The sequence below is a fragment of the Populus trichocarpa genome, chromosome 6 (genome assembly GCF_000002775.5).
Source record: "Populus trichocarpa isolate Nisqually-1 chromosome 6, P.trichocarpa_v4.1, whole genome shotgun sequence".
In the NCBI taxonomy this organism is placed as follows: domain Eukaryota; kingdom Viridiplantae; phylum Streptophyta; class Magnoliopsida; order Malpighiales; family Salicaceae; genus Populus; species Populus trichocarpa.
The window spans coordinates 20,564,679-20,698,359 of NC_037290.2; the positions used below are offsets into that span (position 1 = coordinate 20,564,679).

The following is a 133,681-nucleotide window of genomic DNA, read 5'->3' on the forward strand; positions in this document are numbered from 1 at the left end:
TGCTAGCAAGGGTAATAATAATAACAAGAATAACAATAACAACAATAATAGTAATAATAGTATTAACAATAATAGTAATAACAATGGTAATAATGATAGTAATAGTGATTACGATAATGATAATGTCAATCTTCTTTTTATTTTGCCTTTCTATAGGGTTAGAATGACTTACGAGTTTACTAAGTAACTCAGGTTATCCCGATTTATGGGTTTGGTGAGTTGTTTTTTTTTTCTTTTCTAGTTGAACATGACTTTTTTCCCCGTCACTTTCTTCCTAATACAAAAAAAATATAGTTTTTGAGAAAAAACCATATTATTAAACTTTATAAAATCCATGGACATGTTCACAAGTTTGGTTGGTTGACCTGATTCAGAGGTCTGACGAGTTTAACATTTTTTTGTCAACATTTTAGTATTGTGTTAATATTCAATTTAGCGATCATTTATTTTTTTATCATATAATTAAATAAAAAAATAGTTTTTTATATGATTTTTTTGTTTTTCATCCTTTGATTGTTTTTCCTCAATTTTGTCCTTTAATATTAAATTGATTGGGAAATAAACTGCATGATTTATTTTTTATTATTTTTATAGGGTTATCACTGTCTTAAATAAATGTTTATATTTTAGGTTGGTGCCTAATTTTATGAGCATATATTTTCATTATATAATTAAAAAAATTTATTAAACTTAATATAATTCATGACACGTGTCGCTAGGAACTAAAATCAATCCAATCTGTCATTATTTCAATAATTTTTTTAAAAAAACTTGTTATCTTGAAGTTTTGTTAAAAGTTAAGTCATGTTTTTACAGGTAATTAAAATTACATTTGAACTATTTAAATCAATTAATTTAATTTAGACTAACTCCTACGCAGTTTAATTAAAAATTCAAGTTAAGTAAATAATTAAGTTGCGATATTTTAAAATTGATTCATTAAACTAGGCTTAATAATATAACAAAAAAAAAAAATTTCATGCTCTTAATATGTTTTTCACATTTTAAAAAAATTATTTTACCCACATCAAAATGCGGGTAAATGTACTAGTAATAACTACATTTGATGGGTGAAATTAAGTAATTAACAGTTACGCAAACTCTATAAAAAAATCAAGCTGCCACGTAACGCATTTTGAAGAATTATTTTATAACTTCGCCTCGCAGTCTTTCCCTTGAAGCAAACGCAAGAGTTTGATTAAAGAAATTTTAAACAATAAGACCCGAGTTGCAATATGTCTAAATCACAAGGGTCAGAATATAATTTATCCAAAAGAACTCGATCCATGCTATTTTACCGATCCAAGTAATTAGATCTAAACCCGAAAATTTGATTTCCAAGTCAAGAAAATGAGACCTAACATTGTCACTGAGGTAAGCTCTCCTCCACCTGTCTTCTCCTTTTCGACTCTAAATCTTTAATTTTCTTTTTTGAGTTTAGGGTTTTCTTGTTTCAATTGAGATTATGAAAATCTGGGGATTTCGCTTAGCTTTTTGTTGATGATAATGTGGTAATTGAGTATAGTTAACTGTTTAATTAGTGCTGTTGGGCTTGATTGAGAATTCTCCACTTTTGTCCTTTTGATTTGTGAGGAATTTATGCAAATGAAGTTCATTTTGTTTTCTTCTTTTGTAAAAAATGAACTAGTAGATTTGATAGCTTAAATGACTGATGCTCCGATATCATTTGTAAATAAATGAGGGGAGAACATGTTGATGTTGTGATGCAATCTATTTACTTCTTTCAAATGATTTCCTTTGTCGAAGTAAGCAGAATGTGCAGTTCGATACAGAACTAGTCAGTAAAGCATTTCGGATCATGTTTTTTATGGGTTTATTTATTTATTTAGTAACAAGGTTGGTGTCGTAAGTTTTCAGGCGGGACTGCAAACGAGAGTGGGACAATGGTGGGAAAGCATTCCATTCCTTACTTCTGCGGTTGTGGTTGTTTGTGGCGTTATATACTTGGTCTGCCTCCTGATTGGATACGACTCGTTTTACGAAATATGTTTCTTGCCAACTGCTGTTGTATCCCATTTTCAGGGTATGTTTGTTAGGTGATGCATTTAATTCGTGATAATGGATTAATGAATTATGATCAACATTGGAAGATATTTTTGAAACCGTGTTTAAGGTCATGATACCATGGGAAAATTAACTTTACCTGGCCTTGGTCTAAGGAGGAACCCTTTTAGCCCTGAAATCTGCACTGGTGCATTAGGCACCTATACTGTGATGCCTAACTAAACAGCCATTTCATTCAATCTGCCTATAGTTTCAGGTTCCTTGTAGGCTTAGGAAGAAAGGATCAAAATTTTGATTTTTTTCATTTGATGCCTACATGTATGTTGTCACTTCATCCTTATCTTAAAAAAAGGGATTTATCCCATACTTGTGGTCATTAACTTTGCGTTCTTTTTTTTTTCTTGTGCAGTTTACAGGATTTATACCTCAATATTTTTTCATGGTTCGCTCCTTCATGTTCTGTTCAACATGCTGGCTCTTGTACCTCTGGGTTCTGAACTGGAGAGAATCATGGGATCTATCCGCTTGGCGTACCTGATAATTTTGTTGGCCACTACCAATGCAATATTTCATCTTTTTATTGCATTGTTGGTGGCCCACAATCCGTTTCACCCATACCAGTATCTTTTGGATGAGTGTGCAATAGGCTTCTCTGGAATTTTATTTTCTATGATCGTTATAGAGACGAGCTTGAGTGGAGTGCAGTCTAGGAGGTTGGTTCTTATTTACCTATTCTTGCTGTGAATTTTAATTTCACCGTGATTATAATACTCATCACTTGTTATTATTTTGCAACATCACACTAGCACATAATTAGATGTGTTAGTGCTCCTGTGTGGATGCATGAGAATGAGGATATCCTTCTTTTAGTATTTAGTTATCACTGAGTAAGTATTATTGTTGATTATTCTCGAAGAATTGTAGTTTATTTTTACGTGTGTGGTCAGTATTTTGACTGACACGAGGAGTTTTTTGTGTTTTGATGACAGTGTAATCTAGTAAACCTTGTAATTGATTTATGTATTTGCTTGGTGCATTCTAGTGATATGCAACTTCATTATTTTGTTTTGCAGTGTGTTTGGTCTCTTCAACGTTCCCGCTAAGTGGTAAATGTTGTAACTGCTTCAGTATTGTGTTATTTCTTATATTTGAGTTTCTTTTCTCTTCAATTTTTTATGTTTAGTTAATGATGTGGCATAATTAAACACATGCTACAGGTATGCATTTATCTTACTGGTAGCATTCCAGCTTCTTATGACGAATGTGTCTTTACTCGGACACCTATGCGGCATTTTGTCCGGATTTGCATGTATGTAATCCTTGTCTCAATTTGAAGGTTATACATATTTCTTCATACTTTGTGTTATACTCCACATAAACAGACAATGTGATTGGATTTCTATCCTTTTACTTGTCAGATACCTATGGGTTATTCAACTTTCTTATGCCAGGAGCGTCCTCCTTTTCTGCTATTGAGGCCTCCTCTTGGCTTGTAAGTACACTACTGGACTGGCTTCTGATGATAGACAGATTTATTTCCCTGTTCTTTAATTAGACTGTTATGGTGTATTTGGCTGTTAAATTACAGAGAATCTGACAATTCTCACTCTGGCACACTTCTATCCCAACTTCTTGAGGGTTCTGGCCTTGTGAACTCGTTCTTTCTGAATTCCTTCTTTGATTGTACCTCCACTTCTTTTACAATTTCTAGTTACAAATAAGTAGGTAACTATATGTTGTTGATGTGTTTTCATCAGTCATATTTTATCCTTCACCTGTGTATTTACATATGATTTATGCGTTGTTCTAAGTGTGATCTATTCATTTATGACCTTCAGTCCTCCTGCGTGAGGAGACCTAAATTTATTTTGTGCACTGGCGGTAGTCCCACAAGCTACATCCCGACACATTCAGGCCAAAACACTACCTCCAGGTAAATTCTGCTTGCTCCATGGTCCAAGGAAATTTTAATCCGAGAGGATATGTAACTTGATAAATTTTATTGAACAGTGGACTATTATCTGGAAATATTTGGAGAAATTTATCTTCATGGATGCCACAGAGGGAAACATCTGCTCAGGTATCGAGTTATGTTCTTTTGAAAGTTTTTATCTTAATGTTCAAGGTAAAGATGCAAGTGCTGATTTTCAAAATGGTTATGATTCTTGTTAAATATCAATGGGTGTCTCTGTATACAATGGACAGAAGAAACATATGATACATCCTAATCCTTTTTCTTTGATCCTGGAATTCCTGGGACTTGTAGATAGTTTTTCTATTGTAACAACTTGATTAAATTTCTTGTTCACACAGGCTGGGCAAGACTATAGGTTCCCTGGAAGTGGAAGGGCTCTTGGTTCTGGCCAAAGTGAAACAGTGCCTGCTGTGAATTCAGATTCAAACCTGCAGGCTAGACTCTTGGATAACAGCAACCCAAACCGTTCCTCACATTTGGGGGTAACTGCTACAAGAGAGCCACCATTAGATGGAAGGTAGTGGAAACTATTCTTGCATGCATGATGCATCTCATGTTAGAGAACAGAAGCCTGCCTAGCCCTGTCCTTATGATTTTTATTTTTTTTTAAAAAATTGTTGATTGTTTCCCATCAAGAAAATGGATTTAAGTGTCCCCAAAGGAAACGAAATAATTATATTGAATATGACCATGTCAAAATCTTTTGTTATTGTACTTGTCTGAAGTTCAAAAAAAAAAAATGTATGGTAGCTATGCTAGCATCATATTTCAAAACTTATGCAATGCTCTAGATCCTGGCTATGGTCTTGATTTATTTGGCTACCAGTGATTCAAGTATTAAAGAGTCTAGCATGCAACAAACATCAAAATCGCAGCTTCTTATTCTACTACTACAATAGAACACACATATAAAGCCTTCTATTCGGGTACAAAAATATTGTATTTCACAAAAATGATTCACTACCTACACTTTCTATGCTTCATACCATGTGGAGTACCCTATCCACTGTTTTTTAGTGATAAATCATTTGCGTTCTTCATTTTTCTGCAATCCTTCCATGGTATTCAGGAGGTCAGTGGTAGATAATGCTGTTGGTCCAACTCCAGTACACCCTGCACTCCATCAGGTTTATTTCATTTATTTGGCAATGTGATATTATCTCCTATTTTTTTAATGGAAATTTCTGGGTCTTAAATCATTTGTTGTTTTGTGGTTTCTCTTGATTGCAGGATTCAGCTCCTTCCGAGGAGCAAATCCAAAAATTAGTATCTATGGGTTTTGACAAGGTAAAAATGTCTATAATTGTGCTTTTCTTTTCGTTTAGTGCTTTTGCAGTTTGTGTGGATATCAAATCGAGATGTTAAGGTTAACTTAAAAAATTGAAAAATTTGAGAACCAAAAGAATCCATATAGTGTGCTGATACAAATGCCTTGTTATTGGTTCAGACACAGGTAGAAGTTGCAATTTCAGCTGCTGATGGAGATCTTAACGTAGCAGTTGAAATTCTTATGAGCCAGCAGGTATGTAAGAGTTGCATTGCTTATGGTTCTCATGATTGATTTGTCTTGTACTAACCCAAATAAATGTCATGATTGATGTGCAGGGATAATTTGTGAAGCAAACCCCATCCATTGATTCTTCGAAGAAAGATCCCCCATGGTTGGCCTAATACACTACTCCTTCAACAATTGCGATGTCACGAGGCAGCAGTCTACTTTTGTAGCTTTCAGACGATAGGGTAGGAAGGAGAGGATTATTCAACAGGAAAAAGAAGAAAAGAAAACAGTTTACTCTAACTTCTGTTGAAAGAAAGTATAAGAATGGGTTGTAAATATGTTGTTGCCAAAACCTTGAAATTCAATTGGAAAACAGTTTAATGTCATTGTCCTTGACACTCGGTTTTCCATTTGGAACAACCGAGTGCCATATGTAACATCCTGTTACGCTGAAACAATGCTGTCTTGATTGTTCTAGCTGTCCCCACTGGAGTAGGAAAGTGAAGTGACTCCCTCGATGACGTGGCACGAAAGGCAAATTCTAGAAAGCTAAAGAATTAGGTTTGAGAATTAAGTTTGATATAAGTGTGTCGAGATTACCTTAATCAAAACATAATATTATTGGAATGAACCTTTACTTAATGAAAATCAATTCATGAAATTCATGTACGAGAAGAATAAAGAAGATGTGTTAAATTTATTTTTAGAAATTTTTTAAAAATAAGTTGTTAAATATTCTTGTATTACGAGGAAAAAAAATCATCTCTAAATAGAAAATTCATTAGTGTAACAAGTAATAAAATTTGTATTTTATCTGCCAAGATGCATTATAAGACTACATCATCATTCCATGGTAGATAAACATCACCAAAACCTTTATTCTCAACATGATACCTCACATAGAAGATGTTTTTTCGTTGCTCCTCCAAATCAACCACATTATCTTGCAAATTCAATGCTCTTTTCACTACAAGCGCCTCCCACTCAACCGGAAACTCAATACATTCATCATTTTCATCTTCAAGCCCATCTTCTCCTCATCACTAACCTTCCTATCATTCATTTTCATCTTCAAGCCCATCTTCTCCTCATCACTAACCTTTCTATCAGTCACAACTTCACCATGAGCCTTTATAATCATAGCTCGCTTATTTGGACACAGCGAAGTAACATGACCAACTCCTAAACAATGAAAATATTTTATATCACGATTACAAGATGTAGGAGTTTCAACTTTACCTATATTATCAGTGAAGATGTCCTTATTCTTTTTTGTAGTCTCGATTCTCTCCCCTATATTTGATTGAGATTGGGCAACCCCTACATTAGCCTTTTAATTAGGTTTTCAAGTTGACGAAGAACCCAATAGTTGGCTTGGCCGTGAACTACTATTACGTTTGAGTTGTCCCTCCACTCTTGTTGCTATATGAAACATCATATCCTTCAACTCCATAAAGTGTTTCAACTCTATAATATTCGTGATCTTGCTATTCAACCCATTTAAGAATCTAGCTATAATGGCCTTCTTATCTTTCATTATATTAGCTCAAACCATCGTGATCTTCATCTTTTTGTGGTTCTCATCAACATACTTTGTACCTTGGCCCAAACATTGTAACTTTTGGTACAATTCCTTATAATAATAACTAGGGATAAATTGTCTGCTCATAACCGTCTTTATCTCATTCCAAGTCTCAACATGCCTCTCAATATTCCTTCTACGACTCAACACAAGCTAATCTCACCACACAATGACATAGTACGTGAACTCAATTACAATAAACTTAACCTTCTTACTCTCTGAATAGTTATAACAATGAAATATGAGCTCCATCTTTTTCTCTCATTGCAAATCTCAAGATCGTTTTTTCTTGACACAAAGGAACTTTCATCTTAATGTTACCCAAACTATTATCTACCCAATCATGGTACCCAAATCATCTCTTTAGCTGAATCATGCATCTCTCATAACTCCCTCATACCTACGATTTTTAAGATGCCCAAATTGATCTTCATGGTCTAAAGACACACTATCATAATTCTCAACACTCATCTCATTAAAATCAACACAAGTTAATCCTTATACCCACGGGACTAACAAGCCTTCCACCCCTCCTAACATTGTTTCCACCCCGATCAACCTTATTTCTCAAAAAATCAATTTCAAAATCACGTCTCTTCATTCTCTCCATCCTATCCTCCGAATTTCCTATTACTGTGTTCATCTTTTCCCAAGTATCCCAAATATAATTTTAGTATATTGATTAGGTCAATTTTAATAGTATAAAAACAAGTTTTATAAGTTGATGCAAATCAAACCCATTTACACAATCTAATACTCAAATTTGAAATGCAAAGCAAAAAAAATCCAAATGACCCTAAATTTAATATTTGATATTATTTTACCCAAAAACCCCAGAATATCAATTTTAAAGTTATTCCAATGAGGTTTGATTCAATCTTCTTTGTATTAGTGTTTTCAAGGTAGAACTAAATCTTTAACTTTTTAATGTTTTTATTTTATCAAAGAACCCTTAACACAAAACTAGACAATAACGTAAGAAGAGAAAACAAAATTGATAGAATAAAACTTTAACCAAATTAGACCCAAAACAAGACCAAAGAAAAACAAGAAGAAGATATACGTGGAAACAAATTTAAACAACGAAAACAAAGAGGATATAACCTGATTCTCAGAGCCTCGCTCTTATACAAACTGATATGAACCTTGTGATCACGAAACTTGCACATAAAAAAGACAAATCCCGAAAAGCCAAAGAATCAAGTTTGATAGGAGTGTGACACAAAGATTACCTGAATCAAAGTACTAGCACTATTGGAATGAACCCCCACCCAACGAATACTAATTCATGAACAAGAAGTATAACGAGAAGTATAAGTTCAGTTATACCTTGATAAGTTAAATTTGTTTTTTATCTTAGCAAAGAGAAAAGTGTTGCATCATGCAAAACACAAGTTTATTTAAAATATTATGGCTGCTGGATTTTTACAGCAAATAAACTAATATATAGTCCTCTTAAATAACCCCCATAGACCCTTTTTTGGGTTGTAAACCAATAGGCCAAAGCTAATGATTAGATAACACAAATCTAATACCTAACATAGTCATAAAACATTGATTTTAAGCCAAAACAAACTCAAACTAAAACACAAGCTCTAAACTAAATGTAAATATCCAAATAATAAAATAAAACAACAAATAAAACCTTAAAATAATTCAAATTAATATAAAAAAATAATCCAGCCCAAAAGTAATTTGTCATTAAATACTTCAGCCCTCATTTCCTTGTGCAGATAAGATAAATAAAGAATCTTTGTAAGAAAATGATTTTTGAAACATTAAGAAATCCTTGTCACACTTGAAAACTATGTTGCTACCCATTAAAGATTCTTGTAAAACTAGAAAACTTTTAAAAATAAGCTACCGAATATCCTTGTATCACGAGGAAAAGAAAATTCTTTAAATAGAAAGTCCACAAGTCAACAAATCAAAATAAAACAAATAACAAAATATGTGAAAGACAACAAATAATAAAATTTGTATTGCATCTGCTGACATGTATTTTAAGATTTTTGCAAACTCTAATTGACTTGAAATTTTAACCCTATACAAAACAACACGTCTAGAAACACTTGGTAAAACTTTAGTCTGATCAAATAATTGGATTAAGAATTATGCTTGATAGTATAAAACCAGACAGTAAATAACATTACAGTGAAATTCAAATTTAATTCTTCAACCCAGTTTCCTCGTTCATGGTTCAAATTGATCGAGAATTTGGAGTCACCTGTTTGAATGATGTGTGCTTGTCCCCTAACCGGTGAAGATATGGATTTCCTGACAAGTACAATGAAAATGTAGTCAAGCACGCTTTGAATATCTTGACAAGTACAATTCTCCGAAAAGAATTTCCGCTTACAGTTAATAAAAGAACCAGAAAAATCACCAAATCTGTATTCAGGTTACTATTACATAAATTCTGTAAGCCTGTTGAGAGTCTGAGACACCAGGACTCAGTCGAGTGTCTTTGATGGATAGAGAAAAACCTATAATCACACCAAAGCAGACTTGCAACTCAGTCCAACTGCATGGAAAATTGCAGATGGGAACCATTCAGGATCCTCTGTGCTGCCATCCACACTTGTGTAAATATATGCATTGAGATGAGTGTCACCATCTTCTGTGAAGATGAGATCAAGAGCATGCTGTCTGCAGAAGCTATCTCGTAAGCGATCAACTGAGCGTTGAAGCTTCTTCTTTCATTCCCTTTGCTCTGGAAGACAGGATTGCCTTTCAGAAGCTCTTTTACGTTGTTCATCCATTCTAGTAGGAAATGGCAAAAGCTTCATGGCAGAACATGGGAGCAGTTCATCTTCTAACAATAATGCACTAGCTAGTAAAGCTAGCTGCTGGGATTCAGTTCCTGCCATCTTGACAATTCTACTTCCTGAAACTTCCAAGCTTTCTTCATTCTCTGCTGAAATCGATAGTTCACGTATTAACAAATTGACATAGGAATTGAACACTTGCTGAACACCTCCCAGTGCAGGACCATCCATAACTGAAGGCTCTCAAGGGGCCCCACATCCTCGAGAAAGTTCTGAATTGAAAATGAAAATTTCTTGAATGATAAAGGAAAGGACAAATCAAATTCAACGAGTATTTGAATCGCACATATGCAACAATCATCAGGATTATGGAGGAGAAAAAAAAAAGAAGCCAAAGAAAGGTGCTAAGAGCTTTCAATTTGTGAAATAAAAGATCTTATAGAGGAAAGCACTATCAGACATCTGAACCGTGGAATTGAATTTGTTAGCACTGCTTGAAAGCTTTGGCTGTGATGCCATTCACTACCAAGAGATGCAGTCCGAGAGAAAGGGCCTCCACCTGCTGGTGGATAAGTGAGCAACCAGTCATCTGCGGCAGCAAGTGCAGCACTGCTCTGTTCATTTTTCTTTAAATTGGCATTCAATGCCTGCTCAATAATAGGCCTAAAAAGTCTCAATAAGACGGGAGCAAGGGACAATCCACGAGCTTCTGACAAAGAACAATGACCCAAGCATATATGAATGCACTCGGCAGCAACCCTTAGACGTCTTGCAGCTGCTGATTGAGCTAGAACATGCCTCTTTAGAAGAAAAGCAAAAGACTCGATCTCTTTGACAGCCCAAGTTACAAGCTCGGATGTATATGTAAACTCCTCCCCATAAACTTCCAAGGAATCACTTGCTGCTTGTATGATGGTGGAAAAGACAATCTGTGAAAGTGCGGCAGTATATGCTTCCTCCACATGAACTGTTTGATGAGCAAAGACTCGGCAAAATAGACTTCAACTTCTGGAGGTGAGAATTGAGTAGCAATATATGGGCACGGGGACATCTCCAAAATGTTTTAGAGCTAAAACAGCTGAACGAAGCTCAAGTCCACGAGTTGAAGGTTGGCTAATGGTATCAGCAAGCTGCCAAGCTAATTTTTGTCGCTGATCTCTAATAGCAGTCTCCAAAGAAATGAGTGAAGTTGGGCTCGAAGAGTGCTTCTCACTGCCTTCATTGGCTAATCTTTCTCCTTTCTCAAGGGCTTCCATAACTTCATCTACTCTCCTTTCCGCCAATAGAACTTCAAGGGTGTCCAGGAATTCAAATAACCAATCTTCTGATTCAGAAAGCTCCCCATCATCGAAACTCGATAAGTCATCTGCTGTAGAGTCTTCAGAAGCAGCCCACAAAGAATCAATGCGAGCATGTTCGCTCAAACCTTGAACTAGAGCTGCTTGGACGAGGTTATTATATAAAAAGTTAAAGTTGTTATATTTTAGGGTTATGATTTATTTGGTGAGTAATTTCAATTTTTATATTTTGGTGGGAGGGAAAAAAAAGTTTTGAATTACTTTGAGAGATTTTGAGCGAGAAAATAATTTTGCGTTATATTTTGTAATATTTTATTTTTTTATAATGAATTTCTCTGATTATCTTATTTATAGAATAGATCTAAATTATTAAATCATATAAATTTGGTGGGAACACCAGACCCACACCACAAACTACACGAGTATATGGACGGAGGCGACGTGGGATGGCCCAGCCCATCACGCTTTGGTTGGAGGCCTAAGTCCATTTGGGCCTATTTCATTGTACTTTTATTTATTTAGCCCATTTGGGCCTGCTCATTGTCATTTTATTATTTATGTTAAACAGTTTAATTTGATGGGCCGAGCCCAATAATGGGATGTCCTAAAGTTTACTATTTATATGTTCTATCATTTTGAGACATGACATTATTGATGATTAATGAAAATTGCAGATTTTGCATCTCCTTACTCTCCTCTCTTCTCTTCTTTGGCTTTCTTCTTCTTCTAAAGCTTCTTTCTTTTCCCGACTTTAATTCTGTTGTTTGTTGTCCCGCGTCAAATTTGGTATCAGAGCACGGCTTTTAATTGTTCTTACAATTAAACGATCCACAAAACAAAGAATCCTACTGTTCTGATTACAAGAAGCTACTGTTCACTGTACACTGTTCATCGTCTCCATCATCAAACTGGACGCCGCTACCCACAACACCCATCACAGCCAACATCGGTTCGGGTTTACAGCAGCAAAGGCAGCGCCTCCGCCAGTGTCGTCCTCAACGCCGATCACAACCATTGATCGCAAGCCCACGCCGAGTTACTGCCTTCAACAACCCGCAGCGCCGCAGCCACCGTAGCTCTCTGTCGCCGGTTCCAGCGTTGCTAACCATCAGCACCAGCCGCGAACCCAGCAACAGCACCAGCCGCAACCCACCATCCACAGCGCCCTCACCTTCGGCAGCAGCAACACCAGACGCCACCACCTCTTCCCCTCGCGCCGATGGCCCCAAGCAAGAACACGGAGTGAGCCATCGCCGACAGCGGCGGCAACGGGTCACAGAAACTAGGGAAGCAAGAAAGAAAGGAAGAAAAGCCACAGCTGAGAATATAATTAACCTAGACATGTCATCGCCACGTCAGCATCCGTGTCACCTGACACATCAGCAGATCTTGCCACGTCGCTGACACGTCATTGTCTCGGCCACGTCAGCTTTCCCTGCCACATCATCTGTCCCATCAGCATATCCTGCCGCGTCAACTGCCACGTAATCCTTCGCTGCCACATCATACGGTCAGAATTTTTACCCATTGAAAATCATCATTCCTGGTATGTTTTTTTTTAACACTTGTTAACCAAGATTTAGCATTAATATTATTTTTTTGTGCTTGCCCATAACTAAATTAAATTACCTTAATTTTGAGCTGGTTTAGCATTGAAAATTTGATCCTCTTGATTAATTGTGGAGTTTGGGTAAATTAGTGGGAAAACTGAAACATTGTGTTGGGATTATTTGTGTGCATTTAGAGGACTTACACTGCCTGCTTGTGTATTTTCCTGGTTTAATCTGTCATTACTTAGTCTCCAAGTTAATTAAAAAAAAAATTTAAAATTATTTTCTTTATTCTAATTTTTATTTTTATTTTTATTTTTATTTTTATTTTTATTTTTATTTTTCATTTTCTATGTTACTAGCTATAATTTCATTTTGCGTTTTACTTGCAAGTGTTAGTTGGTGATCTCAGTTTTAGGATTAGTTTTGCATGCATTTACGTAGTGGTCGTCTAGTACACAATCTAGAAGTCACAGCTACCATGGACCCGAACTCCAGTAATGTTCTTAGAGATATTCAAGAACAATTACAACTTATGCGAACGGAAATGAGCAACCTGTCCAATCAAATGAACAACCTTTCTGGGAGGGTGGAGTCCATAGAAACTTTGCAAATAAGACCGTCTAGTGAGAGTGAGCATTCTAGTGACAACCATAGGAATCCTCAAAGACCAGTTCCTCGTAGGAACCGCCACCATAACCAACACCAGGGCCACAATGACTTTGATGACCCTCAGGATAGTGAGCGTTCCAATGATTATCGTCAAAGACCAGCTTATCCTAGGAACCGTCAATACAACCGCAATCAGGGCCATCAAGACTATGATGACCCTGATGAGCGCGTCATGAGGCACATCAAGGTGGAAGCCCCAACTTTTGAGGGTCAACTTGACCCGCGGATTTTTGATAGATGGATCCGTGACATGGATCAATTCTTTAGCTGGTATAATCTGTCTGAGAATAGAAGGGTAAGATTTGCGAAGATGAAACTTAGTGGGACCGCTCAGCTCTATTGGGAAAGTGTAGAAGAGTCTTTGAATAGGAGAGGTCAACCTCCTATTACTGACTGGGTTGAAATGAAGACTAAATTAGAAGAAAAGTACTTATCTCGTTCTTATAGAGGAAATCTTTTGGACCAGTGGAATAACTTGAGGCAAGGAGGCAAGTCTGCTAATGCCTATGTGGCACAATTTGATGAGTATAGGATGAAGTGTGCAGTTAGGGAGGATGAAGTGATGACTCTAAGTAGATTTCGAAAAGGTTTAAACGATGACCTTAGGAGAGAGATCGTGCTTAGGGGTGTTTCCACCCTTGACGAGGCTTATACCTTAGTACAAAATTATGACTTGGTCACAAAAAGTCAGTGGACAAGACGTCAGGACACTCGTAATACCCCTTATAGGTCTCAACCTGGTAGTAATAACTCCATATTAGGTGCCCCACCTCGTAAGCCCAATCCTTTGATTTCCCAAATACCTAGAGAAGACAAGGGTAAGGGAATTTTTCATGAAGCACCTAAAACTTCCAGAATTCAGTGTTTTAAGTGTCAGGGTTTTGGTCATATCTCCTCTAGCTGCCCTAATAAGACTTTGTTCATCAAGGAGCAAGAGGATATGGGCGAACAAGATAATTGTGATGATAAGATATATGAGCCCAATCCCGATGATTTTCAAGATCTAAATGACGAGGATGATGAGTCTAACTTGCTAGGTTGTGTTAGGTCTATATCCACTCAAATCAAGACAACTAGGTTAGGTATGGTTAGATGTGCTTTAACACAACCTAAAGGAACTGAGGATTGGAGAAGGACTGCTATTTTTTACACTTACATTAAATGTGGAGATAAAGGGTGTAAGATCATCATAGACAGTGGTAGTTGTATCAATGCAGTTTCCTTGAGTAGTGTATCCCGCTTGGGCTTAAAGTATGTTCCACACCCTAAACCCTATAGTGTGTCTTGGGTTAATGATACAGCTATAGCGGTCAAAGAGAGATGTCTTTTTCCCATTAAGATTTTTGATTATCATGATGAAATTTGGTGTGATGTCATCCCCATGGACATAGGGCACGTCATTTTGGGTAGGCCTTGGTTGTATGATTTGGACGTTACAATCTTTGGACGATCAAATTCTTGTTCATTCACTTTTCAAGGTAAAAAAATCCAACTTATTGGGTTACCTCCAAGGTCTAATGATAATAGTCAGAAGAAGAATAAAGTGAGAGAAGGAGGGCTTAACATAATAAGTCCTAGGGAGTTTGATAAGGAGATTTGTGAGGAGGCTGTTGTGTTTGCTGTAGTGGCTAAAGAGATTGTAGAAGACTTTTTAGAGGAGCCCCCTGAAGAGGTAAGAGAAGTGTTGAAAGAATTTCTAGATGTTTTCCTTTCTGAACTACCTGATGTTTTACCCCCTATGCGTGATGTTCAACATGCCATAGATTTTGTCCCTGGGGCCACACTACCAAACTTGCCTCACTATAGGATGAACCCGAGTGAACATGCTGAATTGCAAAGACAAATAGGTGAGTTGTTACAAAAGGGATTTATACGAGAGAGTTTGAGCCCTTGTGCGATACCTGCATTGTTAACACCCAAGAAAGATGGATCGTGGAGAATGTGTGTTGACAGTCGAGCCATTACTAGGATTACAATCAAGTATCGTTTTCCAATTCCTCGATTGGATGACATGCTAGATATGATGGCAGGAGCCCAGCTCTTCTCTAAGATTGACTTGAAGAGTGAGTATCATCAGATTAGGATCCGTCCGGGCGATGAATAGAAAACGGCCTTTAAGACTAAAGATGGTTTATATGAATGGTTAGTCATGCCTTTTGGCCTTTCCAATGCACCTAGCACTTTTATGAGAGTAATGACACAAGTGCTTCAGCCATTTATGGGAAAGTTCTTGGTGGTATACTTTGATGATATTCTTATTTATAGCAAAACCAAGGAAGAACATTTCGATCATCTTATCCAAGTTTGTACCACCCTAAGAAAGGCCAGTTTGTTTGCAAATGTCAAAAAGTGTTCTTTCTTTACAGATCAAGTGGTCTTTTTAGGGTTTATAGTGTCATGGAAAGGAGTCTCTGCTGACCCCCAGAAAGTCCAAGCGATAGTAGATTGGCCTGAGCCTAAGACTATTCATGAGGTTCGTAGTTTTCATGGGCTTGCGACTTTCTATCGTCGTTTTATTAAGGGATTTAGCACCATCATGTCACCTATTACAGATTGTTTGAAACAAGGTGAGTTTAAGTGGAGTAAAGGAGCTAATAGGGCATTTGAGGAGGTTAAGAAGAAAATGACGGAGGCCCCAGTAATACGGCTACCTGATTTTACTAAAGTGTTTGAAGTAGAATGTGATGCTTCGGGAGTCGGTATAGGTGGAGTACTTAGTCAGGAACGTCACCCTGTAGCCTACTTTAGTGAGAAGCTTAATGAGGCAAAACAAAAATACTCAACTTATGATAAGGAGTTTTATGCGGTGGTTCAGGCTTTGCGTTATTGGCGCCATTACTTGCTACCACAGGAGTTTGTTCTTTACTCCGACCATGAGGCCCTCTGCTATCTTAACTCCCAAAAGAAGCTTAATCATAGGCATGGTCATTGGGTTGAATATTTGCAGGCATACTCATTTGTTTTGAAACATAAATCTGGAATAGAGAATAAGGCTGCAGATGCTTTGAGTCGTCGGGTAACGCTGTTATCCGTAATGAGTGTTGAAGTCACAGGATTTGAAAGACTCAAAGAGGAGTATGAATCTTGCTCAGCATTTGGAGAAATATACTTGACATTGAAGGATGAGAGTCACCGTGCTATAAATGGTTATCACCTCCAAGATGGGTACTTATTTCGGGATAATAAGCTTTGTATCCCGAAAACATCTGTGCGTGACTTTTTGATATGGGAGATTCATGCTGGAGGTCTCTCAGGACATTTTGGAAGGAATAAAACCATTGAAGAAGTGGAACGCTAATTTTTTTGGTCTAGCTTGAAGAGAGATGTCGCCAAATTGATAGGTCAATGTCGAACTTGCCAACTCGCTAAGCATAGAAAACAAAATACTGGTCTTTACACCCCATTGCCCGTTCCTACTTGCCCTTGGCAAGATGTGAGCATGGATTTTGTGCTTGGGCTTCCACGTACTGTGAAGAAACATGATTCTATTTTTATGGTTGTCGACCGCTTCTCTAAGATGGCCCATTTTATTCCTTGTACTAAGACCACAGATGCCTCCAAAGTTGCAAAACTCTATTTTGACGAGATTGTCAAGTTGTATGGTCTTCCTCAAACCATAGTGTCGGATAGGGATGTTAGATTCACAAGCTATTTCTGGAAAACCCTTTGGCATATGGTGGGCACTAAATTGAAGTTTTCTACTGCTTACCACCCCCAAACTGATGGTCAAACTGAGGTGGTTAACAGGAGTTTGGGCAACCTTTTAAGGTGTCTAGTGAATGATCATAATCGGAATTGGGATCTGATTCTTCCTACGGCCCAGTTTGCCTATAATAGCTCTATCAATAGGTCAATAGGCATGAGTCCATTTGAAGTTGTACATGGTTACAAGCCTAGGAAACCTTTAGACCTTCTTCCTATGTCCCTTCATGCTAGAGTGTCTGAGTCAGCCGAGTCTTTTGCACGTAGAATTCAGGATTTGCATATTGAGATCACTAAACAGACTCAAGCAAGTAATGCGCATTATAAACTTCAAGCTGATTTACATAGACGACATAATGAGTTTAATGTGGGAGACTATGTTATGATACGGGTTAGACCCGAGCGGTTTCCTTCGGGAGCTAATCGAAAATTACATGCGCGCAGTGCCGGGCCTTTCAAAGTGCTACAACGAATTGGTCCAAATGCTTATGTTCTTGATTTACCACATGATTTTGGCATTAGCTCTACATTTAATATTGAGGATCTAGTTGCCTACCACAAACCACTTCCTATCCCAGATGATCCATTTGAGATACCACTTAACTCCCCTCTTGATGACCCTATTAAAACCTCTATCCCTTTCACCTTGACATCAGCATAAAAGGATAATATTGATGTTATTCTGGATGAACAAGTTGTTTTTAACAGGAATGGTGAGGTTCAACGGTTTCTAGTTCGTTGGGTGGGTCGCCCTGACTCAGATTGCACTTGGATTACTAGAGATACTTTGCAGCAGCTTGACCCAGATCTTTGGGAGTACTATCAGAGTCGGCCAGTATTACACTCGACGGGGTCGAGTTTCTCTAACCCCGGGAGAGTTGGTGGGGACACCAGACCCACACCACAAACTACACGAGTATATGGACGGAGGCGACGTGGGATGGCCCAGCCCATCACGCTTTGGTTGGAGGCCTAAGTCCATTTGGGCCTATTTCATTGTACTTTTATTTATTTAGCCCATTTGGGCCTGCTCATTGTCATTTTATTATTTATGTTAAACAGTTTAATTTGATGGGCCGAGCCCAATAGTGGGATGTCCTAAAGTTTACTATTTATATGTTCTATCATTTTGAGACATGACATTATTGATGATTAATGAAAATTGCAGATTTTGCATCTCCTTACTCTCCTCTCTTCTCTTCTTTGGCTTTCTTCTTCTTCTAAAGCTTCTTTCTTTTCCCGGCTTTAATTCTGTTGTTTGTTGTCCCGCGTCAAAATTTCTTGTATGCTTTTATATGATTGATTGTATTTATTTTTTATATTTTTCTATTTACTAATTAGTTTGAGATTTTAGAATTATTTTCACTGCAAAATATTATATTTTATGTGCTGTAATGAAAGAAATGACTAATCAAATGAAGGTTTTTCTACATGTGGAGCAACCACAAGCACAAAAGCCTACACTACATGCTACAAATGTGGAGTGGCAGGCCATTTTGCAGGAAATTGCAGTGAGAATGGGAAGGTTAGTTTTTTGCCTATATTTGGTTGCGTTTTTCTAAGAAAATCTCTCATGCAATTACAGCACACACAGTGCACATATTTATTCATGGTTTAGCTGTCATGCAAACCTTCCTTCGCTTGTATGTTTCAGGATGGACAGAGAAGAGATCAAGTGATATATTAGCTTCTGTTTCAAGGACCTCACAGAAAATGAGAAAGTTCACATGGGATCTCAATCAGCAGATGATAATCTTCATAGACACCAAAAAAAGAAAGAAAAAATGCAAGGAAAGGGTGATTTTGACTACCGATGAATAGGGTAACTTAATAATCACCACAGTCAAGAACTTGCTCAATCCGGAAGCGAGGAGGAGCTAAGAATACTTGGATGCCACCTACAAATCTGCCTCAGAATCTGGAGGTTATTTTACAAACAGCATATTTAAAGGCCTTCTCTGAACAATTGAACATCTTGGAACTTTAATCACTCAAATCTGTCTTAGATGTTTAGGGTGGAGTTACCATTATGTATCTAACATTAGCAGATAGTTCTATCTTCTTGTTCATTTTACCAAGTTTATCTTGCCTTCAAGGCACAAAAACTCATCAACTACCCTGCGAAGAAACTTAGACTCGTATGTAAAGAGTTCTTGGTGTGGACTAAAGGCCACCATCATCTTTAACCTAAAAAACCAAACTGGATAACAATCATGACAGGCATAACAAGCTGGACTCTATGTACATCTAACATGCCTAAGCCCTGCATGTTGACATCAATTCTTATTTCAGAGTCACAATCGTAGCTAACGAACTTGGTTGTGCTTGTATACTGAATTTATTTGATCATCCACGTGAATATGCTCTTTTAATGTGAAAATATTGCCACTTCTCTATCATCGCCCATTCTCCAGAAGTGAGCATCGGACATGAGAGTGACTAACATTGCAAAGCTTATTTAAATCACACACGACAACAAAAGAAGCGATGAACACAAAGTCAATTATTTACAAACTCAGCATTGTTTATCCTTAAACTTGTACCTAACCATCGATCATTCCATAACATACTGAAGCTTATTTCGAAATCTCGGCGCCAAATAGCTCCCTTGTCACCCTGGCTCTTAGTTCCCAACGATCCACTTTTCTCGTATCTCCCTCACTTTTTATTCATGTCCTCTAGCTTGGTTTTTCTTCATCTCTATAAATGCCCCCACCAACTTCCAAGTTGCTCATTCAAAATTTAGGCAATAGAAACCAAACATAGTTACAAAGATGGTTAGCTTCCCAACTGTTGACAAATGTGCATCCATCGGCAGAGAAAAGCACAGTGTAGTTGCTGACATGGATGGGACCTTGCTTAGAGGCCGTAGCTCATTCCCTTACTTTGCTCTACTTGCCTTCGAAGCTGGTGGGATTTTTAGGCTGCTTTTCTTGCTCTTGAACTCACCACTAGCAGGACTTCTGTATTACTTTGTGTCCGAGTCTGCTGGTATTAAAGTTCTTATCTTTGCTACATGTGCCGGAATGAAGTTATCAGATATCGAGTCTGTAGCACGTGCTGTGCTGCCAAAGTTTTACTCTAGTGACCTTCATTCTGAGTCGTGGCGTGTGTTCTCTTCTTGCGGAAAACGTTGCGTTCTTACTGCAAATCCAAGAATTATGGTGGAAGCATTTTTGAAAGATTTCTTGGGAGCTGATTTGGTTTTGGGGACTGAGATATTAACTTATAAAGGTAGAGCAACAGGGTTTGTTCAGAGCCCGGGAGTACTTGTGGGGAAGAACAAGGCAGATGCGCTTAAAAAGGCTTTTGGGATGACACAACCAGAGATTGGACTTGGAGATCGTCATACAGATGCACCCTTCATGGCTCTATGCAAGGTTAGACGATAGTCTAGTGGTCTTCTTCTTCTTCTTTTCATTTTTCCCCTTCATATATCATTGGGCAGAAGCTGACAGATTACCTTGATCAAAACTACAGGAGGGCTACATAGTGCCACCTAAGCCAGAGGTTGAAGCTGTAACTACTGACAAGCTCCCAAAACCAGTCATCTTCCATGATGGCCGGCTAGTCCAAAAACCAACACCATTATCAGCACTACTCATAATTCTCTGGATCCCTATAGGCTTCATTTTAGCCTGCTTGAGGATTGCAGCAGGGTCACTCCTGCCTATGCCAATGGTCTACTATGCTTTCTGGGCACTTGGTGTCCGTGTCACCATAAAGGGAACCCCACCTCCCCCAGCCAAAAAATCAATTGGTCAATCTGGTGTCCTCTTTGTTTGCTCACACAGAACCTTGCTTGATCCCATATTTCTCTCCACTGCCCTTGGGCGCCCTATTCCAGCAGTTACATACTCACTTTCTCGTCTCTCTGAAATTATCTCACCAATCAAAACTGTTAGACTCAGCCGTGACCGAGCTGCAGACGCATCAATGATCAAGAAGTTATTAGAAGAAGGTGACCTAGCTATATGTCCCGAGGGAACTACTTGCCGCGAACCGTTTCTTTTAAGGTTCTCGGCTTTGTTTGCTGAATTAACAGACGAACTCGTTCCAGTGGCTATGGCGAATCGCATGAGTATGTTTCACGGAACCACTGCAAGAGGCTGGAAAGGGATGGATCCATTTTACTTCTTCATGAACCCTAGCCCAGCATATGAAGTAACTTTCCTGAACAAGTTGCCACTAGAGCTAACATTAAGTGGTGGGAAATCTAGCCATGAGGTGGCAAACTACATACAAAGAGTGATTGCTGCTACTCTCTCCTATGAATGCACTTCCTTTACTAGGAGAGACAAGTACAGGGCACTTGCTGGGAATGATGGGAATGTGGTTGAAAAGACGAAGGTCCAAGCCAACAAAGTAATGGGGTGTTAATTCTGTTTGTTCCACAATTTGGGTTTAATTATATACCTCTGTGAGTCAATCACCAATTACCATGCGCCATTCGGGATCAGTACTTGTTTCAATTTTTAAGTTGGGGGAGAAAGGGATATTTCCTTTCATTTCAAATTAATGTCATGTTTGGTAGAAATGATATTTGCAAATAATAAAGAAGCAAAATCAAGCCCAAGTGCCTATTCAGGGAGGATGTATTGCATACGTAGCTAGATATCCATGCATTTTTCCTATAGTTAGCTTCAATGGCTGGTGTTATTGTATCAGTACTGAAGTGTGTTTCTCTCAAGTGTCAGATTCTCAAATGAGCTAAATCTAACAAAAAACGAATAGAATATCACTAGAGGGTGTTAACAAGAGAACCAGAGGGTAATGGCTAATTGTGTTAAAAAATTTCATTCAATCGCTAGAGATTTCTAGGCATTTTCTTGTGATCAAGGTCAGGACAGAGATAATTCGGAGCTTGAGACAAATATACGCAAATGTATGGAGGTAAGCAAAAACATTGCTGTTAGCTCCACTGGGTGCAGTTTTAAGGATCTTTGGAAGGTATATCCATTTAATCACGAATCACATATCTATCCATGCCCAGAAACGGGATCAATAGTTATAGAGTTATCGGATGATGTCTGTAACCTACCAACATGCAAGTAGATAAATTTAGCTGTAGCATAAAACTTTCTTGATCAGAAAAATATACAAGAGCACACGCAAAAGAACATAGCAGCAGGCAGGCACATGTAGTTTTTTGACTTGTTACAGGCCGATGCTTAACACAACAACACGCACAATCATAGCTGCTCAGAGGCCTCTACACTGCCACTGGCAGTGCTTATCACCAAACAGTAGTCTATCCATCGGTCTTCCTTTTCTCCTTAGTGATCTCCTTTGGTGGCTTGACAATAAGGATGGGACATTTTGCATGGTGGGCGCAGTAGTCACTTATACTTCCTAGGAGTGCTCTGCGACGAGCAAGATTCAGTTACTAATTAATAGACAGATAAATTGACAGCTAGCATGGAATGAGCTGCTAGTAATTAATTACCTTTTGATCTTGCCTAGACCACGGCTGCCAACAACAAGGACATCAGCCTGCATTTGCTCTGTGGCTCGACAAATTTTGTCTTTCGGATCCCCTTCAAGAATAAGAGTTTCTGCTTTGATCTGCTCAACATTTGATAACATGAACAGAAGAAGAGCCTTAACTAATTACCTTTGAGATAAATTGGACTCGGGATTAAATTTTACACAGCTTGTATGACCTTATGAACTAAAAGAACACGATGAAAGAGCAAGAGAAGGAATTAAACGATCATTTCTGACTTCAATTTTATATGATCAGTGGCATTTCATTTGGCCTTGAAAACCATTTACTCGTAATACTAATAAAGTAATAATTAGCTTCATTACTTTTTTTATATATTTAACTACCATCTTATCTTTGCACATCTGTAATGCACGGGAGAGTAGCGCCGTAGCATTTTCTGCCAGCGATTTCCTCACAGATTCTATGATCGAAGATGATGCATAAAAAGCTGCTGCATCATTATAAAAGCAATCAATCTGTACGTGATTATGATTCCCACATCATCATAACTTGGCAAATAAACACTACTCAAATTAAGCTTTATTCAGATGCACATGACATAAACAAGGGATCTTAAACCTGCTCCACCAGAACCAGCAGGGTACATGTAGTGCTGGAAGGGCTGTTGAACATGAACCAGTGTGACCAGGCCAGATTCTTCCTGGCTCGGTTCAGTTGTTGGAACAATGCCATCAACAAGATTGTCAAGAGCCCAGTTAAGAGCATAGAAGCTCCCATCACTGTCGTCAATTGCCACCATAATCCTCAATCTCTTTCTGATTTGCATCTCCTTTAACGGCTGATGCAGCATCTGCTCTTGCATTACTTCTCTTTCTAAATTTGCACCCGTCTCCATTGTTGCCACTTTCTCAACTCTTAATTATATAAAGGAAAATTTTTCGTCACTCGCACCTTAAAAAGTTAGGGCGCTACGTGGGAATTTCTTTTCAGCCAAATTTGGACACTTGGTGTTCATGCAGGTAGAGTTTTTCAAACTTATCATGCATGGCCAAACAAGACAGTTTGTAATAACCACAGTTAGCAAATACTAGCTGTCGATCATAGTTTTGAAACCCGACCAGTTCATCGATCTAGTCAAGTGATCGGGTCACGGGTCAGATGGGTTGACCCGGGTCAACCCAAAAAAAAAACCTATAAAAAAAATACATAACTAGTTACAATGCAACACTTACATAAACCAAATTTAAATTATAAACCAACAACATAAATTTAATTCAATATCTAAAACACAAACAAAATATAAATTCTAAAATATTTAAAACAAAACATCCAACCACATAAATTCTAAATCAACAACACATTCACTTTTGTTGAATGAACACATTAAGTTCTTCTGTGTCCATAGAAGCAAAATTTGGATCAAATGTCGATGGAATTGAGCCAATCTCGTCAACACCTAATAAATCATCTGCATGCTCCTTTGAAACTTCATCGTCACAATCATCTTCAATATCATTAACATTTATGACATCTACATTTCAAACACAATTAATAAATAAATATTATATGTTAAACAAAATTTTATTTTAAATAATATTTATCACTAAATAATCAATCATTAATTATCATCATCTAAAGTATCTTGCATGGTCATAGTTGATAGAGCTTGGTGAAAACTCTCTGCTTCTTCAGCTGTCAAGATTGACGGGTCATCTTCAACTACCCAATTTTCAATGTCACAAATTGTCTCAACATTAATTGGATCATAATTTCGTCCTTTCCAATAATTCCTATATATTAAAAGTGAAGATAAACACAATATAAGTATTAATAATATTACTAAACAAGATAAAATAATATTTAAGGAATTAGAGAAAAGAAAAATACTTTTGTTTCAATCTTAGATTGCAGTGGACGTAAACAAGGTCATTAAGCCTTTGGTGCTCCAATCTATTTCTCTTCTTGGAATGAATATGTTCAAACATACTCCAATTTCTCTCACATCCCGAAGAACTACAAGTTTGACTTAACACTCGTATAGTCAACTGTTGTAGATTTGGAGCGCTGGTTCCATATGTCATCCACCATTCATCTATATAAAAAAATAATAAGTAAAAGGAGACTATGTCAAATAATATTTTTAAATATAAAAATTATATACCTGGAGGCATAAGGGTGCAATTATTTATTTCGGACACTCGACCAAAGTCATGTTCAGCATTCCTAAACAACTTCATCTCACTTGTAATCTTACTTTGCAATGGTAGATTTCCATGTGCATACTTCTCAAGAACATCTAGAAGTCCAGAAATGGTGCTCATATGTTTATCCATTATATTTGCATCATATTGAAATCGAGGATTCAACCAAAATGCCGCTGCATAAAGATGTCTATAAAATTGTCCATCCCACCGATTACTGATAATGTCTATGAAAGGTTTCACTCTAGCCTTTCTCTTTTGAAATCTCCTCATCATTTCTTCTTTTGCATGATGAATAGCATCATACAAATATCTCATCGAAGGTCTATCATCACCATCAACTATTCGTAGAACTCGAATTAAAGGCTCACTCATTCGCACAATTATTGCACATTCTTCCCAAAACAGAGAGTCTAGCACACTCTCAACAAACTTTTTTCCTTTGTTATATTTAGCATAAGCAGATGAGACCCATTCCCTAGATGTCACCATAGCTCTCAACTCATCTTTATGAGCTAAAATGCTTTGCAATACAATGAAATTGGTAGCAAAACGAGTAGGAGCAGGACAAAGTATTTCTTTTCCTCCAGTGAACTTCCTCATCAAATACAATGGATAACAATGATTATAAATGTACTTTGTGATACCAGAAGCATGCTCAACAACACAACAAACCGACTGCAATTTACCAATGTCCTGGAGTATGAGGTTGATGCAATGAGCAGCACAAGGAGACCAAAATATTGAAGGAAATTCTTCCATCAATAACTTGCCAGCAGCAACATAATTTGCAGCATTATCAGTCACCATATGCACAATGTTTTCTACCCCAACATACAAAACAACCTCTCTAAACAACTGATACAACAATCTAGCAGTCTTTGAGACATCTGATACATCCACGGTTTTCAAAAAAATTGTTCCTTTAGGACAATATACTAAGAAGTTAATTAAAGTCCTCCTCTTCTGATCTGTCCATCCATCAGTCATTAATGTGCAACCAATCTTCTTCCAAATCTCTCGATAAGTCTCAACATAAATCTTGACTTCATCAACCGCTTTTGCCAAGTAATAACCACGAATAGCATTCAAGTTTGGTCCTTTATAACCAGGACCCATGGCTGTTACAGCATCTATGACATGCTGATAATACACAGAATTAACAGCATTAAATGGCACACATGCATCAATCATCCACTTCGTTAAAGCAAGATCACACCGTTCAACTGCTTCCTTCCTTTGCCAACAATTCTGAATAGACTTTTGAGCACCAGGAGTTGTTCTCGGCATGAAATATGTCCCTAATATTGCAGATTTCTTCTGCTTTCCACAACTTGTAGTCGATTGTTTTACAGTGCTGGTGCTTTGAATCTTTTTCTTTTTTGCAACCTTCGGTGGTAACATATGTTTTTTATTACTGACATCCTCATCATCCTCATCATCACCATCATCATCATCTTCTAATTGCCTAATCATCATCTCTTCATACTCCCTTTGTCGTGCATTAAATGGATTGAATTCTGCTTGCATTTCTCTAACTCTTTTTTTTGTTTCAGCATTTCCTTTAAGATTCAAAAGCATTTGATGTCGAACATCAGGAGGACATTTACGACATTGTTCAACTTCTCCTTTAGCTCCAGCTAAATGTTGCTTAAATCGATTAATGCCACCACCCGCAAATACTTTAGCACAATATAAACAAACTAATTTTGTTTTTTTACACCCAACACTAAGTTCAGGAGCTTCTCTACAATGACCCCATGCCAAATCTGTTCTTCCTCTACTACCACTTGACATGGAAATTGAAGGTTGAGATGATTGGGCCGTTGAAGGATCACTACTTGGAGTACTACCATCATGTGAAGACATTTTCAGAACCTAACATAATTTACAAGAGGGAATATAATTTCAAGCCAAATCACTTTGCAATCCATTAATTAAATTATAGAATTGGGAGAATTTAGTATATAAATATACTAGGAAAGGAGAGGCAATGATGCCGATAAAATCTCCCAATTCTTTCATGTTATTAGTACACAACTAATATTCTCTCCCGTTTGGACAAGAAAAGGCAAATTCAAGAGGAGGGAGGGCGCCATCTATATTTAAATCACACGTTGTTGCCCAAAAGGAAAAACAAAAAACAAAATCATAGCAATTCATGATTTAGCAGAAGACAGATTTAGCAATTCATCATTTATGGTTAATTATCTAGTTATCCATCACACGTTTGCTTTCGTTCATGAACAAAGACAGATTAATCAAAACAACAATTCAATCACCAACCCCTATCCATGCACTGGCTGGTAGATGCATGGAATTTAGCAGAAGCAAAGGCAGAACGAACAAACACACCAACAATTACTAGCCAAAATATTTTAACCATAATCAATAATTCTTACAACAATTTCAATCTCTGGCTATAACAGTTCTTAGAACAAAATAGTTTCAAACTATGGCTATAACAGTTCCAAAAGCAAATGCACTGAACCCCTATCCTAGTTTCCTCATCCATTTTCAACACTTCCTAATAGTAGAGGAAGTTATTACGCTGCAGAAAAGAAAGAACAGAGAAACATACCTGAGGTTGAGATGACTGGGCTGCAACTGAATCAATGAGACTGAATCAACGAACAGCAAAATGATGCCCAGAACTGCAAGTTCAAAACACGGCCAAGAATAAAGAAAAGAGAGAGTGAAAGAAGAAGATTTGTGAATAGAAACAAGAAACTAACCTTTTTCGCAGTGAAACAACAATGATCAAGACGTCTTCGGTCTTTTGCTCTCCTCTGCTCCTCAGCTCATCGATTGAAATTGATGTGTTTGTTAATTAGGTTTGCTCTGTAGTTTGTAATCAAAATGCCCAATTCTGCTTCATTGTTCTTCGTCGTTTTGGCCTTTAAAACAAAGGCCAAAACGACGTCGTTTAACATCAATCAGTCTAAAAAAAATAGACCGGGTCTCAGCCGGGTTTGACCGGGTCGACCGGGTTTCACCGGGCCAACTCCCGAGCGGGTTTTTGCCTCCACCCGGACCGGTCCCAGGCCCGGGTCCCGAGTCGACCCGCCGGGCCGGTCCGGGTCTTAAAACACTGCTGTCAATGCCCGAGCGCAGCCACGATAAACTCTTATTTTGCAATATTATTGAGTCAACCTGGTGTGGTGACTCATAAGTAAACTTGGTGATTAAGTAAACTAGATGTCAATTGACAAAATTTAATTTGATATTTTTTTTAAAAATAAAATTAAAAACAATGTTAAATATTTAATATTTTTTTATAAAAATAAATATTAAAAGGATAATATTTTAGAGCAGTTTTAAACTTAAAATCAAATCAAATTAAAAAAAAAATTGAGCCTTAATTTACCTTTCAAGCACAATTAATGTTTGAAGCTCATTCCTTGTATAAGAATCCATAGATAAAAAGTCATAGGCTACCAAAATTCATCCGCTTGAGAGTTCTCCCCTACGCTTGTTTAATGACCTTTTCTCTTCTTTCTTAAACTGCGGCCGGGTACTGTAACATGAAGAAAATAAAAGAGTTTAGGACCAAGCCGTTAAAAAACATTTAATATCTATCAACATTTGACTATGTATCAAGACACGTATAGCTATAAATTCAACACAGTGAAATAATATTTGTGTCCAACTCAAAAAAATTAATAAAGCTAGTTATTAAAAGTAAAATTATCTTTTTTTATCCTTCTTCATTTTTATTTTCTATTAGATTTTATCCTTATGATTTAGATTGTTGTTTTATATCTTAGTAATTTTTTTGAATTGATATTTTTTTTCTAATTTTATCCTTCAATATTAAAGTAATTCAAAACAAGCTTCCTGATTAAACAAAAATTTAGGATTTCACGGGTTATAAATTTAAAAAATTAATTCTGGTTTCGGGGATTCACCCCAAGTTTGCTTGTTTTTTTTTTTTTTAAGTTCATGTTTTTTTCAATTTCATCATTCAAACATTAGATTGTTTGATAATTAAGCTTTATAGTTTTATTTAATTTATTCTGACGAGATTATCCTGATATCATAACCAGGTCACATGTTTTGCATGTTAACCCGAATGGACTCTGGTCGAGTATTTTCAATCTTTTTTAATTATATTTTTTTCTTTAATTCCATCATTCAATATTGAATATTTTGTTTGTTAGATATTGAGCTTTGATTTTTTTTTCATTTTACTTTTTATAAGGTTACCGTGTCTTCATTTAGTTTTTTCTTCGTTATTAGATAACATCTTTTAACATTTGATTTTTAAAAAATTGATTTGTTATTTTAATTTTATCCTTACTAATTGAGAATTGATCTTCATGATTTTATTTTTTTGATTTCCTTTCTATGAGGCTTTCTTAATCTCATACTCATGATTGAGGGGTTAGCGAGTTAATCTGGTTTGCCTTTTTTTTTTTTTTGTTGTTTTTTTATTTTAGTTTCACTCTTTAATATTGGGTTGTTTGAAAAATTGAAACTTGAGAGACCAAATGAAAGTTTTTTACGTTTTTTATGGAAAAAGTGTTTGTTTCTTACTTTTATGTTAACTTTATCCTTCATCTCTCAATTAGTTTTATAACAATAATATAAAACTTTATTTCGTAAAATATACCGTTAATTAACATGGGAATACTTTGCAGCACATAAGGTAAGTGAGAGAAATGAAGTCGAAAGAGATACCGGGCCATAACAAAATTTCAAAGGACTAAATTAAAGAGATAAAAAGTCAGGTGACCAAAGTATAAAATAATAAAAAGTTTAGGGATTTAAAAAGAAAAAACTGAATATGAATATGAAAATGTAAGAGGACAAAGAGTTGACTAAAACTAAATGTCTTCTCGTCAAGAGTTTCTGTATTTAGTTGGCTGCCACGAAGACGGATAGCTGAAATGGTTCTTTAATGGGGAAAAAAAAATAGAGGGCTAGAAGACGGCCACGGCGTTTTCGCTAGCAATAATCTTCTCTGTATTTTTACCCTTTAAACATCACAATCTTTATATCAATTCCAGAAAATAACAATATACGATTTGTAGCATTTTAAAATATTTTTAAAAAAAAATATTAAAAAAAATATTTTATTTTATTTTTTTAAATTATTTTTAATATTGCCTCATTAAAACAATCTAACAATATAAAAAATAATTTTAAATAAAAATATATTTTCAAATCTATAAGAAACGTGATTCCAAACCGTTCAAATGGCATCAGCAGTGACGTGCCTAGCCAACCAGTTAAATTAATTACCAAATTTTAATGTCATACGTATGTCTTTATTTATGGATAGTTATCCCTGCATCTTTCTTTCCTACAACTAGCATTGACAAGTGAGAGTCAGATGCTGTTGCTAATTGTTTTTCGGACTCTTCCGGCTTGTTTGTTTTTATGTTTTAAAAATATTGTTGAAAAAATTTTATTTTTTTTATTTTAAATTAATATTTTTTAAGTATTTTCAGATATTTTGATGTGCTGATGTAAAAAATAATTTAAAAAAATAAAAAAAATATTATTTTAAAATATTTTTAATAAAAAAATAATTTAAAATACAACCGGAAACTCACTTTCAATTCTTAATTACTTGGTATAAACGGTATTCTTGTCTTGCTATTCAAGGATGCTGAAAATTCAACTGGTAGACTTTTATGCTTTCTCACGGATCTCTTCTAATAATAATCTCTCATCTTTATCAACAAGATTTTTTTTTACATATTTCAAGTTCAAAATAGCTAGAAGACGGTGGACCGTGCGTGTAATTTTTTTTTTTTTAGTTTAATGTGGGTGTCCGGGTCAGTTTGCGCGCACCTCGACTAATCCCACAGACCCTAAAATTAATGACCATGTAAGCTTCCAGTGACCATCATATGAGCAACCACAGGGCTCGAACCTGAGACCACAGAGGGAGCAAACTTCTTGGTCCCAAACTCTTACCACTGGGCCACCACCTAGATGGTTAACATATTTTTAAGTTTAGAATGAATAGAATTTAGAGATGGGAATAATTATTTTTATGGTGAAATTCAAAAGTCATTAAACTTATAGATGAATCTCAGAAGAAGGGGAAAAATCCTTATCTGGACCTCTTGCTTGGATAAATCAGGCAGTAAAATGCAAATAAAAGGTGAAATGATATAAAAGCGAAATTTTTTATTGAAATAACATATTATTTTAAAAGGTTGGGAATCGTGATATTTAATTAAATTTAGGGCTAACATGTAAATCTCAAGAAAAATAAATAAATAATAATATAATAAAAACTATGGTGTAATGAGATAAATAGTAAATAAAAAGAAAAATAGGGTAAGAAGATAAAAGAAGAAGAGTTTTAGGCAAGAAATGTATATCTTTCTAGTAGCAAAAATGAAATTCAACTTATATTAAATCATTGTTTTTGTAGTGTATTGAGATTTGTAATTAAATATTAAATTGTCCGATGTTTATATAATTTTGAATTTAATTTAAATATGTAAACTTATGATGTTGTGTTAGTTTTTTTTATTGTATCCGAAATAATTCATGCATAATTATACTTCTTAAATTTGTTTTTAAAGATTCATATATTTTATATTGATAGTTTATATATGTAGTGAACCATAATGACATGTGATGGCTATAATGTGGCTGAGTTGTAATGTGATAAGTTTAGGATGAGTGGACAATAAATGAGATATGGATTGGTTAAATATTGAAGTGTAACAGGCTCTAGTCAATAACTTAGGATCTCATAGTATAAAAAAAATTCTGCTGAAATTTTAATAGATTTTTTAATCAAAATTTCTTAGTAGAATGTATATGTATATAAAACAAAGATTCACTCTAAAGTTATAATATTTCATAAGACATTAAGTATGATTACAAGTAAGTAATTTTTTTTTATTGGAGGATGATACATAATCGGTCACCCGGTTCATTATACCATTCAACCGGTTCATAGGAAAAATCACAAAATTTTCAAAAATATCAAAACCAGGGCTCTAGGGCGAGATTTTTTAAATATAAAGTCTTTTTTAATCTACAAGTTGGATAAAGATGTATATTTTGACTCATAAATATATATTTGGAATAAAAAGTTATTGAAATTATAGTTTTTGTGGGAATCGGTCGATCGGTTCATATAACTGGATGGACCAATCGACCGATTAGATAATTTGATTTTTACCTTGTCGTCCGAAGCGTAGTATTTACTAAATATCACTATTTTGAAACGTAAAAATTATCTTTTCGCACTTAAAAATAACGATTTTTAGTAAATATTATGTTTTTAAAGCACGATAAGATGAAAGTATGTTATTTCACTAAATATTTTTAAAATTATTTTATTTTTTTTTAATTTTTTAAAAAATATGTAAATTTTAAAAAAATATCTCCGGCTGATTCAATCATCCGAAGAATTATTGTCTACATGACTACCTACACAAAAATACTCCCTTAACTTGTGCCGGTACCAGATAAATATCATGTGGCAGTGATTTAACTCTCAGCATCCGTAACCCAAAAAATAAGACTCAACTCCACATCATAGACAAATACATTTTAATTCATTTTGCCTCACAATTAACGGTGAAAAAACCAATTGAAATTTTATACTGTGTATATTTTTATGTTTAAAAAATATTTTTATTTTAAATTTTTTTTTATAATTTTGGATAGTTTCAATATACTAATATTAAAAATAAATTTTAAAAAATAAAAAAAACTATAATATAAACCGCTATCAATAATCCCCTCTCTTCAACATCTATTCCAGGAATAAGTACATATCGTAAAATCCGTCATTCAATAAAAAATATATACATTAATTACCTTATCATATTTTTCAAACAAAGTGAATCTTGACAAAGAATTACAATTCATGATGTGATCGGATTGTGATCTACCATCCGCTTTTACATTATAAAATTCTCTGGTTTTATGATATAAATTGTGATAAAAAACCATAAAAGAAAGAATATTTTTTTTCCAATTAAACTCAAGTTCGAGTTTGCGTTTATTTATTTTTTATTTAGAAAAAAGGTATTGATTGATTAATTAATTAATCAAGCAGCAACAACTATAAAAAGAAACAATAAAAGAAGCAGTCGGTATGAAATGAATAGGATATTTGTTTTTGTGTTTAAAAAAATATTTTTTTTAAATAATTTTTTATAATTTTTTATTGTTTTGATGATATAATATTAAAAATATTTTAAAAAATAATTGTTACCTGCTGTCACCAACACTCCAAACGCACGTGACCCCTCGGATCAAAACTGGCACGTTAACAAGTCCGTACATCACTTCACTCATCTCTCCACGTGTCACACCGCCATTGGTTTCTCTTCTCCATGTCTCCACGCCAGCCACAATAACACTCCTCTCTTTCCCACAATACCCCGGCTTGTTTCCCATAATCACATAAATAGCCTTCAAGCACCAACAAGGCCCGTTCTGCTCTTTCTCTCTCTAGCCACTGCCTTTGCGAGTGTCTCATCTGGCTACACTCAGAAAAATCCCGCTTTCGCTTCTTCTTCTCATTGTCTCCTCTCGATTTCATTCTCGCTTCTCTGATTCGCTCGATCGTACGGTCCATATCCACCCATGACTATGATGACTCCTTCACCGTTGGATGTATTCTCTTCCTATCTCATTCTCTCTCGCATGCCATTCAATTTTTATATTTTGCATTTATTTTTAATGTTTAGTTCTTGGATCTTTTACTGTTTCTGATTAATGTAAAATCGAGAGTTTTCTGAATTGGAATTGAAACTGAGTTTGATTTTTGTATGTTTTGATTTAGTTTAATCAAAGCTAGGGTTTATTGATTGTGTTTTTTTCTTTTGAATTTAAAGCAAGAAGACGAGGAGATGCTCGTGCCGCATTCAGATTTAGTTGAAGGCCCACAACCAATAGAAGGTTGGAGAGTTCAATCTGTTTTTTTTTTTTTCTAATTCGTATGGTGTGATCGAACGGATCTTCTGCTAGACTGTATTATATCGATTGATTTGTTAGGGTTTGGTAATTTGTGTGGTGATTGTTGTTTTTTTGATGTGGTGGTAGTGGCACAAGTGGAGCAAACTAGTACGGTGGAAAATCAGCCAGTGGAGGATCCCCCGTCCATGAAATTTACGTGGACTATTGAGAATTTTACTAGGTTGAACACAAAGAAGCATTATTCCGATGTATTTATTGTTGGCAGTTACAAATGGTAGGTGGATAAACCGTGAAGTCTATCTGTTTGATCAGTTGGAATTTTTTTCGAGTTGCAATTTGTAGTGTGTGGATCGGTTGTGGTTAATCTCATTTGGTATGTTTTTAACAGGCGAGTACTGATCTTCCCTAAAGGAAACAATGTGGACCACTTGTCGATGTATTTGGATGTTGCTGATTCTACGACTTTGCCATATGGATGGAGTAGATATGCGCAATTCAGCTTGGCCGTGGTCAATCAAATTCATAACAAGTACTCAATTAGAAAGGGTATCTTCTTTGATGTTACGATTTAATGGCACTTTTCGTTAATGTAACTTTTGTTGTTCTTAATTTATTAATAAATTTTGTTTGGATCGATTTGTTATTGAATTGTCACGTGGATTGCTTGCTTGAGCACATTATCATATTTCCTGTTGAGCACATGTTCATTCTAATCAATAATTGATTGGCAATTTGTTATCTTTTATGACCTTTATAGATATATTATCAATATTTGCCTATTTTATAATCTTATGACTTTGAAGACATATTGCCAATGATTGTTTATTTCACAAGTGTATTGAAAGAAAAGTGAGTGCACCAATGTGGTGCCCTATATGCACAAGGTTAGAATTCTGCTTACACAAGCTCTAGTATGAACGCCACAATAAACCACCAACAGAGTTTGGAAACCTTGACCATTTGCCAATAATATGATCAATTACTTGACTATCTTGTCCTTTGAGGGTTTGTGCTGTTTGGTAACTTTGTTGTTTTTTCTTTGCTGTATGTAGCAATATCTCGTTTTTGTTCTTAAACATGCTAGCATGGTAACTCCATATATTGTGATCTTTAAAAGCAGTCAAAGTAACTCCATATATACTCTGTTCTCTTTTAAAAATAAACATTTGCAGACACACAACATCAGTTCAACGCAAGAGAGAGTGACTGGGGTTTTACATCTTTCATGCCTCTGAGTGAACTTTATGATCCAAGTAGAGGATATCTAGTGAACGATACAGTTGTTATTGAAGCTGAAGTTGCTGTCCGTAAGCTTCTAGATTATTGGTCCTATGACTCGAAGAAGGAGACAGGCTATGTAGGACTGAAGAACCAGGGAGCAACATGTTACATGAACTCTCTCCTACAGACTCAGTACCATATTCCTTACTTCCGAAAGGTTAGCACATTCTCAGTTTTTCTAAGCTCTTCTTGACTTGTGTTAACACATTGTTGAAATGGAATTGCCTCATTCTGAAATATATATATTTTTTTCAGGCTGTGTACCACATGCCAACAACTGAGAATGACATGCCTACAGGAAGCATTCCATTGGCCCTGCAGAGTTTATTCTATAAGCTTCAATATAATGATACCAGTGTTGCAACAAAGGAACTGACCAAATCTTTTGGCTGGGATACATATGATTCCTTCATGCAACATGATGTGCAAGAACTCAACAGAGTCCTATGTGAGAAGCTAGAGGATAAAATGAAGGTATTGAACGTCCAACAGTTTTGAGACATGTTTTCATTAAGTTAAGTTTCCAACTTCTTTTCTGCTGGTCCAGGGGACTGTTGTGGAGGGGACTATACAGCAGTTGTTTGAGGGTCACCATATGAACTACATTGAGTGCATCAATGTGGACTACAAATCTACAAGGAAGGAGTCATTTTACGGTACTATTTGGTCAGCATTTAAATATTATGTGTAATGATGTTCACCTAAGGCACTGATGTGTGGGCATTACATGGCAGATCTCCAGCTTGATGTGAAAGGTTGTCGAGATGTTTATGCTTCTTTTGACAAATATGTGGAAGTTGAACGGCTTGAGGGTGATAACAAATACCATGCTGAAGAACATGGTTTGCAGGTCAGTTAAAGATAGTGAATAGAGCCAGATTATGAGATTGGTTTAAGCCAGCATGAAATATATACACCAGCTCACACAACTCTTGCATCACGCTCATACACATCAAAATATGGAAGCCAGTGCTACATAGCATCTCAGGGTGCCTTTTAAAAAAAGGAGCTCATTTTTAAGGCTTTTGTGAAATGCCTGAAGACCAATTATTTGTTCCAAGTCCTGAGCATTCATCATATCTGGTGGAATTTTTTTTGTCGTATCATAACTATGCTGAAATGTATGGTTTCATATCTGAAAATGAGCTGCATGTTCTATTGGTGTCATCAAAAGAGAGATGGTTCCTGAATTCCTAGTCAAATTGTGTGGATCCTGGTCAGACCCCTGTATAATATATTTTAGGTAGTTTGAGGAGTTCCCCATAGAAGTGGTGAACTTTATCCCAGCTTCTTTCTAAACTATGTCAGTTACAATGAGACCATTCTGTTGGAATATGGGCTATGAACATGCTTTTTTGTTGTACTCCATGATTCTTTTCTACTAAAACCCTTTATTTTAGATCATCTCCTACGACTATTCTTCTCATGGCATGTTCTTGAACTTGTATTTGTTTCAGGATGCAAAGAAGGGTGTCTTGTTTATTGACTTCCCCCCTGTTCTTCAACTCCAATTAAAGCGTTTTGAATATGATTTTATGCGTGACACCATGGTGAAGGTCAGTATTTGTAACTGGTTTCAATGCTAGATATGTTATCATGGGATTGTGCTGTGTTGTTATGAGCTGGAATATTTTAATAACTAGTGGATTGATTGATGGACAAATTGCTACTTAAGCCAAAATATGTTTGTTTCTACTTATTGATTTTTGCTTTTGTAGATTAATGATCGCTATGAATTTCCTCTTCAACTTGACCTGGATAGGGAGAATGGGAAATATTTATCACCTGATGCAGACAGGAGTGTTCGCAATCTATACACACTTCACAGGTAACTGTCATGTGGTGCTTTTACTTCCTAGATCTGAACATTGTATTGCAATAAATTTTATCATAAACCTGATAAGCTCCTTCACCATCTTGATTCATGGATTTTTTTCGTGCTTGATATGACTGCATTTAGCTGACTGGAACTGGTCTTTCTTGCTTCCCAAGGCTGCATAGTTTGTAAAGTAAAACAAAAATTTTAACTTTTTATATATTTAAACTAATATTATAATCATCACTATCGGAAACCACTACAAGTTTCAAACAAAAAGAAATGTTGAGTTGCTGCACTGTTTGAACCATTTTCATGGGATTGTTGATCTCCTGTAACCCCCCTTATCTCTGCATAAATAATCGTTGCTGTAATGCAATAGCAGCATGTGACGTGCATGACTTGCTTGAGTAGCCTCTAGGAATGAAAGACAACTCTATGAGCTTGTGTGGATAAAAGATAGACATGTTGGAGAAACATGAACTGCAAGCACGTAATATAAATCGTACATATTTCTGTGTAGCTTGGTAATTATGTTTGGTTTTAGGAATAAGTTTGTTAAAATGCTGACATCTCCAATATATTCTTGTTTTCCCTTGCAGCGTTTTGGTTCATAGCGGAGGGGTGCATGGTGGACATTATTATGCTTTTATCAGGCCAACCCTCTCTGATCAGTGGTATGTTTGTATACCTTGTGCTTGCTCATGCACACACATAATGCGGTCGAACGTGATAACATCAATGTTAGGAAAAAGAAACCTTTAACAACTTATGCTCATATATGAGTATAGTAGTCTCCTTAGTCTGCGCCATAACATTTTACCTGTGACTGAATGGTTATACTTTTGCTGAGAACTCATCTGTTTTTCACACCATAATATACTTGGTTTTCTTGTTTTAGGTTCAAATTTGATGATGAACGGGTGACAAAAGAAGATATGAAGAGGGCATTAGAAGAACAGTATGGTGGTGAGGAAGAGGTAATGGTTCTCAAACATTTCTGTAAATGCTGTCAGTGGCACACATGATTGATGGTGAACTGAATTTGTGCTCTTGTTCTGCTATGTCTAACAGCTACCTCAGACCAATCCTGGCTTTAACAATACTCCATTTAAATTCACAAAATACTCAAATGCATACATGCTTGTGTATATACGGGAAAGTGACAAGGACAAGATAATTTGTAATGTCGATGAGAAAGATATTGCTGAACACTTGAGGGTAAACTTCTTTGCTTTACTCATCATTGCAAGAAGTTCTGCAAATTTAGTTATGTTATCTGAGAGTCCACATGGCAATGAAGACTGATCATGGATTCATTCAACATCTCATTCCAGATAAGGCTGAAGAAAGAACAAGAAGAAAAAGAAGACAAGAGAAGATATAAAGCACAAGCTCACCTTTACACAATTATAAAGGTTTTTATTTCTCAACTTTAATTTTTATGATAGTATATTTTTAGTGATGACTAGAATCTATCTCAAGGGATGCTTGTAAGTCATAAATAAAGCAATTTATTACTGCATATAGGTCGCACGAGATGAGGACCTTAAAGAGCAAATTGGAAAGGATATTTATTTTGACCTTGTGGATCATGACAAAGTCCATAACTTCCGGATTCAGAAACAGATGCAGTTTAGTCTTTTTAAGGTACTAAATGGGTGTAAATTGATAAGCATTTTGACATTGTAAATGATGAGATAGTCCATAGTTTTCAATGTCTAATGTTGAGCTGGATTACAGGAGGAGGTTGCTAAAGAGTTTGGTATACCAGTACAATTTCAGCGATTTTGGATATGGGCAAAGCGCCAAAACCACACATATAGGCCAAATCGATCATTGACACCCCAGGAAGAAGCACAATCAGTAACTACCACTTATTTTCTCGTTCAAAATTAATTTTTATGAGTTGTGATAGCGTAGTGGTTGAGTGACTTGTATCTCTATTACATTTGGATGATTATTTATGCTCCAAGTAAGAACAGACATGGGATAAGGTTTCGGGAATTGTTTAGACATGGTGATCTGGGATGCCTTCTTTAGCTTTTGCCAGCTATGACCATGTGCTTTCATAGTACACACTTTTGGGTTGGCAATCCCAGTATCTGGCCTTCATTTTGTGACTGCCAGCATTGAAACTTTGTGACCATGACTATGGAATGATACTATTGCTTTGATCACATTGAAGTGCTTATTTAACTTGCACTGCGGCGCCTTAAAATGTTTTTTGGAGATTATTGTGTAATCTAATTTTGATGATAGCCATTTTGTGGTTGTAGGTTGGACAGCTGAGAGAGGTGTCAAATAAGACGCATAATGCTGAATTAAAATTGTTCTTGGAAATCGAGCTTGGACTGGTACCCTTTCTAAGCAATGATGAAATTTAATATCTGCACTTGTATTCCTGTCCAGAAATATTATTCTTCTACTGAGTGTTGCAACATCTCAGGATTTACGTCCCATTGCGCCACCTGAAAAAACTAAAGAAGATATTCTGCTTTTCTTCAAGCTTTATGACCCTGAAAAACAAGAATTGCGGTACATAATAATCTTTTCACTTGTTTTGCTGTCCTATTTTCGTTCATTGCATAGCTGATGCTCTCTGACACTACAACTTATTCCATGATTCCAGATATGTTGGTAGGCTTTTCGTGAAGAGTTCTGGCAAGCCAATAGAAATTCTAGCAAAGCTCAATCAAATGGCTGGCTTTCCACCCGATGAAGAGATTGAACTTTATGAGGTTTGTCTCTATCGAGTATGCTTAATCTTGTACCAACTATATACTTGTCTTCTATTATAGTTGGCTACCATAATTAGTCAGTCAAGAAAGGTGACTTCACCATACCACCAAACCTAGGGCGCAAGTTAATTCAATATTCATTAGCAGATATTGTCTTCTTAGCAGAAGGATTTTATTTAATGTGTGCTTTTCAGGAAATCAAGTTCGAGCCTTGTGTCATGTGTGAACATCTTGATAATAGGGCCTCATTTCGAATAAGTCAGGTATGTGCTTCTTTACTGATGCTGGAATGTTATCAGATTATCAGATTGGCAACTGACATTTTGCTACTTTATTCACAGATCGAAGATGGGGACATAATATGCTTTCAGAAATCTCCTCCTCTTGAAAAGGAAGAAGAATGTCGATATCCAGATGTGCCTTCATATTTGGAATATGTGCACAATCGACAGGTACTTTTTTCTTGAAATGAGATTTTCCAGGCATCTTACTTTCTTTTTATGGTTGAAATATAGAGATAGTGGCAGAGATTAGGCTCAAGAGTGGCGCCTTTTATGTTCCCTAGTTTTTATTCCCTAGTTAGATTATATAGAGTAATTCAATTTCATTAAAGCTTTCTCCTGATTTGTCAATTATAAACTCAATTCTTTTTCTGTTTGATTCTTTGTAGATAGTTCATTTCCGATCTCTGGAAAAGCCGAAGGAGGATGATTTTTGTCTAGAGTTGTAAGTACACATATCCCAAGTAATGTTTTATGCTCAGTTGAGAAGTCTCTGGTGCTGTCATATAGACACTCATAATCTACTCTTGATGTGTTTATAGGTCGAAGGTACATACTTATGATGATGTTGTCGAAAGAGTGGCCCGCCAAATTGGCCTGGATGATCCATCCAAAATCAGGTTGACATCCCACAACTGCTACTCTCAGCAGCCTAAGCCGCAACCAATTAAATATCGAGGAGTGGAGCATCTATCAGATATGTTAGTTCACTACAATCAGGTATCTGTTACATGGGTTGAAGTCTTGGTCTTTATACTGTTAATGAAATTATATAATGTGGCTAATAATTTCTTTTTTCCCCTTATTTCTCTAGACTTCTGATATCTTGTATTACGAAGTTCTGGATATTCCTCTTCCAGAATTGCAAGGTCTAAAAAATTTGAAAGTTGCTTTCCATCATGCTATTAAAGACGAAGTAAGTGTGAAATCTTTGACTATCTTACTGTCATGCCTTATCTTATCGATCATCCTCAAGTGTCTTTCTTCTAATCTTATTGCAATTGTTTTTAGGTGGTAATTCATAACATTAGATTGCCTAAACAAAGCACCGTGGGAGATGTGATTAATGAACTTAAAACGAAGGTGAGAAATTTTAAATTCTAACCTCTTAGCTGTAGTTATGAAAAGCATATTTTATATGTGCCTGCTTGATCTGGACAGTGATTTATAATACCCAAGACGAAAAACTGATTTTCCTCTTAGATAGTGGTTTTGTAGCTATTTTCTTCTTAATCTTTTTCTTTGAGGCATGGCTTTTACATTTCTGTACTTCTTTATTGTGTTATTTTAACTTCTCATAGTATATTTACTTTTCCTTGCACATGATGAATTTGTTAATGCTTGGTTCATACTGAAACAGGTAGAATTGTCTCACCCAAATGCTGAACTTCGACTGCTTGAAGTTTTCTATCACAAGATTTATAAGGTACTCACTGGTTTTGGTTAGCAAATAAGATATTGACTTAAACACCGAAGTTTTGTTTGCTGCCAAATAATAAATATCCTTCTAGGTTAAATAGTGATGATAATGTGCTGGACAATGTGTTGTTCTGTGAAACCTGATCCATGAGTTTCAGTCTTTTTAATCTAATGATTGGATTTCCTGCAACATCATTTTGCCATCTTGTCATTGCAGATCTTTCCACCCAATGAAAAAATCGAGAATATAAATGATCAGTATTGGACATTACGGGCAGAGGAGGCAAGTCCTTTTCTCCTTTTCTCCCTTTCTTTTCTAGGAAATATCTTGAATGTGTCTGCCTCTATAGTCTCTACTACCTTTCTTCTATGATTTTGTAAATGAAGCATCATGGTTAAGCCGTGGATGAAGTTGGACTTGACCCTAAAATGTGAGGGCATAGGGCATGAATGTGTAAAAGCATGTATGCCTGTGGGTGTGGAGTGTGTAATGGTTTTGAGAGTGTACTAATATGAACTACTACAGGTGTGTACCAAATAAAGGGTGAATGGGATGTTTTGCCATTGTACTTAAATTTTTCTTAAGTTTTTTCCCTTTTATATATTTTTTTGTGTGGATTCTGCCCTTTTATCTATATTCCTGTTAAGGTATGTGCCCTTCCCATTCAACTCTGTTAATTTGTGTGACACATGTCAAGTTTTGATTCATTGAACCACAATAATTTGATGCGTGGAAATTAAGAAAAAAGCTTTGGAAAAAAATCCAAACCTGATTTTTTACCTATTTGTTAATAACTCTCGTCAAGTTTACATATTGGGTTCAGATTTGTTTTTGTTTTTTTTGTTTTTACTTTTTCTGATCTCTTTTCTTAATTTCTACCTGTCAATTTATTATGGTTCAGTGAATAGACTTGTGGCACACAAACTAACAGAGTTGGATGGAAGGGCACATATTCCTTAACGAAAGTACAAGGGGTAGAATCTGTAAAAAAAGTACATGAGCAAGAACCATAAAAAAACATGAGTATAGTGGCAAAACGTGCACTTACCTGCCAAATAAAATTGTAAGCTTCTATTAAGAATACACCATTGTCATGTGCCCGTGCCAAAAATTTCACCAAGGATGTGTGAAATGGCAATTAGTAATCAGTGCCCCATGCTTACATAATATGTTTCTAGAAACTGTCTCTTGAAATTTATTAATTAAAATGAAAAATATGATCTTTTTAAATTTCTGTTGAACTTTTAACTTCCAGATTATTATGAAATATATTATCGTGGCTTAAGTATTTTTTGTTAATAAATCTATCAAATGCTTATTTAGTAGAATATTTGAAGGTCGAAGGTTATTGAGTGGCTAATTTTTGCAAATAGCCTGGGGCATGATTAGTGAGTACCCTTCTGAACTAGCAAATGTCTGTTAACCTAGGCCAATGGACAGGCAGTATAATGTATACTTTCAGCTGGTTAACAATCCTGGACACTCCTTCAGACATAAGATCATGTATCAATAATGAAGCCCCCTCTCTTTTTCTAATTCAACAGATCCCTGAGGAAGAAAAAAATCTTGGTCCCCAAGATCGCCTGATTCACGTGTATCACTTCACAAAAGAGTCTGGACAGAATCAAATGGTATGGTTTATAGATACTTTAACCACAAGCTTTCTATCTAATGGCTGTTATGGAATAGAGAGGTTTCCAGGTTCTTACATACTACTACATTTGTGTCCTCAACAGCAAGTACAGAATTTTGGTGAACCCTTTTTCTTGGTCATCCATGAAGGTGAAACTTTAGCTCAAGTTAAAATGCGCATACAAAAGAAACTGCAGGTCCCTGACGAGGAGTTTGCAAAGGTATTTTATTTGCACTGTTTGGTCAAGGAAACAATCACATAAGCCTCCCTCTTGACACTGTAACAATTATCATGCATTGTATTGTAAAGTTTAGCTTTTGCTTTCCTCAGTACGTGTTTATATTTCAATTATGAATCAGTTCCTCATTAACCCCTTGTTTGGTTTCTCAGTGGAAATTTGCATTTCTGTCGCTGGGTCGTCCAGAGTACTTGCAGGATTCTGATGTTGTGTTCACCCGCTTTCAGGTGCTGTTACAAGTCTTTTTCTCCTCCCTTGCGAACTTCCATTTTTTCATAGCATTTCCTAGAAAATTGGACATTATTGGTGCTCTTTTCTTTTATGGTATATGCATTTAGTATTTTTCCCTTTTCTTTCAGAGAAGAGATGTTTATGGCGCTTGGGAGCAGTACCTTGGCTTGGAGCACCCTGATAATACTCCTAAAAGGTCTTATGCAGTTAATCAGGTTTGTGTTACTCATACAACTACAATTACATCTATGGGTTTGCTAAGACTGCCTCCTTAATTGACTACTATTTTAGCAAGGACTCTGAGATCAGTTCTTACTCTTATGAAAGTTAGAATCATTCAGTTTTGTCAATATATGCCGTGTTAGCGTTACCCTAGTTTTTTCTGTTTGTCTTGTGAAACTATGGAGTTAGTTTTCATTGATTGGTCTCAAAATGTTGCAGAACCGCCACACATTTGAGAAGCCAGTTAAAATATACAATTAGGGAAGAGCTGATTACCCTCTACCTGCACATAAAGCCGAGTAGGACATCTCATGCTACAATATAGAGGATGAGAAAAGTGGTACATTGAAGGGAGAAGACAATGAAGCTCGAATTAAAGTAATTTCTGTAGGATTTGATAATTGGTTTTGTAGGGTATATGTCTCTCTGACGTGATCGGGGGAAGGTGGAAGGTCTCCCCTCCCTTATGTAGTTTTTTTTGTTATTGTTGATATGCCCTGCTTGAGCTCCCGTCTTTTCTAGCCTTTCTCCTAATGAAGACACCTCCTTGCTTTATATAAAGCTCCAGGGTAATTTAGCAGTACATAAGAAGATTTTGACTAGGGGGATGCATACCGGGTATAGTTGGCCGAGTTTGACATTTGATTCTTTGTTTTTCCTTGTCTTGGGGGATGGGCTTGTAAAATGGTTGCTTTACATTTCCGAGCTTAGCTGGTGTAGAAGAACCGTCTGCTGTGCAGCTCAGGTTGGTTTTATAGCACCTTTGTTAATTAATATAAGTGTTGGTTCACATTTGTTTCCGGAAGGCTTTTGCTGCTGTGCAAAATCTCTTAATGGGTCAAGACTTGAGAATTTTTCTCTCCTAAAAGTCTCTATCCAAGGCACAGGGGAGCCCTATGGTGGGTCTTTACCGACCACTATAATGGTCTTTCGCTGGGAGGTAATGGGACGTCGTTTTATTCCGTCACCTGTGGGCTGTGGCTCGTCATGAGCTCACATTCAAAGCGGTGAATCTCGCTATCCTTTCTTATTTTATGGTGGTGTTCGATCTCATCAAGTTACTGCAACAAATGCAGAATGATATCGAGCGGCGGGTTAGCTTGGATGGATGAACCCCAGCTCTAACTGTTAGGCCTTGCTTGCAGTTTGTTGACAGAATTTCAAAATATGGTTGAATTCAGAACAGGAGAATCTGTTGTTCATTTATGCTGGAAAGGTTATTGCGTTGCAATATGCTTCTTTTTCTTTGCCGCAATCAGGGCAGGATGCCAGATGTATGTCGTTTTTCCAAATTCTTCAAAAGTGAAGATGGATTAACCTAGCCTTCCTCATGATTAGATTTTCAAGATAGCCAATCACACGTACATGGGATTAGCATGTCCTGAGTCCAAACTAGAGAGAGAGAGAGAGAGAGAGAGCTTTGTTTGTTGTGTTTTGAGAGCGACGAGTGAGTGGATGGATGTTTCTCATCGCTTTTATAGAAAGACTATCATTGTCCGTTTTGCGCAGTTGTGTTAAATGTTTTTTTTTTCTTATAAAAAAAATATTCAACCATTGATAATTTATTTTCTAATAATAAAATAAAATTTATCTTAAACTTAATAATGTATATTAAATGATATTTTTTAAAATATTAATGCGGTGTTATATTAGAAAATATATTTTTTTGAAATATTGATATGATGACATTTTAGATAGATTTAGATTAGTCAGTCAAATTTACGAGTTGGATCATAATATCATGATGACTCTTTAGAAAAAAACTAGAATAAATTAAAAAAATCAATTTCTAATTAACCTAATATTGTAGGATGAGTTTTTTTTAAAAAAAATAAAATAAAATTAACTTGCCAAAGCTGTGATCCAGGTCAAAATATTGTGATAATCTTATAAAAATCAAATTGAAAAAATTCTAAAGCTTGATTTATAACCAATTAAATGTTGAAAGATGAATTTAAAAAAAAATCAATTAAAAAAATAACAAAAAAAAACTCAGGTTAATTTAGATTAACTTTTTACACTCGTGATTTGAATTATGAGATTAAAATAACTTCATAAAAAAAATAAAAAAAAATTATAAAGTTTTATTTTCAATATATTCAATGTTGAAGATTAAAAAAAAAATGAAAAACTAAATTTATAAGATTAGGATAACTCCATATAAAGTAAATTGAAAAAAAAATTATGGAGCTCAATTCCCATTAAACTTAATATTAAAGGATGAAATTGAAAAAAAATCTAAATAAACAAAAAAAAATGTGTTGTTGGAGGATGAAATAAAAAAAAATTCAATTAAAAAAGATCGAAAAAAAATTAACCGTGTAAACCCAGGTCTACATGCCAAGCCTGAGACTTAGATCATGTGATCAAGATAACCTTTTAGAAAGAAAATAAAAAATAATTATGAATCCCAATTAAAAACATATTTAATTAAAAAAATTACTAAGTCCAATTTCCAATCAACTCAATATTGAAGGATGAAATAATAAAAAATCAATTAGAAAAAGTAGCAAAAACAATAAGTCAACCCAGATTAACCTTTTAAATTTATAACATTAGTTATGAGATCAGGATAAATTCATAGAAAGTAAATAAAAAAAAATATGAAACCCACTTTTAATATATCTAATGTTGAACACAAGAAAAAAAAACTAAAATTAAGAGGTTGATATATAACCCTATAAAAAAATAAAAAAAAATTAAGAAGCATAATTTTCAAAACAACCTAATATTGAAAGATGACATTAAAAAAAAAATTGGGTTATTAAAGGGTAAAATTGAAAAACAAATAACTAAACAAAAATGAAAAAAAAAAACACAAAACACCATTCTAGTGAGTGAATAGTATTTTATAAATATAGCTACAATGATTTATCCACATCTTCTAACATAGTTATTAAACTTGGCTCGAGAGTTGAACTGACCATGGAGCTAAGTTTCGGGTTACACAGGTTGATCCGGGTCAACCTGAAAAAATAGAAAAAAAATTATGTTTGAGGTTTTAATATTCCACATGGAAAAGTTTTGAAATAATGTTTATGGATGTTGATTATAAAAAAAAAAAAAAGTGAAGTGTATTATAGTTATCCGACATTTAAAAATTAAAAAACAATTCATGTAAATATAGGCTATAAAAAAAATATGAAGTGTAGTTTATGTATCTCTTATTGTAAACTTAAGAGACCATCCATGTGCAAGTAGGCTACATATAGTTATTCTGCATCAAGAAATTTAGAAACAATTTATGTAGAAGTAGACTATATATAGTTATCCTATATTGAAAAATTAAAAAATAATCCATGTGGATACAAACCATAAAAAAGAAACATATAGTGTATTATAGTTATCCCACATCGAGAAATTAAAAAATAATCAATTTGGATGTAGTCATATATAATTATCCCACATTAAAATATTAAGAAACAATACATGTCGATATAAGTTATATATAAAGTGAAGTGTAATATAATATAGCTATCCCATATAAGCAATATATATAAAAAAAAGTGAGGTGTAATATAATATAGTTATCCCACATTAAATAGTATAGTTATCTTATCTTAAAAAGTAAAACAATTCAAGTAAATATAGACTATATATAGTCACCACTTATAAAAAAAAATTAAGAAACCATACATATAAATATAAATTATAAAAAAAATATGAAGTATAATATAATTATCTCATATTAAAAAAGTAAAACAATTCAAGTAAATATAGGCTATATATAATCATCATTTATCAAAAAATTAAGAAACAATTATATGGATTTAGACTATAAAAAAAAGATACGTGAAGCGAAGTATTCATAAATTAATTTTATATTTTTTGAATTTATTAAAAAATATAAAAAAGTCAGGTTTTATCCGGGTTATGCCGAGTCATCTGGGTTTCAAGTTGACCCGAGAGGTTGTCTAGATTTAACTGGATCATTTACAAACCTAAATTTTTATAATTTAAAACCTGAACAAGATCTCTTCAAAGTTTCAAATTAACCAGTTAAGCTAAGTCGGGTTGCTAAATATGCTTTTTAATGTTTTGTTAATATCAGTTCAAGCAAAAGTTTCGACGTTTTCGTTCCAAACTCGGAATTAAAAACATCTTCCCATGGAATAAGTCTCACATATACCTGAAAGTTCTTTTATTTTAGGTAAATATTTTAATTAAATGTCATTCTTCTTCTTATTATTTTTTAATTCTTGAACAACTTTATTATTATTATTATTATTCATTCAAGAAATAGACGCAACATTTGACCTGTCACCAGAATCTGCGCGAGCATTTTAAAGGAGCTTAAAATTCATGGTGTACAGATTGAAGACAGACGACAGTAATGAAATGATAGAGGAAAAGAAGAAGAAAATGAGGATTTTTCTATATTGGGAGTAAGGCTACAACACCCCCAGGAAGCATTAATCTATTAAGCTGAATATATATATATATAAAAGCATTAATCCAATCGTGGAGACGTTTATAATTCGCTTAATTCTTTTTCTAAGTTCTTCCAATTTGATGTAATAGAGTATTCTGAGAGTGTGTTTGACAGTGTGGTAGTGGTTGCTTTTCAAATAGCTTTTCGTGCCGAAATACATGCCAATGTTTTTTTATTTTTTAAAAATCATTTTTAACATCAGCATATCAAAACGATCCAAAAGGTACAAACCGCACTCAATTTTAGCTAAAAAAAAAAATTCAAAATTTGACGAAACACAGGTTGGAACGCACAACCAAACAGTCTCTGAATTAGCTTGATATCATTACCAAAATTATAAATTTTTCATATTAACATAGTTAATCAAAATTTATTTTTTATGTTTTTTTTACTTTATTTTATTTTTCTATATTTAATGGCCTATAAATCAAGATACATCATTTGCTTTTTTTTAAAAAAAAAATATTTTTTTTCTCGAGTTATCCTAATCATTTTTCTTTTAAAGCTTGATTCTACAATCGTTTTCTATTTATTTTTATATAATTAAAATAAAATCAGCTTATTTATCTAATCAAATCTAGTACTCAAATTACTTATTATTTTTAAAATATACTTACGAAAATTAAATATTATTTTTTATATGTATATAAAAGAAAAGGCTGACCTCGTAGAGAATAGCAGGCACCAATAGTAGTTCTTCGTAATTTTGTAAAGATTCAAACAGGAAAAAAGAAGAAAAAAGGAGAGGTAAGAAGTTAAAGGTGGCAGGAAGATAACCAAAGCTCCTGAGACGATCTTGAATTTCAGGAGTACAATTCTGATTGTTCTTATAAACTACAACGACCACTAATCTATTTTCAAGACCCAATAATCAATGCACCAAATTCCACGCTGATTTCCTGTCAATCTCCGAATCTTTATTTGTAAAGATTCACAAGGGAATCCATCATCAACTAATCTTCAATATGTTTTGTTTCAAAATCATGCAGTAGATTTCTGCATTTTCAGAGCTTATCTCTCCTATCTTTCTATCAAATCAATAATCAATAATCACATGAAAATGTAGGCAGCCCTTTCGATGGCTCTGGCAACTCTCCATATCTCATGCTGAATTGCTGCTTACCTGTTTTGTTGGCTTTTGCTACTGGATTGAGAGAGAGCATTTGCTATTCCATGGAAGAAATCCAGTTTGCTTTCATAGTCACTTGGAGGCAACTAAATCTACAAAGATTTATGTTGTTGAGGTTCGTCACAATACTACTATTTACTATGATCCAAAGTCAAGACCAGCTATCGCACAAGTTTACGCTCTCGAGTTAAATACGAGGAGAACGCTTACAAGATGCTTAAACCATTGCCTTCCTCGAAGCCCTTCTGCATCCAGGAAGCCTCTTTCAGCAGGCATCAGCCGATCATTCAAAACTCGCAACTTCAAATCTACATAATCCCCCCTGCTCTCTCAATTGCTGCATTGAAAAACAATACATACCCCCATAATTAGTTGAGAGAGAGCTGAATCGCCATAAAATGTAATAGGTTTTCATTATCTCCCCTTAAATACAGAGAGTCCAATAATTACTTCCACAGTTTACCTTGATTTCATGCTCCACAACCTTGGCAGCAGAGGCAAGTTCTTGAATCGAGTTTACTAAAGCATGAAGAGATATGTTCCAGTCCAATAGTTTGCTCAGGGAACCTGTATGCCCCTGCCAAGGTACATAATGAATCTGAAGGAAGCATCCCCGGGTTTCAAATAGAAATGCAATAATCATCACTGTTGGCAAGTTTCCGTTCATCTTGGTCACTTGATAGTTTTTTTTACATTTTCTATGAGTAGTCAAACCTCACAACTCATTTCTATGAGGCTAAAGCAGAAACTCAACATCCAGTCTACTTTATTTAACTGACAAGATATATTTTGGAGAAATTTTGATCCATCCTTGCACATCCAAGATCAGATGCGCACCTGTAACTGCTCCACATAAGAGTGGTAATCAAATGGAAGAATAGACTCATCAGCCAGGTGAAGGGCTAAAAGTCCCCAAATTCCAGCAACTGAAACAACAAAAAACAGAAAAGCCATTTTTAATTGAAAGCTGTTGTGAGTGGCCTTATAATTTATCTGACAGTATGCATGCATTTTGACAGAAAAAGACAGTGACCAGCCACATGATGATGAAATAACGAGTCAGCGTGTTTTGTCAACCACTCATAGGAGTCAAAAGCAGTGTGATAGACAGGGAAATCTGAACAAGTATAAGTTTCCAGCTTTCACTTAGTATCATTATCAAATAAAACTTGTGAGAAGCTAAGCAATGAGCTTCAAATCATCTTCTGCCATTATATGTGCTATTGCACTAGTAATGCTCTTTCAACTGGGTTTAACTTAGCCCAAGCAGGGTTTCTGACAGTTTCTTCTTTGCCTTCAACCATGACACCAACCTCTCAAGTTCTTGCACAATCAGAGTCACATAATAAAATGCTTTTCAAAACACAGACAGTAGCTGCTAACCTCGGAAGAAAACCACCCAGAACCATTCTTACTCAATCTCTCACTCCGGCAGGACCAGCAGTCTGCCCTCCCTACTGCCCTAAGAATTGAGCTAGTATGGCTTGACTTTCACCAGCGGCATACCCTTCTCTCTCTCTCTCTCTCTCTCTTTTTCTTTTCCTCTCTCCTTTCCAGTGTGTTTTCTTCAGATCTAGATTTTTTTTTTATAGACCTGTCTTGTTTTCCTTGCAAATAAATTTATATCCACGTCAACATGATTCTATATCTATCCATTTATTGTGCGAACATAGCTACAGTCCTTGATGCCCATTGTCGGGGCTGTCTGTTCACTGTTTTGCTGTGATTGGGAAAGCTTCGTTCCTTGGTTTATGGTGTACCAAAGCCCTGCTCCATCCATCTAAGAAGTTCACAGGAGAAGAATTCCCAGTTTGTAGCTGTATTACCAGAGTCAATGCAGGTCAAGGAGATGAAAATCCAGTGATTTGTGTCATCATGTGTCTCTTAGTTTGGATTTTCTTTTCTATCTAGTGAGTTTTCTAGATAGTTTTCTCTTTACCATGGCTTTGTACCCATGATTCAAGCTAATGAAAGTTCTCATGTGCTTCTCAGAGAAGAAATAAAATTCATCAAATTACAAAACTGTTTCTGGCATTAAAAATTCATTTTAGAACTAGAAATTATCATCAAGGTTTGGATTATGAAAAGGACATTTTAAACATTAGTTCCCCGTCACAGCAAGAAAATTAGATAATCTCTGTCATACTATAATCATGTTTGAAACGTTCCTGGGGAAGTTTATCATTCCAATTTTTGGTTGCTCTCAAACTTCAAGAACAGAGACACCGCCGTGTGTCACGATGCCAAAACATAGACAAAGACACGACCCAAAAGCAGGGAAGACGAGGACAGGCAGGGATGTTACTCCTATGATACCATGGCCAACAACAAAATTCCTAAAAATTATCCTAATCCCTGATCCTTTAGCTACAATAATATTCACGAGGCTGATTAAAAACAAAAATGCACACCTAAAGCTATTCAAATTCCTGAAACAATTCCATTCGAGCTCCTGATAAACAAATACCTTCATACTCTTACATTTGCATGATCAAAAACCTAAACAACAGATTAGCATGAGTAAAGACTCTTCTTTGTCGAGGAACCTAGCAATTTACCACATACACGTTAAGATACGGTAGAAAATAGCAGTCCTGACATCCCCCCATCCCCCCATCCCACCCCTCTCCAAGCAAATATGGTTCCGTTTCTGTAGAACTATTACAGTTGCCAGACTTCGGGACCAGAAAAATAAACATTTGAAATTGCTGAAAGGTCCCATCCACTTTATAAGGAGATGATGGAAGTATCTTTCTCCCTCCTCCCAAAGAAATCAAACCATGGACACAATAATTTTGTCAAATGTATTCTTTATCGATACTGCATATTGAGTCATGTCAAAAAGATTATTCTTGATGAGGATCAAACTTCATCCAGTTACCCTTCCAGCAGGTTAAAAAATGAGTTTCAGTCTAATGTTAAGTTGTATTCTTGTTTTTTTAGTTTTTCTTCACCATGGCAAGATATCGATTTAAAAAAAAAAAAACAATTCAAAAATACCACAAAAAGTCACAACGTCAGATCCACCTTCAGAGACACTCCAGCCGTAGATCCAGAGCCGTATACTTGCCTCATCCACACCAGATCACTGCCTAGAAACAACCATAACTGTTAGATATAAACGTCCCATCATCTCAACCGTTCCCTGTAAGAAAGTTCACAGATCTACAATAGGAGCATCACACTTGATCACTAACTCAGGAAATCAGGACCGTAATCTAATTTCAGATTGATCAGATATAGATCGTCGGATTAGATCGGAAGCGATCTAGACCGTCTAAAAGAAGTAAGCTCACCGAACCTTCTGTAAGGTTGCCTACACCGGATTCTAGCCTTGTATTCTTCTCTTTCATCGCCGGCGTTGCTTCTAGCCCGTGCTCGCTGTCTTCCGACCACGTCTCACGGATAAACCAACACAGAAAGACTCATATCCTCCTCTCGAGCAAACCCCAGTTTGTATTCATCGCCTTTGACGCCGTATATCGCTGGGAAAAGCCAGCGAAACCTTCGGCCAACCGAAGCTTCAAGCCGTCGATCCTCTTTCCCCGGACATCAAAGACCAACACAACCACCACCATTGTAGTCCTCTCACCGAGAGCTACCACATTCTTCCCTTTTTTTCCCGAATTTTGCGCCGGAAAATCCCGGTCCCTCCAACAGTGGCTGCCCGTGGGCTACACCCGCAACCAGGGGTATTTTCGAAATTTCCAGTGAAATTTAAGAGTATTCCGGTATTTTTACTGGCCAGTAGTATTCAGGTAAATTCAGGACTTCTAACTTCTAAGAGTATTTTTAATTTTTATTACATGTATTTGTATTTTATAAAATATCCTAAATAATAAAAATAACAACGCGTATCCAATGCCTGAATTTTCCCGTTGTCGCTCGCAAAAAGTCAGGGGATAGAATCTACAAGTTTTGAAAAAACAAATAAGAAGAGATTTTGGAACAGATAAAAAAAGAAAGAGACATAAGAAGAGAACATTACTAGATTTGATAGCGAAGAGGTTTTCTCCATTGACAATGTTGGGGTGTAAGAGGACCAAAAGGCAGATTGAACATAAACATAAACAAAGTTTTTCCTTATACTTTTCTTCCGTATTCTATAGATTTTGGTTTGTAATTGTATGATTATAAGATAAATATCATTGTTACGGCAAATGTAACCTCTCATTGACATTCTTGAATTTTTTATTTATGTTATTAACTTATTTTTTTATTTATATTTTTTTATTAATGTTGGTGTCTATGCCAACTTACACGCACCTCGATTTATCCCACGAACCCTGAAGTTAATGACCATGTAAACCTCCAGTGACCCTGAGATTTGTGGAGCTCGAACTGGTCACCTCTAGAAGTATTAAAGTATTTATTAATCCTTGTTGTGCTGAGTATGCATAATTGCATATAATAACTTTAAATGATTGATCATTATTTGAATAGATTGTTGTGCATGTTGATACGAGAGATTATGCATGTTATTTGCTTATGCATGCCATAAATTGAACAATGAAAAATAAAGATGTCCCAACATGATTTGTGTGGTTGTTGTTCTTTTGAAATATAATAGAAATTAATGTGTTTATGCTCTTTTAAACTTATATAAGAATATCATACGTTATTGTATGTAGGTAATTTTAATTTTACTTGAGAGAGAGTCCTTGATAAATTAAAATATTTCATTGTCAATTTAGATGATAAATACTCAGTAATATATTTTAGGAATCAATTTAGCTTGGTTATGTAAATAGCTTCAGTAAATTTATTTTATTATTGTGCTTTTGCTTGATTTCTATTTGGTAATTTGTTAATTTTCTTACACATATTCATCTATTTCATTTTTCAAATGATTTAGGATTAAAATGATTTCAATAGCTAATTTTAGTATATACTTGTTATCTAAAAATATATACAAAAACAAAATTGGAATAGGCAAATCCAGCTAGAGTTCTGCTCTTCTGATTGAAGTTGATATCGCTACCATCTCCTAGATAATATCACTGAGGTTCAACCCCATGTGATATCCAATATGATGTAGTCGCATCATATCAGATATTTCCTCAACTTATTTTTGTTTTTTAAATAGACATAAGTAGAAAAAAGAAATTCTATATGAAAATATTCTTAATGAATTTTATTTTAACTCTCCTCTTTGTATCTGTCTTTTTCTTCAAGGTGAGGCCATAAATAACTAATAGAATACACTAATTACCATAAAATTTTCGATTTTTAATGCCAAACAAACTCACATGGAAGGGGGGGAAAAGAACTAATGCTCAGACCCGGCATAAGGTTATTAAATTGTATGCGTACAATCTTGAAACTGTTATGCAGCACGTTAGAATTCAGTTCAATTCACTCCTCACCATGATCCCTTGTACAGCAAAAATGATTCTCAATTCCAAACACCTTATCTGGAGGAAATTTGATCCTACAGCTTTTGGAACCTTGCAAAGTGACTTTGCTGACTATTGCTTACGCCTACAATAATATAACGAGAGGATAGCTATACTGGAGATGCATCACAGACATATATCATACCGTGTTCAGTCCACTGGGGAGGGCATGACATGAACCCTACTGAGTTTAGTCTACACTCTTAACACTAGTGGATAAGACTTGGGAGATGCAGAACAAATGAATTGGTTAGCAGCTCAGCCAATAAATAGGACTCTGCTTGTGAGTTATGTATTGTTTAGGCTGCCCAAAACATTTTAGAAGTAGTTTAAAAGAAATGGGAATTCATTATCAAGCATACAGAAGAGTAACTATCAGGAGCTCCGAATCTTTGGGAAATGCACACCCTATTTCACCCTGAACAAATCGACCATGTTTTTTCAGTAGAAAACTGGATGTGTTCTTGATTTGAATCGATCTATATTACAAAATCCCCACACTAATTATACACAACATGCAAATCCATAACGAGTAGACAGCACTGTAAATTATCTAGCACGGTTATATCTAATTGTCATGAAACAAGACCTACCTCCAACTTACAACTTCAATCACTCACAAAAAGATGGCATATGTACCTGGATGGCTCAAAGCACCCCTCCTCTTTGGCTGACTTATTAACATTTTAGTGAGCTCCGAAACAGTGTGGCTGACAAATGCAGTCGATAGCATGGATCAGCTTTCTCCGAGGGCCCACCGCATCCGCACCCATATCCTTCAGCTTCTTCATGCTTAGATTCACCAGCTGAAACTTACTGAAACTCTTCTCTTGAAAAATCCTCACAAACTGCCGCAACCCAATTGATGCTAACCACCTGCTCAATCCACCAGCCTTTTGAAGCTTCTTCTCAAGAAGTGATGCCCTTAGCCTCTGATTTAGCAGCATCTCACCATCAAGGAAACTACCTGGCCCAAGCAAAAGTCTTGACCGCTTGATTGTTTTGGATATGTTCGAAACTCCAAGCGCATCAATAGACCTAAAAGTATCAGCTAGGTTTGGCTTTCTCGATTCCATGGTTACATTCAGTCTACGTAGACTGTGTAAAGCTGAAAAGTGGTGTGCGGGAGGAGTTGCTGTGGCAGTAATAGGATCACCACCTCTATTAGGAGCCAATGGTGCGAGTTTCTCCAGTTCATCAACTAAAGAAATCCTCCTGGTATTAGTAGTAGCCTCAATCAGAACAGTCGATTTATGATTGACTGCTTTCACCGGCACAGTTGCATCTGGCTTACTTGGTCCTGGGTCTAGCATCCTCCCAACAGGAAGGGGAGGCACCAGAATGGTGACTCTCTGCTTTTTTACTATAACCCAACCATCTTCTCCATCAGAATCATTCTTTTTGCTTGCAGGCTTCGCTGCTACATGTCTTTGCTTTGGTTTTCCCATGAATTCAGCCTGGAAGTGGAACCCTATTAGAAATGATAGAAACTACAAACAACAATTATTCTTTCCTAAACAAAATCACACTAATTCCTTATAAAAAGAAGCAATGTTCCGGTTTTAATTATCTATCTGGAAGAGCCAAGAAACCTAAAATAAGTTCCTTGATACCGAATATCTAAAATAAAATAGCAATAAAAATCAAATTGAAAGACAGAAAGACAGATGAAGTTACCCCAGCAAATAAAAGGGCTGCTGCAATCTGATTAATCGATCGATTAATTCGTATCCGCGAAGAACCAAGCAAGAAATGCCCTGATCTGGGGAGGATCTTCAGCTTGAGCTTCGATTGATTTTCTTCATCTTATATATATATCATAATGAATGTTGTAAAATAAAATGTAAAAGATCCAATCCAAATTGTGCTACTCTCGGGCCTAGAATATGATGTTAACAAGGCTAGGCCCATTTCTACTTTTGAAAAGTCTTATCAGTCTCTGTAATTGATCACAATTAACCAATTGATTAGTTTCCTGTGGTATTGGAAATAATTCATTTTAACAAAAACAAATTTTTCTAAGAGCGTTTATATATTTTTTGGATTGTCGTTCGTCATGTTTGTTGGCACTGGGCCTTGGCCCATTGACCCATTTTGGCTTCTATGAGGCCCCCAACTTTCTTTTCTTCTTCATTTAAAAAAAAAATCACAAGGGCGTTTGTCCGGGCCTTCGCTCCTCATAAATTTTAATTTTCTAACATTTAAATATACATTATTATACAGAGAACTAATTCTCCTCATGTTTTATTATCCATGTAAACAGTGTAATCCACGATACAGTCATAATTCTACCCTTTAAAAACCAAATGATTGAACACACAATCAGGGGTGAAATAATATTTTAACTTTATTGCACAGTATAATTACGTTCATATTTTTGAAAAAAAAAAACAAGTTAATGTCGAAGGGGTATTTTTTTAATTTTTACATTTTTTATATAGTTCAATTATCTAATATACATTGGGGTTAACTTTTTTTTTTTGGCTAAGGTGAAGGGGAATTTTTTGTTTTCTAGCATTGGGGTTTTTTGTTTTGCAATTATTGTATTGGACCAAGGGTGTTCTGATCTTTTTATAAATAAAAAAGATGGTTGGCACGTGCAGATCACATGCCATGAAGTCAGAGGCGCCAACGCTCTTTGGATGACGCGTGTGGTGCCTCCCGGTGATCGTTGGTCCCATTCTAGGGTGGTTTTCGAAGCATCGTGCCACCTTCTACACGGTGGTGGGCCTGCACGTGTCAACTACCAAAGCACAGTAGAGCTCCTATGATAATTTTTATCTTCCCCTATCTTTTCCCATGCAAAATTGCAAAATGACCCTCAATCTTTTAATTGTATCAAATTTGATTTTTTTTTTTTTCAATTTCATCCATTGGCTTTTAACTTTTTATGTTTTTTTATCAAATCTGATCATCGTTCTTTTGATTCCTATTTATTTAACTTTTAATCTTTTTTTCCTGATTGGATTTTATTTTTCGATTTCATCCCTAATCATTTGATTTTAGTATTTTTTTTTGTTGAATTTAATTCTCATTCTTATTATTGCAATTCCTTTATTTTTTAGTTCTCGCAGTGATTAATTTTTTTTTGGCAATGTCATCCCTCATTGTTTAATTTCATTAAATTTTCATATTATATTTTGTGCTTATTTTTTTTATCATGCTTTTAAAACCCAGCACGAGAGTCGACCTCCGTCACGTCTTGAGCCACAGGTTGGGTCGAATGACTAAGGTTATCGAGGTCAATCAGATTTTTTATTGTGTAGGAAGTAAAAATGATATTATTTTGATAAAAATAAAATAAAATCAACGGGTTTGGGCATGATTTTCTCTTATCTATTTAATTTTTTATTCAGCTAAAAAGTAAAATAGTATTATTTTGATAAAAAAAAATAATAATGGAGAAAAAACTCAACAGACTTTGACTTGATATTCCCCTCGCTAATTGTGTCATTAATCAACCAAAGATCTTAATCCTCTCAAGCTAGATCATTTCTCCCCCTATTTTTAGGACTTAACTTGGCTTAGGCATCAAGTTACAAGGTTCAAAAGTTAACCTTCTTGGGCCATGTTTGTTTCCTGAAAAGTAGTTTTCGGGAAACCACTTTCCTGTGTTTGTTTGCCATTAGAAAAGTTGGTCAACAAAAAATACTTTCCAGTCAAAGAAAAATTTGGCTTGGTTTTCAGGAAAGTGTTTTCCTGGAAAATTTGGGTGGAAAACACTTTCCGGAAGTTGTGAAAAAATTAGAAATGTCATATTATTTGATGATTATATCAAATTTGATTCTCAAACTTTTGATTGCTATATATATTTTGTTTTGAATATTTATTTTTCAATTTCATCTCTTAAAATTTAATTTTTATATTAACTTTGGTCCTCATTTTTATAATTGTTATTTGCTTTTCCCTGATTATTTTCTTATTGAAATTTTTTATCTATCAAATTTGGTTCTCATTCTTTTAATTGTTAGTTATTTTATTTGAAATAATTTATGAAATGTTAATTATTATTATTTTAATTTCTTCATCTTTCATTTTTATTTTATTTTTTAGATTTGATTTCTATTATTTTGATTATTATTTATTTTATTTTAGATAATTTATGAAATTATATTTTTTTTTCAATTTCATCCTCATTCAATTTTTTTATTTGTAAGATTTGTTCCTCATTATTTTAATAAACTTGAGAAAATAAAACATCAATAAGTTATTTATCAACTCATTTTCCTTGACATAACCAAACACTGGAAAGTGTTTTCCAATTTATTTTTCATTACACTACTGAACATCGAAAAATAATTCACTTTCCTGGAATTCACTTTCCCGGAATTCACTTTCCAAAAGGAAACTACTTTCCAGCAAACAAACGGGGCCTTGGTTAAGTCTAGTTTTACAATAGATTTTTTTTATGTTTTTTTTTCAATTTCATCCATTGACATTTAATTTATTGAGATTCTTGCGCTGTTATTTTTTTAAATTTTCTTTTAATGGGATAATCGTGTCTTAATAACCCAGGTCACAAATTTAGAAGATTATTTTGAGTCAGTTTCATCATTTTCTTACACCTTTTTTTTTAATTATTTTTTTTAGTTTGATTTTTCAACATTTTATTAATTCTTAATCATCCTTTAATAATTTTTTTTTTATTTTCTTCTAATAAGGTTCTCCCGATTTTATGTTCTAGATCATGAATTTAATCAATTAACTTGGTTTGACACATGTTTTTTCTATTTTTTAATACTTTTCTATAATCTTTGCAATTATCTATTTTTTTTATTTGTTTATGTTTGTTGTTGTTTTTTTTATTTGTTTTATTATATGCAATCAATCTAATGATCTAAATCTCAATTTTTTTTAACTTTTATAAATTAATTGATTTTTTTAATCCAATCAACAGTCTCAAATTTTTTATTTTTTTTTAGAAATAATTACTTCACCTGGGATTTTTTTTGCGATCAGAGAAATCTCAACAGCCTATGACGTAACGCAATGTCATTAGATTAGAGAGGGTCCAGGCCAATAATAACACTAATCAATGCAATCTGAAAGATAAGGATATTATTACTAGTCCAGGCAGTGTAATGCAGTGTTATTCCATGTTAAAGCAGGGATGAAGCTTTATTATTATAAATATTAATATATAACCCATTCATTAACATGAACCATCTATGTTAACAACCTTATCTTGTGTGACTAAATTTTAGCAGCCACGCCTATAAAATATTATTAATTGTAATTGTGTTTTTTTTTTAATTTTTTTTTAATTTAACCCTTTAACAATCTAATCTTTTTTTTTAATTTCATTATTTAATATTATATTATTTTAAAAATTATGCTTTATAATTTTTATTATTTATCGAGTTATTTACTGATTTTATAGATTTTTTTTTATTTTTTTTATTTTAAGTTTAATATTAGATATATTAGAAGTAGATCTTTATGATCTTTTTTTATTTATTTTATATAAATTTATCTCGATCTTATAATTTAGGTCATAAGTTTAACAGGTTAACCTAAGTTGACTCGAATTGTTTTATCTTATTACTTTTTCTAATTTGTTGTTTTTTCCGATTTTATTATTCATCATTGAGTTAGTTGAAAATTAAATCTTGTAATTTTTTTGATTTGTTTTTATGTGATTATTTTAATTTCATAACTCAGGTCATGAGTTTAATACATTAACTTAGATTGATTCTATTTATTTTTTAATTGAATATTATTTTAATTAAGCTTTATAATTTTTTTAATTTATCTTTTATTAAATTATCTTGTTCTTATTACCTAGATAACAAGTTACCTAAAATAATTTTGGTTTAATTTTTAAATTTTTAATTAAATATTTTTTTTCAACTTCAATCTTATCCTCAAATACCATTCATTGAATTTTTTTTTTAATGAAATAGCATTCAGTGATTTAAAAGAATCTCTATAACATTGATTTCGAATTATCGAATGATATCATGGATTAATGTAAATAAATTCAAATTGATGAAATAAAATAATAAAAGATTGAATTTCATGTATCAGAGTAGGGAAAATATGGGAGAAGGATGCGCTAAAAGCCTTTCTCTAAAAAGGGATCATCACTACTACGGTGGAGAAGAAGACCCAGTTTCAGCAGTAGGGTGGGATGGGGTGTGTGATTGATCACAGCATTTCATAAATAAATGCACTTGGTGTTTGACTTTGCTAGTTTTGATCAAACCGTAACTCCTGAAAAACTGTGCGACGTGTCATCGATCTAGCCGGCAAACTCTTCAAAACCATAGGATTACACGCCACGCCACAGGGGTCTTTCTTTGTACAAGGATGGAAGGAAGGAAGGGATTTCTTTCTACCTTTCAATAAGGTCAAAGCACCACTGAGAGAAAAGGAATCCCTTTCCAAATTCCAAAAAACTCTTTAGAAATGAAGTTTGGAGACACGTTCATGCAGTATTTGCAAGGAGATCAAACAGGGAATTTGGTTAAATGTGCTCATGTTGAGTACAAAAGACTCAATGAAGTCTTAAAAAACTGCAGAAGCCAAGGTTCCGCATCCGCTTCTTGCAAAAACGAGCAGCAAAAGGACGAAGGAAATAATGAATTGAGTTCCGGGTTGTCTCAATTCTGCCATTGTGAATCTTGCCCTTGTAAGTTTTCTTTTTTCCTCTAATGTTTTTGTTAGAAAGCTGTACACTTGATATGGGATTTCCGTCCAATTTGAAAACTTTTGGATGGCAGTTGTCGGCTGATTTTTTTTTTCTGCTCAGCTTTGGTGCACCGAGATTAAGGCTGATTATGGTTCTCGTAAATATTAGATTAGCTGAGGTAGTGGGTGATTGTTAGTTGCCTAGTTTTGTTTGTAAAGTTATTTGATTTTGTCCCAGAAGTGAAGAGTTGGACTGAAATATTCTTGCTCATCTTGAGGATAGGATTTATGAGAAGGGTAGGTGAAAAAGAAATTATGGCAATGAAATGAACTGTGACAATGGTCGGGAAGTAATTAATTGTTTATAAATTGATTTTGCGTTTCTAAGATGGATGTAATAATGTTTTGAATTGGTTTTGTGGTAGTTCAAAGTGTCAGCTGCGGTAGTTGACTGAAAGTAGTTGGAGTATTTTCAAGAGATTTCATATGCGTTTTTATCCTGTTTTGAACTGTTGTTGTATTTTCAAAATTGCTATAACAACTTATGACAGACACTTCCTATTTGCTAAACTCTCAAAAGTTTACTGATTTTTTTTTCTTTAATTTGTCACCATTACTGATTCGAGAACCTGAATGTATCTAACATACAAAGGAGGGTAAAAATGTAGTTTGATTGCCTTCTACGGAAAATGTAGTTTGATTTGACGTGCTTTTGGTTAGCTATTCATGTCTTATGATTTATGATAAATGTAATGATCCATATTGGCTTCTGGCAAGTTTTTGTATATAAAATATTTTAGTTTGAATATTTGTGACAATTCACAATATAGGTTATTAAATCAACTTACTTTTACAGCCTCAATTTAGAACAGAATAATTTGAGGGCTGAATGTTTGTAATGGGGTTTATATCTTTGTTATAATTAAATTTCTTTTTTAATTTTGTAGTGTGCGATCAAATTTTCTTTTCAGAATTGATGAGGGAAGCTTCACATATAGCTGGATGCTTTAGTTCTAGAGTTAGACATCTCCTCCATCTTCATGTTGCCAGGGGAATACAAAGATACAAACTGCGTCTACGTCAATGTTTCAAAAACGATCAGCAGACCATGGCTGAAGAAGGGCGTATGCTGATTGAATATGTTACCATGAACACAATTGCTATTCGTAAAATTCTAAAGAAATACGATAAAGTCTGCACCAATTTAGTCCATTTTTACCTTTTGATCTTTTTATTAGGTTTATGTTATCTTACATCAAAGACAAAACTCATAGAGATTTTCTGAACTTCAATTTTAGGTGCATTGCTCTGTTAATGGGAACAATTTCAAATCCAAGATGCAGGCTGAACATATAGAGCTTTTGCAATCGCCTTGGCTGATAGAGTTGGGAGCCTTTTATTTGAATTTTGATGGAATAGATGGAGGAGAGTTTAGTGAGTTTTGCAGTCAGTTTTCCTGTGATCTCAATGGTATAGAACCTGTTATGACACTGACACTTCCAAACTCTACGAAAGTAGAATACAGTCTGACATGTGCCATTTGCTTGGTAAGACATCATTTCTGGTACATTCCAAAGGAACAAAAAAAAGAAGAAGATTAACATTTTTTTTTGTTGGTCATATCATCATCATCTCTCAGGAGACAGTTTTTAATCCGTATGCTTTGAGTTGTGGTCATCTTTTCTGCAAGTTGTGTGCTTGCTCAGCTGCTTTTGTGCTGATGTTTGAAGGCCTTAAAACTGCAAGTTCAAATGCAAAGTGCCCCATCTGTAGAGAGGTTTGTATGTCTTTAAAGCAATTTGAGGTTTATAATTTTCTGCACTAGACCACCTTATGTGTATCTGTTGTATAATTGCTTGTGTGCGTACTTGCACATGTGTCAATGCATATTATATGTTTGAATTAGAAAGTGATTTGCATGAGTATATATGTGCTCCTAGAGAAATGAATTTCATTTACTCAGGAAAGGAAATACCATCCAATACTCTGCCTGACTTGCACAGGATTTATGTCAACTAGTTGTCTCGATGGTTAATATGGCATTCAACCTGTTCTGGATCAATTATTTATCCACATGAATTCCAAAAGTTTAACTGATAGTAAACAATTGATGAGTTTAGGAGAGGAAGAGAGGAGGAAAAATAATATAAATGTTTAAATCCTCTACAAAGGAAAGGAGACTACAAATGGACACAAGGGAGCCAATCTCAACCTAAAGACCATTAAAACGAATTTATTCAAAATATAACATGACATGATATGACATCCACACCACAAGACTCCTAACATAGCCTTGTATAGTTTTCTGGTAATCAAAGACTTCTATTTCCTGGACCTCTTGAAACCAATAATTTCATATACTTTTACCTTTCTTAAGATCCTAGTTTCAAAGCTCTGACTCATTTATTCCCAAAACATAAATAGCTGAAGTAATTCCGGTTTTGAAAGACACTACCTTATCCACTACATCAGCAATGTGAGCAATTCATAATACATGTCTGGTCCGACATGCCTAGAGGAAATGAGCATCTATCTAAATGGAATATGAAAACCATGTGTTTTGCATTTAGTATGTGTTTGGCTTTCTTGTTGACTTTGCAAAATGTAGATCATGAATCATAAAGCTGGTTTCTGACCTTTTCAAAACCTAATTTTGAAACCTCAATACACTTAAACACATTAGTATGGCTTAAGCAACTCATTGTTGCTTTCTCAATCCCGTCAGAGCCTTGAAAGAGTCATTCCTTTTCTCATCTTTGAGTCCAAAACAATGTATTTTTTTGCTTTAAATGGAAAATTGCAATGCTGTTACTTAAAAGAGTTTTAAAAATACTTTCCTCATCATATGATCTTCTTGACATCTGATGTTTTGCATGATTGTCTCTCCTATTGGAATATGAAAAGATGCATTGTTTGTTATTGAGTTTGTACCCTTCTGAGATGTGCTGTTGCTCAAGGCTGTGTTGGGTTCTGGGTTGGCAGTAATGTCACCGCCAGTTCCCTCCTTTGACCACTTACCAATACCATTTAATTTTCTTCCTTTTTTTTTATTTCTTAAGAGTACAACCACACCCAAGGATTAGATGATTGAGAGAAATGACTCCGTATTTATCTTTTAATCAGTCTTATGGTGTATCTTATTCCTGTTGTTGTTCTTATACTGATTGGATATGAATACTCTTGTGCCATCCCCTCACTGAGCTGCCTTTATGTGCATAACCTCTTATAATGTCTCAAGCATCAGGATGCATGATTTCAGATAATCATGCCATACTACTATCAATTGATGATCATCCTTCCCCCACTGATACATAGTCTCAGGATTTGAACACTGTATAAAAGTACTAGTCTAGCATACTCTTTGCTGATAAAACAATTTATGTGCAAAACTAGGTATATGATGATGAAATCATTACAAATTTATTATCCTTTGTCATTAGAATACAATACTGTGTTTTGATCTTGGTGGGCAAAAATGATGATATTTTGATACTTTAGGAGATGGTGTAGTAGTGGTACTCCCTCCTTATAATCCCTGATGGTTGCAGATAAATCATTATTTGGATAAAAGGATTTCTGCTCCATGCAGATTGATGCCCTGATGTATAAGATTGTTCCTAGGCATGTACTAAGCGGGAGCTTGTGGTGGATAGTTACTTTGAAGGGGGTTTTGGTATATCCCCTGGGACAAGGGATATTACCGGAGATACCTTGTGCTCTTCAAGGGCCTCTTTTGTTTCAGTGGAAGAAATGAGCGAGTCATACACCATGCATGATTGGTTTCATTGGTTGGGTGCAATGGATATGATGTTTTGATGGTGTGTACAAAGAAAAAAGGTTTTAATAAGTTCAAATCTCTTGGGATCTTCAGAGTTGCTAGTTGTCTTTCTTGTTTGCCATGAGAGGTTTGCAGGTGGTGAGTTTTCAATGGGAACGTGGATTATTCTAGCCAGTGCAATAACGGAAGGCCTTACCTTTCAGGGAGCTGTTTGAGTCTGACAAAATATCTTTCTTTTCTAACATTTATGTTTCTGTTTCATGAGATTTAACTAATCAACTTGAAGAGATCTGGTATTTTAATTTATTGAAGTGAACACTGCTTAACAAAGGTAGCATGCCTGTGCTGTCTACGTTGTTTGAAGGATATATTGTTGTTTGAAGGATATATTTCTAAAGAAATGGATATTCTGGCATTTAATTGATCTCAAGTTTGTTCACTATCATGTGCAGGCCGGAGTATACACTAATGCAGTGCACATGTTGGAACTTGATCTGCTACTGAAAAGAAGGTGAAGAAATTAAAATTCTGTTCTCTTGTTTAAAATTGACAATTTCTGATTATTGAAATCTTTCAGGTGCAATGAGTACTGGAAGGAGAGGATGGCTGCTGAACATGCTGAGGACGAAAAACAAACCAGGGAGTATTGGGATTCACGGACCAAATATGCCATTGGGTACTGATTGGATCATAATATTTTTAAAGACAATGCTTGAATGGAGGGAGAATTTTGAAGTAGACTAGGGTATGTTTGTTTTTGCGTTTCAAAAACGTTTTTGAAAAAAATTGAATTTTATTTTATTTTTTATTTTATTTCAAATTAATATGTTTTTAGTGTTTTCAAATTATTTTGATGTGTTGATGTTAAAAATAATTTTTAAAAAATAAAAAAATATATTATTTTGATGCATTTTGTTACAAAAAGTTATTTGAAAAACAACTGCAACCACACTCCTCAAGTGGTTTCAACTTATGGCTCGCATGGTTGAGCCCGGAGTTGCTTGAGATGAGAATCATAATTCAAGATTACCAAGTGCAAGCTGTGGATTTCTTGGTGGTTTTGAGTTCGATCAATTCAAGATCATTATTACCTCTGTGTAGTTCCAAATTACAAAGCCCTTTTCTTCCCTGTTTGGTTGTTCTTGAAGAAAGGAAGGAAAATCGGCAAAAGAATCCAGTAGTTTTTGGTAGAAGAGGGTTTTGGTCAGCACCAAGTTATATCTATGTATTACTTTGATTTATTTATGAATCTTGATGTACCACTCCTCAACTCCTTCCATGTTTCAGTTCGAACAACTTCTCGTTTCATCGTTTAAATGTTTTTCCATTCCTTTTCTTGATTACACTCCTATTCTGAGTAAATTCTGAGTTGAATAGATTGCAAATTCACAGCCACCGCTCAACGCAACAGGCAAAACTGGGCTAAAATCAGCTCTTTTTCCCCTGACAAAAGACCTATTTGTGCATTCTTCCATTCGCATGCTTCAAAACAACCTAGTTCAGCAGCATCTTGCAGTACTTGTCATATGTGTGCAAAGCCTAGTTCAGATTCACCTTTGGAGTTTGGACAGGTGATGTGAAAGAAATCTGCTCGTGGCAGATACATGATTGCATGAAGATAAAGAGTCCGAAGTTTCAATGAGTTGCATAGACAAAAAAAATGCCGCCTCCTTCCATGTGACTACTGTGTTTTAAATGAAAACGTCTCTCCTTCCATGTGACTACTGTGTCTGCAACTATAAGCTTAGATAATGGAGTCTGACGGGCACCATTGCACAAATTTTCCATCTTTCTGTTCTTGGTTTCCTAAACGTAGGGTTGGAGAACTCTCTTGCCGTGAAATTGAGTATGGTAGTAGTTATTTTTTAAAATATTTTTAATTTAAAAATCATCAAAAAAATACATATCAAAACGATAAAAAGATATAAAAAAATAATTTTAAATAAAAAAATTAAAATTTATTGGATTTTAATATTAACTAAATTGTATTATAAATAATAATAATTTTTTTTAATGCTTGTTTTTATTAGATAAGTCACTTCAATCTTATACATTAAAAAAAAAATTAATGCCTTAACATTTGAATTCAAAAGCTAAAGGAAAAAACAGTTTTTATTAATCACCAAATCAGTCTCTTAAGATTATAAAATTACAGATGAATGTTATTTTGCTTTAATAAGGTTTTCTAGCTACATAATTATAATTATAAAAAGGCATTTGACATTTTAATGGTATTACTTGAAAACAAATAAACAAAAATCTCTATGATGAATTAAAAGAAAAGTTAAAAGAGATCGGCAATTTACTATGCAGTATGCACACACCGACCATTTAACTTACTTCTTGGAGCAAAATCACTATTTTAACCTCTACAATTAAAATCATATAACTTAATTCCAGGAGTAAAATTATTTTTCTCATTTTTCATTATCAGATTGAATGAGGGAGAACAATTTTTTAACCTTCACAATATAATGTTTAAATTTGCATTTTCGGTTTTTTATCTTAATGTAATTACCAAGGTACCTTTAAGAGTAAAAAAATCTATAGCTCATGTCAAGGAGCTTTATGGTATATTTTTTTTTTTTTTTGTTAATATCATGTAGGATATCTTTACGGTATTTAGATATTTGATAAATCAAAAAAAAAAAAAATTGATCCACGCGCCAATATATGGGAAGCCAATGCGGTGCCTCCTAGTCGTTAAAAAAGGCAATCGCCATCTTGGTCGACAATGCATGTGGAGGCACATCCAAAGGGGTGGCCTGTGTAAGACGTCAAGCGGTGATTAGATGGTAGTTAAATTTTTTTCTCTCTCTTTTTCCTTTACTCATCGAAAAATATGCAAACTCAACCGAAATTAAAAGTGTCCTTCATTTTTCTTTTTGTTTTAATTGTAGCTCTCATTCTTTTTATTGTTTTTTATTTGTTTTGAATCTTTTTTTGATTATTTATTTTTTTAATTTCATCTCTCAATATTTTGTTTTATTTGGTTTTTATACTAAATTTGATCATTGTTCTTTTGATTGTTATTTTTTTTAAATTATTTTTCAATTTCATTCTTTATTATTTGATTTTTATGTCACATTTTACCCTTATTCTTTTAATTGTTTTTTTTTCATTGGTTCTTTTTTTGAAATTAGTTCTTTTTTTTTTAATTTTATCCTTCAATATTTGATTTGTTTAGAATTGAACTTCGTTTATTTTTTAGGTGGAGTGATCTTGGTCTTATGATCTAGATCACATGTATGAAAATTTAACCTGGATAGATATCGTCCTTTTCTTATGTCTTTTCTTTTCACATATTTTATTTTTCGATCTTATAATTCAACAATGAGTTTATTAAAAATTAAATATTTTTATTTTTTTCATTTTGTTTTCCATGATGATAATCCGATCTCGCAATCCTGGCCACACATTTATTAAGATAACTTGGATTGAGTCGGGGCTTTTGCATCATTTTTTTATATTAATTTTGTTTCTCCTTCTTTTAATTATTTTTGTATTTTTTTAAAATTGATTTTATTTTTTGATTTTCAGCTTTTAGTATTGGATTGTTGAGGATTGGACTTCGTTATTTTTTTCAATGAGGTCAACTCTGTTTCATGACTCAGATCATACAGATGTTAACCTGAGTTGATATCCATATTGATTTTTAATTTTTTTATATCTATTTTGTTTCTTAATTTCAGTATTTGATTTTGAATTTATTAAATATAAAGTTTTTTTTTATTTTTTTATACTTTTTATAAAAATATCTCGAATTTATTTTTCAGATTACGAGGTTATCATACTAAGATGAAATGAATCGAGACTTTTTTTTTTCAATTTCTTTTCGTCTTTGTCCTTTGGTATTAAGAAAAAACTAAAACTGCTCAGTGTTTCACTGTGCAAGTCCACAGTGAAACGCTGAGCAGTCCTCTTTTTTTTTTCGTTTTTTTTTCCCATTTTTTTTTGTCTTCTTCTTTTTATTTTTCTTTTTCTTTTCTTTTTGTTTTTTTTTCTTTTTATTTTTTTCCAATTTTTTTTATTTTATTTTGTTTTTATTTTGTTTTGGTTTTCTATTGCCTTTATGGGTTTTTTTTTTTTGCTTTTTTCTTTGTGTATTTTTCTTTTAATGAATTTTTTTTGTTTAATTTAGTTTGTTAATGTTAATTTTTTTATTTAGTTATCAAATTTTCATAACACGGATCCCGGGTTTGACGGGTTAACCTGATTTCACGAGTTAACCCGAATTTTTTTTTCTTTTCTTTTTAATTAATTGTAACATATACTAAAACGGATCAGTGTTTTACTATGGACTGCATAGTGCAGTCCACAGTAAAACACTGATCTGTTTTTGGTTTTTTTTTTTAAGTTGTCTTATTTTTTTAGCTGTTTTTTATGCCTTTCGGGATTTTTTTTGCTTCTTTCTTTATTTTTTTTCTTCTAACAAAAGTTTTTTGTTTAATTTGGTTTATTAATGTTAAATTTTTTTTATTTAGTTATCAGACTTTCATGACACAGATCCTAGGTTTAACGGGTTAATATGGTTTGACGAGTTAACCCGGATTTTTTTTAATTTTTTTTTGATTAATTTTTTTCGTTTAGTTTAGTTTGTTAATGTTCACTTTTTTTTTATTTAGTTACCATACATTCATGACACGGATCCCGGGTTTAACGGGTTAATCTGGTTTAACGAGTTAACCTGAAATTTTTTTTTTTGCTTTTTTTTTCTTTTTAATTATTTTTTTTTCGTTTAGTTTAGTTTGTTAATGTTAAATTTCTTTCTATTTAGTTTTTTTCTTCTTAGAGGTTTTTTTTTCTTTTTAATTAATTTTATTTAATTAATTTAGTTTATTAATATTAAATTTTTTTCTAAGTAGTTATCGGCTGATGCCTTTAGTTTTTCTTTTTGTTTTTTTGTTGTTTTTATGCATTTGACTGTGGACTGCACAGTGCAGTCCACAGTGAAAAGGCTCATCCTTTTGTTTTTTTTCTTTTTAATTAATTTTTTTGTTTAATTTAATTGTTAATGTTAATTTTTTTTCTATTTAGTTATCAAACTTTCATGACAAGGATTCCGGGTTTGACAGGTTAACCTGGTTTGACGAGTTAGCCCAGTTAATTCTGGGTTAACCCATTAGTTTGTTTTTTTTCCTTTTTAATTATCAAACTTTCACGATGCGAATTCAAGGTATGACGGGTTAACCTGGTTTGAAGGGTTAACCCAGTTAATTCATATTTTTTTCTTTTTCTTCATTAGTTTTTATTTTCCTGTTGGTTTTTTTTCTTTGTTTTTTTCTTTTTAACTAATCTATTTAATTATCACACATTTATGACACGACCTTGCAGCTAGACCCACGTCCAATACTATTGGGTCTGGTATTGCAGTCAAACCCACTTAAATTTAGGCCATGCAAGTTTAATGTTATTATTAATATTATAAATATTACTCTTGGATTAGGCGTTTCAACTAAACCTAAGACTCTTGGGTATAACTTTACAAAAAAACTTAATACTTTTAGATCTTAACTTTTTATGAAATGTAAAAAATAATTGACCCGTGGCATCATGCGGGGCATGTAACTATTTACGTTCTATAACTCGAGTAATATAATTTTTATTTATTTTAAAACACGTTGTAAACTCTTTAATATTATTTTTTATAAACAATCTCATTTTCATTTTGTTTTCCTACACCAGTTCATCTGCGTTGGTTTTCGTTTGCTTTTATCAGGCTACAGCACTCCTCCTATCTGGTTCTGTCTTACATGATTCAACTCCTCTGTATCCAGTGTGCTCTCTTTCTTCTCACTGGAACCAAATGGCAGGCCTTCACTTTACTGGCTTTGTAGCCTACGCTCCTCCTCCTCCTCCTCCTGTTCAAATACCATAACCAATCTCCGCACCTCACTCTTCCACCATCTCCCAACTCAATCAATCACCTCTCTATTTAAAAAAAAAAACCTGTTCCGTTTTTCCTGCTCCAACTCTCCACTTCCGACCTCTCTCCTTCAATCCCCGCCTTCTCTCCATTCTCCTCCGTCAGTTTATTCCTTTTTTGATTTTAAGAGTAATTGTGTTATTCTAGAGGAGTAGTGGAATGGGCGGAAAAAGGAAGCACTGCGTTTGTTTTAGAAATGCAATGTTGGAGGTGTAGTTACATTCTTTATTCTTTTTGGAGTTGTTTAATTAAAAGCTTGTTCATGATGTTTTGTAGGATAACATATCTAAAGGGTAAACTAATTTTGTTTCTCTTACTGAAAATCTTATTCAAAGTGATTTTTGCACCTTATTTTAGCTACAAGTCTTTGAGCGATTTTCCTAGATAACCCATGTTTTGAAGCCAATTGCTAGTTATCAACACTTGGAATTTGTTCTATTTCATGTTTATAACTGCTTGTTCCATTTTTAGAGTGTGAAAGCATTACACATTGACCACATGGATGTGGTTGTTGAGCCTGGAATTGGTTGGATGGAACCTAATAGATTCTTAGAGCCTCATGGTCTATTCTCTCCTCTTGATCCAGGGAAATTCAGGGAACATGTTCCTGGGATGCCTTTCTTTCTGGTTCCTTTATGTGTCAAGTGTGAAGTCCAATTATAGTGTGTTTTAAGATGATGCTACTTCAACTGCATTTATAATTGTCTTGCATAATGGGTGAATTTGGCCACTACTTGTGTTGCAATTTTGGCAACTGTTTTTTGGGTCAATTTAGCAGTTGAGATTAGCATCTTCTTTGAACATGTTGACAGGCAGGGCCTGGTGCAGCAATAGGGGGAATGTGTGCTACTCGTTGCTCTGGTTCTATAGCTGTGAGGTATTTGCACTGCTTTATCAGCTGTCTTTATTTCATTTTGATGGTTATAGTACTCATGAAATTAGCTGCTCAGAAGTCAAAACGAGTAGTAAGACTCAAGTTTTGATTGAACTGTGTTGGCTACTATCAAGATAAAGGTTGATTTTCTCCCATTCTTCTACACCCTTTTCTCCCTCTATAATTCATCAGTTTTATTAACCCATTTTCTTTTGAATGTGACCAAATGATTATAGTTTTTTTTTCCCAGCAATTCTATTGCATACATGATTATAGAGTGATGTAGGCACCCAGTTGCACTTCTCACTGGGATTGCTCATAACCACCACAAACACCCCAATACAAACGTGTGCAGATCTAGCTTTTTTGACAAGTGATCTTCTGCAGTATAATGATAAGGTTTAACCTTGCAATACTTTCAGTGGAAGTGTTAAAACATCTGTAGCCACTTGGAGCCATCAAAAGCTTTAACATTACTTTGCATTGGGTTAGAATAGTCTAGGATTTCTGTTTATTCATGATATGTATTACTCCATTTAGGGTTGACTATCGAGAGAATGCACCTTTTTGATTTGCCTTATTTAATATCAATCATGCTAACCTGTCAACAAAATGTTCCAATTATTTCTCCTACCACCATGATTTATAACTTGAGTTGTGCTTTTCCCTATGTTAGTGCTCATGTTTGAATTCTAAATGTGTATGCTTTGGCAACAAGACATTCTTAATGCTTAAAAGTTAGAATGACTTGCACCACCATTCTTTGATGCCTGACACATGAAAATGGCACCACCTGAACTCATTTGCTACAGTGGGAAATCCATATGGTATTGCAATAGACAATTTTTCTTCACTCCCAAATGATTAGACTAGAATTCGCAAAAGTTTACCTATATTAAATTGAATATATATTGTTTGCTTTGAATTTTGAAGCTTTTGTCTTTCGTACTTATTTTCCTAAATAATCCGCTTCAAAAGTCAGTCGTCTTTGCCCAAGTCAAAAAATTAGAAACCTGTTCAAGAATCAATGGTCTTATTTCTTACATGATATAATGATTTGGTTTTCAGCATGCAGGTACGGAACCATGTGAGATAATGTCATTAGTCTCAAGGTTTGCTCCCTGACCTCCTGATCTACAAGTTCATTTTTGTGACAATCTAGTTCTTATACTATTTATGCTCCAGGTGGTTCTTCCCAATGGAGATGTGGTCAAGACAGCTTCTCGTGCTCGAAAGAGTGCTGCAGGGTGTGTTATCTTGTCCTTTTCTATATTAAGTCGTGTTCTCTGTTGCTCTGTTTTTTTCCTTGGACGGGGGAGAGGGGAGGGGATATATAATTAATTGCAATATGGCCATCACCTGAAAAGGTAAACCTTTGGGATTATGATCCCAATCAAATTAAGGAGAGTGTTGTGGCAAATCACAGGCCAGATAATTGTTGGTGGAGCCAGCCTGCAAATTTTGTTTGTTAAATCATGCTTTGCTATTCCGGACTCATGTTTCTCCAGCTTTCAAGATGGTTGGCCATCATGCATGCGTGGAGGGTGCCCTCCATTATCCTTATTTCAATTGCTTTAGAGGGTTTCTTATTTTATTGCATATTCAGAGAAGTCAACTCTTAACCTTATTGGATCTATTACTTTACACATGATTTGACTTGACTGGTGATTGGAAGTGAAGGGATCCTTGGTGTAACAACAGAGGTCACTCTATGGCCTCAGAAAATTCCACTGCATTTAGTGGTACCTTCATCCTTTCTTTGTTTGGAAGAACCCCCCCTTTTTTTTTAATTTTTTTTCCCTTTCCTTTCCTTTTTTTCATTTGTTTGTTTGTTTTTTAGAGATGGACAATTGTATATCAAGAACACAAACATAGAATTATGATGGCAGCGGACAAGCGAGAGTGAAAGTTCTGGTAGTTCTTGTTATTTTTGGTTGCTTGAAGTTTGTCATGCTGAAGTAATTATCACACTCTTATGTAAAAACATTAATCAGAAATATATGAGAAGTTTTGTTCATTGAGCATCATAATCTTACTTTAAACCACCTTTTAAAGTTGCAGTTATTTTCTTCTTGGAAATTGATAAACTCTTGTTCTCTGTATTAATTCTCCACTACATATGTTTATTACAGATATAGATGCATTTGTTAATTGATTTCATAACATTTCAGGTTACAATGTACAATTTCCTTACAATTAAGGATGCAGCTGATGTTGCTATTGACACTATGCTGTCTGGTATACAGGTAGAACTTGATGCAAATTATGTCCATGCATTCAATGCTTTATGGATTATCCATTCTTTATCATCAGGTGTCAGGAGCTATTGGATGAGGTCCAAGTGAGGGCTGTCAATATTGCTAATGAGAATAATTTAACTGAACTCCCAACTTTGATTTTTGAATTCATATGCACTGGCAAGTATGTCTTTTCATGTGACTTGCTTCTTGTTTATGTTTATTCTTGGATAAAATCCAGTATTTTAATGGAAGGGATTGAACCATTGAACCCATTCTCTGGAATATGGTAATTGCTAATAGTTATTTGAAATTTCCTTGGTATCCTTAGGAATTATGCATAACCGATATGTGAATGATTCAGTTCTGCTAGGAATGCAAAAATGAACTCTATGTTACTTGATCCATTTTGAGTTTAATACTGCTTTCTCTTTCAATTTCAATGGATCAATGGTGTTCCTCTAGAAAACTACAAACACACAACAGACAGCTGCTGATAGATTGAGATTTGACTGGATAAAACACAGTTAGCAAAGGATTATCTATTACAATCAATTGTTTGTGCAGTTCTGTTTTTTTTTTTTTTTTAATCTGATGGATTATGGCTTATATTTCAACAACCATTGTCTAACTAATGACTGGCATAGGCAGCATCATGATATCATGAGGTCATGATTTACAAAGCTAAAACTGAAGTAAAAAAAAAAAAAAACGGACAGGCAGAAAATATCGATTCCAACATGGTTCATCTATCTGTTGCTGTCTGGTGAATTTAAACATCTGGCTACGTTTGGTGTTTGAGCTTCAAATATTTGGCAGTGCGTTTTACTCCTGATCTTTTATGAACTATGATTTTGCATCTTCTGAGCTGCTTTCATTACTCTGCGGCACGGTTAATTGTTGATCGTTAATGTGTATTTCCACACTTCTCGTCAGCAAATGCAATTCATTTTTCTGGGGACTTCAAAATCAACAAGGTTAGATGGTTGTTTGGATATTTATCTAAATGATTGCATCTCTTTTTTCAGTCAAAAAGATTCCTTAAGCCTTATCTTCTTACTTTACTCATCGACACTCCACTCATCTCCTGCTTATTGTTGAGGCATATGCAAGTGAACAAACATGAATTGTTCAGAAGATCGTTTCTGAGCACATGGGTTCATATTTTGTTTTTGCAGATCACCCTAAAGCTAAAAAAGAAAGTTAGAGGGTAGAGTCACTTGGACTTGTTGTGTTCCTGTTGTTTCCCATACTATTTGTGGGTAGTTCTTGGATTCATTTTGTTTTGCATGTTTTGCAGCCTTTTCCTTTAAAAGGGCTGCTATCCCCTTGATTCCTCATGCTAGCAAGAAAAAATATTTTGTTTTGAAACCATTTATTTCATCAAATGATTCCCTCATGCATAGTAATTTAAGTTCTTGGTGTGCTGCAGATACGGAAGGAGGCTCTATGGGTTTGCTTAGCAATGAAACCCAATAAGAGGCAATGATTTCGGTGAGTCACTTCAACAAATTTAATTTTATACCTAAATTTCATGTATCTTCTGTTTTAGCTTACGTGTACTTGATTATTTCATCAAAAACATATACAGGCGATTATGTTACTTGATTAATTGAGATAATGATATGGTTTATTTCACTTATTGTATGACATTTTTAATCTTTGTTAAGTTAGCCGGTACATAGTTTGCTGTCATTTTTTGCGCTGATGCACTTGCGTTGTTTTATCTGATGTCCACATCATTCAATCCCAAGTCCCGTCCCAATCCTTGTTTCCTGCTTTCAGCTAGACTTTTTAAAAGTAATCCCAGCCCATGTTGAACGAAGAAATCCTTTTAGTTTCCAGAAAGAATGAAAGAAAGGATAATCAAATGAAAATTGAGGAATGAAGGGAATATCTTCTTTTCAACAGATACATTATTATATGAATGACTTTTATCTTTCCTTTTTATATTTTTGTTTACTCAGAGAAATATGGAAGGCTTTTCTTATTATGTCACCTTCTCCACTCATTGCATGCAGGACGTATGAGTTCTCTATCACAGCTTGCTGAATTGATCTCAAGGTCCAGGCAAGAGGTGGATGTGTCGCCATTGGTTTAGTATGTATTTCTGAAGGACAGCTTTTAGTGACAGTATGCAAGAGGCATGTTACCTTTTCTGTTTTTCTACATGGGCGATCAATTGAATTAACCTAGTGATGGAAATTTCTTTCTTGTGGTCCCAAATAACAGCATTGTTGAAGGTAGCTTTCACAAAATGATTCTTTTTGACCTGAACCAAGAAGATCAGCGGCAAGAGGCAGAAAGATTGAACCATTTTATGATACATACTGCTTTGTCAATGGAAGGTATATAAGCTCTTTTCCGGTGTCTGTTATTTCTGTTTTCTGTTGGAAAAGGAATACTTGAATTCTTCAGATGCTTTTTAGTTGCTTATGCTTCACAAAGTCAATTTTTACTTCCTATATGTTTATCTACTTTTATCTGTGTGTAAGACGCAGACTTTAAGGATAAAACTCCCACTGTCTAGATCTTTGACCACTTGGACACATACTAAAAAAATGCTAAAATTTTCTGGTGCTAAAATATTGCTCTGTTGCTCTCCGAGCAGGAACATGTACCAGAGAACATGGAGGGGAAAATTTCTAACCATGCCCTTGTGCTGCAGTTTTCTTGTTTTTTATTTGTTTGGTGAAGCTTGCCCTTGTTTGCTTTGTTAAAACGTTCTGCTTCTAGATGCAAACATCGCCAAAGGCAAGCTTTTTTAGTGTCAAATCCATCACATAAAACATCACAGTTTGGTTCACAAAATATATGATCAGATAGACTCGTAGACATGGTCATCGCAGAAATGAATCGGGACTAGTACAAAATCACTAGGAAGCATCTCATGTGCACGCATTATCTGACATCACCCACAGTTTCAAATATCGTACGCTAAGATATGGATTCGAAGATGAATGATTGTGGAAAATGATGCAAGTGAAGATAAGGACATTGAGGCTTGTGCTAAAGGATAAAATGAAAGTCGCCTCCCAGCACCTTCAAAGTTCCAATTGATTGATAAATCTCCATAGAATATGGAGACATGGCAACAATGGCCGTAAAAGGACAATATAAGAGTAGGACAAACTACAACTCAATATTCGAATGTAAAGCTTCATAAAGTTCTTTGTATTTCCCTCGTCAAGATAAGATATTCAAGATTGTTTGTGATGATCCACAGATGATTCCTGGATTTGGATCCTTCCTCTTCTCACCACCAGTTGGCAGCAATTGGGTTGAGATAGGATTAGAACCTACGGCTACTCAAACCCTATCCGTAATTTGCTCTGTTCTGCATGATTTATGCAGGCTGAAAGCAACACTGCACACTGGTCCAAAAAATCCCTCGTTTTTCTGGTCAGCTTCTTCAACCAGAAGGTTAATACACCGTCCAAGCCAAGGGGCACGCGCAGTCAAAGTCCATCCATAATATACAGTTAGGAGGTATGCTTCAGAACTGAAACTCACATGGCGGCGGACCCCAAGGATTCCTGACTAACATTCTTTTATAGTTCTCCTTGGAGTATACCTATAGTACTCTACTCAAAATCGGTAGATTCGGGAACCGTTTGTCTGCTAATTAGAAGTATTCTCATGCACTGGGAGACCATTAATTTGGTGAAGAATTGTTTCTTGCTTTAACAAATATGTAAATGTAATTGTCATTTTGGGAAAAGAAACATGGCAATAGCAAGGACGACATACACTTGTCCATTACAAATTTGGGGAAGCAGGCATTGGCAGAGATTGTTTTTATTCGTCTTGTTTATCTACTGTTCTATGATTCTGTCGGGTGTCTGATTCCAATATTCATAGATTTCTTTTATATATATATATGTACACACACAAGAACGTCCTATAATCAAGTAAGAAATTCAAGTCACCAGCTAGCACCATCCCAGCGCAGGTTGTGTGGTTTAAAAAATAGCCAGCAATGATTTAAATTTAATTGCTCTTTTTTAAACCACGGGATCCAAAAGAGGAATTCTCGGATTATAAGGTGGGAAAAGGTAGAACGACTAGTCAGCAGATCCAGTGTTTTGGCTTGAATAAACAATAATCCACTAATAAAAAAAAAGTGAGTGCAAGCAGGGAAAGGGTAGGGAGAGAGAGCAAGCAATGCTAGCAAGATGGAAGTTAAGTGGCAAGAAACCAGGTGAGTTTTAGGAGCTGTAGGGCATTTGAGCTCATTTTCCAACCCTGTAAACAATCACAGCCAACATCATCGTGTTCCTTGTTCCGAAACAACAAGATAATGATCCGCCGGGGAAAACAGTAAAAAATCGGCTCTAGAAGAAGTCAAATCCTGTCCATAACATAAAATCAGACGGCGTGTATTATATTTGAAACTCTCATGGCCGCCGCCGACCCAACAATTCCTAGTGGACACTTGCCCTCTCTTTAAAACACGCTACTCCAGTTTACTTGGAAAAGAGTAACCTCAACGCCCAAACGTCTGCATGGATATCCCTCAAAAGAAAAGATTAATTTGCTTGCACAAGGATCGACTTCTTCATCCATCGGGAGACTGTAAGTCTAATGAAGAAATGCTTATTGCCTTGACAAACATGTATATACGTAAATGAAAACATTTTGGGACAAGAAACATGGCATGGCCAAATTATGGATTTGGGAAAGAGGCAAAAGAGCTGTCGATCTTCGACGACATGCGTTTTGTTTGTATTTGTTATCTTAATTTGTTCTTCTTCCTATATATATTCTTAACGTATCATTGTGATCTGTTGTCTGTTCTATCTTCTCAACAGTTTGCTCCACCATAGATTTCAGGCGAAATTAAATAAAAAAACAAAGAATTAATGGAAGAAAGATAGAAGGGAAAAGGTGCATGGTAACGAAATAAGTCCATGATTAATATGCTACTATCGAAATCTTAAATTCCGTCACTGATTTTTTTTTCTTTTTTTTCTGGCATTTAATTTCCTCCTAGATTTTTAGATAAGAAACTTAATTTACTAGATAGGAATGGAGATACAGGGGTTTTAGGCACAGCATATAACATCTATATATCCCCATCTCATATTCATCCATTTAAGCATACGATGGAAGAAAAACTTAATTTTTTCTTCTCTGTAAGGTTTGGAGCGAGCTTGACGATTCCCATTAATACACACATATTCTTCTATTATAAAATATAAAAGATTGAAGGAAATTTTTATTATACGATGCGTTATAAATGTGTGTATAATGCTATGAGGTAAGTTTTGGGGAGTAATGCTGAAGTATTTTTTAGAGGAAAAATATTTTTTAGTCATTATTATTTTTTATTTAGTTTTAAAAATATTTTTTATGGTGCTCTTTTCTTAGTTTATTTATGACTTTTATTTGTCTTTTGGTTTATTTTCATGTTTGTTAAGTTAGTTTTTTAGTTTATTTATGAAGGATGTGACTCCAATGTGATTTTTGATAAAACCATATTGTGAAGGATGCGTCTTACATGTATTTGAGAAGAAATTTGAAATTAATGGGTCAAAGTTGATTTCATTGTATTTTATATAAAAATTATGAAGTTCAAATCTCTTCTTTATATCAAGAGTAGTTTCGTTACGAGGGAGTCTAAGCATGTTGTTGATAGATATTATATTTCTAATTGAAATGATAGGTACGTAAAAGGTTAAAAACTCTTGATTGGATATTTAAAAGATTGAGACAAAAATAATTTGAATTTAATGATGAGTTCTCTTCATCAACTCGAGAAGATTGATGCAAGAGAATTTTTAGAAAAAAAAATATTTTCTTAGTTATTATTATTTTCTATTTAGTTTAGAAAAATATTTTTCTTTGTGGTGTTTTTTTATTTAGTTTAGAAAATCAAATATTGAGATTGATAATTTTTTTTTTCTAGTTTGTTTAGAACTTTTATTACTTTTTGTTTATTTTCAGGCTTCTTAGTTTGTTTAGGTTAGTTTTTGGTTTTATTTAAGGAATTGTAAATCTATTAGTGATGTAAATTATTTTAAAATAAATATTTAGTAATAAAATTATGAATTGAGATCTTTGTACAATCTATTTTTCAAAAACTTTTGTGTTTTTATATTTGTTATCTTTCTTGTGTTGCTTCATTTATATTAAGAAGCTTCATCAAAATAAAGATGCTATCATTAGGTATTTTAAATATAATTTATTGGATATTCTCATAAATGTTGGCTAAGAAGAAAATTATCCTTTATATTTAAACTTCATATAAATCTTTTGCAGTAATACAAACCTCAATTTTATTTTATTTTTTAAATTTCAAATCTTAACTATTAGGCATTGTTTGTGCGGATCAGTCATGCTTTTCAATTTGTTTTTGCTTTAAATTAATTGTTTTAATATTTTTATATTATTTTGATATGTTGATATTAAAAATAAATTTTAAAAAATATAAAATATATTATTTTAATATATTTTCAAATAAATAAATATTTTAAAAAATATTATTTATCATATTATCAAACATTACCTTATCAGAAGAGAAGAAGCATGTTCCCTTCCTCCTCCTCCTCTATGGTTCATATTAAAAAAGGAAAAAAGATAAAAGATAAACCAATGGCTAGGAATGCATATGCAATCATCCACCACCTTCCATAATATCCCCTCCTAAATGACACAATCACCCTTCACATTAAAAAAAAGAAAAAAAGAAAAAAAAACTATCCCTGCCTTCTCCACTCCAATTCACACACCCTTCCTCCTGCCTTTTCCCCTTCCTTTTGCCTATATATACCTCCCATATTTAGCCATTACCTCCATTGCCAACCATCATCTCCCTATAGAGAAAGGAAACCAAATACTTGTAGCAAAAATGGGTTCTCTCCCTCATGTAGTAGAAGATTGCGGTGGTGTTGTCCAACTCTTTAGTGACGGAACCATTTACAGGTCCAAAGATATAGGGTTCCCCATGCCAATCATCAACGACGAGTCCGTCCTCTTCAAAGACTGCCTCTTTGACAAAACGTACAACCTCCACCTCCGTCTCTACAAACCCACTTCAATATCACTATCATCCCCTACAAAGAAGCTTTCCATCATACTTTACCTTCATGGAGGTGGATTTTGTGTAGGCACGCGTGAGTGGCCTAACTGTCACAACTGCTGCCTTAAACTAGCTTCTGGGCTCAATGCACTCGTTGTCGCCCCTGACTATCGTTTGGCCCCAGAACATAGGCTACCGGCGGCCATGGAGGATGGACTTAGTGCCTTGCAGTGGCTACAAGCTCAGGTTTTGAGCGACAAAGGTGATGCATGGGTCAATGGTGGTAAAGTTGACTATGACCAGGTTTTTGTTTTGGGCGACTCATCTGGTGGCAATATTGCACACCACTTAGCGGTTCAGATCGGTGTCGGTTCGACCAGGTTGGCTCCGGTTCGGGTAAGAGGGTATATCCTACTAGCACCATTTTTTGGTGGGGTTGCTAGGACAAAGTCAGAGGAAGGGCCCAGTGAACAGTTGTTGAACTTGGAAATACTGGACCGGTACGTTAACACACTCTAATCAATCTCTCTATCTGTCACAAATGATAATTTTTACATAGATTTTGATACATGTAGACCAGACCAATAAAACTATTTGAATCCGGTCAAACTATATATTATATAATCTAATGCAAACACAATCTCTTGGGCAGTCCTCCATTAGATCATATTCAGCACTAACCTACATACGATGAATCTGTTTGATTTATGGTTATATGCATATATCAGCCAAAGTCATTTCATTATGAATTTGCTTTCAAAAGATGCTGTGCCTTTCAATTCAGTCTGTACATGAAAACAACTCTCTGAGAACCAATGGACACACAAATACCTATCTTTTGGGAAGTGCCTCATTTAGTGGGGATGTTTTGTATTTTTCTCTACTTAGGGCTCCATCTTGAATATCACTCCATAAAAGTGATTGAACGAAACTGGTCAACCTTAATGTGGTATCTAATTGATCGGAAAAGAGAAAGTAGGAAAGAAAGAAAGAAGACAGCAATGGAATCAAATTTGTGGAAAGTAGTGTGATATCAAGGGTCAGAGTCAAAAGATACGGCTTTTTCATTGATCTCCACAAATGACAACCTTGTTTTTGCCTGTCTACTTGTGATATACAGACATAATATCGCTAATTACTTAGACTGCAAGAGTGGTGGATTCTATTAGTAGTGTTGTTCTTTTGAGAGCTTGAAATGATCAAATATCATTCACCCCTTTTATATCCTGCTAATGACTTGGACCACGCCATCATTTTCACCAAGGATTTTGATTGATGGTGCCTGTGTTTGCCCCTTCGTTGATCCGTACAAATGGAGGTGGTGTGCAAATTGATGCTTGGACGTATCTGTCTTGAAAGCAAAAAATGTAAATCACACTCACACCCCCACCACCTCACAGGCTTCGTGCCTGATTGCTCCACATGTCACATTGAGTTATAGAAAAGAGTTGGTGGTGCTAACTATTGTGATCCATTTTTTTTCTTTTTTGGTCTCACTTCCTGTGGTTTTAGTTTCCTCAAATTTATCCTCGATTCCCCTGTACCTTCTACAGAATACTTTGTCCACTTGAGAATTCCATGCAATAAATATTAATGTAAGATACAAATGGGATAAAAACTTAAACAGTTAATAATATCAGCTCGGAAACAAGAAGGAATTTGCAGCACAGTTGCACTGACATGGTGAATATATACTATTCACTACTTGATTGATTTCCTTTCCTGTTTGTTAGTTGCCTTGAATATAAGGACAAGATATTCATGATTGTTTGGTGATAGTTCCTATACAAGATTCAGCAAGGAGTAACCATGCTATATCTGATCCAAAAACTAGGATAATCTAAAGTATTCCATGCAGCAAAAACCAAAAGCTAAGATCAAACGACAAGGTTGGCATGCTTTCTGGATGAGAAACACTAATATATTTAGTACCCACCTCATGTTAAACAGATAGCAGATAGTGGTGTTCAATTCACGTTTGGGACATGTGTGCCCTAGTCCATCAATAAATTATTATAGCTGGCTTGAAAGGGACAACAACACGTCTAGCCTAGATGAATATTGATGGTCAGAGAGATGCTGATTTCTACGTGGGATAGTGGTGGCTGGTATAAGACACACATACAGTACAAGGGAGCCTTTAGGGACAGCTTTATGAAAAAATTCCTCGATCGAAAAAGTTCATGATAGAGCCTTGTCTCTGCTTCGCTGTTATTTGCGTGGAGTCATGGTCATTTCTCTTCTTTTACGTATTTGAATTGGCCAGCAAGAATTTATTAAGTTGTCATGTTCGCAAAGCTCCAATCTTTTTACAGATTAAAATAAACGTGATCAAAGCCACAATTATTGTTTTGTTTTTTTTTTTTTAAAAAAGAAAAACAGTAGAGCTCATGAGATGAGAGGTCAAGCTTAGAGAATTGAATACAACAATTTGGCTTAGATGCTTCTTAATTAGTGGATTCTTGTATTCATGCCATGGTGCCAAAAAGTCTCCACAGCCTCTAATATCAAATTCCACCAACTGATCATGTTTCACTTAAATCATGGCCCCATTAATTAGTTCAATGTCCTGATATATACAGTTCTCCCATTTATGATCAAATTGAATGTTGTGGTAAGTCTCATTTGGTTTTTTGTTTTTTTTTAATTTTTATGTAATTGATGGTTTTTGAAGAGGTGTGCATATCTAAAATTTACATGTATTTATGTCAGCAGAGCTGCCTTTCCAGTGGGGTTCTTTCACATCACATGCTAGCAATGAGATGGTATGATAGTGCCTAAACCAATAACAACATAAATGCCTCCAAATATACCAGATAGTGCCTCCCCCAATATCATCCCATCTCCTTATCCTGAAAAAAAGAGTTGTGCACTATACTTGAAGTTCCTAGCTAACATGCAGCCTGAATGTCTTAGAATAATTAATGAATCCATGTGACTACCTTATTCTTTCTTTTTGTTTTTTTGACTGATTAATCCAAGTTAAATCACAGTTTTTGGAGGCTATCCATGCCTGCTGGGGCAAGTAGAGACCACCCATTGGCGAACCCCTTCGGACCAGGTAGCTTGAATCTTGAGCTGGTGGCTCTTGATCCCATCATGGTGATCGTAGGTGGTTGTGAACTGTTGAGAGATAGAGGTGAGGATTATGCAAGGAGGTTGAAGGAGATGGGAAAGAAAATTGAGTATGTTGAATTTGAGGGAAAGCAGCACGGTTTCTTCACCAATGATCCTTACTCAGAAGCTTCAGAAGAAGTTATTCAAGTCATGAAAAAGTTTGTGATTGAAAACTCTAGTTAAATATTAATCAGCATCTGTCAAGTCCTCATCTACTCATTACTGGCTACCAGCTCCTGGTTACTTTTTTTTTTTTTTTTTTTTTTTTTAGTATAAGGAAATCAATTACATATAATTTCTGGCGTCCTTACTTTTTCTAGTACTTAATTATGTATTAAATTCTAGTATAATAAGTGGGTTTTGTAAATATTATTTTTCTTTTGTTTTTGTTGCTGTGATTTTCGCAAAAAAGAGAATGTGGACTTGCACAGTTTAATAGAGGTTGATGATTCTAATCTTGTAGAAATGCATCATGGGTGCGCTTTTATGACCATAATATTTGATAGCTATATGCATTTCGTTTGATAGTGAAATAACTACGAGCAAAGTTATTAATTAGACCTAGTTGGCTTTTTTAAAGAAAAAATTAGCCACAGCTCGATTGGATCCTGGATTTTATAACTATAATATTTACAAGGTAATAAATGCTTTAATATTATTTTTGGAACTTGTTTAAATTCTCATTATCACCGTTATGATGTTGATCATAATATCATATTGTAAAAAAAACACAACCATAATAATGCATAATATCAAAGAAATACTCTGTTAGCATTTAAATACTGATTCTCTTGGAAAAAATGTATTGATAGATTCATGGACGGTAACTAGTCGTCGAAAAACATATCATCAGTGATTTTTATTATGTTGGTCATTCCGTCAATGATATAATCACCGATGAATTTACAAATAGAAAAAACACGCCAAATAAAAAAAATTACCGGCATCATTCTGTCGATAATTCTATCGTAGATTATGACATATTAATGACATAATAAATAATTGATAATTCCATCGGTGATTGAATGCATATTAGCGATAGAGTTAAATCGTTGGAGATTTACATGTTGAATGCAAAACAAACGGAATGGATCCATCGGTGTGCCTGGTAATTAAACCATGAATCTCTTTGTTCCAGTTCTTTGCACTGACTGCAACCGTCGCATGAAACGATCATTCATCATGTGCTAGATATAAACGTCCAAGATAGTCTCTGAGAAGTGTGGAGGTCAGAAATCCCTCCACTAGGTCATGTCTTCCTAGTCTGGAAGACTTCTTTCTTTTACATATTTCTTTGATTTTTTTTTGCGTCTCAAACCAAAAATCACGTAATCTATATGGCATATATAAATTATCGGTTAAGATAGTGAAAAAAATGAACATTTAAAAAGAAGTATAACATTTTGAATTCAATCTTACCTAATAACATTGTAATTCTCCCACATCTTCCTAGCAACAACGTTGTCAGCCTTGTCCTATTAATTTTTTTTCTTGCCCGTCAATTTTATAAAATAATTAATTCATTAAAACTAAAAATTGACCCAAAAAAAATTATATTTTAAAAACTAACAATCAAGTCCCATGTCAGAACTAATTTCTTTGGATATGGACACGAGTGTTTTTTCATGAATCCTTTTTGTAAAAGATGTATCATAACAACATCTGGATCGAGAAAATTTTTATTTTTATACTTTTTACATGAACATTTAATATCATCTTCACTAATAGTTTTCGGATTAGATAATGTGTAATTAGTAAGACCCTCAACTCCATCACAATAATTCATCTTATGCATCCTTTTAGGTGAAACTCGATATATCCAAGAATGATCATCCATTACTTACATGAATCCTATATATATAGAATAATATTGATGACAACATGTATTAATTAGTAATGTAAACTAAACAAATGATAGGTACCTAACTAATTAGCAATAATTGGTTTAGTTCAAACTTATTCAATCTATTTTAATAGTACCTTTAAATCACTATCAATTTCTCCAAAAATTCAAATTCCTTCAAATTTACTAAAATTTTCAACTTAACAATAAAACTGATTAAATGTGAAACATACCCATTAAATAAGTCATTATTTATTTTATTATAAAACACCTAAATTACAAAAACTGAGTGTTGGAGTGACTGAATTTGTGATGATGAAAGCTTTATTTGTGACAAAATAAGAGGGGCAAGGGTGTTGTGTGTTGTTTTCTACAAAATAAAAGGAAGAATAAGAAGAAGAAAACGGGAAGGGGGAAAGGGGGGCGTTTGTTAGATTATAACTTAAATATTACTGATATGGATTCACCGACAGATATTAGTGACGCATATATTTCATCAGTAATTCCATTTGTAATAATGACATGTTATTTTTTTTCATTCTTTGATTTTCAACTGTAATTCCCTTAGTATTCATTGACAGAAATTCTTTGTCAATTAATACCAGGGGAAATAGCAACGTCATGGTTCATTGGTAAATATCACTGTAATTTACCGACGATATTTTTTCCGTCGATATTCAGTTTGTATTTGATATTTATCTAGTAGTGAAAATCCAATTACAATATTTTGAAAACTATAAATTTAAAGGATTGAACTAGCAATCATGAAGGTATGTTTTATTTTTTTGGTTCAAAACTTAATGTTAATATCTGATTTTTAAATTCATTCGAGAAGGGATGTAGTCTCAATTATTAATATACCTGGTTCAAATATACTTTTATTATCTAAAAAAAAATCTATATTAAAAACTAAAAATCAAACCCATTTCTTTGGAAATGGGCAAAGATAATATTTCCAAATGATAGCCAGGTAGTGAAGTCTGACTCGTAACGAAGCTGGATATAGAGCTTAATGATAATAAAATGGCTGCTTGAGCATTCCATGCGTGCAGCAGCAAAGTTAAACAAATGTACAAGACGATCATTGTTTTCATTATTAATTAATTAATTAATAGCTAAAAAGAACATTTAAAATATTAAACTTATCCACTGCCTTTTTCGAGATTTGATAGCTCCAAAATCGGTTCTATGCACTCGTGACTTGAATCAATTATTGATTTATTGCTGGACCGTCATGTTAGTACATCGCTACTCTAATCAAATAAATATGATTTAAACCTTATCCCTAATTATTAAACAATACTAATTAAGAACCTTGCAGCCATCAACTTTATCTTTTATTTCTTTTTTGTGCTCATTTTTCTTTGAATTGAGTACTATAATTATAACCAACGAGTATATGATTTCGTGGTTATCTCTTTACTTATTTGGGCTACCTGAGATTTAGAGAGCTTGTTTATTGTTGTTGTATCGGTTTTTTTTTAAGTGGTTTTCAGTTAGAAATACGTTAAAATAATATTATTATTTTTATTTTTTAAAAATTTATTTTAGATATTAGCATGTTAAAAAATCTGAATACATAAAAAAAATTAATTTAAAGTAAAAAATTAAAAAAACTTTAATTTTTTTAAAAAATATATACTTTTAAAACGCAAAAACCAACGGGGTCTTAACATGATACTTTGCATTAAAAAAACATAATGTGAAACATATGTTGCTTGTATATATCCATAAAAATAAAATTATTAACATAATCTTCTACACGATCTGCACAATATAATATTGCTCAATCATAACACATTTTTGTGATGATACTAGATTGGAAGGATATATTACCTCACACGTACGCAAATTCTACTTTAGGGCAAAAGCTTTACTATTTGTTTTCTTGTCTCAACTTTAAATCTAATGTCAAATGTTTATTTTATATACTAATTCATTTTAAGATGTTGATTTAATGGTTTTTGAAAATTTGTTTCATTTTTATATTATTTTCTTACATTTAAGTATTCAGACCAGTACTTAAGAAAATAATTATTAAAGCTCTTTTAATATATTAAATTAATGTAAAATATGTGTACTTAAAAATAAAATTAATCGTGGAAAGCTTGTGTAGTGCCACGTATTGGAAAAACTTTCCACGAGATTTTCTTCTTTTTTATTTTTCCGAACAAACTTTCCTTAAGATCCGGTGGGCCCAAAATCGGCCCACCAGTAGGAGGTGGTCGCAGTAGTAATTGGCTACCTAATCATGTGCTGTGATCCTTATCCCCTATTAAACAACAGTTGTACTATACTATATACAATGCCATGTTGATTCTTTTACTGACTGTATGAGAACGAGTGCAAACTGTATTATATAAAAAGATTAATTTTTTTATTAAAAATTAATTTTTTTATTAAAAATTAATTTTTTTAATATATTTTTAATTATTTTAATTTATTTATCTCAAAAATAATTTTTTAAAAATAAAAAAAAATATTATTTTAATACATTTCAACATTAAAAAAAACTTTGAAAACCAACTACAACCATACTTTTAAAAAATAAATATATTCGAGATGATATAACTTTTTTTTTTCAGAGCATATTTACTCTTTATCTTTCAAAATATATTTTTGCTAAAATTTTTTTTTTTAATAAATAAAAAAAATAATTTTTAAAAAACATTTCAGGCAAATAACATTTTGGCTGGACTGCGAAAACGCACGTATAATCCTTCCCTTTACAGCAGCCTCGATCACTCCTTGCATTGTGGCTTTGGTACAAAGACCATTGCAAGCACACAGCAGGTGTTAGCCTTTAAGATAATATAACAGGACACGATTAATTATTTTTTAGATTTTTTTTTACTCTTCTTTATCTTGTTTCTAGTATTTTTATTTTTTTATATATTTTGATTTTTTTTTTAATTTAGAGTTTAGATTGATACTTTATCGAGAGATACTTGAATTTTTTTATTTTAATTTAAAAACTTTGCTTAAAAATATATCTAAATTAAGATACTGGTATTGAAATCTTTGTATAAGTAAGGAGTAATAAAATTTTAAGAACAAAAAATCAACAACAACAAAAAAATTATTTCTTTAAGTATTTTTATTTTTATTATTAATATGCATGCTAAAACTTTAATATTGTACATAATACAAGTTTAAATACATGCTTAGCATGCTAGTACTTTGATTTTTTTATTTTATTTTACGTATTTATAAATTTAAAATTATAAATACCCTCCTAAGTTTTATGGTGACAACAACATTAGTTATCCAATTGGCATTAATCTTTGGGATTAATCATGGGGATTGAAAGTTGAAGGGTACAAAATGGAGGTACGTTGCCTCTCACTCTCATGAAATATCCACATAACTAGCGTATTTTCTTACACCGGAAAAAATAATAATAATAAAAAAAAAGCGTATTTCCTCAAATTGATTCGATTATTGTCGGTATGGGGGATAATGACAAGCACAAAGCTTGAAGAAAAGAGTCAATTAATTCGCTTTCAGGGACAAATATAAATATAAATATAAATATAAATATGTGTGTTTGAAGATGATACGATCACATTTACAAGTAAGTAAATATTATTGTGACCAAATTCAAACCCTAATTATGAGTCCAAGGACGAAAGATGGAAGCACTTGCTCTAATTCTGTTGAGGTACGGCTACCACATTTGCACTATGATAAATCGAAAATATTTCAGATCCCACTGCCTACAATATTCTTATGAGATCATCCATGTCCAGATATTTTCTAATTACATGGACTATGGTGTTTGGACTGTATATATATTAATGCAGTACAAATATTTGATTGAAACCTAAATTCTATTTTTCGACCTCAACTCTCACTCTCGAATCTTAATTTCTGAAACATTATAACAAGAAAATAAAAAAGAATAATTAATCCATGAAAGCCATGTAAAAATAACAATAAAAGGTTTACTTTAAATATTAATTTGTAACTTGTTTTTATCATATATTGCATATATGTAATTGTTAAAAAAAGTGTTTGCAAATATAAGTATAAAATGTCTAATCGCCTTTAAAAAGTATGGCATATTCATATGATTTTTTTCTTAAATATGATTGTAATTATTAATTTTTTAAAGGAGGATTTATTTAAAATTTTAAAAAGTTTTATGACATAGGAGTCCGCACCCACGCACCTGACCTCAAAAAGGAAAGGGTAGGCGCACGCGGGCTTAGATCAGGCTTTTATGCATGCTTACTTTTTTATATTGAGTAGATAACATGTCGTTTGTTTAATGTACAAAAGTAATAGTTCAAAAATTAGTTATGTAGTTTTGACCTTAAAGCTTATTTTTAGCTAATTTTGACTTGAAAACACCTCTAAAACACCCTAAAAATCTAAACCGTCCATTAATTTCAAACCCTACCCTAAAATCACTCAAAAAAATTAAGTTTTCATGAATCTAATCTATTTTTTCCTGGTATGATTGGTGATCGAGCAAGATCATCACTGTTAAACCTCTCTCTAGGTAGAACAAACTAATCAACACCAGAAATAACTTTTTTGTGAGTGAAATATTGTCGGCCCATTTCCTTCCTCTCTCATCTTATATTCTCTCATTTCATTTCTGGCATGAAATGATTGTTTTGATGGCCATTAACTTACAAACGAGCATGATTTGACTCGTTTATGCGCATATCACTCTTATCTGCCTTTTATGCGCATTGCTTGTATGGTTTTAGTAGCGAGAAAGAAGAAAGATTGCTGGCAATTTTTAGAAAGGGGAAAAGTAATGTTAAGATATATGGATGATTAATTAATTTAACATATCATATCATTTTTCTCTTAATTATTAGATTAAATCTCAGATTGGGTAATTAAATCTTAGACAGATAATTCATATCTAGAATAACATGAAATCTTTCTTCTAATCTTCTCGATCTTAAATTCAAATCCAAAATGATAGATAAAGAACAGATTTTGCCTAATCTTTAAAAACCTGAAAATAGTAATAATTTATTACAGAATAATATATATTATATCTTGTTACTTGCGGCTTCCTGTTTTATATGTCCAAAAATTAGAACTCCAAGCTGAATCAGCTCCCTCATGTGTTTCCCTTCACCTGCTTGTTGAATAAAATATATAAAAGTCTCGCCTGAGAGTTCACCATTCTGGCAAGCAACCCGGAGTTCGTCGATGAAAGGTGTGTTTATTCTTACAGTTGATGTTGAGATTTATATATGGAATTCATAAAAAAAAAAAATAGAAAAAATAAGAAAAATTATTCTTATATAGTTGAATTTTATCTATAATTGACCTCAACTATAATCTTAACCACAAAAACAAAAGGCACATAAATCAGTCAACTTAGACAGCTCAGAATCAGTGAATATTGACTCGTATAGCTTCAAACCTTACACAACATTCAACTATATAAGTTGTGGTGGCGGAGAAAAAGGTTCACCGTATGCCCTTTGGCATGCTCCTTGGCTGTGAATCCTTTTGCCAGCTTGATTTGAGAAGGACGTACGCCGCAGTCTTCATGATTGGCACACATGTCATCGTTAATATTCTCACTAGCAGGCTTCACTTCTTGAGATCTATGGGAGATTCGAATCTCCATCGTCAAGGCTGCCCAAACCAAAGTTTTAAAAAACCTGGCCCGCGGAGTCAATCCGGGGACAGAACTGGAATAAGCTTAAGAAAAAATAAAAAAAAGATAAAAAGGTAAAAAAAACAGTCAATTATTTATTTTTTAACAAAAATAACATTATATTGCTTTATAAAAAAAAAAAATAGGTGGATCCAAAATGACTTGGATCTTGGACTTGATTGATCATCAAACTGGATTTAAAAACTATAACCCAAAAACCACATGTTTATTGGATGGCCCATCTATGAGATTGGAGTTGGCTTGACAACTCAAAATAAGCTATTATAAAGTAATAAACTCCCTAGAAAAATCTATCTAAACTAGGTAGTTTGGTTATAAAAAATAACGGATGAAAAATTGCCTTCAATTATCCATGTTGTAACTTTTTTTGGTCTGCCCCCTTATAGACCATCAAGCCTGTCAACTGAGCCCTTTCTGCCAACCTAGTTGTGATTTTGCATATCTTGAACAACCTTCTATTCAAGTCTGAAGTCGTGTTGAACATGTAGTCGATGTTCGCACGCACCCGTTATGCATAGATGTCAAGTTTGTCTCTGTCTACGCATGTTTCCTTTGCCCATGCATGCTGCCGAGATCCCAACAGTATTTTTGTTGATGCACCCTCGCGTCTAGAATTACTATTAAATGAGATCTAAAGATATAATTTATATTATTTCTAAACATAATTCAAAGAGAAAGTCTCACGTTGTAAATTATTATTCAATGATAATTATCGGTTAAAAGCCCAGACATAACCTAAATAATCAACCCTAAGCAATCAGGGGCAAAATAAAAAAGCAATAAATTCAGAAATACTCAAGATTTAAACAAGATTAGAGAAAAAGATAAACAAAGAATCTGTAACTCGTAAAGAGAAACAATTTTAGATGAAAATAGATATTCAAAGTAGATTTTGGTTTCGAAAATGATCTGTGATAAGTTGTCGCCAGAATACGTAAATTAAAATTATAGCTTATAAAGGATTAGTATGTGTTTTGCCTTTCCTGGCTTTGTTGTTAATATTTTGTTTGTTAAATTATTTTTTCCCAAATCCCAATCGTCTTTCGATAAAATAAAGAAGAAGAAGAAATAGACAACAGCAGAAGAATTGGAAAGAGGACAGGCAGCAGGGCTGAGAGAGTTTTATTCATGGTCTTGAAAAGAATTAGCAAAGCACGTAATGCCTGAAAACATGTCCAGACTGTTTGAGGCCCTAGACCCATTTTCCTTTAAATAGGTTATACAAGCCATGGGACATGTCCAATAGCCTTTGTAAGGCCCGCCATTTACTTGATGAGTCCTTCGCCCACTTTCCATGAGTGCTCTCCCAAGGTTCATGCTAGCACACAATGCATCAATGTGTCAAGCAACTAAAACCTAACAAAGGCTAAGGGTTAGTTTATCATAGAAAAGCACGTAATTAAAAACCCCTCCAGCTGAAGTCACAAAAACAACACATGAGAGATGAAATGCTCCAGTAAATAGTAATGTCCACGAGCTCCATGCAGATTTCCCGTGACGGAAAATATTAATTGTGACAAATCCTTCTTCCATTTTATCTTTAGAGCAACTTACAGCAAATATAGTTCAATCTTTAGATGTAGCACATTCTGGGTGTTGCAGACGAGTATCGTCTAGGAAGAGGGGGCGTATATTCTTTGATCCAATGAGCTCCATGGTAGAGAAAAAAAGGGAAGGAGCAGAAGAACCCTCCGCTGAGGAGAAAAGAAGCAGCCACCCTATTTTGACAAGAGGAGACGCTTATCCTGCAGTTCGGATACATTGTAGGCCTGCTGTGTGATTGGATCTCCTATCTTACCAGTTGCGTGGAACAAGTGTCTTCGTGGGCAAAAACAACAGACTTCTCTTTCAAGTGTCCCTTTTGTACTGGAGTTGGCCTTGAGAAAAACAACGCAAGGCAATTTCCCTTGCAGCCTATCAAAGAATGAGAGGGGAAAGCGAGAGAAAGCAATGCGCCAGCATCTGCAGAAAGAGAGAAACGAGAGGAAATCAGCGACAGATAGGTGTTCCAATATCAGTACCATGAGCTCTATATGAAGGTGACAAATACATCTCTGGATTCGGCCTCCTCTATGCAGCTGATCATGAGTAACTTCGCTATTCTTCAATTTTCCATTCCCATGATTCTGCAGCACCACATCAGTTGAAACGGAAGGAGAATCAGTTCCATCCATTGGGAGGTGCATGGATGCTTCAATGACCCAAGAATTCGTAAGCCAAGTGCTACATATTCTCCTGGAAAAAAAAACAAAAAAGCTTGGAGTTTTATCAGAAAGCTAAGAATGAGGCACCACAATGATACTGTATGAATGTATTTATTATATACCCTTCAGACTAGCTGTAAATCCTTTTTAAGTAGGAAATTGAAGTTCAAAAATTCAAATTCAATGAGTAACTACTTATATTTATTAGAAATTAAGAGTTAGGTATACGAAAATAGATATTATAGAGATAAAATAAAATAAAAAATTATTTAAACTAGGTAAGAACATTTTCATTATATACTTTTAATAATAACGAGTTTATTTTTCTCTTTTATTATTTATTTTTTAAGTGAAAACAGATAATAATTAATCATACTTATTCACTGAATATTATAAAATCTTCCAAATAGCAGAATTAAAATCTAACAGTAGCAGTAATATAAAATAAAATCCAAATTCGACAAGAAAAATTGAAGTCAACTATGGAGGGAGTCATTGCCCTCCAATATTGGAGATCCTGCATTGATTCTGAATATTACAGCAGGTCATCTCCATCCTCCAAGATACGGAAAACGTTACTCTCCTCTTAATTCACAATATTTGAAATTTAATATTTTTCTCAATTATCATTGTAAAGTTTTCCAATAAAACTTAAATAAAAGTTATCCCAAAATTATGATTATTATTATTAGTATTATACATTATCATACATGAAGTTAAAACGTGTGATGTTTTTACTGTTCACAAAAACATGGTTCACCATCTCAATTTTATTTTAGATTACAATAGTGAAATTTTTTAAAAATTTCAATTTGATTCTCAAATATTTTTTTTGCATAATTGAGCCATTTTGAAACCAAATTAGAGCTCAATTACATGTTTTTTTTAAGAGAGGGTTAAATTGAAAGAAAGTGAACTAAAGTGAAAAAAATAGGTAACAGGGGTGGTGGATTAAAAATTTCTGTCAAAAATTCATTTGAGTTTTAGCTATTAGATGACCGGTCTCTTGAATGTTACAAAATTTAATATGGTACCAAACTTCTTTTTACTCATTTTCAATCCTTATGTAGTTGGAGGAGAGATAGGTTGTCGGATTCCGGCTTAAAGAGAGAAGGCTACCAAAACAATCGTTTTTTGTTGCAAATGGTTTCATATGATAAGAGGAGTTAAGATTATTTGTTTTTTTTAACCTTGAAAACACCTAAAAAGTCAGATATGAGCTTGGGAAGGTTTTTTTTGCTTCGGGTGAATTTCGGGTTTTAGGACGGTTTTTTTTTGTTTTCGCGGCCATAAGTTGGTTTAACAAGGTCTCTAGAGTATTTCCTATGCGTTTTGGGCTAAAAATAAGTTGAAATGAGTTTTTTAGTAAAAAAAAAGCAAAAGACCCTATTTTTCCGAGCACCATAATGGTTGGATTATGAGGAAATGATGTGTCAAATTTTTTTTGATGCATAGAGCCCATTAAACATAGGCATGCACGGGAGTCGTTGCTTGATTGGATCAGATGCTAGGCCTAGCTTGATTCTTTTTTATATTTATTTTATAAACCTGCGGCAACGCATGAACATTCTATCTGGTGTATATATATTAGAGTACGATACTCCTTTTCATATTAACTAGTCTCTTTACTCTTTATTTTGTTCTACGAAGATTTCTTTGTTTAAAAACCATTAGTGCATGCTCTTTCGTGGCATCTTTTTACCAGAACACCAAGCTATAGGATCACAATCTAATAACATTTCAGTTATCAAAATTTCTCAAGGTGAAAAATAAATGATAAGAAAAAATATAATAATCAAGAAAAAATAACCTAGCGAATCTAATTAATTAAAGTAAATTATTTTTATATGTTTGTTTTTAATTTTCTTATTTCTTTGCATAGTTTCATAAATAAAAGTATTACTTCATAGAAAAATGTCATGTAGACATACAAATTAACAACTTTATGATAAAAGGATCTTTACAAAATAAAATAAAAAATAGAGGGACTAGATCAACATGAAAAAGAATAGAAGGCTCCCATTAAAAAAAATTAAAAAAGTACAAGAACCAGATTTGAGCATAACCCTTTAAATTTTCACAATCTTACAAATGATAGTTTTCTTTAAAAAAAAAAAAAATTAGCATATTAGATGTAAAAATTTGATAAAATATCACCACTTGAAAAAGATTTGGTAAAATAACACGCTTTGACATTGTCGCGCTTTTGAAACGCAACATTTAGTAAATATCGCGCTTCTGAAGAGCGACAAAATAGATGTCGACTGCTATCTAACTGTTTTTTCTAAAATATGTAGTTGTTTCTCAAAACGGTCTGCTAATAAATGTTGCAGTTCTGAAGCACAACATTACTATAATATCATGTTTCAAAACCGTAACAAAATTATAATTAATATCATGGTTCACAAATACGATATTTAGACAAATATCGATGTTCACAAATACAATATTATTGAAATGTTGCACCAATGAGCCATGATATCCTTAAACTGTCATATTTTGTCCAAAACTTATTTATCTTGTGTTACTATACCATTTTTTTTCCAATGCTAATTACACAATATATCCACAAGTAAGCTAACTTCTAAACTTTAAAACAAGCTTGGTAGCCTAGCTCAGGCGCATAATTAAGCTAATACATAAGCCTTAATAGATTAAGCTTAACTGAACTCAAGCTCTACTAGTTTATAAAATAAATATCATTACAAAACAACTACTTAAAGTGATTTAATCATCAATCAATGAAATGAATTCAGCAACCTAACGTGTCTATCCTTTATACAGTAATACCGGTCATGCTTGTTTTTACATTTTAAAAGTGTTTTTTAAAAAAATTAAATTTGTTTTTCAAATTAATATTTTTTTAGTATTTTCAAATCATTTTGATGTGTTGATATTAAAAATAATTTTTAAAAAATAAAAAAATATTTTAATACATTTCCAAATAAAAAATATTTTAAAAAATAATCACTATCACATTTTTAAACCACATCAAACCCTCAGCCCATGTGTGCAAATTTTGCCAAACCATGCCTATCGAAATGGAGCTATATTTTCTCTCATAATCACCATACGTGTGTGTATATGTATATATATATATATATATATATATATATATATATATAAAAATAGTAACTTCCACGTTGTACAATCTTATAAATCGATCCACACTGTAATAATTCCAGTAGATATTTTAATCAATCATCACTCTCTTTCTATTTCGGTAAATCCAAAACAAGAAAAAAGTTTTACTTCAATTTTTTTTATTAAATTACGAATATTTTTTAATAATTTTAATATAATAATATTAAAAATAAAAAAAATAATATTAATATATATTTAAATAAAAAATCTTAATCTAATCATCAACCATAAAATCCATCTCTCATCAGACTCTCCCTCGCAGACACTTTTCTGCTCCCCAAAATATATTCTCTCTCTCCCTCTCAGCGTATTAGCACGGAAATCTAGAGCGAATAAAAACAAACCAGGCAGGAGGCTATAATAGGATTAAAAAAAAAACATAAGGGGTTTCTATTTCACCCCCTTTCCCACTCTTTCTCTCCCTCTTTCAATTTCTTTCCCTCCAAACGCCATTTCTCCGTTTTCTTTCTTCTTTCTTTCTTTTTATCCGTTAAAGTTTTATTCGAATTCTCTTTCTTTTCCGGCTCCGGTGATCTCATTATTTTCCTGCTACTTCCACGGAATATTGGTTCTTCCCGGGAAAACTGGTTTTTCCCGGGAACATTTCGCCTCAATTTCCTCCTCTTCTCCGCATCGGATTTTTCAAAGCCCAGGTAACACCCATGCACAACCCCTCACTCTCGCGCGTGTGATTCTGTTTTGTTTTTATTAAAAAAAAAGAATGATAATTTGTTATTCTTTTGGAGCTTCAAATATAGATTTAAGCTGGAAAATCTTCAAATTACAGAAAAATGTGTGGTTTTGTGATTGTTTGGAGTGTTAGTTTTTTTTGTGTGTGTGATCTTTGTGTTATTTTTGTCATTTTAAGGAATTTAGGGGCGATTGAGGAACGAAAGGAATTGCTAACTGAAAAGATCTGTAGATTCGATAGAGAGGAGAAATTGAGAGTTTCAAAGGAAAAGGCTCTCACTTTGATTTTTATGTGAATTTGGGATTGTTTTTGCGTGGAAGTATTTGATTTTGAATGATAATTGGTCTATGGATTTGCAAGTACTTTCTGCCCAGGCTTCACCATCGAGGGATTTGGTGAAGTGTTGTATTTGTGGCTGCAGTTGTTCTTTAATTGCCGGTTCATCTTCAGAGTCTTGGATCAGGTCTGTCAAAAGAAAATACGATGAGTTTGAGGAGAGAAATCGGTTTTTTATACCCGGGTTTGATTTCTTCTCGAATCCACGAATACGAATTGAGAATGAATGTTCTGCGCTACGTGAGATGGTTTCTAGCCAACAGCAGACTATGCAGGATTTGTACACGGAATTGGAAGAGGAAAGGAACGCTGCTTCTTCAGCTGCAAATGAAGCCATGTCAATGATACTGAGGTTGCAGAGGGAGAAGGCGGAGATCCAAATGGAGGCAAGGCAATTTAAACGTTTTGCCGAGGAGAAGATGGGGCATGATCAGCAGGAGTTTTTGGCTTTAGAGGATGTTTTGTATAAGAGAGAGCAGGCTATTCAATCATTTACTTGTGAAATTCAGGCTTATAAGCATAGGATGATGAGTTATGGCCTTACAGAGGCAGAGGCAGTGGGTGAGAGGGGTGGGTTTAGCCGCAACACAAGCATGAATGAAAACTTGGATGCTGGCCAATTCGAGTTTCCAGCTTATGATTACCCACCCCTGAAATGCAATTTGAATGATAATCCAAATCCTTTGGAGGGTGAAGATGACATTGTGAATGTTGAGAAATATGCATTTGGCGAGACCCCTCATGGTCGTGAGAATTTGAAGAATTTAGAATATAGGATCTATCAGATGGAGAGAAGTCCTCGTAGCGTTCAACAAGATGGTGATTTTTCTGGTACAAAGAATATTCTCGAGAAGGTGGTTGTTGACCACCACTCTCCTAGGAGGTCAAGGCACAGCAGGAGATTCTCCGGAGATAGTTCAAGTTCATTGATTGGGATGTCTAGAGAATTGGGTCCAGATTTTGCCACTGAATCTCCAAGATCCAAGTTAAGCAATAGCTTTAAGAAAACGGACTGTGCTTCACAAGTGGAAGATTACACAAATTCGAGAAAGAGGGATAATGAAGCAGACTTTGGAGATGACATGAGTGACAGAGTTTATACCATTGATTTTATACATAACGGGGTCTCACAGAATGGTGTTACAGAACCAAAAGCTGGAATTGGGATTTATGAAGAGCATCTCTCAACTCCAAGAGAGACATTAACTCGACCTGATATTAGTGATCCTGATATAAAAAAGCTCTACTTGAGACTTCAGTCACTTGAGGCTGACAGGGAATCTATGAGGCAAGCACTTATTTCAATGCGAACTGATAAAGCACAAATGGTATTGTTGAAAGAAATAGCTCAACATCTATGCAAGGAAATGTCTCCAGAAAGAAAAATGCCTGCGAGGAAGCCATTTCTTCTTGGAAGCTTTTCCTTCACGTCAATCTTTAAGGTAATTCTTTATGCTTTGTGTAAATGAATGTGCTTTCCTGTATAATAAAGATTTCCATTCACTTGAGTTTTTGGGTATCCAATATATATCATCAAAACTGCTGTTCCATAATCATTTTGGTGATTGTTATTGCATTATAGTGTTTGTATTAGTTATTCTTTTAGCCTATGCTTAACTTCAAGCTCTCCTTGACCTGTACTTCCCCCCTCCTACCTTCATTTTTCACTTAAATCTTTCATTCTTCATTATTTTGGTATGGCTGAACTAGAGTTAGATAGAAACTTTGAATTTGCATAAACTGAACTGCATTATAGGAGTCTGTCCATTGGAATCTGAGTTATGATGTAAATGTGAGTGCTTGAACGTATAGAAAATAAAATTATTGAAGTATGTTTGTGATGTTTTCTTTCTTTTCTTGGATTGTCATCTTCTTTTCATCCTTGATTCTCTTGATTTCCACCAGTCAGAAGCACTTAGCTGCTCCCTCATTTAAATTGTTGGACGCAGCATTATGACTACCAGGCTTTGTGTTTTGACTTTCCACTTTATTTTAACATCATTCTGCATGTTATTTGTTGCACTAGCACTAAAAACTCTTGTCTTTCATTTTGTTTGTTCAGTGGGTTGTGTCCATCGTTTTATGGAGAAAGAAAGCTCAGCGAAGCAAGTAAGTATATTGCTATAAACTATTGACATAATTTAGTTTCTGTTTTAGTGCTCCCATTCAATTGCATATATAGAACTATTTGAAGTAAATACAAATTAGGAGTGAAAAACTCCACTGGGTTTATTGTTTTTGTATTTTTACCAGACCAAAAATGAACCAGGGGAGAATTTCTCCAAATTTGAAGGAAGAAAGGGAAAATCTTTATAGTTTTTAAAGGAATCACTTGGGAATTGGAGAAAGAGGGAAATGAATTTAAGGAAGGAGAAATAGTTCTGACATGCCCTGTTTCGAACTCTGTGATTCACCTACTCTTTTACAGATGCAAATGCATGTGTTTACAGTGTTCTTGAACTGTATCTTTCTCGTTCGCTTCAGTTTGAGAAATGACATAGAAGATTCTTATTCTTGACGTTGGTGGCATTATTTGTAGTTTCAATCTGGCATTGATGTTTAATCTCATCAAATTTTGTAATGGCAGGTACATGTTTGGACTTTCAGCCGCTGATGTTGGCTTGCTAATTCTTCTAGACAAAGGCTCCCGCACAAGGCAATGGAGATGTCTCATGAGCACACAAGTGTGAAACCATCAGTCAAATTCCCAGTATCTATTTGAAGCCAATGCTCATACTGTGAACATGAAATGGATTTTGGCCACATCGTTACCCTGATTTGTCGTGTTCTTTTAATAGAATCCTTCCTTCTGCAAATTTCAGTGTTTTGTGCAGCGTTCTTTGATTTCATTTTATCTGGATTGAATATATCTTGCTGGGTGATTAGTGAAGCATGGATTTAGTGTGGGCACGCCTGCCTGTGTAGTTTGTTGAAATTTAGCTTCAGGTGAGGTATCCTGTCCTCTTCCGCTACTGTATATTTCAGAATTCAGATTCCTGTATAAGTTTTCTCATTTAAATGCGCAGTGGCTATTCTTTTTGTCATTTGAGATGCGGGGTGCATCCTGATGATTTATTTCTTTATTTTAATGCTGTTAATAATTGGTTGATGCTGTAAATAGCGGGCTATCTGTTTGCAAAGTTAGCTTTCCGACAAAAATTATTATCCCATGATTTCAAGGTACTTTTGACAGCTACTCAGTTATTAAAAGCTGTAAGCTTTGGTTTATACATTAATCAAAACGATTTAAAAACAAAAAAAAAAATCAAAAATTTTCAGCCTAAGGACGCCAATCCAGCTAATGCTCAGTTATAGAAAGCTGAAAATAGGAAATGTTGGTCAGCCCGTTATTTTGGTACATGTTACTCTTTTCTCGTTGTCCTGGTCCTTCCTTACAAAAAAAAATGAAAATGGTTTCGGATTTTTGGATTTCCTTCCTTGTCAATTCCTGTGTGCCTGAGCTTGAGGAGAGCACGTAGTTTTAGAGTTGAAGCTCTACTTTGAAGACACAATCTACCTTAGAAAAAAAGGTCAAGGGCAATCCACTTGTGAAAGGGGATTGTTGTCTATTTTGAACAGTTCATCTTGTCTTATGATAGGCAATGACGATTTCTTTGTACCATGATTAGGCCGCCTTACAGTTGGAAATCTGGTGCTTATATATCCATGGAATGTTTTTTTTTTTCTCTTACAAGTGCAAGACGCAAATCTTGTGCACTCCCAGCTGCCTCGACGAGTCTCTAGATTACTTTTATTAGTTTAATGGTGTTAAGGATCTTTTGGCCAAGCAGCTCTCAGGGGATCCTTATGCATAAAAATCACGTATATCTCTAGATACCGAGTGATTGATTGATTGGACATTACTACAATGTGAATGTTTTGGCATTTGGTAAAATTTGTCAGCTTTTGGGATCTTTCCTTGTCCCAACCAGCCGAAAACGATGAAAGAATGGATGAAACTTCGATTGCAAGTACTGGTTCACAATCATTTTCCCAATTGGCTGGTGGAAAGAGGATATCCAAAGCAAACTGGTCGCACATACTGTATTTATGTATGTACTCAGGACTCAGCTACACCCTCCACCAGCACGAAAATGACCCCTACCACGATGAGAATTGTAGCTATTGCTATGGGAACCAGAAGACTGTTTGTGAGAAGAAGAAAATTGACGTTGTGCAACAAAGACCGAGGGAGGTTGAGCTGGAGTTGGCAGTAACAGAATTGCCCATGGATTGAAGGAACTCTTATAAAGAAACTCATGAGTAAGGAGGTAACTGTGAAAATCAATATAGGAAAGAGGCTAGGTTTTTTTGGATAGACTAGTCAACAAATCCTTGAATTCACTGTGAAATCCGCAAAAAAACATATAAGTTGAAATTCTCTAGCGAAATAAGCTCTATAACCGCTGCTTATTCATCAAACAATGACTTTACATTTTGTAGAAAAATAATGACAAAATCATTACCTTAACAAAGGTCTTGGAAGGAGCCATAAAGTTGCATAATTCTAGGGTTTGATGGGGAGGCAACCACTTATTTAAGAGCGCACCAAACACAACATGAAGTTTGACAATCAACAACAAGGTGCAATACATCCATGAAAAGGGACGAGAGAAGTATACTCAAAATGATTGATTTAAAGAGGAGAACCATAGAATCAACAAATTGAGACAAAGGATATGGAAAAGAGCCATTAACAAAGTAAAAACTCTCTGACCAAGAAGATATAACTTCTTCCGCATTCGACAATAGAAATAATTAGTGTTTGTGAGTTTCAAGGAAATTACTTATTGAGTGTTGGAGAGGGCACGACAGCTGCGAGAGGAGAACTATTGGCAATAACAGCATGGGAAGAAAGAGAAGAGCCGCTAATCAATGCAACTCATCGAGTGCTAAACACTTATCTCTCCAAAGATTATGTCATCGCAAATGACAATTTAGAAAACTACAATGACCTTATAGATTCTAAGAAGCATATTCAAAGTATTAGAAGAATCCTTGAACTTGTAAAACAAAAGAGTAATACTATGTGCAAAATTTTCCCTACAATATTTTGTGGATCTACTAAGGTGTGGTATCACAACGAGATATCCGTATTTCCATTAAAATCTCCATGACTACATAAAAAATCTCTACAACGAGATCTTCATATCTCCATTGAATTCTCCAAGTCTTCATTGAAATCCCCATACGTGACTCCTTGAAAGATCACTACATCTCCATATGACATCTCCCTTCACAATACTTTAATATTGCCTTCATCTACCACAAAGCATTTTTTATTTTCTAGATGATAATGTTCTATCTCTTACCAAAAAACTCTCATATTAACAAAATCTACAAAAATATAGGCACAACCATAAAAGAAACATTTTTCATACGAACATAGCCACAAAGATAATGTTTATATAGTAAGTATTTTTCTCTCCCTCATTTGCTTATTAAAATCTTTAAACATGACTATTTAAAAGACTGGGGGGTGATAATACCCAAATTAAAAAAAATAAACATCTAGGGTTTTTACCCCGACACTGACCTCAATTTGTTCAATCATGTCCTGGCACACCCTTTTATACAATTTTTTAGGATCGCAAGAGCCATACACATAAATTTTTCATGCATGTAATTTTTTCTATGTACACATAACTTTTTCTATTCAAAGTACACTTTTTTTTTTTGCACTGATAACACTGCTCGTCACCAACATTTTAATCAATGGCGCGCATGATACACCAACCATGGCATGACATAATAATTAATAAGCCAGAGCCTCATCATCGTTCCTTTGTTGACATGCATCACATCATTGTTAAAAGCTTGTCAAACCGCTTCCAATGCAATAGCGGATGATGGTGTTCCGTCACCAGAGAAAACCACATGCATCGTTAGAGCGAGACAATTTAACCTTATAAGTGCACGCACCAACCAAGTTATCATCCATGTCTTTTTTAGTCCTTTAAAGTTTTCTTAGTTTAAAATTAGATTCCTTAAGCCTTAATTATTTTAGACCAATAAAATAGAATTTTATTTTGAAAAACCAAGCACCAAACACATTCCAAAATGTTTCCTCAACATCGTGGAATTCCCATATCTATGCAAGCAAAAAAAAAAATCAAGTCCAATCCAGAAAGAAAACCTCAATATGAAAAAGGATTAAATTGAGAAAGAAATCAAGGTACCAAAAAAAGTTGAATCTTTCTTATGCCTGTGCAATTCGATCCATGATGTTTGCAAGAAAAGGGGGTATAATGCTTGTCTAGTATTGAAATTCACTCCCTCTAGCTTAAATTGTTTTAATTTAATTAATTTATTTTATTTTTTTAAAATTAAGCATCAATCGAGAGTCGATTTTGTTTCTTGACGCCGCGATTAGCTAATTTGAAGCCAAACAAAACAAAAAAACAAAATCTAACTTCAAATTAATCTAATATAAAAAGATCAAATTTAAAAAAAATATAAAAAAAAAACTAAAGAACCAGAGAAAAAACTACGAATCCATAATATTTTCTCTCACTATGCATAAAAAATGTCTAATCTTAATTAGGCCTCGATCATAAATTGCACATTTCGGCCCATGTGAACGCAGTGCAAATCCTAAATTGAATTAAATTTGGGAGTGAAGAGTAGTTGGAATTGTAAATGGGTGGCTGAGAAGGAAGGGAAAAACGAAACTCGTGTGAATAAAGTGAAATTCAAACAGAGTGGGGAGGAAGAAATGCTTCCAGAAGAAATTGAGAACCACAAAAATGTGTGGTGCGGATATTTTGACTCACTGGAGCAAAAGATGCCACGATCGGCCAGCAGAATGATAACGTATAGGTAGAGTTATTTTTAAATTATTTTTTATTTAAAAATATATTAAAATAATATTTTTTTTATTTTAAAAAAATTATTTTTTATATTATTACACTAAAATCACCTGAAAACAATAAAAAAAAATTAATTTTAAAAAAAAGAATTTAAATCTTTTTAAAACGAAAACACAAACAAAACCCAACCCACCGTCCCATCATGATAACTTCACCCCTTACGTCAGCCCAGTAATCTCTGCACACTATATATACACCCACATGCAAATTTAACTGTACTAGTGTTGAGTGCATATTGATCAGGAAGCCAAAATCTTGATCTTACAGTTGTATTTTTATAGAGAAAAATGGTAGCCAAATTGCCAGAGGAAGAGCATCCAAAACAGGCCTTCGGATGGGCAGCAAGAGACCAATCTGGGGTCCTCTCTCCCTTCAAATTCTCCAGGAGGTACTCCTCTCTCATTGTCCATGATCTTCGTTTTACTCTCCACACATTAATCCTGCTTAAATGTATTAATATTTAATAAATATCTGGATTTGTTTGATCTCCAAACAAATTTATGGTCTTAATTAGTTTGGCATATATATTTAAATATATGTTCACGCACAGTGGTAACTTCATGCTAATTAACGGGAATGTGGTTGTTGTGATTTTAATTGAAATGGGTTGTTTCTAGAGCAACAGCAGAAAAGGATGTGGCATTCAAGGTGTTGTATTGTGGGATATGCCACTCCGACCTTCACATGGCCAAGAATGAATGGGGCGTTACTCAATACCCTCTTGTTCCTGGGTACGTATATATCCTCCTTCTTTGCCTCTTTTTTTTTTAAGCAATGTGTCTGTTTTCATTTGAATTGATTCTGTTTCATTTGTAATTCTTTACTTGGAATTGAACATATGGTCACAAGAAAACAATTAATTTCTTGTGATTGAATCTAGTTATAGATAATTTGTTTAAAACTCGATCTGAAAGAGATAATCTTGGAAATTGCTAGAGGATAACCCGTTGCCAAAATATATATAAAAGAAGAAGAAGAAGAAGAAGGCTTTTGAGCGTATGAAGTTGAAAAGCTAAATACAAGTCAATACACAGCTGGTTGTTAAGGAATGTTTGTTGTGGTACAGAGGAAAAGAAAAGGGTCCACTTCTTTCCAAATGCTGTGTTCCCATCGAAATTGTCAGGATCCTATAGCAACCTGTTTCAATGTAAAATGGCTATTGCTAGCAGACTAGTACCACTTAGGAACGTGTAATGGGTTGACTTTAGAGCATCAGGGAACTCCCAGCTTAAATTTGTTTTTCCTTTTCGTGAATGAGATCAGAAAGTTTTACTAAATAAGCTAAGCAACGAGCAAGACAACTTAATTAGGCAGTAGCTAGGTTTTTGGGAAGGAAAATAGAGAAACATTTAACAGAATATACAAGCCTGATGATGCATGCATGTATGCAGATGAAGACAATGAAGATGTTTATTAAATTTGATGATTCTAATGAATTTCCATATTGTTTTAGGATCAGATTTTCTTCTCTTTTTTTCAAATTAATTTCTTCAATGAAGTTAATTTAAGTGGCTATAGTTCTTAAAAATCTGAGTAATTAATGAGTTAAGTAACGTTTCAATGCAGGCATGAGATTGTGGGAATAGTGACAGAGGTGGGGAGCAAAGTAGAAAAATTCAAGGTTGGAGACAAAGTGGGTGTAGGGTGCATGGTTGGATCATGCCACTCTTGCGATAGTTGTCACGACAATCTTGAGAATTACTGTCCAAAAATGATACTTACCTATGGTGCCAAGAATTATGATGGCACCATCACATATGGAGGCTACTCAGACCTTATGGTTGCCGAAGAGCACTTCATTGTTCGTATTCCAGATAATCTATCTCTTGATGCTGGTGCTCCTCTCTTGTGTGCTGGCATCACAGTATATAGCCCCTTGAGGTATTTTGGACTTGACAAACCCGGTATGCATGTGGGTGTAGTCGGCCTTGGTGGTCTAGGTCACGTAGCAGTGAAATTTGCAAAGGCTATGGGGGTCAAGGTGACAGTGATTAGCACCTCTCCTAACAAGAAGCAAGAGGCTGTAGAGAATCTTGGTGCTGACTCTTTTTTGGTTAGTAGTGACCAGGGTCAGATGCAGGTAATGTTACTCCTAACCCAACTAATAATAAAATGCACATAATAAATAAATAAATCTTTTGAAAATTAAGATGGAGAAAGAATTAGAACTTTTTACCTTGAACACCAGAAAAATTAGGAATTAAAAACATGTTATCATAGTTTCATGGTATAGAGACGATGGAATTGTTAAGATCATTATAATTAAGTTAAAAATGACTAATCATTACCTTTTAATAATATAGTGTCCTAAACAATGAAATTCTTTAGGACAAGTTAAGGGTATTAAATAATTTTTATAAATTAATATAATTCTTATAAAAATATCCCAACAGGCACTAGTTAACACACGAAGAACTCATTCCTTACAAAGAAAAGTGGGTTCCTGTGTGTGCTAATTTTCTGATCATAGGATTTTTAAATTTATTTTGCAGTCTGCAATGGGCACATTGGATGGTATCATTGATACAGTGTCCGCAGTTCACCCTATGTTGCCTTTATTTACTCTATTGAAGTCTCATGGAAAGCTAGTTTTGGTTGGTGCTCCAGAGAAGCCTCTTGAATTACCTGTCTTTCCTTTGATCGGCGGTATGTGCATGCATGTCTGTCAGAATAACTCATCTTGCTAATCGAGATAAGGACACTAACTGCACGTGTTGCCTTTGTGGGTTAATTACAGGGAGGAAGATGGTGGGAGGTAGTTGCATCGGAGGAATGAAGGAGACACAAGAGATGATTGATTTTGCAGCCAAACACAATATAACAGCCGACGTCGAGGTTATTCCGATGGACTATGTCAACACTGCCATGGAGCGCATGCTAAAAGGAGACGTTAGATATCGATTTGTCATCGACGTTGCCAAACCACTAAACCCTTAGCCTGCCATTTGATCAAAAGCGTGTAGCCTATTTCTTTAGATGGACATGTATCTTCTTCACTTCATGGTTGGTCTGGTCCACCTGAGTTGTTTTTCTGTTTTATTATTATTATTACTATGTATTCTTCACCTGAATTCTCAAGAATATCGAGTTTTTTTTCCAGTTTACTATGAAGACGAGCAGACATGTAATCATTTATTTAATGCATGGCTATGATTTCATCACATTAATTGGATCATAGAGCAGCATCCAACTGGTTTGGGTTTTGCTGTAAATGTTGCCTATAATAACAGAGATTATGAATTATCCTCTTTTTTTTTGGGGTTTTCCCTCAAGACAGAAGGTTTTCCCTACAGAGAGAAGGCATTAGCTCGTTGAGCAGTAGCTTTTGGCTTTTTTTTTTATTACTATACATTATTGGATTTTGCAGAACCATCAATACTAATTCTGCAATTCGGTATTCAATTTACGGAATCAACAACTTGGTTACCGAATATAATTTCAAGAAAACTTCTCAATCATTTAGATTTTAAAATATAATTTATATTTTACTTTAATACATTTTATTAAATAAAAAAAATTAAGTTTCAAAACTTGTACATACTTATATTATCTTGTATTATTAATTAAATTTTAATAAAATAATAAAATTCAAACTCATAACAAATTGCAATACTATATCTGCTTAACAGTGAATAAAACTTTGATTTTATATCAAAAATCTTCTAAATTCAATATTAAATAGAAACCTAATATATAATTTATACTTGTAACATTTTCAGGGAAAGACATCTATGAATTGATTTTATTATGTCTGTGTCAGCTCTTGAGAATTGTGCTCTTCCAATCAAACTTTCAACTCGACAATATATTTCGGCAAATCGAAAGCAATATTCGTGTTTAAAATGTGGAAGTTCTCGGCTATCTTTTCCAGTCATACTTAAATTAGAGTAAAGCTCAGCAAGATTTCTTTCCATTTAAGGTTGTCAATTCTCTGTTTTATCTGAGATGATCAAAATATTTTATATTAATTTAAAAAACGAAACAATTTTTATTTCATTTTAAATCTCGATTTGTTTCAGATTTTTCGACTAAATTTCGGCCGGAATATTCCGGTTTCATTCCACATGTTTCATTCCGTTCTTAAAAAGCCATTGAATCAAATTGAACTTTGTTCAATTTAATTAATTAAACCACCTAAGTATAAAAAACTCTTTTTCATTACTATTTTCAATAACAATAATATATAAAAATAATATTGAAAATTATTATTATTATTTTCATTAACAATGATATTAATTTTTTAAAATTAGATTTATCACTAATATATATTGTTTATATTCATGTTGTTGTTTTTATGTTTATACTTTGTAGGAATTTGAGCAAAACAAGGGATGTTTTAGATCTCATTAGCCTTGATAACATTGACCTAACTTTATATTTAAAATATTTGTGTTAAAACATTTTACTTTCATAATATTTTGATATTTTGTTTAAGTTGAATTACTTTAAGTTAAAAATCTATTTAATCTTGACTATTTAGAAATATTTTAAATTTTAAAATTATATTTGTTTGGCATTGTGTTTGTATTGCATAATTTATAATTAATTTATCTTGAATTTGAATTATATTTGTTGAATATATATATATATATATATATATATATATATATATATATAAACAGTACAACTTCAAAACGACACACTAAAATACTTCAAAACTGAAACATTTTATTTTAATTAAAAAAATAAAATATTTATCAAAATAAAATTTACGACCTTGTTTCCACAAGCACGAGACAACGAAAGTCTTGCTAATCCCTTCACATGCGTCACGTCACTAGTTAGGCGACGAGATTTTAATTGGATTTCTTTATTTCAATATTCAAAGCATCGGAGAGAATTCACATTGCGTGAATATTCACAGCATCATCGCTTTCTTCGTGTCTGTACCGATTGTGAGTTAACTGTTGGACACTCGAATTGAAGCCTCTGGAAGCTCTGCTCTGAGTCCTCCTTCCACTTGGCATGCCACGAGCCGCTGTCGTCGTCGGAGCGTCCACCGAAAGTCCGGTCCAGGTCCAAGAGAATAAGCAATTGGTGTCCAAGTGAACCCATTTTTAAAACCAAACTGGTTAGGCTCGCTTGTCATTGTAGTGTCGATCATAGTTTCAAAAATTATTTGTTTTCATTGAAAGTCAAAAAATTAGCATAGATTAAATTGTTTAGTTTATTATAACAAAATTATATATATTACAGTAAACATGCTATCAATATAAACAAATAAACATATAAAAACTCTAGCATGCATACAAAACATAAATTAATTTATAATTAATATCAAAACAAAGTCACAGCATTCATATTAAATAATATCTAATATATTTATATAAATAATATCTATATATTTAAATCAAAATAAAAAAAGATATTTGTTGAAGTACTTTAAATAATGAAGTTTTTGTTGTTATCAATGATAAATCTTTCATTTTTAAGACTTTATTACTCTTCTTTTGGTTCAAAGATTGTTTGCAATAAGCCGCTTAAGATTCCAACAACACATCTTTGGTTTAGATGCACTTCTAAATAAAGTTTTTCAACCAAAGTAGATAGACTCAAAAATCTCATAAAAAATAAATATAAATTCTAGATTTTGAGACGAATATAAAAACTTAAAAAGGAAGGAGAAAAACAATAAAATTTGAGGGAAAAAAGAGTGTAAAATCAGGAAAAAATTTCTTTTGAACTCTTCTTTCACCCTCTTTTTATAGTTGGTTTTGAAAGTTAGAAAGTTAAATAATTAATTCTTGTATTAACCAAAACTAATTTTTAAATTATCAACTTTTAATTAACCACCATAAATCCATAATAAAAACATGAGCATCATTGTCATAAAACAAATATCTTTTGAGTTGAAAAACTTATTCAAGTTCTGTTGAAAAAATACAAGAAAAAATTATCGGATTCTTCCTTTCATGGGTTAGACAAAATAGTGGATTGAGCTAGAATAAATAATTCTTCATGGAGAAAATCCAAGCCTAAATTTAAGTTAGCAAAAAATAATTTTTTGTGGTCCAAAATAATATTTACAATGAACCCAAACCCAGGCAAGCTTAGGCTGGCGCTCGTGTGGGTTTAAATCAGAAGCCCACTTTGCTTAAGTCCTCTCGTTTCTAAGAACTTCGGTGCCCGTAGAACCCAATCTGAACTCTTCAACTAAGTTTTGTTTCTTTACAATGTAGGATAGGGTCAGGCCTAGGCTAGCGCTCGTGTGGGTTTAAATCAGAAGCCCACTTTGCTTAAGTCCTCTCGTTTCTAAGAACTTCGGTGCCCTTAGAACCCAATCTTAATTCTTCAACTAGGTTTTGTTTCTTTACAATGTAGGATAGAGTTCTTTAGAGAGTTTTGAATTTCACCAAAACATGTCAACTAAGAATTCTTTAAAATCAATTTCTCATTCATTAATAATTTTTTTAAATCATGTTAATGTTCTATGTTAAAGAGAATAGGTTAAAGATTAAATTCTAACAAAGTCTTAAACCCAAAAGTGAGTGGACCCCATTTTTAATTTAGCATTAAATGTTCCTATTAACCATGTTCTTTAAACAAATTCTCAATAATCTCCCACATGAATAAAAATTGTCTCATCATTTTAAAATGACTCAAAGATTTGTTGAGAGATACTGACTTGGTAGATCACTATATCAGGATAGGTAGTTTTTGGCTTTGAATTTTTCTTAGTAAAATACAATTGAATTTACTTGACTAAATAATGAATACGATAACTTAAACTATTCAGTTTTTTATGTAAACCAAGACAATAATACTCATACTATTCATTAAAATAATACTTTATTTTTTTAGTTTTTTTATTATTTCACAATTCAACAATTCAATTTATTTTTTTAGTATTTTTTAGAAAATTACCTCTAATATCCTATAATTTAGTTAAGATTACACTTATCTATTGAGTTTTAAGAAATTTTCTTTCTTCCGAACATAATTTTTCTCTCTTCAAAAAAACCATGAAAAAAATCTCAAATTCAGCTCAGAAAAAACCCTAATTTTTTCAATTATGTCTCGACTCTCCATAAACCCCAAGTTGAATTTTCATAAAATGAACACGGTGAAATTGTTGTCTTCTTCCCGTCTCTTTCTAAAATTTAGGCATAAACCCCAATTAAGATATATAATTATACTTGGCGAAGAGATTCTGCCCAAAACTTGTCGATTAAGGAGGAGAGTGGCTGGGGGTTCTCTTTGGTTTGATGTGGTCATCTGCTCTTCCAGTTCTTGCAATGTGTTATGATCAAGGGATTGGAAAGACAAGAAAGGAAAGAATGCAGAGAAGAAAGAAGGGGAAAAGATACAGAAAATGTGTTTTTCATTAATTGCTTGCTTCCTACGCCAACTGGGCATTGCATTTATATCAGATTTCTAAGCTAATACAAGATGTTAGCTGACATTTTCTCATCACTAACACTTTTTCTATCCATCAACTACCTGCTGCCTTCCAATCCCGAGTCCATTCCAGCATTCAAAATAATTCTTGTCCTCAATAATTGGTATTGAAATCTGGAAATTGTAGAACTGACTGATCATCTAACTCTTCCCTTGTTGCATCCTCTTTAAGAAGATTTGACCATTGAACTAATACCATGGTAGCAGCTCTGTCACCTTTTCTCATAATTTTCCTATCAAGAATAGCCTGAGGATGCACCTTTACTAAACCATAATCATTAATTTTTGGCAGAGCAGGGGACACTGCCGCTTCATTGGTCATTGGTTTTTTCTAAGATACATGAAAAACAGGATGAATTCTAGCTTCTGCTGGTAGCAGTAGCCTGTAAAAGCCACCTCTCATGCCCTCTGTAGGATTAGTTATCATAGCCTCGTAGATTTAAGTTTTTTTTTTAATTGATATGTTTAGAATAAAGACGAGTAATTTATTTTAATTTATTTTTTATAAAATTATCTTGATTAGGTTTAATAAGTTAAACCAGGATAACTTGAGTTGTTTCGTTGAAGATAAAACCCACCCAGAAATACAGAAGATTGAAAGGATATCGGAAGAGATTCTGAGGAAGATAAGACTGGCAGGTTACGCTGGAAATACTGACGAAGCATTTGTTCGCAGGCACAGCGAGAAGCTTGCTACTGCATATGCGATTATGAGAACTAAAGCCCATGATCCTCTTCGGATTACTGGTAAAAGAGAAGGGTGCAGGTCTATAATTTAAAACCACCTTCATTTGATATTTATTTGCATATTCTGCTTCCCTGAAGTTTCTTGTTGCTTGAATAATCCTGGAACTGTAGATGACAAATTGAGAGACAAATTCAAACCATAATGAAGAACTCTTGGCATGATCTCCTAGAGCAGGACTGCATAGCGTCAATCAGTTACTCTCATTCCGTTAAACAAATAAGATTACATTGGATGGAATTACAGAAAGAAAGAACATGGAGAGAGGATTGATTTAATCAGCGAAATGCAGAGAAATACATCCATGCTGCGTCTCTATCAGAGACTCCATGAGCAAAATGTCAGGCTGGAGAGAGGGAAGCTGTATAAGAACCATCACAGTACTTCAAGCCTTTTAAGAAGCCAGAACCCAAGCAAGGAGCAACGGTGGCTTCTGGAATACCAAAAGCATGACTGCTTTCTTGCAAGCCTTCAACCGCTGCAGCTTGATCAGGTTTCTCACAGGCTGTCTCAAGAGCCGCATTCAAGCCAATTGAGGTGCGTTCTGTTGTAAAGCTGAAAATTTCCCAAATTAAATCAAAACACCGATTAGCAACTATATAATCATGGTGACACACTAAATAAAGGCATGGATGACAGAAGCTGGTGTAGGAATTTATGATACCTAGCCTCAAAGTTTCTCCCTTCAGAACCCATGAGAGCACATACACGGCAAACAATCCATGGTGGGATACATGCATCCTTAATTTCTATGCTGGACAAGAGACCGGTGGATGAACCTTGACTAGATCCAGTGCCTTTAGGGGAGGCAGCATTATTGTCGGCTCTTTTTACCTCTACACATTTTATCTGTGAAACAAGATTGGTAATCAGCTATGCAAACATGCTTCTGACATCATGAGGCAAGAATATATATCGTTTTTACTACTCGTATTCTCCACATTAAAAAGAATGCTCATTATACACCGATGAAAAGCACGGAAATTTTATTTACATCAAAGAACATCTATTTAAAAAAAGAGCATAATGGAACATTTTGCAACAGATATATAGCTGCTGATAGAAGAGCACTAAAGTTATATAAGTAAATAAAATTTGATTGTGAATGAAGGTTTCACACATCATATCATAAAAGATCAACGGGAACAAAAATTTTGGTCTGACAAATGAGAGAAAACTGAGCAATTGAGGCAAATATAGTCACACCAGTAAAAGAGATGAAAGTATGTTTTGAGTTCTAGCTCTATATATTGAGAAGCCCAAGATTAAATTTGCAACACCCACCTCCGGAGCAGAAAGAGCTGCATTCTGAAATGGAACAGGTGAATACAATACAGGAACATCAACTCCAGAAAGAAAGGTAAGGGAAGATCTGAAGACAACCAGAAGGAAGTGTGACATAGTCATAACATATGTAGAAAAATATGGAACTAATTTTTGAACCACAGTGCAGCTAAACTCAACAGAGGTATTGTTGTTCAAACTTCAACCCTGAACCTACCTGTAATTTAACAAAAAATCATATAATCCATGTACATTCTTGTTTCCACAGAAAGCCAGCAGAGATTGTGGGCTATTATCAACATCAGACAAGGAACTAAGCCGACGAGTCTGCATTATGTTCAGCAGGAACCACAAATTAGTTATAAAATACAAGCAATAGAATCAAAAGTAAATGAAAGAGGATCTTGACAAGAGAGAATTGAGCAGAACTCTCCAGTTAGGGAATGTAATTATTAGGAGACAAAACTAGGAGCTTGGGATGTACAATCATCACAATCCCAAAAACTGTCACGACATCATAACTACAGGTTGCTAGATATCCTTTACAGCCCAAAATTTCAAATATTAAATGATTTCATGAATAGCAAGCATTTAACTAGGGCCACTAATTCATTAAAAGAAAAATAGGAGGAATAATTGTTGGATTATGATCAATTCAAAGTATTAACTATCAAAAATGGTTGCAACCTTAATGATCCATAATATCAGGGAAGGCATCTCATTCAAGCTGAGGGAAATGCAAGATGGCCAAATGTGAAAGGAATTCACTCACCTGGCCCAAATTCTGTTTCTCAATCTCAGAGAGCTCAACTAAATCTTCAGTGGTGACTTGCTCTACCTTAGAATGACAAAGTGGCATAGAGAAACAAATATCCTACACAACAAATTAAAAGTGTTGCATAATAAGAGCAAAATATACAAAAATCAAAAAACATGTGCCAAAATTATTAACAACGTAAATGAGCAAATACTAAACATAACAACAGATAAATCTTACATGCTCTCTCAACAACGACCTCAAACCTCTTGTTGACTGGGAGATGTAAGCATTGCATAGGTGTGCAGTTCTTCCTGGGCCATCACTATTAGTGAACATCACCACAAATTGTGAAGTGCACACTACAAAAAGTTCCCATTAAAACTCAATGTTAAGATGTAGTTTGAGGAGAGAATACTTTCATTGGCTAAAGAAATGGAGAAAAGCATATAACTCCACAGATAAAAGCTTTCGCATGATTCACATGTTACAAGTATCTTTCAGTATACAATGTACCAAATAGCAGTCTTGGAAAGGAGGTGAGCGAGTCAAAATATAGATAAGCAGACACAACCTATGACATCAACTAAATCCAAGTAATATGTCTCAACAATAATGATGCGTGGAAACAACAATATACTTAATTTGCACATAATGTTGCATGTTTGTGGAAAAAGCACCAGAATATAAAGCAGGATGAGAAAATAAAAAAGATTTAATAGAACACGTGCAGAAAAATACCATAAAAAATATTGCAAATGTTCTTTCGAAGCATGTAATAAAGACTCCGAAAAGAATCCTCCCACGCCAGTTGCCGTTTTCTTATAAAATCTATGTCCACAAATAAAAGCAAGAACGTTAAAAAGAGAAAGGAGGAAGGGAGTAGAAAACAATTAATATGAATTATTGTTTTTATTTGACAACCTCCCTCAGTTGCTGACAAGGTTAGCACTGATATGACAGCAGCAGGTAAGGTAGATTGAGGGTAAACCCATGAATGCAAAGCTTTAGAACTAAGGATTTGAGAAGCCAGTGCCTGCCCTGAGCTTCTATTGTCCTGGGAATCTCCAAATTGGGATGCAAGCTGTGGCATGCCATTGTAGGTACTGCTCATGATTGACCTATGAATTCTAAAATTTGCAAAGAAAATATTAACCACCAATTAACAACCTATAACATGGAACTTGCTCACAGATTAATTCACAGCTGTCCATATGGTGTGCATTATCAAATAAATAAGTTGTTAAGGAGCCATTCTCAAAACAAAGAGACTAGACACAGAACATACCCAAGAAAATAGCCGAGGAAGTCAGAAACAGAACCCTTGTCCATATTGAAAAATGAAAATAATTTCATGCATAGCCACAAACATAGAACATACCCAAGAAAGCATTGATATGAACAAAACAGACAGTCTCGAGTCAAAACAAGAGCATCCTATTATCTCAAAGGCAAAGGAATGGGTTGAGCTATTCATACCTTATCATTATTCATGTATGCATTGAATTGAAGTTGTCAAGTGCATAATAAAGTAACAGGCAAATTTTGATGACAAATCAAGTTACAGGAAAGAAAATTAATTAATTGTCACAAGTTGTTTGGAACCAATTCTTTAGTATAATTGAATTCAATTCAATTTAAATTCAATTGATAAATAAGTTGAATTCATATATTTGAAAGAGAGAATTCAATTCATTTTATTTCTTATATTACCCTCATCTCCTTTTTCTTATTCCTGCAAATGTCTTTCAAAAAATGAGATGGGTAGATGGTATTTTTGAAAAGCTAGTTTTAACATTTAAATTTAATTTAATTCGAAGGGTTCCAAACAGCCTGGAAAGTTTTATACACTCACACGATGAAAGATCAATTTACCACCAAGTTTAAGAATTGATATTATCTAAATAAGAAGCAGCAGGACAAACTAATAAAGGAAATACTAACTTAGATATACTTGACAAACTCACTGATTAACTGAGCAAGAGGACGCCACCCGCATTCTAGTTTTCAAAGTAAAATCAAGAGGAGCTTTTAGGCCAGCTATATTGCATTCAGAGCAGAAATTGCCACTGTGGTTGCCAGCTATTTCAGAAGCAGCATTTAAACCAGAAGTGTAAGGCATTTCATGGGCCACAAGTCCTTTTAATGCTTTATCCTGAGTTAGTAAGTCAAATCAGAACAACTTGACTTGAGTAACAAGAAAAAAAAAATTGCTAGCAAGGTATACCATGTCAACAAATGCCAATCCAGATGACTTTTCACAACTGGATGAAAGCTGAGCAACACTGCGAAATATACTTTGACTGCAATTTTCAATTGTTTGGCGAGGTTGTACCACACCATCTTTTGAAACTTCATCAGAAGCAACTGAATTCTCTGGACTGCCAGGAAATGAAGAGCAAAACCAGTGAGAAAAGAAGAAAATGTCTACATTTTGCAGATGAGATACACCGTGCTAAAAGGCATACCGTGAAAGTTGTCGCCTCTTGGCAGCCAGAGTTGAAAGCATAGTGATGTTCTTCAGGCTAATTGGTTGCTCAGTTGATGTAATTTCCTGAGTGTAAATGGGAATACAGTAAACAAACAAATAATGCATCATAATAACAGAAACAGAACCAGAACATTGGTATCCTAATGAGGAAAATATAATCACCTTTGCACTGTCTTTTACAGAAAGCATCCTAAGCCTGGATTTTTTGACAGGATATACTTCATCCATACGGGTGTCAATGTATCTAGGAGTCCTTGATGCATCTGGTTTCCTAGGCCCATTATCCACCGCACTACTATTACTGGGAGGTAAAAAATAAATTGTCACCAAATCAGAAAATAAAAAAGTAAGTACAAGTTAAGAAAAAGATAAATAGGATGATTTACTTCTTTGAACCCATTGGAGATTCATCTACAATCTCCAGAACTTTTGTCCTCTTCAGCTGCTCTCCCTGCATGCCAACAAGGACAATAAACTGTGAAGATTTTTTTTCCACTACAATTTATTAGTTTTGAGAAGATTCTTTAACTCGAATTTAATGCAGTTAATGAATAATGACTGTCCCAGCGACATTAAACAAATACACAATGTGCTTCCATATAAATTTTGTATATAGATCCTCAGTTCTTGCAATCCAAAATGAAAAGTGAATCTCCCCAAAACACCTCCAATTTGATTAGCATACAGATGGAAGTGTTTATGAAACAAAAGTAAACATGTTAAGCAAGTATAAAATGAGAATGAAAGTCAGGGAATTACGAGGAAACTGGTCAATACACACAAACCATTTCCACACACACGCCCAAATAAAAAAATAAAGAGGTTCAAGACAAAAGATCATAAATTGATTAATGAACGTAGGTAAGCAGAATTTCTGTCCTTACTATTCAATATTTACAAGGAATGTGAATACAGAAGACAAACCACAAGCACACGTGAACTTGAATTTATTCCAGCAATAATGGTTGAAAACGTCAAAATCCAACCATCCAAAAAGTGATCAAAACTTCCAAGTTAAAAACCTAAAGCACGGAGCACAACAACGCCCAAGTTGAAAACTTACTCTCAGTTCCGACGGAGTCTTCCTTCTAACCATTGGACCATCAGTTAAAGAAGCACCACCACCACCACCACCAATTTGAACAGTGACAGAACCTAACAAGCCACCCGGTGCAGCAACTTTTGCCATAAATTACTCTGTTCAGACCGTTTATAACTCCCAACTCCTTCAAACCAATCAACTCACCACCTACAAACAATTTTCCCGTAACACTTCCGTTAACACTCGCACATATTACCACGAACGAATCTAAACAATCAATTTGGAATTGATGAATAGACATTGCGCATTATTAAGAGAAACATAACATCAAACACCATATAAGCTTTTCTATAGTGTCCAAACTGGATTCTAAATCTAAAGAAATCCAAGACTCGATTGAAAACCTCCTTCGTACTTCGATTAAATAGTAAACTAACAAAAATTAAACCAAAAAATAAATAAATAAATCCAATTACTGCTGTGAGAATCGATTTCTAACAATCTAATGTCGTGTCAACTATACTAACAACATCAAACGCGGATTTTATGGACAAATAACGAAAAAGAGAAGGAAAAAAAAAGGTAAGGAAAGGAAAGGACGTGTTACTGTTACCTTTGGGAAGCAGAATATGAGAGAGAGAAATAATGCATCGAGAGAAACCGATTTTTGAACCTCTCAATTAAGAAACCGAGGTACTGTTGTTGGATTGTTGGGTTTTTGATCGATTTGCCCTAAAAAATAAGAGTCTAATTAAGGCAAAAATTCAACAAAAACTATGAGCAGGTTAGTGAGTAAGAGGGAGCAAAGATTGGAAAAGTTGCGGTAAAGTTTATATTTTGGGGTTTGAACATTTTCGTAGTTTTCATTTCCCTCCTGCCCTTCACGCCGTTAGTTTTCGACGCCAACGGTCAGAGATTTTATTGAAAAGTGACGTTAAGTAGTGGAAATTTGGGGATGAAGTGTTATTGTACTCGCTAGGATTCCGTGACGCGTGTTGCTCAGGGAGCAACTTACAGCGTCCATTTATTTGAGGAACCAAACGTGGGGCAGGTTTGTGAGTCCGGCAGATGACTTCTTTGGTTGCGGTCAACTTTTTTTTTTTTTAATAAATTTAATTTTTTATTTTATATTATTTTTTTAATATTTTCATATTTTTTAGTAAAATATACTTCAAAAAATTAATTTTTACTTCATTCTTATACATCTCAGAATCTACTCAAATCTATTTTTTAATTTATTTTCATGATTTGTCTTGCTTGTAATTTGGGGTGTTTTTTTCCTTTTCATTTGAGTATATTTGATTTTTTTTTCATGAGTGAAATTTAAAATTATTTACAATCAAGCATTTTCATTAGATTACATGTAATATGGCTATTAAACTGACATATCAATATATCAAGTATACATGCATATTTAATATTTCTAATTGAATTCGTTTTAATTTTATTTAAAATTAAAATTGTTGTTTTAATTTTATTTAACTTGACCCGGTATGATCTACATGATATTGTGAAGTGGATATATAATTTTTGAATTATAACTTTTAGCTTTGAGTTATAATTAAAAACTTATTTTTATAAATAACTTTTGATAAGCTAAAAACACATGTTTAGTAAAATAGCGAATCAAATCAATTTATTTGAAATCATAATTTATTATTTATCCATAAATATGTTTGGTGAAAATTTAACTTAAATGTGACTTTATTATTTTTAATTTATATTAATCAAAGGAAAAATTACTTTAAACTTCCTGTATTTTGTGCATGAAAATGTTTTCCTCTTATACTTTGAAAATTTACAGTTTATATCATACTATTTATATAGTTTATTTCACTTTACCTATTTAGCTGGACTCAATCATTAAAGATTCTAAAATATTACATGTTTGCCATTATAATTTTTTAAAAACCCAATTTATGCATCTTCTCCTCTCTCTTACGACCATTTCTACATCTTCTAAGGGAACGTTTGGAAACGCGGTTTAACCAGCGTTCCTAAAAAATTTGAATTTTTTTTTTGTTAAAATTTAATATGGTTTATACGTTTTGCATCGTTTTGATGTGCTGATGTCAAAAATGATTTTTAAAAAATAAAAAAACATCATTAACATGTATTTTGGCATGAAAAGTTATTTAAAAAGCACCCGCAACCACACTGTCAAACAAGCTCTAATTACCCAATTAGAGCTAGTATGGAAAGCTTAACATGTATATTCTTATCAAGTGAATAGATCCAAATTCAACAAACATTTAATCGAGTTAAATAATATATTTAATAAAAATAAATATAATTCTTAATCTAATTATTAGATTTGATTTGATTTTTTCTAAAAAATTCTAAAAATTAAATAACTACAACGAGTTAAAAAGATATTTAAATTAGACTCCAAACTTCTTTTATTAATGTTGATTTTATAAGATATTCACTAAAATTTAAAATGTAAATTGTAATTTTTAAATTTCAATAGGTAAATGTAATTTTTATCAAATTATAGAATATTAAAATTAATTTTTTCTAAATTTATTAAGAAAATTACAATTAGTTTGTTGATAATTGTTTTTTCAAGCTGATTACGTCGATTTACGTGGATTAAATATTGACTAGGTAAGAGAATAAAAAACAAAAGAAATGAAAAACAAGACTAGCAGTATTCGAACTGGTAGCAAATGAAGCCATTAATGGACATAGCTACCACACTCTCATTTGCAGATCAATCATCAATGTCTACATAAATATGTCACCCGAACCAGATACACTCAAGTCATCCTCAAACTCCTGGAGGTCCTAGATACCCATTTTCATGGTCTCGTGATGATCAGCTGCCAACCATGGAACACAAGAAGTAGGTGGTGACGATGAAGAAGTAGTTGAGAAAGTTTCAGCTTTGCCAGTAAGACGTTGAACAGTGCCCATAAAATCCTCTGGCCTCACATGAATAATGTCAGGCGATTTGAGATATACTATAACAGGAGAAGAACGACCCTGATTTGGAGCCGCCGTCTTCTTGATCTTCGACGAGTTCTTGCTGACCATAAGAGGTGCTGGCCTTGGACACTGCAATTTTCCTGCCATTGAAGAGTTCATTTTGTGTGATTCTAACTACTCAGCCTTAATTAGAAGCAAAGTTATCTGATGGGAGGCAAGATTTTGAAGTATTATGAGGGTTTGAATCAGGCTTTGAACTGCAGAGGTACTTATAGAGGCAGAGCGAGCGACGATTCAGTTTGAAAAGATTAAACATATATGTATTTGGTCAGCTTTGAATTGTTCAATTTGTATTTTAATATTTGTTGGCTTGTCGAAGTTTAATCGCCGGCAGTAGATGGTTATTTTAAAGACTCAGTGTTCTTTTGTTTTTTTAATAAGTTTTTGTTTGAATGAGACAAAACCGCTCAGTCAAGTCAATTCCTGCCGATGTCGTACTTTTCTTCGATTATAGAACAATAATCTTACATTGTCAACCTTCTTCACCAGGGCTTCTGAACACCCGATCACTCGATAAAAAGAAATGCGGTGAAAACCCACAAAAACACGCAAAGAAGAAGAGGTAAAATGTTATTATAGAAAATGTTAACAGTGGTCATAGATATCCTCATGCTCATTCAAACTTATCAGAAAAATGGTTATGAAAATCTTTAAAAATTATTTCAAAAATAGTTTTAATGATTAGGTTGAGATCCTCTCATATATATATTTTTTTAATGTTCATAATGATGCAACAAAGGGGCGGAGGCATGTTAAAGACTTGGAGGCATAGCTCAGGTCAAGATTTTATCAATATTTTTTAACTAGTTTTATATAAAAAAAATTTATAATTCTCGATTGAGTTATTAAAATTTTTTGAAAATTTATGTGGGGCCTTCTAACATGATACTTTAGCTTGGGTTAAAATTTCATAATTTTTGAAAAAATTCAGAAATTTGATGAAAAATCACAATTTAACCAGTTTTATGTTATTTGACATAATTTTCAATCCGACCATCATATTGAGCTGAAATTTTACGAGAGATCTTAAAATATATTGAATAAAATCTGGTTAAATTTTTAGGATGAACGGAGCTTAGTAGTGCTAACAAAAAAAAACCGTCAAATAAAAGCAAACCAGCTCATTAAGGGTAAAATGGGTATTTGCCATTAAAAAATAAAACAAATCAGCTCTTTTTTATATATATGTTGCCGACTGGGCAAAAGCAGAATAGAAAAAGAAAAGGCGAGAGAGAAAGAGAGAAAAGTAAGGGAAAAACAAAAAAAAATCCAAGAAAAAAAATAAAAAAAGTGAGAGGATAACCTTGTAAACTTATAAAATTCAATTTATAAAACACTAATCTAAGGAAGAATCAAGTGAAGGAAAGAGAAATTGAGAGAGAGAAAAAATTTAATTATTTTATTTTTCAGTTGACATGAGATTGCTATTTTATTCCGGTTGAGGGGTTGTTACAATATCGATTCAGATTCGATTATAGATGAATTATATTCCACAAAATATTGAAGGATATAACTTCAATAGTGAGTTTATTTTTACTTTCACTTTAATTTTATGTACTTTCAAATTTATTTTTTTATATTTTGGATAGTGTATTTGAATTAAAATTTTATTGTTAACTTTAAAATTTCATGTACATGAATTAATAATTAATCTTTTAAAAAATTTATATATTTATTTAATAGTCTAGAGGAGAAAAAATTCTTGGCTCCGTCCTTGGATGCAACCAATTCAACATCGGCTAGAAAACGATGATTTTAATAGTTTATAAGCACAAAATACACTTTTCTTTCTCTTAAAGAGAAGCACTTTAAAATGATGAAGCATTTTAAAATGATAAAATTCACCATGTAATTGCAGTAAAACAATACATTTTAGAAGACTTAGTATATATAAGTATGGACATACATTATCGATTCATTAATTTAATTTAAAATGACTAGTTTAAGATAAATGAAAACAACTTAATTGTGAGCTTATTGTTTTTGTTTTTTTCACCAAACTAGATCACTGAATTGATTTAAAATTAATTACAATTTTTGAATCATGATTGTTCATGTTTCTCGAGAGAATCCGAGTCCTGATTAGATTAATATTATAGGTTTAATCAATTGAAAAAAGAAAATAAAAGAGGAAGCCTCTTTCATTACATATATTATTATAAAAATAAAATAAAAAATTAAAGAGAGACGAAAGAAGAATGGCTCATCTTCGTTAAGAAAACAAAGTGTCCAAGTCTTGAATGCTTCTACTAGAGATATATTGGCCGCTTGAATGGTACCTGGAATTTTAAAACAATTAAAGATTCTGCATTAATATACTTTCTATTCATCCATGAAATTAAAAAACGTATCATATATAAATACACTGCTTAATGATACAATAAGTTTTTGAATTCGGCGTGTTTCTATTCACTCAAAGTTAACCCAAATATTATATAAATATATTTATAAAATATTTAAATTTTTTTAAATAATATGATATATTTGTAGAATATTTACATACTTCTTTATAAGAGATTATCATGGTGAACAAGTTAATCTAGTTTTACCAGAAATTTTATTTTTAATTTTACCCTTCAATATTAAATTAATTAATAATTAAGTTTTTAATTTGCTTTTGATAAGATTACCTCAATATTACAATTATATCGCAAGTTTTTCATGCTAATCCATATGGTTCAAATCATTTTTTTTCTTAACTCTTTTTCTTTGCCATTTCCTTTTCATTTTTTTAATTTATATTATCAAAATTATATGAATTTATTAAACCAAAGTTAAGTGAATTACTCAATCTCTAGTTTTTTTACTTTTTTGAGAATGCTTGCGTTACCTTAGTTTTTTTTTTTTTTTTTACAGTGGAAAAAAATGAGTCGGCCATGGCGGTCCACCCATCTAGTCTTGTTAGGAGCTAGCTCTTATCCAGCGATGTGAAGTTAACCAGTAAACAATTAAGATATTTTATAATTCATAATTCATAAAATGCTATATATATATATATATATCAACCGGTCAGCCTAACTACTACTTGAACTTGCACGCGAGAATGCTGGACGCTACAAATTGTCCAAATATTCTAGAACCTCCCCCTCCTCGACAAACCTTTCCCAATCAAACCGCCATAAATTTCAAGTTTTATTACTGCATGCACTGACCATAATTAAAGTGTTATCAATATATATTTAAAGTTTTGAAAGAATTTTTTATTATTTTCAACTCAATTAACTAGTAAAAAGATAGTAGTTATGACGTAATCAGATAAATTATGAGTTTTTCCAATAAATAAATATGGATTAGCAAGCCATATTATATAAACAAAGACTATTTAAATAAAGCATACATATTCATAAAAGATTTATACCAAGCGGAAAATATATAAATCTATGTTGGCTAATCAAATAAACTATAGAGTTTTATGTTGATTAATAAATCATAGAGATTCATAATTAAACTATGAAGAGTTTATATATTTAGCGAAAGTGCTTGCAAAACTAAAAAAAACATTAAATTCTATGACAAAAAAAGCATTTAAATAAACTAAAAACTTGTAAAGAAAGCATGGAAATGAATAAAGCCTAAAGTTTGTAGAGTGATAAATTTACATAAAGTAAATTAAAAGATAAATTTACAGAAAATCAGAGAAAAATTGTATTGAAACTGTAAAAAAAGAATTATCTATTTATAAATAATATTAGGATAAAGCAATTATTTTATTGTTTTTGTGAAAAACTTTTTCTTAAAAACAATTTGTTGTTTGCGAAAATAATGTTCATGTATTTTTTTATATTTATACCGACTAAAATCACAGAATTAAAACGACTCGAGCACTTGGTCTATCTTATAATAAAATTTTTAGAAATATTATTTTCTTCACAACAACACCAACACTAACAACAAAATTAAAATTAAAATCAAAATCTACCGTAATATGCCTTGTTTTCTTGTTTGATCATTTTGTTGCTTAAAGATTTGGATATGATCCTTCAACTTCAAAAAACCCAGTTATTATAGGTCATTTAAAAAATATTTATTTTGAGTGTCAACTGATTAATTACATTATTTTTTGGAACAACAAACACGAACCCTACACGGTTTACCATGTGGTTAAGAAGGTTTATTTTATTTCTTAATTTTTAGGGTTAAAACCTTAAAGTCAAAGATTAAAGGAACATGGCTGTCATGTTCTTTAAATCTAAATTATTGATTTCAGATTAAATGTACATGATTCAGCGCATGATAAAAATGGTAATAATGTGATTTCTTTTTATTTTATTTCTCTCACCTAATATAAATCACTAAATTCAAAATCAATGGTTGGATTTGAAACATGATTGATATCTTAAGATAAAATTATGCTAGGTTAGTATTTCAGGATAAAAAAAATAAAAACAAAAGGAACATAAATATATCTTGTTAAAAAAGAGGAAGATAAAAATACAAAATAAATCTATATAAAAAATAATTTCAAAATGAACTTATATTATTTCAAAACAAAAAACATAAAAAGACATATGCTCTTTATTTTTACTGGTTTCACGCATTTTATCTCGAGATTGCAACCAAACACTAAATAAAAAAAACAAGAAATGATCCAAATTTAGAGAGCAAACGTCTAGGAAAATTTATTATTTGTCAAACTAAGGTGACAGATGCATTCTTAAGATCATCAAAAAGAAATTTAATCTCTACACGTTAAATAATCAAAATATACCACTGTAGTTGAGAAAAAAGAAGAGGGGATTCATGTATTTTGACTTTTGCATGTGGAATGAAACTTTACTTTGGTAAGAAGATAGAAGAAGAACAACTATAGAGGACCCCTGGGGTCTGATCTGAGAAGCAAACTCTTCTTGGGTGTGTGTTGAATTTGTGATTTTAAAATATTAATAATTCAGATCGCCTTTGAATAATCAAGAGACTGTATTCCTTGTCAGCCTATGCAAATACTCCAACTATAGAAACATTGTCTGTTTTTTAGTATTATAGTCTTCAACAAGCATTAAATTCACAGCGTAGGGGACTAGCTAGCTAGCTAGCAAGTAGAGAGCAGAGACAATATTTTTAATCAATATTGACAATCTCCCCCAGAAATTCAACTCCTTGCGAGCACAACACAAGGAAAAACTTGACAGTCAAATTTGGCAGCAGAACGTGAAGCGGTTTGCAGGAGTTACGGAGCTTTTGATTGTGTATTTTAAAAATATTTTGCAAAAAAAAAAACTTTTGTTTTAAATTAATTTTTTAATATTTTCAAATTATTTTAGTGTGCTAATATAAAAATATATTATTTTGATATATTTTTTAATAAAAAAACTCTTTAAAAAGAAATCTCTACCCCACTTCTAAATATCCCAGGCCTAATACTAAATTCTCAGATCTCAGTCATCTGGTTATCTTTCATGAAGCTGTTACTAACTATGGTATTATGCTTAAATAGTTTTCCCTTGCGAATATCTTAAATAAAGAACAAAGCTTCAAATAATTATGCCATTATAAACTTGATACTCATCATAATTACCCAGAATCATTCTCATGTTTCTTTCCTTCCTTCTTAACACAATTATCCAATAACTTCATAATATCAAGGGTGGTATTTGATTCTCATGTTAAAGCTTGGGCAAATCTATTTTAAGTTTCATCCTAATTTTCTCTAATATTATATTGTTATTTACATTTTCTTCTTTAACTTAATTTACATTTTATTATATTGATAATAAAATACATTGTAAACATCACATAAATTTTACTAAAAACATAATTTACCTTTTCTTGTTAGGCATTATACAAAAGAGCTTATGATGTATACCATGCTGAATGGATTTATAGAGTGCATATAAAAACCATCGTCAAGTGTCGTTGTTTGCAGGCTCAACAATAACATGCTAAATGCATTATCATCGATTTTCAAAGCCTCAATTAAAAATATTTCAAAAAACTAATATGTTATTTGTGAGTTGAGGACGAAACTTGTGAGAGATTCCACTACCAGTAGAGACAACTACGTTGAAACACAAATTCATGCAAGAAATCAATTTTAAGAGTAGTTTTTTATTATTCAATTTGGGAGAATGGACAAGATCTTCAGTGCTTGTCAGTAGAAGAGAGAGAGAGAGAGAAGATGGGGAGGGAAATGATTTGTCATTTGTGTCTCTAATTATTATAATATATATTAGGGTACTTTGATTATTTTCTTATAATTGAATTTTTTTTTTAATCCAGGATGCAAAATATAATTTTTTTAAAACTTGATAGACAAGTACAATTTTAATCAAACTATAAGATGTTAGGGGTAATTTTTTCAATACAAATTAAATCACTCAAACATAATAAAAAAATAAAAGGTTGGACACTAAAATTTTAGTTCCCTCCACAAGCTTATTAACAGATAATGAATGCATGAATCGAGATTGAATATTTGGGATGATGATTGATTGTAAGGAATTAATAGCAGATTATGCAATCTATTTATACAAATTCCATGCAATCAATTCCTAACACTAAATTAATTTCTCCAAACAAATGACTCTTTACAAAAAGTCTAGTTTGATTAAATTTAAACCTCACCCTTGTAAAGTGTTTAGGCTTGATCCAATAGAGTTTTATTCTTTCAAGATTTCAAGCGTAGATGAAGGAAACCTGAGAATTTCTTTGTTTGAAGAGCTTGTCTTGAAAAAAATTTTGTATCTCCAAGAATTCTTTCATCCTCTCATATCTAGGGTGAGACCCTCTATTTATAGAGATTTGTAGGGGCACTTAAGTATTTTTATCAATGTCACAATACATTATTTTATTGATTAATTTTTGTTTATGAGATCTTGTATTTATGATAAAATACCTTTAAATATCTCATCTCATGTGTCAACCTTCTATCAGTTAAGAAATATATTAAAACTCATTTATTTTTCATGTTATTTATTTTAATCGTAATAAACTAAAAATGACACATTCGGTAGAATTGTTTTTTGTTTCTACGAGTATACTTTGGAATCTAGTGTTCCTTAAAGTTTCATCAGTTTGTATTTCAGGAATGGTACTGAAGGCTAATAAAATGAGATGAACCATTAATTTTCTTTTTTGTTGTGTTCAGATCATAAAAAAGGCGAGGATGGAAGGATTGTTTTATTATAACTAGATTTTTGTTCCTCAAGAGCTGCTTATTGATAATGACTTCAAATGTATTTTGGAGAAGCCATAGTTCCAAACTTGATATATGCTTCCTTTTATACAAAGTTTTGTATATTGAAGACATTGTGCAGTATGCTTAAAGTTTAGTATATTTTGAGAGAAGGTGTTGGATGTTTGAGATTTCATAGATGAATCAACAATGACTGGCCTGCTCAATGCATGTTTGTTACTCTCTATTGCATTTACTAATGCTTGCTATTTATTTATTTATTTATTTATTTTTATTTAATTCACTTACTAAGTATCATGTCTACTAGATCATGTCAGGCCCAAGCGTTTGGGTATTAAATTTTTTCAAAAGCATGATTGAACTGCAAAAACAAACATTGCTTCATTCAAGCATGATTTTTTTATTTATATGCAGTAGAACCTAACTGCAAACTCTTTTTTATTTGTCCAACTTATTTTATAAATTTGTTATATTCGAAGAGGAAAGAATGAAAAAAATGTTGAGTTCTAAGTAATTTATTTCAAGTTTTCAAAAATAAACTTTCTTTTTTGTATGCATTGAGAATGAAAATATTAGTTTTATATTTCCATCTAAATGTTGAATAATTTTTTAAAGGGTTCATGCCTTTTGAAATTTGAGATGTTGCGTGATCTAATTATTAAAGTTTGTTACAAGGAGAGTTTATTCTATATTATAACTATTAGTATATACGAAAATTTGAAATATATGATTATAAGAGAAAACTTTTGAATTTTTGAATTGATACATTATGTTCTAGGAAAATAAAATACTGTATATGTAAAAGATTTATTGTCCTTTTGACTATCTTAATTTGTGCAATTTTATAAATGATTTCTTCACAAAAATTACAGATTAATAAAAAAAATTGAGTGAATTTTAGAGATACGTGTGGTTAATGTCCCAAAATAAAAGAAAGAAATATAGAAAATATAAGAATATAATTGGTTAAAAAGAAAAAAATGAAAATACAAAATAAATATGTTTTTAGAACAACTATAAGTGTATTCCTATATTTTCAAAAAAAGATGCACGAATCTGGCATGATTGCCAGGTCCAAACATGTGGGTCATGCCAAACCCAAACGCGGGGCTGGCATGGTTGCCAGACCCAAGCGCCTGGCTCTAGCAAGGTATTTGATATTTTTTCTTAACAATACAGCGGAAGTCCACAAAGAATTATTAGTTAGATGTCCTAAGATCATTTAACATATTTGCATGAGTATTTTGATCTTCAATAAAATCATCACCTTTGTTTGGCTCATAAAAATTATACAAATCCTAGGCGCCAGACCCAAGCTACTTTGACTGACAACCACGCCAGGTCCAAGCGGCTTGGGTCTGGCAACCCCTATGCAAGTATATTGTGGACCAAGACGCAGTCAACTATAGACTTGCACAATGAATTTTCTAAGTTCTGAAGGCTTGAGATGGAGCTAATGTTGTCTTTTCACAAAACGTTAAATTATCATTTTGCCATTTGGTTGAAAAAATTAAATTCCTGGTTGTGGGGGTATTTTAGTATTTTTCATAGGCTCATTGGTCATTAAACATTTGAGCGGGGGTATGATAGTCTTTTCACGTTTATTTGCATAATAAAAATACTATTCTACCCTAAGGTTAACAAAATTAAAACCTATTGCTCAAGAATTTTTTAACCTTTCACAAACTTAAATAGTTTAAATACATCTTTAACCTTTGAATAGAAAAAAAATAAGCTTTGCTTATAAGAATATTTTTGTTCTTTTACTGTTTTGTGTAATTTTCTATAATAATAAGGGGTATTTTTGATATTGTTTAATTATTTTAAAATTCAAAAAGTTATGCTAGACCCATGTTTACATGGTTCTAACAACCATGTCAGACTCAAATTACTTGGGTGCCAACTCAAGTACCGTGAAGTTGGTGTGGTTGCCAAACTCAAAGCTCTTGAGTATGGTAAATAGTTGAGTGAATGTTTAAAAATTAATCCACTTGATTAGATTTAATAATACTATTGAAATATTCTCCATACTTTTAATATTTTTTTTATATTTTAATATATTTTTTATATTAATCTCCTCTAGAGCGCGTGCCAAATAATTTATATAATTTTGGGTGATAACATGGTTCACCACGCACGTGTGCAGGCAAACTCCCTCCCGCGTGCCGCGCGCCATTTTCAATATTAATCCATAATTGCATCATGAAGATGGTGACGGTCCATGCATGGAAAAACATATGGTTTAATCACGTAAAATGTTTTCTTTAACCTCGCTCTAATTTCTCTTAAAACGACCACCTGTTTCCATTTTGAACAATCAAATACGATGCTTTATTTGCTTACCCTTTCTCAAGATAAGTGCCTCTTTGCTTCATCTATCACTTTCTCTCTGATTATTTATTCTAGTTCCGTGCAGATATTTGGTTTTGTTGTTGCAATTTGGTGAGGATTTTTGTATTTTTTTTGGTGAATTCTTGACCATATTTTGATTAGTTTTGTTTCCAAATTAATGTCATTCGGAGCCAAATTGCAAAATTAGGGTTCGATTGAGGGTCTGGGATCTGATCACAAAGAAGCATCAAAGTTGTATCTTGTTACTGTTAATGGGATAAAAAAGATTCAATCTTTGTACTACCTTTCAGAGAAGAGAGGCGGTAACAAGGACCTGAAGATCAATAGGGCTAGTTGTTTATTTTTTTATTTTTTATGGGGAATACATGTGTAGGACCAAATCTAGGCAATAATGGATTCTTCAATACTGTTACTGCTGCTATTTGGCGTTCCCGGCCACCAGAGGACCGGTTGCACCTTCCTAAAGGAGAAGATAGTAGCAAGAATAATGGTGATTCAGAAGCGGGTCCGGTTGGTGGATCAAAAAAATCTGAGGGTTCTAAAAAAGGATCAAATGATCATCCACCAATACTGGTCCAGAACACCCCGCCTGAACCAGTTAAAATGCCCAATGAAGCACCACCACCTAAAGTCATTGAGCATGAAAAGTCCATTAAGCAGGAAATGAGAGAAGTGGGAATTGGTCAGCCAGGGGAGGAGCAGAAGGGGAAGAAACCTACTCATGTTAAGAGGGTTTCGAGTGTAGCGCTTCAAATGGAATCTGTGTTAGGGAGGAAAACTGGGAATTTGAAGGATATTTATAGTTTAGGGAGGAAGCTTGGACAAGGGCAATTTGGAACAACGTTTCTTTGCATTGAGAAGGCGACTGGGAAGGAGTTTGCTTGCAAATCCATTGCGAAGAGGAAGTTGACGACGCAGGAGGATGTGGATGATGTTAGGAGGGAGATTCAGATAATGCATCATTTGGAGGGTCATCCTAATGTGATAAAAATTGTGGATGCTTATGAGGATGCTGTTGCAGTTCATGTCGTTATGGAACTTTGTTCTGGCGGGGAGCTTTTTGACAGAATTGTTCGGAGGGGGCATTATACGGAAAAACAGGCAGCTGAGCTTGCGAGGTTAATTGTTGGTGTTGTGGAAGCATGCCATTCTTTGGGTGTTATGCACCGGGATTTGAAGCCTGAGAATTTTCTGTTTGTCAGTCAGGAAGAGGAGTCGCCGCTTAAAACGATAGACTTTGGTCTCTCAGTGTTCTTCAGGCCAGGTACACATCTGAGCATCACTTTTATGTTTCAATGGTTGGATTTAGCACCCCTTTACTTGAAGCATTATTGAACTAGTGCTACACTAGCCTTTTCTTTGAACTCTATTATAGCTCTAGAGTTCTTGAAAATATTTTCCATGCCATCCAAGTACAACACCAATAATTTACTGACTAAATGAATAAGAATATCAGCTCAATTATAAATAGCTTCTCTTTCTCACTTATGAAGATTTCCACTTGCCATGTGCTTTTCCTATATTAGAATAGAATGGCTTGCCCCCTTTTCTTGCCTATCAACCGTGGAAATAATTATCAAAGAGGAAGAATGGTTACTGTTGTTGTCACGGATATTGTTAATGGATAAGCGAAAGGTATGCTTGGTTTCTCAAATAGTAAGATGGTTGATTATATGGATAAAAGCTTACTTTTGAAGTTTCTTCCCAAATTTAAAGAAGTTTTAGTTTGTAGTTAGAAAATTCTCTGTGAGCCGTAACCCTCTTGGAGAGGGTGCTTTAGTTCAACAGAAAAAATCAGAATCCATACGAAATTAGTGCATGAGGAAATTGAGTTAAAGAGATTTATAGATCTGCTTAGAGCTTTCAATGAATAATAAACAAAGCTCTGATCAAACCTGGCTGGACTTTATGAAAACATTTCCACCATTCACCTCTGATTTCGACAGTAAAAGCAAGCAAGCTGTGTCCAAACACACACAAGCAGGGTCATTGAAGTTTCAGTATCCAGATTTTGATTTTGGCTTGGACGAACAAAAAATATATGAATATTTACTTTTATTTTGATAGCCTGCAGCATGAGTTTCAATGCCAACATCTGAAAATTTGGAAATGATTTTCCATTCTAAAGTTGTTTGGAGCTGCCAATTGTGGCCTAAACAAGTGCCAGAGGCTGAATGTTGAACATCTTAAGTTCCCAATAGTTAACTGGCTTCTCATTGTAAGCTATTTTAAGTTTTTGTATGGTCGTAATGCACACAGTGGTTACAAAATATAGCAAAATTTACTGCTTCCTTATAATTTCTTAAATACACATCAGAATATAATTTTCTTCATTGACTATGCCAGACAATTTCATTATTTATTACACGAACATTTCAACATCCATGCCAATATGGTTACCTTAGTATGCCTCCTATATGTTTTGCTTTAGAAGGGATATGTTTGCCTGCAGTCAGCTCATAGTCTCTCCATTGCCCATGCTTATTTAAAACTTTGTCAGCATTATGTTGTTTCTTCCTTAGTAGTCCTTTCCATTTCTGCAAAATTAACTAATGGTTTCATCATCTCAGGTGAAACTTTCACTGACATAGTTGGCAGCCCCTACTATGTAGCTCCAGAAGTGTTGCGGAAGCTATATGGTCCAAAATGTGATGTTTGGAGTGCTGGGGTGATCATTTATATTTTGTTAAGTGGGGTTCCCCCATTCTGGGATGGTGAGACTCTT

The 133,681-nt window shown here is 33.8% G+C and overlaps 13 protein-coding genes and 1 pseudogene across 67 annotated transcripts in view; 9 read left to right on the top strand and 5 right to left on the bottom strand.

Annotated features, from left to right (window-relative positions):
* Positions 1-1,207: 1,207 nt before the first annotated feature.
* Positions 1,208-5,975, top strand: LOC7455618 (rhomboid-like protein 15). Its single transcript, XM_002309241.4, has 13 exons — positions 1,208-1,374; positions 1,879-2,044; positions 2,435-2,738; positions 3,099-3,131; positions 3,243-3,334; positions 3,444-3,517; positions 3,864-3,958; positions 4,036-4,105; positions 4,339-4,517; positions 5,070-5,127; positions 5,231-5,287; positions 5,448-5,522; positions 5,606-5,975. Exons 1-13 carry the CDS (start codon positions 1,351-1,353, stop codon positions 5,609-5,611), a joined length of 1,233 nt encoding a protein of 410 aa, XP_002309277.2. The 5' UTR covers positions 1,208-1,350; the 3' UTR covers positions 5,612-5,975.
* A 3,541-nt stretch (positions 5,976-9,516) lies between these two features.
* Positions 9,517-12,759, bottom strand: LOC18100600 (exocyst complex component EXO84A-like; annotated as a pseudogene).
* Positions 12,760-19,841: 7,082 nt separating this feature from the next.
* LOC7455617 (glycerol-3-phosphate acyltransferase RAM2) lies at positions 19,842-21,519 on the top strand. The gene is made up of 2 exons (XM_002309240.4): positions 19,842-20,450; positions 20,551-21,519. Exons 1-2 carry the CDS (start codon positions 19,845-19,847, stop codon positions 21,448-21,450), a joined length of 1,506 nt encoding a protein of 501 aa, XP_002309276.4. The 5' UTR covers positions 19,842-19,844; the 3' UTR covers positions 21,451-21,519.
* A 611-nt stretch (positions 21,520-22,130) lies between these two features.
* LOC7479499 (universal stress protein A-like protein) lies at positions 22,131-23,512 on the bottom strand. Of its 2 annotated transcripts, none has more exons than XM_024602557.2 (4): positions 23,138-23,512; positions 22,903-23,006; positions 22,517-22,635; positions 22,131-22,433 (listed from the first exon to the last, which is right to left on the bottom strand). In XM_024602557.2, the coding sequence occupies exons 1-4, from the start codon at positions 23,412-23,414 to the stop codon at positions 22,322-22,324; spliced, it is 612 nt and encodes a 203-aa protein (XP_024458325.2). In that variant the 5' UTR covers positions 23,415-23,512; the 3' UTR covers positions 22,131-22,321. The 2 variants fall into 2 exon arrangements, with proteins under 2 accessions (XP_024458325.2, XP_052309931.1); XM_052453971.1 differs by having other exon boundaries at positions 22,903-23,009.
* A 1,160-nt stretch (positions 23,513-24,672) lies between these two features.
* Positions 24,673-33,102, bottom strand: LOC112325032 (uncharacterized). The gene is made up of 4 exons (XM_052453755.1): positions 32,918-33,102; positions 27,302-27,341; positions 26,260-26,598; positions 24,673-26,109 (listed from the first exon to the last, which is right to left on the bottom strand). Exons 1-4 carry the CDS (start codon positions 33,100-33,102, stop codon positions 24,673-24,675), a joined length of 2,001 nt encoding a protein of 666 aa, XP_052309715.1.
* Positions 33,103-33,125: 23 nt separating this feature from the next.
* Positions 33,126-44,287, top strand: LOC7455616 (ubiquitin C-terminal hydrolase 12). The gene is made up of 32 exons (XM_024603665.2): positions 33,126-33,321; positions 33,543-33,606; positions 33,751-33,898; positions 34,013-34,170; positions 34,797-35,062; positions 35,161-35,379; positions 35,453-35,561; positions 35,640-35,755; positions 36,363-36,461; positions 36,624-36,733; positions 37,324-37,398; positions 37,623-37,701; positions 37,796-37,942; positions 38,059-38,139; positions 38,252-38,371; positions 38,465-38,587; positions 39,001-39,078; positions 39,171-39,259; positions 39,354-39,462; positions 39,657-39,725; positions 39,804-39,914; positions 40,133-40,188; positions 40,286-40,463; positions 40,558-40,659; positions 40,755-40,826; positions 41,104-41,169; positions 41,380-41,445; positions 42,708-42,794; positions 42,900-43,016; positions 43,187-43,261; positions 43,394-43,480; positions 43,707-44,287. The coding sequence occupies exons 1-32, from the start codon at positions 33,292-33,294 to the stop codon at positions 43,746-43,748; spliced, it is 3,348 nt and encodes a 1,115-aa protein (XP_024459433.1). The 5' UTR covers positions 33,126-33,291; the 3' UTR covers positions 43,749-44,287.
* Positions 44,288-48,642: 4,355 nt separating this feature from the next.
* On the bottom strand, positions 48,643-56,280 carry LOC18100601 (probable glutamate carboxypeptidase AMP1). 4 transcript variants are annotated; one of them, XM_052454268.1, is made up of 8 exons: positions 56,122-56,280; positions 52,497-55,901; positions 52,345-52,446; positions 50,082-50,165; positions 49,886-49,974; positions 49,512-49,625; positions 49,259-49,375; positions 48,643-49,134 (listed from the first exon to the last, which is right to left on the bottom strand). In XM_052454268.1, exons 2-8 carry the CDS (start codon positions 52,624-52,626, stop codon positions 49,039-49,041), a joined length of 732 nt encoding a protein of 243 aa, XP_052310228.1. In that variant the 5' UTR covers positions 52,627-55,901; positions 56,122-56,280; the 3' UTR covers positions 48,643-49,038. The 4 variants fall into 4 exon arrangements, with proteins under 4 accessions (XP_052310228.1, XP_052310226.1, XP_052310227.1 ...); XM_052454266.1 differs by lacking the exons at positions 48,643-49,134; positions 49,259-49,375; positions 49,512-49,625; ... (1 more) ...; positions 50,082-50,165; positions 52,345-52,446 and having other exon boundaries at positions 54,856-55,901; XM_052454267.1 differs by lacking the exons at positions 48,643-49,134; positions 49,259-49,375; positions 49,512-49,625; ... (1 more) ...; positions 50,082-50,165; positions 52,345-52,446 and having other exon boundaries at positions 54,856-55,915; positions 56,122-56,268.
* A 4,144-nt stretch (positions 56,281-60,424) lies between these two features.
* Positions 60,425-66,169, top strand: LOC7479497 (probable E3 ubiquitin-protein ligase BAH1-like). The gene is made up of 6 exons (XM_052454257.1): positions 60,425-61,075; positions 62,022-62,266; positions 62,373-62,621; positions 62,714-62,851; positions 65,305-65,363; positions 65,430-66,169. The coding sequence occupies exons 1-6, from the start codon at positions 60,853-60,855 to the stop codon at positions 65,533-65,535; spliced, it is 1,020 nt and encodes a 339-aa protein (XP_052310217.1). The 5' UTR covers positions 60,425-60,852; the 3' UTR covers positions 65,536-66,169.
* A 4,354-nt stretch (positions 66,170-70,523) lies between these two features.
* LOC7479496 (uncharacterized) lies at positions 70,524-77,690 on the top strand. Of its 50 annotated transcripts, none has more exons than XR_008059622.1 (8): positions 70,524-70,988; positions 71,591-71,655; positions 72,721-72,764; positions 72,838-73,610; positions 73,824-75,383; positions 75,911-75,989; positions 76,122-76,237; positions 77,116-77,690. XR_008059622.1 is itself a non-coding variant. In XM_052454294.1 (5 exons), the coding sequence occupies exons 1-5, from the start codon at positions 71,581-71,583 to the stop codon at positions 73,556-73,558; spliced, it is 309 nt and encodes a 102-aa protein (XP_052310254.1). In that variant the 5' UTR covers positions 70,995-71,580; the 3' UTR covers positions 73,559-73,898. The 50 variants fall into 50 exon arrangements, 1 of the variants encoding a protein (XP_052310254.1); XR_008059621.1 differs by having other exon boundaries at positions 77,244-77,690; XR_008059617.1 differs by adding an exon at positions 76,501-77,011 and having other exon boundaries at positions 75,911-76,237; positions 77,116-77,252.
* Positions 77,691-80,600: 2,910 nt separating this feature from the next.
* LOC7455615 (probable carboxylesterase 15) lies at positions 80,601-84,493 on the top strand. The gene is made up of 2 exons (XM_002309236.4): positions 80,601-81,410; positions 83,904-84,493. Exons 1-2 carry the CDS (start codon positions 80,740-80,742, stop codon positions 84,208-84,210), a joined length of 978 nt encoding a protein of 325 aa, XP_002309272.2. The 5' UTR covers positions 80,601-80,739; the 3' UTR covers positions 84,211-84,493.
* Positions 84,494-97,132: 12,639 nt separating this feature from the next.
* Positions 97,133-100,942, top strand: LOC7479494 (myosin-binding protein 7). 2 transcript variants are annotated; one of them, XM_024604407.2, is made up of 4 exons: positions 97,133-97,524; positions 97,740-99,340; positions 99,961-100,007; positions 100,486-100,942. In XM_024604407.2, the coding sequence occupies exons 2-4, from the start codon at positions 97,910-97,912 to the stop codon at positions 100,586-100,588; spliced, it is 1,581 nt and encodes a 526-aa protein (XP_024460175.1). In that variant the 5' UTR covers positions 97,133-97,524; positions 97,740-97,909; the 3' UTR covers positions 100,589-100,942. The 2 variants fall into 2 exon arrangements, with proteins under 2 accessions (XP_024460175.1, XP_002309271.1); XM_002309235.4 differs by having other exon boundaries at positions 97,748-99,340.
* Positions 100,943-104,914: 3,972 nt separating this feature from the next.
* Positions 104,915-107,928, top strand: LOC7455614 (probable mannitol dehydrogenase). The gene is made up of 5 exons (XM_002309234.4): positions 104,915-105,155; positions 105,385-105,498; positions 106,334-106,847; positions 107,260-107,413; positions 107,505-107,928. The coding sequence occupies exons 1-5, from the start codon at positions 105,055-105,057 to the stop codon at positions 107,702-107,704; spliced, it is 1,083 nt and encodes a 360-aa protein (XP_002309270.3). The 5' UTR covers positions 104,915-105,054; the 3' UTR covers positions 107,705-107,928.
* Positions 107,929-113,094: 5,166 nt separating this feature from the next.
* LOC7455613 (uncharacterized) lies at positions 113,095-119,386 on the bottom strand. The gene is made up of 15 exons (XM_024603309.2): positions 119,098-119,386; positions 118,506-118,691; positions 117,829-117,893; positions 117,605-117,743; positions 117,420-117,505; positions 117,179-117,332; positions 116,919-117,106; positions 115,876-116,081; positions 115,693-115,782; positions 115,192-115,313; positions 114,967-115,068; positions 114,412-114,521; positions 114,195-114,282; positions 113,575-113,759; positions 113,095-113,465 (listed from the first exon to the last, which is right to left on the bottom strand). The coding sequence occupies exons 2-15, from the start codon at positions 118,629-118,631 to the stop codon at positions 113,252-113,254; spliced, it is 1,875 nt and encodes a 624-aa protein (XP_024459077.1). The 5' UTR covers positions 118,632-118,691; positions 119,098-119,386; the 3' UTR covers positions 113,095-113,251.
* Positions 119,387-130,809: 11,423 nt separating this feature from the next.
* Positions 130,810-133,681, top strand: part of LOC7479492 (calcium-dependent protein kinase 20) — a 6,081-nt gene continuing 3,209 nt past the window's right edge. The window contains exons 1-2 of the mRNA XM_002309233.3: positions 130,810-132,220; positions 133,527-133,670. Coding sequence (XP_002309269.2) covers positions 131,311-132,220; positions 133,527-133,670 — 1,054 coding nt within the window. The 5' untranslated portion in view covers positions 130,810-131,310. The remainder of the gene's footprint in view (positions 132,221-133,526; positions 133,671-133,681) is intronic.

What these genes read in the sequence shown, in the direction of transcription:
- LOC7455618 (XM_002309241.4), top strand. Translation starts at nt 1,351, where the DNA reads ATGAGACCTAACATTGTCACTGAG. An exon ending in TTGAGGCCTCCTCTTGGCTT is followed by an intron (nt 3,518 to 3,863) that starts GTAAGTACACTA and finishes TATGACCTTCAG; the next exon opens with TCCTCCTGCGTGAGGAGACC. An exon ending in TACACCCTGCACTCCATCAG is followed by an intron (nt 5,128 to 5,230) that starts GTTTATTTCATT and finishes TCTTGATTGCAG; the next exon opens with GATTCAGCTCCTTCCGAGGA.
- LOC7455617 (XM_002309240.4), top strand. Translation starts at nt 19,845, where the DNA reads ATGGTTAGCTTCCCAACTGTTGACAAATGTGCATCCATCGGCAGAGAA. An exon ending in CCTTCATGGCTCTATGCAAG is followed by an intron (nt 20,451 to 20,550) that starts GTTAGACGATAG and finishes TCAAAACTACAG; the next exon opens with GAGGGCTACATAGTGCCACC.
- LOC7479499 (XM_052453971.1), bottom strand. Translation starts at nt 23,414, where the DNA reads ATGGAGACGGGTGCAAATTTAGAAAGAGAAGTAATGCAAGAGCAGATG. An exon ending in AGATGTGCAAAGATAAGATG is followed by an intron (nt 22,636 to 22,902) that starts GTAGTTAAATAT and finishes AATGTTGAGCAG; the next exon opens with ATCAAAGCAGAAACTCTTAT. An exon ending in GGTCTAGGCAAGATCAAAAG is followed by an intron (nt 22,434 to 22,516) that starts GTAATTAATTAC and finishes TGCTCGTCGCAG; the next exon opens with AGCACTCCTAGGAAGTATAA.
- LOC112325032 (XM_052453755.1), bottom strand. Translation starts at nt 33,102, where the DNA reads ATGGGAAACAAGCCGGGGTATTGTGGGAAAGAGAGGAGTGTTATTGTG. An exon ending in CCCAGTCATCTCAACCTCAG is followed by an intron (nt 26,599 to 27,301) that starts GTATGTTTCTCT and finishes AAATTATGTTAG; the next exon opens with GTTCTGAAAATGTCTTCACA. An exon ending in ATGCTGAAACAAAAAAAAGA is followed by an intron (nt 26,110 to 26,259) that starts GTTAGAGAAATG and finishes TTACCACCGAAG; the next exon opens with GTTGCAAAAAAGAAAAAGAT.
- LOC7455616 (XM_024603665.2), top strand. Translation starts at nt 33,292, where the DNA reads ATGACTATGATGACTCCTTCACCGTTGGAT. An exon ending in TGGAAATCGAGCTTGGACTG is followed by an intron (nt 39,079 to 39,170) that starts GTACCCTTTCTA and finishes GCAACATCTCAG; the next exon opens with GATTTACGTCCCATTGCGCC. An exon ending in ATCATGCTATTAAAGACGAA is followed by an intron (nt 40,660 to 40,754) that starts GTAAGTGTGAAA and finishes AATTGTTTTTAG; the next exon opens with GTGGTAATTCATAACATTAG.
- LOC18100601 (XM_052454266.1), bottom strand. Translation starts at nt 55,892, where the DNA reads ATGGGAAAACCAAAGCAAAGACATGTAGCAGCGAAGCCTGCAAGCAAA.
- LOC7479497 (XM_052454257.1), top strand. Translation starts at nt 60,853, where the DNA reads ATGAAGTTTGGAGACACGTTCATGCAGTATTTGCAAGGAGATCAAACA. An exon ending in TGACATGTGCCATTTGCTTG is followed by an intron (nt 62,622 to 62,713) that starts GTAAGACATCAT and finishes ATCATCTCTCAG; the next exon opens with GAGACAGTTTTTAATCCGTA. An exon ending in AGTGCCCCATCTGTAGAGAG is followed by an intron (nt 62,852 to 65,304) that starts GTTTGTATGTCT and finishes TATCATGTGCAG; the next exon opens with GCCGGAGTATACACTAATGC.
- LOC7479496 (XM_052454294.1), top strand. Translation starts at nt 71,581, where the DNA reads ATGTTGACAGGCAGGGCCTGGTGCAGCAATAGGGGGAATGTGTGCTAC. An exon ending in ATAATGTCATTAGTCTCAAG is followed by an intron (nt 72,765 to 72,837) that starts GTTTGCTCCCTG and finishes TTTATGCTCCAG; the next exon opens with GTGGTTCTTCCCAATGGAGA. An exon ending in GCTCGAAAGAGTGCTGCAGG is followed by an intron (nt 72,900 to 73,332) that starts GTGTGTTATCTT and finishes TTGGAAGTGAAG; the next exon opens with GGATCCTTGGTGTAACAACA.
- LOC7455615 (XM_002309236.4), top strand. Translation starts at nt 80,740, where the DNA reads ATGGGTTCTCTCCCTCATGTAGTAGAAGATTGCGGTGGTGTTGTCCAA. An exon ending in AACTTGGAAATACTGGACCG is followed by an intron (nt 81,411 to 83,903) that starts GTACGTTAACAC and finishes GTTAAATCACAG; the next exon opens with TTTTTGGAGGCTATCCATGC.
- LOC7479494 (XM_024604407.2), top strand. Translation starts at nt 97,910, where the DNA reads ATGGATTTGCAAGTACTTTCTGCCCAGGCTTCACCATCGAGGGATTTG. An exon ending in CCTTCACGTCAATCTTTAAG is followed by an intron (nt 99,341 to 99,960) that starts GTAATTCTTTAT and finishes TTGTTTGTTCAG; the next exon opens with TGGGTTGTGTCCATCGTTTT. An exon ending in AAGAAAGCTCAGCGAAGCAA is followed by an intron (nt 100,008 to 100,485) that starts GTAAGTATATTG and finishes TTGTAATGGCAG; the next exon opens with GTACATGTTTGGACTTTCAG.
- LOC7455614 (XM_002309234.4), top strand. Translation starts at nt 105,055, where the DNA reads ATGGTAGCCAAATTGCCAGAGGAAGAGCATCCAAAACAGGCCTTCGGA. An exon ending in CAATACCCTCTTGTTCCTGG is followed by an intron (nt 105,499 to 106,333) that starts GTACGTATATAT and finishes GTTTCAATGCAG; the next exon opens with GCATGAGATTGTGGGAATAG. An exon ending in TGTCTTTCCTTTGATCGGCG is followed by an intron (nt 107,414 to 107,504) that starts GTATGTGCATGC and finishes GGTTAATTACAG; the next exon opens with GGAGGAAGATGGTGGGAGGT.
- LOC7455613 (XM_024603309.2), bottom strand. Translation starts at nt 118,631, where the DNA reads ATGGCAAAAGTTGCTGCACCGGGTGGCTTGTTAGGTTCTGTCACTGTT. An exon ending in AGACTCCGTCGGAACTGAGA is followed by an intron (nt 117,894 to 118,505) that starts GTAAGTTTTCAA and finishes GTTGGCATGCAG; the next exon opens with GGAGAGCAGCTGAAGAGGAC. An exon ending in GGGAGAAACTTTGAGGCTAG is followed by an intron (nt 113,466 to 113,574) that starts GTATCATAAATT and finishes GGAAATTTTCAG; the next exon opens with CTTTACAACAGAACGCACCT.